Source organism: Emys orbicularis, chromosome 8, assembly GCF_028017835.1.
Source record: "Emys orbicularis isolate rEmyOrb1 chromosome 8, rEmyOrb1.hap1, whole genome shotgun sequence".
NCBI lineage: Eukaryota > Metazoa > Chordata > Testudines > Emydidae > Emys > Emys orbicularis.
Window position 1 is genome coordinate 43,768,414 of NC_088690.1, and position 137,999 is coordinate 43,906,412.

A 137,999-nucleotide genomic window follows, 5' to 3' on the forward strand; every position below is an offset into this window, starting at 1 on the left:
AGAGAGGTGGATTAATTTAGGGTGACCAGATGTCCCGATATTTAGGTGTTTGTCCTGTGTCCCGACCAATGTTTGGTCAGGACGCAATTTGTCCCAATATTTCGCACTCTGGTGGGTTTTTTTTGTGCTTCGCTGGTGGCCCAATATTTTCTTCCTCTCATCTGGTCACCCTAATTAACTGCAGCAACAGAACACCTCCTATTAGCATAGGTAGCTGCTACACTGAAGGCTACAGCAGTGCAGCATATCTCCCTCCCCAGAGGGAGAGACATGGGGCCTAAATGACCCCCCCCCCCCCCCCCCCGGCAAGGTCCTAACCCCACCCATGGCTAGAGCGTGGAGCGGGACCATTCCTCCCAAATCCACTCAGGAACGGGGTCTTCCACTCAGCCCTTCCTCCCACACTGAGGGAGGCTCCCGACTCCAACCCCTCCCACTTGCCTCCTAGCTCCCCCACCCATCCCTGGCTGCCCCACCCGAGACGTCGTCCCCTCCCCACCGCACACTGACCCTGATCCCCACGTGACCTCCCGTCCTAGAACAGGATCACACTGCCCCACTCGAACCCCAGCCTCCCATTGGCCAGCGAGAATGATGCAGGGCTCCGCTGGGCGTGAGAGAGAACTGTGAGGGAACCCTCGACGCACGCGCAGAATGTGCCAGTGGCGGAGGTGGGAAGAGCCGTTGGGTTTCCCTGTCACAGGGGGAGGGAGACGATATTGGTGCAATAGCTGCAACGAGCAGGGCGCCGGCTATTGGCGGGTTCGAAGTGTGGGGTGCGCGAGGGGCGGGGCAGCGTTTGTTGGCAGCGTCGGGCTCTCCCCTCCCTTCTCGCGCTGCGGCGGCGGGCGCTCTAGAGTTGGTCCATCACCGAGGTGGGCGGGGGGTGCGGAGTCCGCGGTGGGTGGGTGGGTGGGGAGGGAGGGGGGTGCTGCGGGGCTGCGAGGCGAGCGATCGGACCAGAAGGAGGCCGGCGGCTGCAGGCGCCCCCGGTGCTGAGGTGAGGTCCGGCCCGAGGCAGGCGGGAGAGTGGGGCCGCACTCGGCAGAGCGGCCGTATGGGTGAGGGAGGGGGCAGGCCGGGGACGTTGCTGGGGCAATGTGGTGGTGTCGCGTAGAGGGTAGGACTATATCGACTGAGGAGGCAGCAATATTGGGGGCGCCGGAGGCGCGGTGGGTGACTGAGGGTAACTCGCTGAAGGCGAGGGCAGCTGTGGGGGTTGACCCGTGGGGGGATCAATTATTGAGGGTGGAGGCTGGCTGGAGGGGGGATGTTGACCTGAGGGGGTCGATCAGGGAAAGGTGATGAATTGTTTCTTGTGATGTATGCCCCCCCCAATATACTGATGTTCGTACCGGGGGTTGTGCTCATGGGGGCTACTGTTCCCTTGTGGGTTTTCTCTAAGCCCAGCGAGCTGATGATGCTTCTTGCCTCGCTGAGAGAAGCATGCTGGGTTGTTGCTCCCAAAGAAATAATTGCAGTTAACCTCGCTGCACCAACCTTGCAGTTTTGCATCAGTCCTTTCCCAATCGCAACATGGAATCAAACACTGCTCTAGTGGCTGATGAAGAGTTCTCTGTAGTGCAAAGAGATAAAGTGTCAAGGCAAAGCAATTTGGGGCTTTAAAATGATGCAGTGTCACTTGTTTGAATAATTTAACCCATGAAATGTCTTGTTTGTTGGCTGTGTCTGACTTAGAATAAATGTGAAAAAATGATAGTGTTTAATTCCCAAATCCAAAGCATAGTGCAGTTGTTTTTAAAGTGCTTTCAGTGTTTAGTGCAGTTGTTTAATATTATATTCTGTTTTACAGAACTATAGCAGCAATCAATTTATTATAGACCCCAAAACAAACACAGCAAGGGCTTATTGTAGTTTCATTGCTTGGGAGGGAAAATAGTCATTTGCTGTCACCAAACCAACCCTTTTTAAAAAATAATCTTTGAGGGATTAATTTCTTGATTTCTCCAGTGTGAGACAATAACATGATGACATCACATTAAGCATCTTCAGTCTTTACTCTTGCTGGTTGTTTGAATGACAAATAGTCATTAGATCAGGGGAGAAATGAAACAACCAAGAGTGTTATTAAATACATCATAAAACTAAAGAGAAGGGAACTATATGAAACAAATTTAAAAACTACATAAGGAGCAAAGTCCATAAACATTTTAATAAATAGAAATGGCAGCTTATACTAGTTCAGGTTGTAGCAGATGTCTCTGACCTAGTCCCTCGCCTCTTAAAAAGGAGATACAGGTACTTGGGAATCCTTGTTTTTTCTTTACTCTTCTTTACCACGTTGGCAATGTAGAGCCAAACTTGGACTCCCACCTTCAAGTTGCAGCCCTTGTATTCTTAGAGGTTTCTAGCTCCTGACTGTTTGTTTGTTAGCTTCTAGCCCCCAAAGATGCATAGATCATGTATCTTGGGGTTGCCATGGAGAGCCAGGCAACCATTTCAGAATTCTGATGGACCTGCCAACTCTTACATCACAAAAGGGACAGTATAAAATTTCCCTAATTAAAAAAATTGGTAAGGAAACATGTTGTGCACATTTTGGCCTTCTCATGTCTCCTTGGATCCTTAGGCTTCTCCTCTTATGTATCTCCATGGTAGTCCTTTGCCGAACACCTCACTGGGAGAGGACATCACTACCTATAGGTTCCGGAAACACCTTTTGTATTTCTCCTTAAAGAGAAGGCTTTCACTCTCTCCAGAGGTACTGCATGATACACACACCCATAAAACAAGATCTATTAAATATAGAGAATCAGATACAAATAAATAGTTCATAGAATCATAGAACTGAAAGGGACCTTGAGAGGTCATCTAGTCCAGTTCCCTGCACTCAAGGCAGGACTAAGTATTATCTAGACCATCCCTGACAGGTGTTTGTCCAACCTGCTCTTAAAAATCCCCAATGATGGAGATTCCACAACCTCCCTAGGCAATTTATTCCAGTGCTTAACCACTCTGACAGTTAGGAAGTTTTTCCTAATGTCCAACCTAAACCTCCCTTGCTGCAATTTAAGCCCATTGCTTCTTGTCCTAGCCTCAGAGGTTAAGAACAATAACAGAGGTTAAGAAGAATGAAATATGTTAGGTAAAAACTTTGCAAATACCCAAACAGGCTTCTCTTAGCTTCGTTACAGAGAAGAAAAGAATCTACATGCCTAAAAAGCAGGTCTCATCTCATGCACTCCTCCCCACACTCCAGTCAGAGTTACAGCTTCTTGCTGCTGTGTCCAGAATGATCTCTAGTGTTAGTCTTGAACCTACTTATTATTTCCTGTTGATCCAGCACACCCCATTTTCTTAACTAGTTTTTTTTCCAGATCTGTATCACACAGTAGACGTTTGGGAATGCAGCTGCTCCCCCACCCTTCAGGAAATGGCCTACTGGGGAGAAGATAGCCCTCTTCAGTTGATTACTACTTGCCTTTAAAATGCTTCGCTACTGAACTCTAGTACAGCTTTCCACAGATCCTTGTGTCTGGCTGCATCCAGTTTATCCAGTTCTTTTTCTTAAACATTTTGTTTCAGTTTTCCTTTGCCATGAAATATAAATTATGGATAGACTCTAGACCCTCTATCACAATATTTTTCCCTTTTAGTCAATTTTACTTTGTGCACTTGACAGCAGTTGTGGTTCAGCCAGTTTCACTCTTTCCTCCATATAATCCTGTAGGCCCTGATCCTAAAATCACACATATATTTGTCTTTAAGTACCTGAATAGCATCAGTCTTCTTAATCGGACTACTTGTGTTCTTAAAGTTAAGCATGTGTAAATATTTGCCAGACTGGTACCTTTGTCATTTTTTTCTTTGCTGGAAAGATGATTGTAAACATAAAAATTCCTGACAAAACTTCTAAAGAAAAATAAAATTCAGGCTATATTACTTAAAATTTGCTTTAATTTCTTTTTAAAAGTTCAAGTTCAGTGTCACTGCTAAGGGACACTATCTTTCAGAAAGAAATGTCAATTTAAAAATCATTTACCTATTATTCTTATGAGTAACACACAGGAATCCTATAAATGAAAGATTAGAGACAGTGTTTCTGAAGTGTTTTTCCTGTTTTTTCTCTGTGCATTTGACACTACTTCTACATTTGTGTATACTATTGTCTCTGTATAGGCATTCTATTTATGAAAGACCTATATAAACAGGAAGAAAATATTTTAAAAAGATAAAGTCCCACAAAAACTTGGGAACAGGCATAATATCTGAAAATATTTCTTTTTTTTTAACTGATTGGCTTGATGGTGCCCCTCTCTTACAAACTAGTGTTTGTTTTTTGTTTTGTTTTTGTTTTCCAGTTTTTCCTTTTAGTTGATAAACGTGTAAGTAATACTAGTGGAAGAATATAGTTTTATTTCCTTCCTAAGTTAGTACGCTTTAAGTTTCTGGGTTCTAAGGCTCCAGATTTCCAACATATAAAATCTGAATACTGACAATATTTTGCTTAATAAAGGCTGTGTTTCTGCTCAACTGAAATATCCTACTCTTGCTTAAGCTGATCAAGCTTTGAAAAGTTATTTTGGCATATCTGGGTGAGAACTGGCTAAAATTCCCCTTCTGTTGCTTCTATTTGGGCCAAAATCTAGTCTTGCTTTATCACTAGTGCCAGAGGAAAGAAAATACCAGCGCCTACTTACAGTATTAAGTAACCTTTTACAGCTATTCAGTATGATGTGAGGATCCTGAGGTATACTTCACTTGATCACCTTCAGCTCTAATGTTCCAGTGTTATGTTAGTATATTGATATTCTTAGAACAACTTTGGAGTACTTCTGAGGAGTTTGGTAGCTGATCAAGTGACTTGATGTGTGTGTCTGAATTTGAACTAACAGATCTGTCCCTCTGCCACCTTGGAAAGATTGAGACAGACTTGGTCTCCCAACTTGATCTCCTACAACACTTATCTACATTTCTCTTCATACAGCTGCAAAAGCATTGCTCTATCAACTTTGTGTTATAGCTGGATGAGCAGTGGCATATTACCTTAACTATTGGTTTATGTTTTTTGTTGGGAAGCTGTTTAACACTTCTGGCAGCTCAGCCTAGGCTACTGTTAACAACACTTAACTCTGATCATGTTTGGAGAATATGGTTCTTTCTCACAGTTTGGGTGCTACCCTTAAAAGTAGATGCATACGTACAATGAAGTTTATGTGCATGGCTTATGAACCTTCAACTGGTATTATGTTCTGAAAAAAGAACCTACTTAAAGCCATGTACATTTTCAAAAAGTTTCTCAAAATCCTTTTTGGCTGTCTTCTATTTACTGCATTCTGCTCCTCTCAATACCTACAGTGTGTTATGCTGCTTTTTTGTTTTGTTCTAATGCTCCAGGGTTTCTCCATGTGATCTTGCAAGCAAGGGTTTATTATCGGAGAGGACAGATGATCCTATTGTGACCAAGCAGTATTTATACAGTAATAAATACTAGAATTAATCTGATATATCAGATGGAAGGGGGAATGGAGGCAGAATGCAGGCCAACCTATCACTTTGCTCTACAAGGAGGCCATGAGGGAAAGTAATTAGGCACTTTGTGACAGATCTGCATCTGCTTCCCCAACATCATTGGAGTACACAGTTATTGAATGCAAAGGTATAATTCAACTGCATAATAAACTGTTTAATACATATCTCCAATAAGTATTATTTATTATTTGCATAATCATAGTGGCTAGGAGCCCCAGTCATGGACCAAGAACCTGTTGTATGTACAAACACAGAACAAAAAGACAATCCCTGCACAGAAGAGCTTAGAATCTAAGTATAAGAAAAGAAACAGATGGATACTGGCGGGGCGGGGGGGGGGGGGGGGCGGTACACAAGGAAACAGTCAGACTTTTTTCCCCCCACTCTCTATTTACGGTAAGGCAGTTTAAATAAATGTTGTTTTTTCCCTTTAAGTAAATTAGCATTAACTATCTTGTGGAAAGCAAATAGTTCCCGAATGCTTTCACTTACTTTAGTACATGTTCATCCTGTCCTCGCTAGTTCACCCTGTTCAACTGACAGTCCGCAGTTTTGAAAAGACTAACCTCCTTTCCAGTGTAGCTTTTTTTTTTTTTCCACTCCACCATAATATGCTGCTGTTAACTTGGGAATGATGGATATAGGTGATAGGCCAGTCAGTGTTGGTGGCAATAAACTGCTGTGGGTCATTCTAACTGTACATGATATCCAGCATCTGTCAAAGTTGTGTCTAAACTCTCATTCCTGAAGGTTAAGAATGGCATTTGCTGGTACAGTAATGAGTTTTCTTTGCCTTGAATTGAATGTTTCTGTAGCTCAACTATGTAACTCTTCACGAAGATGTAATGTGCAATCTTGCCTTAGTTTGTATATACGTATCACTACTAAAGAGGAATACAACACTAATCACCTGTTTATCAACTTATGGAAATCAAAATATATGCTCTTTTGCCCCTCTTTTCTAGAGGACCCAAATAGTGTAGCGTTCTCTCACTTTTTAAAGGGAAAAATGAAAGAGTAAAGTTGGGGCCTAAGCAGATTTATTAGATCCCCTTTGAAGAAGAAATGCCATGCTTTAAGAAGGAGCTGAACTAAGTACAGAGTATTGATCTGCCTATTTTTTGTGTAATATGCAGTGTTACTTCTGATCCACCCTGGACCATCTTGGCACAGAAATAATCAACGTTTAATGCTGGTCTCTCCCCATCTGCTGTTCTTTGACATCATTTAACATGCTCCATTTCCCAAATTGAGGGTACTAAATAGTTTCCCTGTTGGATAAGAGAGGCTTGAAATCTGTCCAGAGACACTTGGAGGACAGGATTACTTTTCTTGTTTGTTGGGATAACATTCAAACTTTGATGTTAGATCTTGGTAACAAAACTTACCAAATGGTTGGTTGGAGTAGTGATATAATTTGAGTTGTTGTTAAAATATTGAATGCAGTCTTTAAAATAGGAGTAGTAAAAGCAGATGTCAAAGCATAGTAAAAGCCCTGTCTTACTTTGGGGGTTGTTCAGTTTGCATGGTGCTAAAGCAAACTTTAAAATTGCAAATGCAGTCCCTACTTGTGTGAGGTTTATGAAAAATACTGTCTACAGAGTGTTGGCTTTCAACCCAGGAGTATATTTATAGATCGGATTGGTCTGGCCAAACCAAAAATGAGAAAATCCCAGTGGTTTGATGTAAAAAAAATTTAATAAGAGGAATAAATCCTCAGTTATGCATGCTTTGTTACTTAATCAAAAACAATCAATCAAACACCTCTCCCTCCCCCACCGCACTAAAATACCAATGGGTGATCGAGAAGTAATTCTTGTTGTGTTTTTTAATCTGTTTCAGTTTGCTGACTAGACTTATTGTAAGAATTTAAAATGGTATTATACTGCTGGCATTTCTCATTGTATTCGTTTCTTATTTTGCAGTAGTGTGGTATTGCCATACTTAAGCACTTAAACAGATGCTTTGCATATAAGAACATAAGAACGGCCATACTGGGTCAGACCAAAAGTCCATCTAGCCCAATATACTGTCTTCCGACAGTGGCCAGTGCTAGGTGCTTCAGAGGGAATGAACAGAACAAGTAATCAAGTGATCCATCCGCTGTCATCCATTCCCATTCTGGCAAACAGAGGCTAGGGACACCATTCCTGCACATCCTAACTAACAGCCATTGATGGACCTATCATCCATGAACTTAACTGGTTCTTTTTTGAACCCTGTTACAGTCTTAATCTTCACAACATCCCCTGGCAAGGAGTTCCACAGGTTGACTGTGTGTTGTGTGAAGAAATACTTCCTTTTGTTTGTTTTAAACTTGCTGCCTATTAATTTCATTTGGCGACCCCTAGTTCTTGTGTTATGAGAAGGAGTAAATAACTCTTCTTTATTTACTTTCTCCACACCTGTCATGATTTTATAGACCTCTATCATGTCCCCCCTTAGTCATCTCTTTTCCAAGCTGAAAAGTCCCAGTCTTATTAATCTCTCCTCATACAAAAGCTGTTCCATACCTTTAATAATTTTTGTTGCCCTTTTCTGAACCTTTTCCAATTCCAATATATCTTTTTTGAAATGGGGCAACCACATCTACACGCAGTATTCAAGATGTGGGCGTACCATGGATTTTTATATTTTCTCTCCCTTAATGATTCCCAACATTCTGTTAGCTTTTTTGACTGCCACTGCACATTGAGTGGATGTTTTCAGAGAACTATCCACAATGACTCCAAGATCTTTCTTGAGCAGTAACAGCTAATTTAGACCCCATCATTTTATATGTATAGTTGGGATTATGTTTTCCCATGTGCATTACTTTGCATTTATCAATGTATTTGTGGTTACTACTTGTCCTCTTGGCTACGCCCAGTTCTCTGCACTAACTTGTTCATAGGATAATAAAGAGCTACAAAAGTAGTTAGCTGACTCTGACCTAAACATTGATTGTCGTAATACTGTATGTAAAGAGCAGTTCTGCTCTGAAAAGTTACTCTGTAATAAAGACATTGTGAGGTTCATCTTTGATCCTCACAATGACTTCTATATTAAATATGCTTAATTAACAAGTAATAAGATGGCTCTTAGAACTACCAGTTGTGTATATTCAGTCTTGGATCTGAGAGTTTGACTGGGTTCTTTCCATGTAGATTATTGTTATTAATAAAGGTTATACAGGCTAAACTGTGTCTTCAGAGAATGTAGTTCTGTGTTTTCAAGTCATTATGTGGCCTGTAAATCTTGCCACATGCCTTAACTAAGCATTTTCAGTTAACTATCTAACATTAGAGAATACTGCAGATAAGACCCAATCCATCTCATTGCAGTAAATGTCAATGGGAATTGGATCAAGCTTATAATAAGGTTACCATACTTAAAATCGTATGTAAACTTGGCAAAATTTAAGGCTCCATTCCGAGTGTACGTTAAGTGCACGATTCTCTTCAAGGTCCCTGAACTCTTCCGTTCCCACAGCTTATTTTGCAGTGCCAGCTGAATACCACTTTACTCCAGAAGCGATCCCATTGTTCCTAATCTTTTCCCATTGCAATGGGACTACCTTGTGAAATAGGGTATTACTCAATGTGAGTAAAGTCAGATTCTGGCTCTAAATTTGGAGTATTAAATGAACTGAAAGGTTTCTCCCCGCCCCCCCCCCCCCCTCCCCAATTCCCTCCCTCCACAATTTTTTGGTATATATGCACACTTTATCCTTCCTATTTGTGTGTTGGTTTTAGACATCTTACAGAAGTGAAAAGGAAGTAGTCCTTTAAGAACACTGGTGAGTTTCTTTCTGACTAGAGGCGGTTTCTGAATCGGGAATTGCTTGTTTGTGAGGTGGATAAAATAATTTGATCTTGTTTTGTAGATAGGAGTATATTAATTAATGTTGAGGGTAGGTCATGTATGACTAATACTAAGAATAATACTTGGCACTTGCATAGCATTCTCTGTCATCAAAGTGCTGTACAAACATGAATCCTTAACAGGTAAGGGAGGGAGAAAAGGAAGCTTTATCCAAATTTGGTAAAACGGGTATACAGAGGTTAAATGATTTGGTGTACAGCCAGGATTACAGTTTGCTAGTTCTTGGTTTCCAGTGCTTGTCCTCAGTCTCCTAGACCACTCTTCCTCTTGTGGAATAGGGGAAGCTATAAAAGGAATGGTTTTGGCTCCCATATCTTGAATGAAATGGCACCTATACTTTGTATCTTTGGTGGTGTGTTTTAAGCTACACCGCTACCTCGATATAACGCAACCTGATACAACACGAATTCGGATGTAACACGGTAACGCAGTGCTCTGGGAGGGCGGTGCTGCGCACTCTGGTGGATCAAAGCAAGTTCAATATAACGCGGTTTCACCTATAACACGGTAAGCTTTTTTGGCTCCCGAGGACAGCGTTCTATCGAGGTAGAGGTGTATTTGTAATAACCTTTGAACACCTATTCAAGAATAAAATCTTTCTTAATGGGGTGTGATGTCATATCCATGAATTATGATAGTCCACTAATTAGTGGAAGGAGCTGACTTCCTTCGCTCCCCACTGCTCAGCCATTGGGGAAGGAGCAAGGGATGAAAGGTAAGATGAAAAGGGAAGGCAGCTATGGGAGTGAGTCGATTGAGAATCAAATTAATGTATTAAAAATTTGTTTGTATTCATTATTTTTCTGTTAAAAATGATATTTTTAAATGTATTTTTTTAAAGGGGAGCTTATCTGCGGTGCAGCTACTACCTTTTCCCTTCTATTGGGAATCTCCACTGTTCTGTGGGCTGTCAGAGAAGACACTACTAACTAAATATAAGCACTTCAAGGGTCTGAAGAGTCCTGGAAGCTGATAGGCTGTGAGGAGGTAAGAACTCAGAACTGTAATGCATCTTCATAGTGAGCTTTGTAAACTGGTTTTGGCTATTAATTTTGATATTTGCAGGTTCAGAAAAAACTAACTAGAATGAGGTATAGCAGGGGTTGGCAACCTTCAGAAGTGGTGTGCCAAGTCTTCATTTATTCACTCTAATTTAAGGTTTCGCGTGCCAGTAAGACATTTTAACGTTTTTAGAAGGTCTCTTTCTAGAAGTCTATAATATATAACTAAACTATTGTTGTATGTAAAGTAAATAAGGTTTTTAAAATGTTTAAGAAGCTTCATTTAAAATTAAATTAAAATGCAGAGTCCCCGGACTGGTGACCAAGCCCCGGGCAGTGTGAGTGCCACTGAAAATCAGCTCGCGTGCCGCCTTTGGCACATGTGCCATAGGTTGCCTACCCCTGAGGTATAGGAATAGCTAATAACAATGTGCTTGCCTAGCCTTATTCTGTCAAGATGCTTTGTTTCTATTCCCAGAGGGAAAAGGAGTTCAGGGATTCTTATACATCAGTGGACCTTTCCAAATTTTTTTTTTCCAGGCCTATAATCATACACTGATGGAAATTTCTTGTGAAGTGGCTGGTTGATGAAACCTCTGTTTTGTTCAAGGAATAGGTAGTCAAAGTTAACATATTCAAAGTGTTTGGGAATCTTAGGATGTCAGTCTTAGCTGATGCGTATGTCTTTTCTTTCTGTTTTTGATTGTCTGCAGTGTTCCATAAAGTACATATTACTTATTTTAAAAATGTGTCCATCTAAAGCTGTGGGTGATTGTAAAAAAAAAAAAAAAATGCTGGGGAAAAAACATGCAAATTAAGATCAGTGTACAAAGTATTTACACTAGCAATAGTCTACATGTAGGTTGGGCTGATGGTCCAGTGATAGCACAGTGCACCATTGGGCTGGGGCTTCTCTTCCATGTTCACAGTGGCTAGGAGCTCTGTGGAACCTGCTTTCGCACATCTGGCGGGTGGGAGGGGGGAGCGGGAGGGGAAGGGCTTGTGTAGTTGTCTAGTAAACCTCTGTCCCCTGCCCTTTCCTTCAAGCAAATCTGAAAATAATAATTCATTAGTCTCTGGAGAGTTCTGCTTCCTACCTGTTTGCTGGAAGAATAGTTACCACAAAATGAGTCTCTTCACAGTTAGCCTGTTTGTTCTCAAGATAGCTTTCATCCTGGAGACATTTGCTGCATGTGGAATTAAGCCAAGAGGTAGGGAAGATGATTATTATAAACAACAAAACAAAAATAATCATTAGACTTCAAATCAACACTGTCTCAATTTAAATCCCAAAAGGATCAGACCATTAGTAAAAGAACCTCTCTTATTCTCTCTCAACCTACCAGCTGAGGAGAGGAAACTTGAAACTCTTAAACTGGTGCAGAGAAATTTATAGAAATTAGTGTGGTGTTTTCTTTTACCCAGAATCCATAAAGCTGTGCAGAACTGTACATAACTTTGACAGAGACAAGGTGGGTGAGGTAATATCTTTTATTAGACTAGCTTCTGTTGCTGAAAGAGATGAGTTTTTGAGCTCCACAGAGAATCTCAAAAGCTTGTCCCTTTCACCAACACAAGTTGATCCAATAAAAGATATTATCTCACCCACTTTCTTTCTCTCTCTCTCACTCTCATATATCCTGGGACCGACACAGCTACAACACCATTATAAATACCTTGTCATGTCTAACCACTATGTGGCATTCTATATTAATGGTTCAGAAAATCTGTGTTTTCCCAACACATTATGAACAGCTGTTTGAGTCCCAGTCATGGAATATTAGAAATCAAGAATGAATAGTGGATATTATTTTTCCGCTAGTTACTGTACAAAATATTTATATTACTCAATGTGATAATTTTGCTTCAAATGTACTACCCTATGTCTTTGGTTTAGTGAGCCCATTATCTGCTTCATGTATTGGGATGTGACTTATTAATTCAGGTGAACTTATTAAAAGTATTTTGAAATTGAATCAAAAGCCAAAATCAAGCTTCTTCTAGTTCTGCTCTGTGTTCTTTGCACCATGGCCCATATTTTGTGGAATTTTGTGTGTGCACAGGTCTGAATCTGGGCCCATACTAACATCTAGATTTAAGAAAGAAACTTGTCAGTATATTTTACAGTAACTCCTCATTTAATGTTGTCCCACTTAACGTTGTTTCAATGTTACGTCCCTGCTCAATTAGGGAACATGCTAGTTTAAAGTTGTGCAATGCTCCCTTATAATGTTGTTCAGGAAGAAATTCCTACTAATCCTAATTTTTCAGGTGCTTTAAAACTTTATGAAAAAATATCCATTGAGCTAAACCCTCATTCATTTATTCCATCCCAGATATGATTTTATGTGCAAGGTTGGTGTGGTGGAAATATGGTAAACCTTTGTTTGACTTGTATGTATGGCTTTTTTTTGTTTTGTATTTTAATTTCCAATAAGGCTTTCATCAGTAAAGGCACTCTTTCACACATTTGTGAGTTTAGTTTTGTTCAAAGTCATGGAAGAGTTAAACTCAAGTGACTTCTTTTTAAACTTCATCCTTACTATGGACCTATTCCTTGGTGAAGACAGGTGTCATTGTCCTGCTTGAAGACGTTTTAGTTGAAAATACAGATTATATATATAAAAGGTATACTGTATACTCACAATATCCACTTTTCTGTTACATTTTTAATATTGAATAGCAAGATACAGTTCTCTAAGGGTTCACCTACACAAAAGAAAAAATATCTCTCCTCTCCCCACCCCCCCAAGAATCACATACCACGAGCGAGTCTCAGAGTCTGGGTCAACTGACTTGGGCTCGCAGTGTGAGACTAAAAATAGCAGTGTAGATGTTCAGGCTCAGGCTGGAGCCTGGACTCTGAGGCCTGGTCTACACTGGGGAGGGAGGGATCGATCTAAGATACTCAACTTCAGCTGCGAGAATAGTGTAGCTGAAGTCGACGTATCTTAGATTGACAGAATCACTTTGCGTCCTCGCGGCGCGGGATCGATGACCGCCGCTCCCCCGTCGACTCTGCTTCCGCCTCTCGCCGTGGTGGAGTTCCGGAGTCAAGGGCAGAGCGATCGGGGATCGATTTATCATGTCTACACTAGACACAATAAATCGATCCCCGATAGATGGATCACTACCTGCCAATCTGGCGGGTAGTGTAGACGCACCCTGAGACTGAATGTCTACACTGCTATTTTTAGCTTGCACCATGAATCTGAGTCAGTTGACCTAGGCTCTGAGACTCGCTGCCACATTATTTTTTATTTTGTTCTGTGTAGACGCACCCAAAAATGAAATTTCTCCCATTGCAACAAATGCCAAATTCTCTAAATCATCTTAGAAAATCTAAATCCATATGAGTATATAAGGGTACATTTACATTGCACACTAAGCCTGGGCTCTGACTCAAGGTTTGAACCCAAGCCCCCCTTCCATCCACACACAAATCAGTCTAACTTGGGTCAGCAAGCATTCAGGGCCCAGGTCCTAGCACCCTGCCGGGGGCGGGGGAGGTCAGAGCCCAAGTCCTGCTGAGACTCTGGTCCAAACCCTGTTATTTTGCAGTATGGATGCAGGTCAAGCCACAAACCCGAGTCAGAAGGTTTGAGACCTGGGTCCAGTAATTGTAAACCAGGATTTATAATGCAGTGTAGATGCTCAAGCATGGGCTTGGAAACACAGAGTCCACAAGCCCTGGTCCTGCAGACCTGTGCTTCGTGTGCAGTGCAGACATATCCTTTGAGTGTCTAGGGGTTCTCATGTTTTTCCTTTATACATTTGGACTGCATTATGAACAAAAAATAGTTTATTTGAATATGTGATCATTGATGTATGTTCAAAAATGCACTGATTTCTAGTTTACTTCTGTCTCTTTTTCAGAGCTTCAGAACACACAATGCTATGATTCAGACATAAATGTAAAAATTGTATAATTTAAAGTTGTGGGAAATCACAGGAACTATAAACTGACCCCTTGTGCATTGTTTGTAACGTTGTTTATCATATTAATTTTTATGCCATTATACAAAAGCATAGTGTGTATACAATGTGTAGGTTGAGAAGGTTCAGTTACCACTTCCATGGAAGCTATAACTCCCTCATTCCTGTGCATTCAAAATCTTTAATCATATTGTTGCATTAGTGGGGCAGGGCTTGTTTGGCACTTCTATTATGTAGATTGTAACATAAATCCTTCCCAATCCATGAAGACTCAATTGAATTTTGAAATGTATGTGTTCCTCCCTTGAATTATTATTATTAAAAAAAAATTCACACCCACTTATTGCGACTGAGGCAGTTGTAACACTTGCATGGAAGGGGTGAAAGAACTGTCTTACTGGAAGAGGGTTGATAATTTGGTTATGGAGTGCTGGCCAGAGAGGAAGTCTTGGCAGGACTGGGTAGGGGAAAAAGCACTATTGGAGGCAAATGGGAGCATTATGTTGGAATTATAAGTTATGGAAGTGGTTGATGCTGGAAGCAGAAATAAGAAAAAATTTGGAGGGGAGAGGTGTATGTGGAGAGATGGAAGGATGCTGTGTGGAAAATGTGGGTCCAAGACTAAATCTATGAATTAAATAAAGGTGGATTGAATTAGAGCTTCAGAATTTCCTCTTGGTGTTCTGGTGACTGTATAGAGTGCTTGAGTTTTGCTGTCATGTATTGATATCTCTAAAATCTCTTGCTGGAATGCATAGCCGTATAATTCACAAGTGCATGTTAACATGATTTACATATAAACATGAAAGATGCTATATTAAAACCAAACTCATGCATATTTATCCTTTAAGCTTGTCACTTGGAATTGTACCCAGGACAAAAGACTAGCAACATAATGATAGCTGATTCAAAATCTAGCTGAATACAGAGTACTGCTTTCTGTTGAACCTTTTTTTTTCAGCTGCCTGCATGCAAAAATTCCCATGGTCACAGTGAAACACTTTGCTTCTCTCACTTTAAATGATTGATAAGATTTAGCACTCAGCAGGGATAGCTTTGCGTTTTGCATCAGCCCAAGGTGGTTATGAGTTCTTTGAAAATGAGACTTCAAGGCAAGCAGCTTTTGTTCCCTTTGCAGAAATGCAGCTGAATGGAACTGAAAGGGCCACAGACGCAAGAACTTGGGACACGTTTATGGAAAATTAAGCTGTGTTTGGCACTGATTTCTTTTCCTTATTAATAAAGAAGAGTATTTCAGCAGGAGCTTAGGATGTATTAACTCTAACTTGTTAATATACTAACTGGGATAATGTGCTGACAACAATTCTCCATATTAAGGTACTTGTCCTGCCTGCAGAACACTTTTCTCTACTGATAATGCAATTCAATGGAGGAAAGTAATGTTTTGATAAGCATGCGTGAAGATCATTCCTTTCATGTTCGCTACAGGTAAGACTATATACTGTTTTGTATAAAACTTTAAGTACTATGTTAACAATAGAAACCTTATGTGAATGTTCAATACTGTTATTTTTAGAGAGAAATAGCAAAGTTAAACATAATTTCAACAGGAACCTATTTCTTTACCTATGTTACTAGTGGCACTGTAGCTTAAAACTGAAAGAAATTTAAAAATATCACTTCTTACTGTTTAAAAGTTTTGCTCTTTTTCTTTTCTTGGCTTGAACAATGAAAATAGACTAGTCAGTTGCCTGGCTGATTTCATTCATACATTAGTATAGTGCAAACTCTGGTGGAAAATATTTGCACTGGATGGGGGAACTTTCCATTAGAAACTTTTCTAATGGTATTAGGTTTCGTCAAAGCTTATTTTGCAAAACCTAAAATTTGGTTCAGATTTGACCTGACAGTGTCTCATTTGTTCCTGAACGCAAGAATTGTGTGAGATGAGAATTTTTTTTTAAAAAACTGTCATTCCACACTTCTGTAAGTTTGGTACTGTTCTTCCAAGAAGTTCCACTTTTTATACCTTCCATAGCTCTGCTCTGAAACTGTCAGTGTCCTGGAACTGTGTGCTGTTGCAAAATGAACTGGTGTATGTGATTTACTATAAAAATATTGCAGTGTTTATGAGGGCTTAGTATGCCAATTTGATGTGACTTTTTGTTCTGTTCTAAGAAGGAAGTGGAGCATAATCCCAGTAGTGTAATTCATGTGTACCTCCCTTCATTGACTTTATCAGTTAATTGCTTGAAATGGTCCACTTTATTTGATAGTCTTCTGCTGTATTGTGTTATCTTGCTGTACCCCCTTGACCGTACCCCCAGCACCTCCACAAACTATGTGTAGTTTCATAATGTGCTGACTATATGAGCTAGGGAGAGTGTCCTAAGAGGTGGTACTTGCATACATATGGATGACAATGCTTAAAGGTGTAAAGAGGAGGAATGTTGGCTTGGGGTACGTCTTCACTTACATCCGGGTCCGGATGTAAGCAATCGATTTTCTGAGTTTGATTTATCGCGTCTGGTTAAGACGCGATAAATCGATCCCGGATCGATCCCGGAAGTGCCCCGGATCGATCCCGGAAGTGCTCGCCTTCGACGCTGGTACTCCAGCTCGGCGAGCGGAGTACGCAGCATCGACGGGGGAGCCTTCCTGCCGCGTCTGGACCGCGGTAACTTCGGACTAAGGTACTTCGTAACGTAGCTGAATTTGCGTACCTTAGTCCGAAGTGGGGGGGTTAGTGTAGACCAGCCCTTGGAGGTGAAGTTGCTATATCTTGATATAACTTGACATTCTAAACACTTAAAAGCTGTCAAAGTTAAACTTGCTTGATATACTCTTATTGAGACAAATGCTGTCTTCATTAAATGGGGATATTCACCTTCCTCGTGTAGATGTTGAAATTTGGTTATAATGCACGTTAAAGGTGAAGGACTATAGAAATACTTAGTGCTCTTGCTGTTGGGTGGTGGCAGGTCAGCATGATGCACACCTTTTCTTCCCAGAACCTGTATTATCTGTCCTGTGGTGGCCCCTTCAACAAGGCTAATAACAATGTTGTCTGCCACTGTATCACTCTACACAGTAGTGCTAGTGTAGATGCCAAGCAGTGGCCTAACAACTGCACTGATGCAGTTGGTTCTCCCAGTGCAATTCTGGAATGCCCCGGCCCACCCTTTTGTGACAGCATGAACACGTCAGAGTCCTTGTTCATGTCTCTCATGAAACTAGCTGCATGCAGGATGAGGGTGGCCTCAATTCAGTCTGGTCTCCCAATACACCTGTTCAGGGCAGTCTCAAGAGCAACAGGGGCTCTGACTCTCTAAACGCCAGTTTGACTAAGGCCTGGTCTACACTAACCCCCCAATTCGAACTAAGATACGCAACTTCAGCTACGTGAATAACGTAGCTGAAGTCGACGTACCTTAGTTCGAACTTACCGCGGTCCAGACGCGGCAGGCAGGCTCCCTCGTCGACTCCGCGTACTCCTCTTGCCGAGCAGGAGTACCGGAGTCGACGGCGAGCACTTCTGGGTTCGATTTATCGCGTCCAGACAAGACGCGATAAATCGAACCCAGAAGTTCGATTGCTTGCCGCCGAACCAGCGGGTAAGTATAGACGTACCCTTAGAGAAACACTGGGATATAATGGGAAATACAGTTTTTAAATAGAATCCTAACTTTTTTAACATGAAATCGGCACCAGATCAGGGAAACCCTGAAAAGACACAATCAATGGCTGGTTAGTACAACATGTGGACATACACTGGGGAATGCAAGCGTACCTGCATGCTCTTTCTTCACCAAAAGCAGCAGAGAGTCCTGTGGCACCTTATAGACTAACAGACGTATTGGAGCATGAGCTTTCATGGGTGAATACCCACTTCTTCGGATGCATGTAGTGTTCACAGTTTAGTGAACACTACATGCATCCGAAGAAGTGGGTATTCACCCATGAAAGCTCATGCTCCAATACGTCTGTTAGTCTATAAGGTGCCACAGGACTCTTTGCTGCTTTTACAGATCCAGACTAACACGGCTACCCCTTTGATACTTTCTTCACTAAGGGTTGCCACGTGTCCATTCACTGCATCACTAGCATCTCCCACTCTCCTGAGCTCTGAAAAAGAGAAAGTAGAGCAGGGTTGATTTTAAACATGTAAGCATCAAGGCCATCCTCTTCTTACTCCATCCTCTCAAGTAAAGCCATGTCTTTCTGCATAGTACTGTCACCCACAGTGTGGTCTGTTTCACTATCCCCTGTAGTCCCTACTGCAATAGGTAGAGGAAAGGAAGTGGGGAAATTAGCTAGGCCACAAAGAGGGATGCCTTTCTTCTGGACCACTCTTCACTGCATGCACGTGAAACAAAATGTGTGGATGCTGTGCAATGTTGCAGCTTTCCCATAGTAATTGTATGGTTGCAACAGTACAAACATCTAGTATAGCTGCATCCTGAGACTGAAAAAACAAGTAATAAAAAAGCAAGGCATAATTTTAAAATGACTAAAACAATCAATAGCTTGCAATAACTCTAAACATTTAGACAGCCAGAGTTATAGTGACGTTACTAAGTACCTTTCCATATCACAAAACAAGACTGAGTGCAACTTCTTTAAAACTAAAAATGGAGACTTAAAAAAAAAAAAAGTTAATGGGGGTGGGGAGGGCAGAGGGCAGAAATTCTATTTAATCGTGATGGTTCTTAAATAATGGTCAGATTACTCTGTGCCTAAGGATGGTTGTGGCAATTATTCTAAAAGGTGGTGGTGGTGGTGAGGTAATAGCTACACCTTTTTAATTTCCAAGGAACCTAGTATAAAGAAAAAATGGATAAGTAAGATATTGATTCAGATATTGAACTGATCTGAGGCTTTTATTTAAATGGATGTAGTTTAAAGAGTTTAGTTCTCGAGTCAGTTGATTGTAGAGTGTAGAATTTCAAGGTAACCCCCCCCATAACTTTATGTTCAGCTCATGACCTATTATTTTCTGTCAGTATTTGTATATGCAGAAGGTAATTTCTTGTCCTTTTGTCTCTTGAGCAGAATTCCCTTTCCAAAGAGATTCCTATAGCAAGGGTTCTCAAACAATTTGAATGGCAGGGTCCACGTTTTATTACAGAGATATGATTGTGGATCTGTTTTTAATTGTGTAGGTCATCCCCCTTCTCACTCTATAGTCAGACAATATCCCTGTGGCAGCTACATCAATTGCCTACATGGAAAAACATTAAATGTGTTTTGGGTTGTCTTCTATTGCTATTCACTGGCTGGAAATAAGGATGATGCCAACACCAGTGACTGGCCAGCTCTCCAGAGACCACCAGCAAATGCTCCATGGAGCAACTACTGGCAAACTACCTCCAGAACACTACCCAGAACACTAAATTAGTGCACCAAACATCCCACAACTAAGGGATTATCTTGAGTAGTTTTTTTTTTTTAACTTCATGTAAGCATGTTGTAAAGTTCTAGTATAAACAAGGCAAGCTGTACTAGGTCGGGGTGGCCAAACTGTGGCTCATGAGCCACATGTGGCTCTTTTACAGTTAAAGTGTGGCACACAGAGCTCCCCATACCTACCGACTCTCCACCTATCAGACTGGGAGGGTGTTTGGGACTTCTGCCTGGCAGTGGGGTGGTGGGATAGGGCCTTCAACCACGCAGGGTGCGCCTGCCAGGACTTGGGGTTTCAGCAGGAGCGAGGCTGAAGCTCCGAGCCTTGGCAGGCACCTCCTGTTGGGGCTGAAGCTCCAAGCCCCAGCAGGTGCGCCCTGGCTCTCGAACTTCTGAAGATTGTCGTATGCACCTCAGAGCGTCAGTAAGCTTGGCCACCCCTGTACTAGGTGGTCAAGTTGAAACTGAGACTCCAATCAGGCTTCAACTCAGCCAGCTAGCATGTGCAAAGGTTTGCGTTGTTAAACAGTTTGCGTTGTTAAAACTACAGTTTTACAACATGCTAGCTAACACATGAATTGCTGGGAGGGGCTAGTCTAGTAAAGGGATGTGTGTGGAAAGGAAGGTTGAGGGACAGAGTTAAGGTGGTGTGTGGTCTGTGGTGTATGACACATTCCTTACATATTTAATTTTTTTGCATCTGTGGTTTTGTGTCAGATGTTCTGTGTAGCAGTCTTAACAGTTTCACAACAAACTTGTGTGTGTATTTAGTAGTAGTAAAAATCTGATCAGGAGTCTTCAGAAATCCCATTCACAGGAATGAACAAGTTGAGTTTAGATTGATAATATTTCTGGACGATAGTATTTCTGGTCTTGTTTTGTTCTTCTAATTTCTGTTTCCTCATAACAGTTTTCTGCAGCTTCACTGTTTGCAGACTGCAGCTAAAGTAAAGGAGATTCCAAACAGTGGGGAAAAAAAGGTTTTTATTTTATTAGAGAAAATTCAAAAGAGAAGGTAAAAAAGGTCAAAGAAGATTTTAAAAAGGAGTCAGATGAAATGAATTCCTTTGAGTGACAAATGAGTGTGAGGTAGTTTTACAAATGAGAATTTATACAGAACAAAAATCTTTGGCAGAAAAGCAGGACCAGGGGGAATAAGTAGAATAACAAAATGAAGCACTTGTGTGAATATTTCCGCAAAAACATCTTAAAGAGCATTATCCTGTTTAGCTGGAACAGAATTTCCCTAGAATTACACAAATGAATGAAGCTTGTTCTCTCTTGGTCTCTACTGTTTCAATGCATCCTTTGTTATGCACTTGGTTAGTGAATAATGAAGTAATTCAAGTCAGACAATATAACAGACAGGAAGAATATGAAATTACTTTCTTGTAACTATTTAATTACTTCCTAAAAAATTGATAACCCAACCTCATTTTGTCTGCCTGCTTGCAATTTATCCATGTTAGCAGCAGCAATTTAAACCTGCTTTGAGAGCATTCCAAAAAAGGGGGATTTTTTGAAACTGAGAATAGTGTGTGTTCAGTAGCTCAGGCTGTTCCTGTAACTAACTTTGAAGGTTATGTGTAATTCCTTTTTTAATTAGCAGCTTTTAGACCCAGAGCAGAAGTCTGTAAACAGCCTGTTTGTCCAAAACTACATTGGCAAAATCTGAGAGCTGGGTAACAGTCTATAATATGGTATGACTAAAAATATTGAAAAATTGGTCAGTGCAGGCATCTGCAGTTAGTCTGTGACAGATATTTCCTTCTCTTCCTTCCTTTCGCACAATTAAGCTAGACTCCAAACTTGAAAGAAGTCAATAAGAGAGTGATCCAAATGGAAAGTAGTTCTTAGATTTTTGGCATCCACTGGTTCCTAAAAACAATGTTTTATAAATCAATAGACTCTTTATATAAGACTAATTCAGACTGGAAATAAGGTGCACATTTTTAACAGGGAGGGTAATTAACTATTGGAACAATTTACCAAGAGTTGTGGTGGATTCTCTGTCACTGGCAATTTTTAAACCAAGATTGGAAGTTTTTCTAAGAAGATATGCTCTACTTCTACCAGGAATTAATTCAGGGAAATCCTATCGCCTGCATTGTACAGGAGGTCAGACTCTATCACAGTGACCCCTTCTGGCCTTATAATATATGAATCAATATAGCTGTGCTTGTGGTAGTATTTTTTTTTTTTAATCTTTACTTTCCTGTGGTTTTTCCCCTTTAATTGAAACTATTATTGTTCCCTATTCTCACTTACCATAACTAGGGCCCTACCAAATTCACCGCCATGAAAAACGTGTCACTGACCATGAAATCTGGTCTCCCTCTATGAAATCTGGTCTTTTGTGTGCTTTTACCCTATACTATACCTATTTCACGGGGGAGACCAGAGTTTCTCAAATTGGGGGGTCTTGATCCAAAAGGGAGTTGCAGGGGTCACAAGGTTATTTTAGGGGGGATTGTGGTATTGCCACCCTTATTTCTATGCTGCCTTCAGAGCTGGGCGGCCGGAGAGCAGCGGCTGTTGGCCAGGCTCTGAAGGCAATGCCCCGCTATTAGCAGCTCAGAAGTAAGGGTGGCAATGCCATACCATGCCACCCTTACTTGTGCGCTGCTGCCTTCAAAACTGGGCGGCCGGAGAGTGGCGGCTGCTGACTGAGGGCCCAGCTCTCCAGACAGCAGTGCAGAAATAAGGGTGGCAATACCATACCATACCATGCCATTCTTCTGCGCTGCTGCTGGTAGCGGCTTGGCCTTCAGAGCTGAGCTCCTGGCCAGCAGCCGCCACTCTCCAGCTGCCCAGCTCTGAAGGTAGCGCGGCCGCCTGCAGCTGCGCAGAAGTAAGGGTAGCAGTACCACAACCCCCCGTACAATAATCTTGCAACTTCCCCACAACTCCTTTTTGGGTCAGGACCCCTAAAATTACAACACTGTGAAATTTTACATTTAAATAGCTGAAATAATGAAATTTACCATTTTAAAAATCCTGTGACCATGAAATTGACCAAAATGGACTGTTAATTTGGTAAGATCCTAACCATAACGGACAGAGCTGAACTGAAATCTTACACTAAAAATAATCTAGAATTTTTGTATTTCAATAAGCTATTCAGTGCTCTTGAGTTTTGATGACCTTTATCCAAAGAGAGAACTTAAATATACACCTCTACCTCGATATAACGTGACCTGATATAACACGAGTTCGGATATAACGCGGTAAAGCAGTGCTCGGGGGGGCGGGGCTGTGCACTCCGGCGGATCAAAGCAAGTTCGATATAACGCGGTTTCACCTATAACACGGTAAGATTTTTTTGGCTCCCGAGGACAGCGTTATATCGGGGTAGAGGTGTACTTCAGCATTTCTTATCTTTTGCATGGTAAGAATAATTCTTCGAGTGATTGCACATGTCCATTCCACTGTAGATGTGTGCATGCCCCGAGCAGTCGCCAGAAAATTTTCCCTTAGTGGTACTCTTTGGCTCAGCTCTGGCGCCCCATGGTGCTGTGTGCTCATAGTGCCGGTATAAAGGGCCTGACCAACCCTGTGCCCCTCAGTTTCTTTCTTACCGCCCATGACAGTTGCTGGAACTGCTCTCCTTGCTTCATCAAGCTGTTCTCAGTGGTCTTAGTGTTTTCTTCTTTTCTTCATATTGTGTATATATAGTTAACGTGTAAATAGTTCTTTGAGTGCTTGCACATGTCCATTCCATTGTAGGTGTGTGCACGCCCTGTGCACAGCTGCTGGAAATTTTTCCCCAGTGGTATCCATTGGGTTGGCTCTGGCACCCCCTGGTGCTGCACACGCGTAGTGCTGGTATAAGGGGCGGGACCATGCTGAGCCTACACTCCTCAGTTTCTTCTTACCGCCCACGATGGCTGTTGGAACTTCCCTCCTTGCTTCAGCAAGACTCTCTAGTGGTTCCTCTCTCTACCTAGTTGTATATAGTTAGTATTTATAAGTATAGAAATAGTTGTTTGTAGTTTTAATAGTTGTTAGATTGGTTTTGGGGGATACCTCTCCATTGCTGTAGAGGCTACCCGGTACTGGGGCATGCCTTGGTCGCCAGGGTTTAAACTCTGCTCCTCCTGTGGTAAGCCAGTGCCAACAAGCCACACTTAAGCTGTCCCAAGTGTTTGGGGGAAACCCACAAGAAGGACTGCTGTCAGATCTGCAGGGAGTTCAAACCTCACACTCAAAAAGACGGCGCAGTGAGATTGAAAGTCCTGATGGAGGCAGCATTCAGACCAGCCTTGGAGCCAAGATCTGAATCAACACCAAGTACATCTGCATTGGTGCGCAGCACACCTCCGGCAGGTGGGGGGCTCAGTACCTCTCCACCGGTGCCCAAGGGGAGATGGGCAGAGACAAAAGGATGGAGCGAGAACCGTGTTGGATTGCTCTCCCTCCCCAGCACCGCCTCAGTCAGCGGCCTCATCGGACCCGTATACCCCACCTAGGGATGCGCCACAGCCCTCCGCTAGACAGCGCATGGAGAGCTTTGCAGTGCCACCCACACCAGAAGCTTATGCGGCGGCAAGAGATTAAATGATGCTTCTGGTACGAAGGTCTCTAGGGGATCAGAAGGTAGCACAGCCAGCAGACAAGGAGGTCCCTCTACAGTCAGACCGGCACTGAGGCCGGTTTCTAGGGGAAAACCCCTATTGGGCGCACCTTGCCTAGAGCTTCTCCATGACACCGCTCTCCAGCACCAGGTGGCTTGGCACCGCTGTGGTTGCCCCGTTCCTCTTCCACCTCCTCTTTGGAGTCAGAGGCGGAGTCCTGCTACTCTTGTCGTCGGAGCTGCTGAGAATGCCGGCACCGCTCTCCGCACCCACCCAGCCCAACTGGAGCAGCTACTGCCATGGCACCAGGGAGCCTGGCTGGTGGCACCATGGGGACCTGCACCCATGCAGTGGCCATTCTGCAGCCTGCGGGAGTTCCCACCGGGACAAGGCTTTGGCTTGAGGTATTAATATTCTGTGGCCTTGGAGAGCTGAGCCCCTCAAGTACACAGGGCCGTCCTTGGGCATATGCAGAATACGCAGCTGCATAGGGCACTATGAAATTTGGGGCACCAAATTGCCCCAAATTTCATGGTGCCCTATGCAGCTGTGTGCTTCGTATGCGGCAGCGCTGGCGGCCAGCCCCATTCCCCAACTGGCCCCCCTGTGGGGTGCGCCCACTGCAAGGAGCAGGGACGTTCCTAGGACGGTGCGGGACCCGGGACAACTCCCTCCACCCTCATTTTCCACTCCTTCTCCCAAGCCCCCTCCCCCAGCAACGGACGCAACCCAGGGGATTAGCGGGCGGGCCTGGCGCTGGCAGCAGGGGTCAAGCCTATCCCCGCACTCACCAGTAGTGGCAGGAAATAGAGCAACACAGCCCAACCCGCTCCTCTTCACTGGCTCCCCGCTGTGTTGGTGAATGCGGGGGGAGGGGGGCAGACCCCTTCCACCAAGCCCCCTGCCCCGAGCGACATGGCTGGGGCGAGGGGAGCGAAGTGGGCTGGGGCCGGGTCGTTTCACTTCCTGCTGCTGGTGCCAGGCCCCCCGCTAATCCCCAAAGCGCCCCCCCACAGCTCCTGCCACCACGGCCCCACAGGCCTTGAGTGCAGCCCAGACCCTCTGCGGGGCCGGGTGGGGCGGGGCGGGGAGCAGGTGCTTGGGCTGCATAGGGCACCATAATTGGTAGGGACGGGGCTGCAAGTACAGCATCGAGATACACTGGAACCCGGTACTGACTACATGGAGAAGCCCGCCGGACAGCAGGAGTAGAGCCCTCTGGCAGAGGGAGGGGCGGACATCACACCGGCACCGCGTGTTTCCTCCTCACCTGATGAAGCGCTGTTGGCGAAGGAGTTGTTCCCAGTATGGGATGATTATACGGCCCACCAGGACTTATTAAAGCGGGTGGCGTCCAACCTAAACATCCATGTGGAAGAAGTAAGGGAATCTACTGAAGGCTTCCTGGACATCTTAGGGACGGCAGGTCCCTCTAGGATGGCCCTTCCCGTACGTGATGTGATTATGAAGCCCATAAAAGCTTTGTGGCTCCCTCCCTCTCATTGCCAAGTGGACTGAGCTAAAATATTTTGTACCAGCCAAGGGCTTTCTGTGAGTTCTTATTATCCACCCTACCACAGGGTGCCTCGTAGTGGTGGCTGCCAGAGAGAGAGAGAGACCGTCAAGGCCAGGCAGGACCGACGCCTAAGGCAAAAGACCCTAAAAAATTAGACCTCCTGGGGAGAAAGGCCTGTTCTGTAGGAAGATTGCAGTTCCGAATAGTGAACCAGCAAGCCCTGTTGTCTTGCTACGATTTTAATATGTGGGGGGTTAATGGAGAAATTTCTGGACAAATTCCCCCAGGACAATAGGGGTTCTTGGCCCTCGTGGAGGAGGGAAAGACAGTGGCGAGGACTTCGTTGCAGGCCACCCTGGATTCTGCGGTCAGGTAAATGGCCACGGCTGTCACTATATGTTAGCTTCGTGGTTGCAACGGTCAGGTTTTCCTCAAGACGTGCAACAGACAATCCAAGACCTGCCCTCTGAGGGATTGTCTCTCTTTTCTGAACTAAAGGATGTGAGGCTACATGGCCTTAAAGATTTTAGGGCGCCACTGAAATTGCTGGGTCTGCATATGCCCGCCCAGTCAAGAAGGTACTATAGACCTCAGCAGTATGGATGTTATTACTCCCAGCCACACAGGCAGGATCAGAGGAGGAGGAGAAATGGGGGGTTTAGGCACAGACCCCCTCTGCCCTCATCCTCCATGGGACCTTCTCAGGTTGCTCCGAGCCAATCCTGCACCTTGAGATACTTGTTTTGACGAGGCACTTGAGGACGGACTACTAACCCCCCTCCTACAGGATCCAGTCAACCCTATCTTTTCTAACGGCCTTTCCCGTTTCCTCCAAGCCTGGGAACACATCACTTTGGACCGCTGGGTCCTAAGCACTGTGGAATCTAGATACAGTAACTCCTCATTTAATGTTGTCCCACTTAACATTGTTTCAGTGTTGCGTCCCTGCTCAATTAGGGAACATGCTTGTTTAAAGTTGTGCAATGCTCCCTTATAACGTCGTTTGGCTGTCTGCTTGTAAGATTCTGTGGAAGAGCAGCGACTTTACAAGGGAGTATTGCACAAGTTCCGCATCTCTGCCTCCTCCCCCTCCCTCCCAGCGCTTCCCCCACCACCAAACAGCTGTTTGGCAGCACTTAGGACTTTCTGGGAGGGAGGGGGAGGAGTGGAAACGCAGGGCTTCCCCGCTCCTGCCCCTCCCTCCCAGAAAGTTCTAAGCGCGAAGTGCTGGGAGGGAGGGGCAGGAGCGGGGAAGCGCCGTGTCTCTGATCCTCCCCCTCCCTCCCAGAAAGTCCTAAGCGCCGCCAAACAGCTGTGGAGTGAAGCGGGGACAGGAAGAGGCGGGCCTGGAGCATTCCTGGCAAAATCCGAGCCTGTTCTCCGGGGAAGCTGCCACTGCTGCTGCAAAGGTGCTTCCTAGCATCCTTGCCTGGAGCGGGCTGTGCCTGTGTAAGGTAAGCCAGGGGCACTTCCCAACCACAGTACAGTACTGTACAGTATAATGCTTTTTGTCTGCCCCAAAAAAATTTCCTTGGAACGTAACCCCCCGCATTTACATTAAATCTTATGGGACAACTGGAATCGTTTAACATTGTTTCACTTAAAGTTGCATTTTTCAGGAACAGAACTACAACATTAAGTGAGGAGTTACTGTACCCTCCAGTTTGTTTCTACCCCATTTTCCCACCCCCCCTTCCCTATCCCTCTTCAGGGACCCTTCTCACGAGCTTTTTCTGTAACAAGAGGTTCAATCCCTCCTTCGGATGGGAGCTCTGGAAGAACTAAGGGGAAGAGGGTACTATCCCGGTATTTTCTTATACCCAAGGCCAAGGCAGGTCTCAGGACCTTCCTAGACCTGCACGGTCTCAACCATTATCACAAGAAGTAGAACTTTCACATGGTCTCCTTGGCCTCAATCATCCCGTCGCTGGATCCAGGGATTGGTATGCTGCCCTCAACTTGAAAGATGCCTATTTCCATAAATTGATATTCCAGGGCCAAAGGAGGTACCTAAGGTTTGTGGTGAACCAGGCCTATTACCAGTTTGTGTCCCTGCCTTTTGTACTGTCCGTGGCCCCAAGAGTATTCATCAAATGAATGGCAGTGGTAGTGGTTTTCTGAGAAAGAAAGGGGTCCAAGTCTTCCTGTAACTTGATGACTGGCTGATCAAAGGTCAGTCCCAAGTGCAGGTGGAGCTGGACATTGCTCCGATACAAATGACCTTTCAGTCCTTGAGTCTACTAATAAACATCCAGAAGTTGACCCTCATACTGGTGCAATTTATAGGGGCAGTTCTCGACTCCCTACAAGCAAAAGCTCTTCTATCCAAGGACCACTCGTCCAAAATAAGCTCCCTGCAGTCACAGCTGATTACGACAGTTCAAGTTTGTTTAAGCCTCCTCGGACACGTGGCATCGTGCACCTATGTGGTTTGACATGCGAGTCTGAGACTCAGATCACCTCTCCAAGCTTGGTTAGCCACTGTCTATTCCCCCTCCAGGCGCCACTTGGACAGGGTTCTCACGATACCTCCGCAAGTTTTGGACTCGGTGACGTGGTGGTTAGACCGCAGTGTGGTCAGCATGGGGGTACCTTTCGCGAGGCCCTGACCATCCGCACATCTGATCACTGACATCTCAGTGCTAGGATGTGGTCTGTGGTCTCGAGAGGAGTTCTTGCTCCATATCAATATCAGGAAACCGGGGCTGTCTGCCTGGCTTGCCAGGCATTCTTGCCTCACATCACAAACACAATTATCTCTGTTTTTACGGGCAATACCTTGGCCATGTTCTATATCAACGGAGGGAGGAACTCTGTCAAGAGGTAGTCTGTCTCTGGGAATTCTGCATAGCAAATTCGATAGGCCTCGAAGCGTCTTACATTCCAGGGGTGAAAAGAATCTTCTTGCAGATCGCCTGAGCAGGTCCTTCTCTGCTCACCACGAGTGCTCTCTCCACCTGGATGTCACCAGTGACATTTTCCGTAGGTGGGGAGTTCCCCACATAGACCTGTTTGCCATCCATACCAACAGGAAGTGTCAGCAATTCTGCTCCCTGAGGGTCTCTCATCAGCACTTTTCTCCTGTTATGGTCGAATCACCTACTGTACGCTTTTCCGCCCATCCCGTTGATTCACAAGGTTCTGATGAAGATCAAGCAGTACTGAGCTTGGGTCATCCTAATAGCTCCACCGGGGCCCAGGGAACATTGGTACTCCCCACTACTATGGCTGTCCGTGGAGCCTCTGAACAGTCTCTCGTTATTCCAATCCTGATCATGCAGGACTACGGACCACTATAGGCAGCGAGTTATATGGATCTGTGGTGCCCATGCTCCACCAATTTTCAGGAACGTGGGCCCGGCTCCACCAATGTTTGGGCTTGTATTTTCAGAGCTGTCCCATCCATAGGATGGACCAGGGCAACCACCCTGGCCCCGCGCTTTGGGGGGCACCGTGCTTCAGCGGGACGCGGGGTCCAGGGCAGCCTGGAGGGTTAGCGGGGGGCTCGGCCTTCCCGCCCCTGCTCCGCCCCACCCCCACTCTATCCCTTCCCCCAAGCCCTCACCCCCGCTTCCTCCTCTTTCCAGCTTCCGCCTCCTCCCCCGAGCGATGCCAGTGGGGTGGGGTGGGCTGGGGCCAGGTCGCTCGCTGCTGCCGGCACCAGGCCTCCCCCACTAGCTCCCCAGGCTGCCCTGGACCCCACGTCCCCCTGAAGAGCGGGGCCCTCCAAAGCATGGGGCCTGAGGCGGTTACCCTGGTCCGTCCTATCGACGGGATGGCTCTGCTTGGACCCGTTCTGGGCACCACCAAAAATTATACAAACCTGGCACCCATGTGGGCCACAGCTTCATCCAAACCTCAGCGCATTGCATCTGAAGGCCTGAAATCTTTATGGCTAAACCCTGAGGAACTAGCTTGCTCCGAGCAGGTGCATAAAGTTCTGCTGGGCAGCAGGAAGCCCTCCACGAGGGCAACTTACTGGGAAAAATGGAAGCGATTTTCTGTGCAGTCATCACAGCAAGGAGTTCCACTGGAGTGCACATCCCTGCAAATTGTTTTGAATTACCTTTTATCCTTGAAACACCAAGGCCTTGCCCTCTCTTCAATTGAGATTCATCTGACGGCCATCTCCGTGTTCCATCCCAAAGTTGACAGTAAGTCCCTCTCTTCTGATGAGAAGGTAAGCTGTTTTCTGAAAGGCCTGGAGTAGGCATTTCCCCAAGTAAGGGCCCCAGTTTCTCCCTTGGATTTGAACGTTGTCATCTCAAAGCTGACAGACTCGCCCTTTGAGCCACTAGCAACATGCTCATTATTACACCTCTTTTGGGAGGCTGCCTTTCTGGTGGTCATTGTATTGGCCAGGAGAGTATCAGAGATTCGGGCCCTCACCGCAGAGCTTTCATACAGAATTTTCTTTAAAAGGTAAGGTCAAGCTACAGCCACATCCAAAATTTCTTCCAAAAGTAGTGTCCCAGTTCCACTGTAACCAGCCAATCTTTCTCCCAGTCTTTTACCCCACGACTCATGTGAACAGAGAAGAGCAGTGCCTGCATTCTTTGGACATGAGGTAGGCTTTGGCATTCTACATTGAAAGGACTAAGCTATTCTGTAGATTGCCTCAACTCTTCATAACAGTAGCCGAAAGGATGAAAGGCCTCCCTGAATCTGCACAGAGGATTTTGTCTTGGATCACATCATGATCCGAGAGTGTCATGACCTGGAGGGAACTTCCCCTCCACCAAACCTGACTGCTCATTACACAAGGTCTCAGGCCTGTTCCACAGCTTTTCTGGCTCAAGTTCCGATTCAAGACATCTGTAGAGCCGCCCACCTGGTCTATGGTACACATGTTCTCGACGCATTATGCCATCACTCAGCAGGTCAGAGATAATTCACACTTTGGCCGCGCAGTACTACAGTTGGCTTGTCCTTGATCGCCAAGCCCACCTCCAACGCAACTGCTTGTGAATCACCTACAATGAAATGGACATGTGCAAACACTCCAACAAGAAAAAAACGGTTAACTAACATTTCCATAACTGTTCTTTGAGATGTGTTGCACATGTCCATTCCAAGACCCACCCGCTAGCCCTACTCTTGGAGTGGTCGGTAAGAAGAAAATGAGGAGTGCAGGGTCAGCATAGCCCCTTATACTGGCGCTATGAGCGTGTGGCACCAGCGGGCTCCAGAGCCAACCCGACGGATACAACTCGGGGAAAAATTTCCGGCAGCTGTGCATGGGGTGCACACACACCTACAACAGAATGAACATGTGCAACACATCTCGAAGAACAACAGTTATGGAAAGGTTAGTAACAGTTTTTTAGGTTAGATACTGTAGTTGGCATTTCTCCATCAGTTAACGGAGTTTCGTCCGTTCCTGGTGCCGAGGCATGCCTCGGTAACCAGGCTTCAAGCCCTGTGCCTCCTGCAACAAGGCTATGCCTTTGAGTGACCTGCGCTCTAGCTGTCTAAAGTGCTTTGGTGAGGCTCACATCAGGGATTGCTGTCAGATCTGCAGCAAGTTTAAATCTCATATGAAGAGAGACTGGGAGGCCAGGTTAAAGTTTCTATTGATGAAAACGGTGCTCAGACCTTCTTCTGAGCCAAGCTGGTTGGACTCAGCACCGAGCACATTAGCTTTGATGTAGAGCCCTCCTCCTGCTGTACAGGAGTCCCAGCACCATTTGCCATCCTCAATGCTGAGAAAGAGATATAAGGAGCAGCTGACCGAGATGGGTCATTCTCCAACACTGAAGAAGTCCAAGCACGGGGAGCAGAGTGCAGTGCAACCTAAGTCAGGCCACTCCTCTGCCTCGGCATTGCAGGTGGCACCATTGACTCCAACCCCTATGCAGCCAGTGCTGAATCTGGTCCCGGATGAACCGTCTGCACTGCAGGGACAGTGTGGCATCAGTAATGTCGTGGTTCCATCCACTCCAGAGGCATTCACTGTGGCCAGAGACCTGGTGGCCCTCTTGGTACTGCCGTCGCTGGTGCCGGGGCCTGCGGGCAGGAGGGATCACGTAGCGCCCAGCTGCCATCTGGTACTGGGTCGCATGGTACCGTCGAGAGCTGGCCCTGATGCACGCCTCCCCGCCCCGGGAGTAATCTCCAGCACCAGTGGGAGCCTCACTTCCATGGTCCCTGGAAGAAGGCTCGTTTTCGGAGTCGGAAATTGGGTTGTATTCTTCTCATCCGAGGAATAGATTCTGCCACTCCTCCACGCATCCCTACCCCGCCGTGGTCCCTGGCACAGGAGTACCATTGAGCACTTGGCCTAGTGGTCACTTTCCTATGCCAATGTAGTGGCCCTTTTGGAACCTGTGGAGATTCCCCCTGATGCCAAGACCCCATTCAAGATGCTCTTACTGGGTGATCTCCAAGAGTAGGGTGCCAGAGCTGACTTAATGGTACCACTGAGGGAAAAATTTCCAGCAACTGTACTCAGGGCACACATACATCTACAGTGGAATGGATATGTGCAAAACATCTCAAAGAACAATTGTTATGGAAAGGTTAATAACCGTTTTATCTTTCACTTGGTACATACTAAAAAAAAGTCAAAAGTTTGTATTTTGTTCCGTGATGAACTGATGTTTCATCAAACAATATTTTATTTGCTAAGGAACCTGTGTAGTGTAAAATTATTTGGATGCATGACAGCAGAGAAAAAATATTTTAAATGGTTTATTTCTGATTTATATCACTCTTTCTTAAATTATCTCCCTTGTATGCCTCAGGCCTCCTTGTGCCTTTTTCTGTGGTTTTAATGCATAGTTGCCAAGTACATCATAATATCCAAGCGAAATGTTCATTTACTATGAAGGTAGTGATAGCTAGATTTCAGTTTATAGAATTGAAGTCAAGCAGTACACATAGCTTATTTCTCAAGAATATGAAACTCCAGTACAAAGACCATTGCAAACATTGTAAGCTAAAAATCTAAAGAAACTTAGGTGATTGTGTGACATTCTAAGTCTTAGCATTGAGGAGCACCATATTTTCTACACGTCGAGTTAATTGGATGTGTCAGTTAACATGAGGTGCCCGGAGAGAACCTCTTGGGATAGGATTAGTTAAGATTACCCAATGAAGTGTGTTAAATCTTAAATCTTTTGTTGCTGATGGTATGACATACTGTACATAATCATTTCTGGCTTTTCCCAAACAACGTTGAACACATACACTGTGCAATAAAATGAAAGAAGATGGCTCTGTGTCGGAACAAATAGCAGTTCTTCAACTTCTCAAAACATAAAAGTACTGCATGTGTTATGGATATCCAGTCTGGAAAGTTGGGCCTGGGGAGAACTCCATGGTTGACACATCTTTTTTCTTCAGCATCTTTACCGGCTACCAGGCATACATTGTATTTAATTACAAAAGCTAAGTATGTCTATTGTGTCATTCTGCTTAAGTTGTGGAATGTCAAAGACTACCAGGTACAGTACAATTTTGTTAACTCATTTTACTTATGGCCTACACTACTCTGGTTCTCCTGAAAAGCAATCCAGTGGAGCTTTCAAAAATACTTTGTTCCTGTTCAGGTTTTATAAAATGTTTTGTTACCTACTAACTCCTTAATCAATGTTTCATAATATAAAAGTTACATTAAGTGTTCTTCAGCTCAGTGTTTTGCCTAGATATCTATCTGCACTTTAGTATTGCCAATGAAATAGCTGTTGGTGTTGGGGGATATTATTTTTAATTGCCAATGTTAGTGATTTTGCTTTTCAAGGAAAATATTGTTTTGACATTGTATTAATTCTCATTGTACTAGAAATTTGCTTGGCTGTTAAATGTTTTCTAAGTCACTAGGGTATGAGCATATAATAAACTGTACTAGCTGCTCTATGCAATTTCCATGCTTAAATTCTTCCACCCAGTTTAGGCAAAATGTTATCTAATGTTTTTGAGCTTTTATGGTACTGTGTACTAATTTCCTCAGATCTAGTTTTGACGTTTAATTAGGTCAGTGTCCTACACAATAAAAACTTTAAATAATTCAAGAGGCCAAAGAGTTTTCTGTTTAGCCTAGAAATGCATGATCTTGCTGTTGTACAGAATAATTAATAAAAAATAGATATCAGATGAAGAGTTACGACTAGTTGTCTTAGTGGTGGAAAGGAACACTAATCATGGAAAATGTTTTAATTGCATTTAAAATGTTATGCTGAGAATAAGCAATTATTAGATTCTGAAAGATAGTTTTGGGGATGAAAGGCAGTTTGGTATTGAGTAGCTGTTGTATCTACTTTGTAAACCAAGTAAAAGAACAATTTTTAGAAGTTATGGGTATATTTTAGTGTGTGGTTTTCCAGAATAAGACTTCAGTTTGTCAGATTTTTTTCCCAAAGTATGGAATTCTATTTTATTTTTGGAATTTATTAGTATGCTACCTTTTTTAATGCTTATATAAATGTCTATACTTTTGAAAATAACGTGGTTATACTACTTCAGCTTGAGAATCCTGAAGTTCTTGTTTAGTTATGGGTCTGTTGAGGAACACTAGAAAATGTTCGTGTAATTACTAACAGTTCAACCGTATTACCTGTTTATAAGATTGAATGCACCTTTAACATAATATTAATGGTAACTTAAATGCACAAGGAGGGCATTCTTGATTATTGCAGCTCTCCTAACAAAGCTGCTTTGTGCGTGGCCTAGGTTCAAATGTACTTTTGTTGCAACTTTGCTTTGTAATTCTTTATAAATTGATAGCAATGTTATATTGTAAACAGTGCAGAAAATAGCTGTAACTATTCACATTCTTGGCTCACATTAGTGAAACATCGTCCAAGTATCTGATTGCTTCTTCTGAGTAAAACAACCTGAATTGAAATACATACTGTGGTTGTTGTCGTCTCAGTTTGTCGGGTAGTTGGTTCACTTCGTTCTTTACAGTGCCATTTAGTTTCCATAGAGTTGCATTCACATTACGAGGCCATCTAATGGCAAATACCACTGAAGTGAGTACGAAAATATTGTACCTAAAACTTTAGTAAAAGTAGCTAATGTACTTGTTCAATAGTTAATTTAAACGTTTCTCTGTTAGCTGTTTTAAAAAAAAATCATGACATTTTGCAGGCAATTATGGTATCTAACTTTAAAATTAAAAAATCATCTTTTTGGGAGAGAACCTCAGCTGGGGAAGTCAGTGTAGTTCCACTGACTAACTACTAGCATACATCAGATGAGCACATATTAAACTGGATCCTTTTTCATTTCTTAGCTACTGTAAACCATAAGTCTATTAAAATTGAAACCATCAGTTTATATTTTGTCCAAACCAAATGTCAGCTGATAATTTTGACAGTAGAATTTTTTAGCTCAACTAAATATTGAACCTTTATAACCTTTGTAAAGCATTTTAGAGTCCTTAAGGTTTTATATAAGGCCAAAATACCATAAATCTCTGGAAAATCAGTCTGTATAAAAAAAGCCAACACTTCTTTAGCTCTTAACAGCACATTCTGCATGGTAGCAATATTGACGTGGATTTAAGTTTCAATATAATCAGGATATTTCAAAAATCCTAATTCCATGTTGAACAAATCCACTTCTTCTCTTAACTTCAAATTGTTACATTTTCTAAGCAAACTTAGACTTCCGAGCTCTAAAGAGGGGCTTGTTTGTTTGTTTTTGTTTATTTGTGCTACAGTAGTGGCAGGAGGCATAAATGAGAAGAGTGACTTTAAAGAAAAACACCCTGCCTCATCTATCGTATTCTTCTGAGAGAAATAGGACGTTTCATAGGAAAGATTTCAGTTTTGTTCTTGAATGCTGCATGGTTTCCTTGCTGGAATGACAATGAGACATGAAGAACAAGAATAGTGTTGAGAGAGAGTGCTCTTGAATGGGCTGAATTCTGATCTCCTTTGTTTTTTTCTCAGTTGTTACTAAGGCAAAATCCCATTTGACCTTAATGAAAACTTGCCTGGGTAAGACCTCAAGGTTTGATCCTGCAAATTTCAAAATTGTAGTAGTTGCTCAGACTACACTGTAGTGTTTTGGGGGTTTTGGTTTGGTTTATCTGCCAAAATCTGACACAGTTTTTCCCAGTAACTGGCTGCAGGGCCGTCCTTAGGCATACACGGCTGCGTAGGGCACCTGAAAATTTGGGGCACCACTGAGTCTTAGCCTATGGCTACACTGGCGCTTTACAGCGCTGCAACTTTCTCATTCGGGTGTGAAAAAACACCCCTCTGAGCGCAGCAAGTTACAGCGCTGTAAAGCGCCAGTGTAAACAGTGCCCCAGCGCTGGGAGGCGCACTCCCAGTGCTGTAAGCTAATCCCCTCGTGGAGGTGGAGTACCTGCAGTGCTGGGAGACCAAACTCGCACTTCAAAGCACTGCCGCGGGAGCGCTCCCGTGGCAGCGCTTTGAAGTTTTGAGTGTAGCCACAGCCGTAGTGTCCATCCTCCCAGCTCTTCCTTTCCCTGTTCTGACCCTTCCTGCAGGCTCCCACAGCAGCCGGGTGACTCTTACTCCGGAGGGGATCTAGTAACTTAAAAGTGAAAAAGCCTTCCAGACCTATTAGCACAACACTGAAACTGTTAAAGAGCCACTCAAATGGTAATGAAGCCATTTAACAGGCATTTGCCAACCCCCAGATATATACGGTCAGTTTCTGAATTTACTGACAAAAACAGTTGTGCATTACTATAATATTTATTCAGAACATGTTAGTCTACAGGACCTTAGTTAAAAATTTGCTTTAAAAATATTTCATTAGTGAATTGGTGAAGATTATAAAATCACATCTCTAAAAAATCCTTGCATAGATTTTTTTGATGCACAATCATCTTTAGCCTTAAATGCTTGGCTCTTCAGACATGCAGTTTTTAAAATATATCCTTCAAAAGACCACCCTTATCTAAAATACACATTTTAATTTTAATTACTATAGTAAAAAAAAACTTGCTTCCAAAGTCTTCCTGTCCTTTCTGTCCATCCTTCTCTCCCATTGAAGAGAGCCCTTAAAGGGACAACACCCCTTTCCTTCCAAATAGCTGGACAAAGAGTTTCCCTTTCTTTATTTCTGACTATGTGATGAACTAGTTTTAAGATAATCCTCCAGAAAAATCAGTACCTAGTAAGCTATAAAATCCTCTGTTATGCCTAAAATCTTTGAAAACATATTTTTTAAAGTTGGTGAAATTTCATAAACATGTCTCTTGTTATGGCGATCACACAAAGTAAATTAGTGTTCTCTTTTTCTAAAAGCAATGAACGTTGTTATGAACACATTACACTGGTCTACAATCTTTGAGAAGTCGTTTGCTTTAGAGATAAAATGTGCTATTTATTATGTATTTTGATGTGCTGAATTCAAATATGACAATTAAAACAACTGATTGGCTACTGTTTCTAAGATATTTAAGTTTTTACATTTTATGTCTATGTATATTGTGTAGATAGTAGAGTTTTAATCATAAATTGTAAACCTAGGTCTTTTCATGTGTTTATGGTTGCTTTACATGATAATATTTCACCTGTCCTGTTTATGTAACACTTCAAAAATCAGCAAAAGGGTTATATAAATAAAATTTATTATGAAACAAAAGGCAAAAAACTATTCTGTACATAGTTTAGTCCTATTCAGTGTCTACTCGGCGCTTCTTGGCTTGTCTCTTGTATTCATTAAATGGAGCATCTCTTGTCACTGTCCAGCAATAGTCTGCAAGCATTGATGGGCTCCATTTGACCTGATAGCGTTTCTCCATTGTTGCAATGTCCTGGTGAAATCGCTCGCCGTGCTCGTCGCTCACTGCTCCGCAGTTCGGTGGAAAAAAATCTAGATGAGAGTGCAAAAAATGTATCTTTAGTGACATGTTGCAACCAAGGCTTTTGTATGCCTTGAGGAGGTTTTCCACCAACAACCTGTAGTTGTCTGCCTTGTTGTTTCCGAGAAAATTTATTGCCACTAACTGGAAGGCTTTCCATGCCGTCTTTTCCTTGCCACGCAGTGCATGGTCAAATGCATCATCTCGAAGAAGTTCACGAATCTGAGGACCAACAAAGACACCTTCCTTTATCTTAGCTTCACTTAAGCTTGGAAATTTTCCACGGAGGTACTTGAAAGCTGCTTGTGTTTTGTCAATGGCCTTCACAAAGTTCTTCATCAGACCCAGCTTGATGTGTAAGGGTGGTAACAAAATCTTCCTTGATTCAACAAGTGGTGGATGCTGAACACTTTTCCTCCCAGGCTCCAATGACTGTCGGAGTGGCCAATCTTTCTTGATGTAGTGGGAATCTCTTGCACGACTATCCCATTCGCAGAGAAAACAGCAGTACTTTGTGTATCCAGTCTGCAGACCAAGCAAGAGAGCAACAACCTTCAAATCGCCACAAAGCTGCCACTGATGTTGGTCATAGTTTATGCACCTCAAAAGTTGTTTCATGTTGTCCTAGGTTTCCTTCATATGGACTGCATGACCAACTGGAATTGATGGCAAAACATTGCCATTATGCAGTAAAACAGCTTTAAGACTCGTCTTCGATGAATCAATGAACAGTCTCCACTCATCTGGATCGTGAACGATGTTGAGGACTGCCATCACACCATCGATGTTGTTGCAGGCTACAAGATCACCTTCCATGAAGAAGAATGGGACAAGATCCTTTTGACGGTCACGGAACATGGAAACCCTAACATCACCTGCCAGGAGATTCCACTGCTGTAGTCTGGAGCCCAACAGCTCTGCCGTACTCTTGGGTAGTTCCAAATCCCTGACAAGGTCATTCAGTTCACCTTGTGTTATGAGGTGTGGTTCAGAGGAGGAGGATGGGAGAAAATGTGGGTCCTGTGACATTGATGGTTCAGAACCAGAAGTTTCATCCTCTTCCTTTTCCTCGTCTGACTCAAGTGAGAATGATTCTGTGCATCAGGAACCGGCAGTCCTTCTCCATGGGGTACTGGGCGTATAGCTGATGGAATGTTTGGATAATGCACAGTCCACTTTTTCTTCTTTGACACACCTTTCCCAACTGGAGGCACCATGCAGAAGTAAGAATTGCTGGTATGATCTGTTGGCTCTCTCCAAATCATTGGCACTGCAAAAGGCATAGATTTCCTTTTCCTGTTCAACCACTGGCGAAGATTTGTTGCACAAGTGTTGCAGCATATGTGTGGGGCCCACCTCTTGTCCTGATCTCCAATTTTGCAGCCAAAATAAAGGTGATAGGCTTTCTTAACCATAGTGGTTATACTGCGCTTTTGTGATGCAAAAGTCACTTCACCACAAACATAGCAGAAGTTATCTGCACTGTTCACACAAGTACGAGGCATCTCTGCTCACTTTGGCTAAACAGAAATGTGTCCCTTTGCAAAATCAAACACTGACCAATAAGAGAGCACGACACTGTATGATTTCTAGAGCTGATATAGGGCAATTTGTTCAGCAGAGTGATGTAAGCTTCGTTATGATTGCCTCATCCATGACTTCTAGGAATAACATGATGCAATTCATATCATGTATGACGCAATACCAGCTTCAGATTGCATCATTCATTGTTTTGCCTAAAAAGCAAGTACTGTCCAAACCCAGTCATAGATTTATTCATAGATCCAGTCAAAGATGTATTTTAGTCATTTCTGGTTTAAATTGAGATCCCTTCCCTTTATAACTCACTTATCCTCCGCCATTCCCAAGTCAAGGGTCGTATATACTGACCCAATAGCATATCTTGAAAACTAGAGCCAATCAACAATTTTAAGCATCATTTTCGTTCTCAGTGACCCAGAATTAGTAAAGTTTGACTACATTTATTTCAGAAGCATTTTGGCTGTAGAGCAGTGTTACACCTCTGTGACTGATTAATTTAAAATAATATCTTTGTTTCAGTGAGTTAAATATGTAGTAATCTGGAATGATTTATGAAGGCTTAAGAGTACATTTAAAATATAAAATCAGCTTAGAAATACTGATTAAGAAAATGTAAAACAGAGAAGAGCTGCATCATGTATTCCATAATATTTAATGTTGTATTCAGCAAGACAGCTGACTCGCCCTTACTACAAAGTGGGAGCTTCACCCACTGCCCAGGACAGCAGGTAAGAGCAGGTGGGCTCCTGCACACCTAGTGTGCACTGCAGTCTCCTTAGGCAGGGGCCGTATTCACAGAGCCGAATGCACCAGCGCCGCACATTCTGCGGGAGGGAGAGGGTACGGGGGTCTCGGCGGAGAACTGTGACTCTCCGCTGCCATGAGGCAGGCCGGGCATCTTGGTATCCTTTGCTGCCTTGTCCCCCCCTCCCCCCCCCACCCTGGGTTGCAAGCTAAGTATGTCTATTATGTCACTCTGCAAGCCCAGGCTACCATCGGGCATAGGGGCACCAGTTTAATAATACTGCATAGGCATCCATAAATCCTAAGGACGGCCCTGATTGGCTGAGACATAGCCCAATATCCAAATTTTTGGTTTTAGATATTGAGAGAGGATTTTTTTCTCCTGACTTTGTGTAGAACATTCTATGTTCATTACCAGCACCAGTTTATATAATGTAATAGTAGTAAACTTAATGCTTGCTTTGTGATAAGGTAACCTTGTTACAAACAAACGTAAAGAGTTTTTAATGTGTATTTGTAGGTTTCTGGTATTCAGAGAAACTTCCTATGCATAAATGTGTTCAGAATTCAGGCTCTTATGGAAAGTACTATATTTAGACTGAATGTTACCTTTTCCCCCCCTCAAATTGTGCAGAATGGAAGCTTCCTGTCTGGAGCTGGCCTTGGAAGGCGAGCGATTGTGTAAAGCAGGAGATTGTCGAGCTGGCGTGTCTTTCTTTGAAGCTGCAGTTCAGGTTGGAACAGAAGATCTAAAAACACTTAGTGCTATTTACAGTCAGCTAGGCAATGCTTATTTCTACCTGCATGAATATGCAAAAGCCCTGGAATACCACCACCATGATTTAACGCTTGCAAGGTAATTTTGTATTCTTTTAGGTACATCTTCAATCTCAGTTCTGTTCTTGTGAAGATGAGCAATGGTTTGTTCAGTGAAACATTCATCGTTAATGCTTGTTAGAGACATTGATGTGCTAGTGGTGGGAGATTGGGTGGTTTTTAGTATTCTGGCAAATAATTTGGCTATCACTTTACTGGGGAGATCTAGGGTTGCCAGATTTGTGGATACGTAGATGGCTTCCTCTTTAAATCCATCAGTTCTTCACCCTTTCCTGTTTCTAAAGCTAATGCTCCCTGGCTCCCCAAAAATTAAGCTGCCATTAATGTTTACTAGACATAACTCACTAGTATATTTCTCTGTAAAACTAATAATGTGATGTTGTGATTAAAATATACAAAGTATGTGCATTTCATGTGGTGTTTCTACAGCTATCTTTTAAAGATTTAAGGTTTTCATTACATACATTTGATTCTTTTTTCCAAGCCCTTCTAGTTTTCAGACTTTCATGTTTAAATTTTAAGTTTTCAGCAGTGTAATCTAAAGAAGCTATTCCTATACAACAGTGAGAAAAAAATTATACCTCAAGTGCAGGAGGTCTGGATAATTATGTTTGACTGTTTAATTGGAAATTTTTCCTCTCTCATGAAGACAAATGTTCAAGTAGAGCTTAATTTAGGTTCTGGGGAAGGTGTGAACATAGTGCTGTTGCACCAAGATGTGACACCTAACTATTCATTGCCAACTTTGCATAGTAAAGGTATCTAGAATTGACACATTAATTTGTATTGATTTCATCCTTGTCCCCCCAAAGACAAATTACAGCAGTCAACAGTTGTAGATTCAAGCCAGAGATTTCAGATTTCCAGAAGAAAAATAGCTTCTTGTATTGACTTTTTTTTCTCTTCCTTTGGAGTACTATCACAATTAGCTTCCAGGGGCTGGGTTTTTTGGTGTAACATACCATTAAGTAAGCTGCCATATGCGACTGGTTCCCCCCAGGGTGCCAACAGGAACCAGGGTACCACTGTGCCCCCCTGGCCCACAATCCTGGGCTCCCTTTTACACTGTACTGCTGTGACAAGCTGCAAAGCCCTCTCTAGCCTGCACTTTCACCAGCATACATACACGAAGGAGCACATCCAGCTGCAGTTACATGCAGGCAGGCTCTCTGACCAGCCCCTGCATGGGGAGGCTCCAGCTAGGGTACTAACCAGCTCCTCAGGCAGACACCTCCTCTGGAGTGTAAACCCAATATTATTCTGTTTTGTGCTGCACAGGGAGCTGTACAGCGTAAGCTCATAAAATTCACCCCCTCCCACAGTGTGGAGAGGAATATGCAACAGCCTTTCTCCCCGAGTTATGATTCTCACACCCTGGATTAGATAAAGTAAAAACAAATTTATTAACTACAGAAGAGAGATTTTAAGTGATTATAAGGGATAGCAAATAGATGAAAGCAGAATACCTAGCAAATAAACAAAATACGCAAAATAAGCTTAATATACTAAATAGATGGGATATGAATAGCAGATTCTTACCCTATGTGATGATACAAGCAGGCTGCAGATTCTTAAGATGCAAGCTGCACTTGCTTACACCTTGGAATCCCTAGGTGTTCCATTCACAGGCTAAAAATCTCTTTAGCCTAGGTCCAGCATTGCTGCAAGTTCAGTCTTTGTTTCTCAGGTGTTTCCCGGAGTCGTCTTGGGTGGGGAGTCAGTGAAGAACCTCCATGATGTCACTCCCCTGCCTTATATAGGTTTTAGATATGGTGGGAGCCCTTTATTTCAACGCTTTGTTCCCACGCCAAGATGGAGTCCAGCACCAGGTGATCTGGTCACATGTCCCTGTAGAGTCCCAGCAGCCATCCCCCACTGTCTGTTTAGAGGGTTCACAGGAAGGCTTACCAGGTGGGAGATAAGCTTCTCCTAAATCCTATTGTTTCTTCCTAATGGCTCATTGACCTGAATGGGCCTTTCCCAGCCAGCCATCTAGACTGAGAGCATTTTGCCTAGTGGGCGTTGCCCAGGAATTGCTACATGTGAAATAGATACATAGTCAATATTAATAACTTTGGACACAAAAATGATACATGCATACAAATAGGATAATGATATTCAGCAAACCATAACCTTTCTTTCCAATGATACCACACATGCCTTATCTTGCATAAAATACATCATAATTATGCTATAATTATATCCTATTAATATCACTATGAAGAATATGGGGTGCAGTGTCACACCATATACAAAGGTAGTCAATAGCAGTTCTAATAAAATTAAAATAAATGTCCCCCAGTTTCTGCTAAGCTGAATTCTACAATTGAACTCTGTGTATGTGCATATAATTTATTTATAAAAGTAAAATAAACATATAACCTCATAAATTGTGAACGAAATGTGCACTTTATACTAGTGTAGATCTTATGAAGAGAAATATCTTCCATATAATTCTGTTTACAGTTCATTTAACATATACCTATTGCAAATGTACAGGATTTACTGGATTGTTGTATTCTTTTAATTTCAGGACCATTGGAGACCAACTAGGTGAAGCTAAAGCTAGTGGTAATTTGGGAAACACCTTAAAGGTGCTTGGGAATTTTGAAGATGCTATTGTTTGTTGTCAAAGGCACCTAGATATTTCCAGAGAGCTTAATGACAAGGTAAGAATGGTGAACATTCAGTTACTGTCAATCTGGCTGTAATTTTATAGAACAATAATTATAGAAGTACTAACACATACTGATGAGCCTTTGTATAGTGGTCTTGAGTGGCTTGTCACATAACCACTTACATTATGAAGATACCTGCAAGTTTGAGTGTTCCTACTTACGAAATATTACAGGTGGAAGCACCAGAGGCACAGGCACAATTGCTTTGTTGGGATGCTCTGGGGGTGTAACTCTCCAAAATGATCACAGCTCCCCATTAATAGTCGAGAAACTTGCTTTCTATGGCTGATGGTTCTAATAATTGGTGCTGCACAGGATTTCGAAATCTTTCCAACAGATTGATATTGTGTTCTAGGTTGGAGAAGCAAGAGCACTTTATAATCTTGGAAATGTATATCACTCCAAAGGGAAAAATGTAGCCTGTGCTGGGACTCATGATCCAGGGGAACTTCCAGATGAAGTAAAGGCTGCATTACAAAAAGCTGCAGATTATTATGAGTAAGTAACGATTTCAAAAGGCTGTGACTGAAAAGAGAAAAATCACTAGTTCAAGCAGCATATAAATAGTTTAAAATATTAAGATTAGTGTTGTGAACTAAAGTATAGAGTAGCACCAGTTAATGGTACCAGCAGCAATATGTTGGCATTTGGGATAAGTTAATAAAGCATGAAAGGAGTAAAGAGTCATACCTGGGGATTTTTTTTAGGGTGGCTTTGATTTCATTCCTGCTATATGCTTCTCTGTAATACCACACAACTCTTATTTATCTCTACTTGTTATACATTTCAGAGGGGTAGCCGTGTTAGTCTGTATCAGTAAAAACAACGAGGAGTCCTTGTGGCACCTTAGAGACTAACAAATTTATTTGGGCATAAGCTTTTGTGGGATATAACCCACTTCATTAGATGCATGGAGTGGAAAATACAGTAAGCAGGTATAAATATACAGCCCATGAAAAGATGGGAGTTGCCTTACCAAGTGGGGGGGTCAGTGCTAACCAGGCCAATTCAGTTAGGGTGGATGTAGCCCATTCCCAACAGTTGACAAGAAGGGGTGAATATCAGCAGAGGGAAAATTACTTTTTGTAGTGCTAACGAGCCCTCTATTGATACTCACACCTTCTTGTCAACTGCTGGGAATGGGCCACATCCACTTTGATTGAATTGGCCTTGGTAGCACTGACCCCTCACTTGGTAGGGCAACTCCCATCTTTTCATGTGCTGTATATTTATACCTGCTTACTGTATTTTCCACTCCATGCATCTGATGAAGTGGGTTATATCCCACGAAAGCTTATGCCCAAATAAATTTGTTAGTCTCTAAGGTGCCACGACTCCTTGTTGTTTTTACCTGTTATAAGTCATTCCAACATCTTGGGACCCTGCCATCTGCTCAGGAACCAGGATAAGAGATGAAAAGTTAAGACCTGTGCACCAGCAGATCTGAGTCGTCATTTGGTCTTTTTCCTTAAGTAACCTCTACCCACTTCGTGCTGGAAACGCCACAACTGTCACAGGAGAATGGATGTATTTTGAGATGTACTTTGAGACTGGCTAGCAGGTTCTGAGCAGATGATCTTCCCCTGTTCCAAGGGCTGAGCACACCAGCCTGCGGAGGATAAAACGGAGTCTAGTATCTGCTGGTATCAGACTGGGTAATGCTTAGTGCTATGTCAAGGCCACTAAGTCAGGCAGTAAAGGGAAAATAATCTCTTCCTTTGTAGTAATGGGAAGACCAATTATTTTATGGCTTGTAGTTTCCTATGAACAACCTATTAGGTCTCTTTTTTTTTTTTTTTTCTTTCCCCCTCATCAGGGAAAACTTGACAATAGTGACAGAGTTGGGTGATAGAGCAGCCCAGGGACGTGCGTATGGAAATCTGGGGAATACACATTACCTTCTAGGCAACTTCAGGAATGCTGTTATAGCCCATGAACAGGTACAAGACTGTACTTCTATGGAATTTTGTTTATTTTAGCAGAACACTTTTCAGCTGCTGATTGATCCCCTGTATGCATGTATTTTCTTTGTAGGCTTTTTAAATGCTAACTTACCATACTTCACTGATACTTAATAGTACAGATTCAAGCGCTTATACAATCTTTTCAAGAGTTGTTTGCTTGAAGAGCAATCAAATGTTATGAAGTGGTAAAGCCCTATAAATGTTTTCTTGGAGATAAATTTGTGAAGTGCAATGACTGAGTACATCAGTAAGATTCTGTGTTTTTAAGCGTCTCCTAATTGCAAAAGAATTTGGTGATAGAGCTGCTGAAAGAAGAGCATACAGCAATCTTGGAAATGCCTACATATTCCTGGGCGAATTTGAAACAGCTTCTGAATACTACAAGTTAGTTAATTTATTTCTTATATATAAACATAGTACCAATTCTTTTTTACATAATTAAAGTAGGCAAGTCTTTACCTCTGTTAGTAATAATCATGCGTAGCATTTGATATATTGCTTTATAATCATCCTTACAACACAGATTGGGAGAGAATTAATTATGCAGTGCTTAACGGAATTTTTAAATTAATTTTCTAGTCATTTGACTGTTCAGCCTTTCCTAAAGTCTGGATTTTTGTATTATGTCTTCTCTACCTTTTCTAGTAAGAAGGAATATTTAAAGAGGCACTTCTTCATAGTACAGGTTATTGCTTTCTGTTAACATGCTTTTACTAGCTTTCTCCTGTGTCCTAAGCATGTTGCCTTGATACCCACCAAATTCTAGGATGATGATCCACAGACCTTAAGTACTTGTATTGAGATTGGTAGTGCATTAGGAAATAACTGAAACATGCCAAAGGCAGTCTTGCATAGTGGGCTATATACTCATACTTTATTCACGAACATCCCTTCTTTATCTCCTAATCTTCTGCACAGCAAGGCAAATATAGTTGCTGCGCAGAGTTCAGTAAAATTAAACGTTAGGTACATGGGCTACATACGAGTTCAGATTTCAGCTGTAAAGCCCAGGACTCCTCATGTTTTCAAAAGGGAGAAGAACTGACCTGAACATTTGTCAAACATCAGAGGGGTAGCTGTGTTAGTCTGGATCTGTAAAAAGCGACAGAGTGTCCTGTGGCACCTTATAGACTAACAGACGTATTGGAGCATAAGCTTTCGTGGGTGAATACCCACTTCATCACATGCATCGGACGAAGTGGGTATTCACCCATGAAAGCTTATGCTCCAATACGTCTGTTAGTCTATAAAGTGCCACAGGACTCTGTCGCTTTTTATTGGTCAAACAGTTAACTGCGTCAGCAATCAAGTCTGCCTTGATAGCTACAGAAGTATCTTAACACTACCTACTCCTATTGATTAAACATTTGCTGTGTCTGTTATTTTCTAAAGTTGTCATCATACTTTGTGTAAACTGCACTCTGGATTTTTTTATACAGTGAAGAAAATCAGCATAAATAATGAAGTAATGAAGCAGCTGGCTAAAGTTAGAATATGCAGTTTAAGGGCCCAGTCCTCCTCCCATTGAAAACAATTGGACTTTTTTTTTCCATTTTAAGGTTAGAGATAAATAGGAAGGGGAAAAACTAATTATTCTCTTGTGGGATGATTATTTGCAAAACGAGGTTGAATTTTACTATTTTACCCAGGCAACTGTATTGATTTCAGTGGGGTTGCACAGGTATAGATTGAGAACAGAATTTTTCCTGTAGTGATTTTGTGAGGCTAATAATCCATTCTCTTAGGAAGACACTACAACTGGCTCGACAGCTTAAAGACAGAGCTGTGGAAGCACAGGCTTGTTACAGTCTTGGAAATACATATACTTTGCTCCAAGACTATGAAAAAGCAATTGACTATCATCTGAAGCACCTTACAATTGCTCAGGAACTGAATGATAGGTAAGTCCTTTGGAGCCAATATTGTATATTTAACTTAGAGGGATAATAGGATTGACCCTTCGTCTCCTGTAATTTTTCTGTATATGGAACTTGCTTTGAAATCAATATGAGTTCCCAGCATGGATTGGCTATAGGATTATACCCTTCATAGGAAAAAGTGGTAGTCTTAAAGATATCACATTAATGAATCCTGAGATGAAAGGTAGACTTTGTGCAGTTGTATTGAGATGAAGAGTATCCCGTGACTTATGGAATCACTGATACTGTTAGACTGACTTCCACCTCTGTCAGTTTTTTGGTTAATTGTTAAGGGAAGAGACAGCAGCTCTCAATCTTTACTTCGAAATAAATGATTGCTGTAATTTTGCAGCCTTCTCATACCAATAGATGCGCTTTTGTGCCTTCACTGGGGAGGAATGAAGTGGAGAGAAAAGGACAAGTCCACTAAAATGATATAGTTTTTAAATGCAGATAATTTTTAAGCCCTGTATTTTAATATTCAGGGCAACTAAAATTGCTTTGTAATTTTTAAATGTTATGCTTATTGATTTGTAGAGAAAGACAAATGTTAAGAATGGGCCAGAGAATGCAATTCAAGCAAAAAATGCTTATGAACTGGGTTACAAAATGTGGTCCCTATGCATTTTTAAACTCTTGGGTTCTTTGTATCATTATCAGCATCTTGTCATTTGAATCATAATGTTCACAAGACTGAAGGAGTGATTTGTCCGTTCTGTAAAGTAAAAGTCCAAAGATCTTACCTTCACAAAATTCCTAATTTAAGTAGCAAGTGTTTTAAATGAATGCTGAATAGATTGTTTAAATACTTGGTTAAATGTCTTTCATTACTGCCTATAATGTACTTAATATTTTGGTGCTTGAAATGGGAGTTTTCCTACGCTTACTGGGCCCAGCAACAGATTCTGTCCCAGAAGCTACAGCATGAAATTCTGACCACCTGGGATTACAACTGAATATTTGCTTCAATTGTGTTACAGAATTGGTGAAGGAAGAGCATGCTGGAGTTTAGGAAATGCGTACACAGCATTAGGAAATCATGACCAAGCTATGCACTTTGCAGAAAAGCATTTAGAAATTTCAAGAGAGGTATGACTTGCGCATTCTTCTGTTTTGGCTGTTGGCTTTTCCTCTTGAAGATCCTTCTAATGTCACACATCCAGACTGCATGACACATTGTGTTTGGAGGAAGAAAATAAAAAATCTGTCTCAAAGTAGTGTCAGCTGAGCCGGGTTAGTTTACAGTGGCCCCAGTAAATGTGTGTGAAGAGGAAAAATAGTTGGAATGAAAAGTTGTGGCTTTGCACCTAATGCATTAGTAAAAGGATTCAAGAAGAGTCTTTCTGTATGGAAATGTCACCACTGTAGTGGTGTCAAGGCCATAGACACAAAGTAATCGTGTAATATTCTTGGAAAGTAAAAGGTACAGCATTCGTAGATTTTTCTTAAATATCAGCAAAAATTGGCAAAAATAGCAACGTAAGTTGTCAGCAGACTAATTCTTCACTTTCTATTTTCTGTCACCTTGTGAAATGCTGTTCACTTTCTCTGGTGCATCAGTCAACTTTGCCTAAATGCACACCAGATTTTAAGATGTTGAAGAGAAACTTTAAATCCATAAGCAGCATGCTCTCATTCTGCAATTGTGGGCTGAGATGTATATATCTACCTCAGCCCACAATTGCAAAATGAGAGCACACACATGCGCAGATATATACACATGCTTGCTGTGTGTTTGATTTTGATTCATGGGATAGGTGTTCAGAGCATGCGACTGATACCAATAGTTACATTTTTAGAAATTTGAGGAAATAAATAATAACCGAATAAACATATTCAAATGTACTTGGTTGCAGGTAGGGGATAGAAGTGGAGAATTAACAGCTAGACTTAACCTCTCAGATCTTCAAATGGTGCTTGGTCTAAGCTACAGCACAAACAACTCCATGATGTCAGAAATCCATGCTGTAGATAATAGTTTGAATGGTAAGTGCTTCTTTCCAGCATATTTTTTTAGCTGAAGTTGAGAGGAAAAAATGATTGCTCCTTTATTGTGTTCAGAGGCTTTTGCATTTGTGTTTCTCACTCTCCTATCTCCCTTCCCCCCCCCCCCCCCAATATCTGCTTGTTCCATTTGGAATATTGGGCCTTCTTTTTGATAAAGGGACCTTTTTATGTTTGGAAGACTTGCATCATGGAATCAGACAGGCCTGCAACACAGGCTGTCCCTCTCCACAAGTTGAATGGTCTAAATCTGAATGTTCCCCAACCACTTCATTTAAGGGGAGAAGAGAGGCTGATGTTGCTATGCAGATCCTCCAAAAAAATGTCAGTCCTCTAATAAAGAGGGAAGTTTGAGGACCTGACTTTTTTCCAAATTAGAGGAAAGAATGCTTAAAACAATCCCATTTTTTAAAAAATAAAAAATTAAAGCCACATTTATATGCATCTTAATAGAGCTGGAAAGAATGCAAACAAAGTTCGATTTTTGCTTTATAGTCCATTGTTTGCATTTTGTCTGTGGGTAATTTTTTTTAAATGAGAGCAAATATGTAACAGCTTTTTTTTTTAAGAAAAAATCTGAGATAAGACTGATTTTATGCACCAGATTACAGGTTTTGCCTTGCCTCCTTTCTCCATAGCATTCTTACTGGCATTGGGGAGCTTACAACAAAAATCGTGGGCTCATCTGATGTCCCTCTTCCTCTGTCTAAACTCCCTAATCAAACCTTTCTCTCCCTGCTCCCCATCCACAGTTGTGTAGCCTCTTCAAAACTCAGTTGATCTTCTGGGACTTTGTAGTGTAATGCCAATTATTTTTAGAAAGTGCGTGGTATTTTGATGCAAGAGCATAGCATTCCTGGATCAAAGAATCTTATTGCAAGGAGACAGTCTATATTTGTGTTTTAAGGTAATTAGCCTTATACTCTGAAGTGCAGAACCAAGTGTTTTCAGCCTTTGTACTCTACAGATGTTTACTCCATGCTAATATTTTTTTACTACATCATTTTGGAACTTAAAATTACCACGTCTTAAACCTTAGATGGTATATACCACAACATAGCTTTGAAATGTAGAAAATGCATCTTTCCCCTTCATAGGCAACCAACTTATTTAGTCTTATTTCATCTCTTCCCAAAGGTGCAAGATCCAGAGTAGGACGCCGTCACAGTATGGAAAACATGGAACTTATGAAATTAACACCTGAAAAGGTTGGCACTTCCTTTCTTTTCTTTCTGTTCTTAGTAGTAGAATTGCAGTAATGTTTCATAGCTTTCAGTGCACCAGTGCTATGAAATGCCTAACGTGAATCATTCCATATAAATTCTTCATTCAAATGATAGGAGCATGGGTTTTAGGGCAAGATAATCAGAAACTGTATATACTAACAACTTTAGAAGTGGCTAGTAAAATCTTGATCAATGAAATGAAGTGTCAAGCAGATACAAATCTAGAGAAGTCAGAGACATGTTCAATAACTAGTTGTGGAAAAGAGTATTCATGATCAAAAGCACAATGGTAGCAAAGTCAGTCCTATGTAATGGTTTACTGGAGGATGTTCTCTCAGGAATGTAGAATTTATTTTCTGCAGTACACATCAGAAGTGTGTAGGGAGTGTGTATTTCCCCTAAGAGCTTCAGTTTATCTGGGTAGTCAAGAAGTGATTCAGAATAAAATGAAAGGGAAGCTGTCCATAGAACTTAGAGCAATCATTCCTCAGCTATGAAACAATTTCATATTTTTATTTATATATCAAATTTTTATAGTGTTTTGTTTGAGGCTCTCAGAACATTTTGCAAACAATTAAGCCTTTCAATATCCATGTTAAGTAGATATATTTTAGAAATGTAAAAGCTGAGGCACTGTAAGGTCACACAGGAAGTCTGTCAGAGCTGGGAATAGAACAGAGGTCTCCTGACTAGTAGTGATGTACCTTAACCTCAAGGCAAGAGTTATCTAAAATGAACCTGTTTGCCTCATGAGCCAAGTTGACAATTTTGTATAAATCCATGTTTCCCAAAGGATTTTAATGGGAGTTGGAACTTCTACTTCAACCTCCATCCTGGGACACTATTCATCCCCATCTCCTCCAATAGTACAAACCTGTTCACTAGTTTTGCAGATAAGAGAGTTAAATCTCTTCCAGGACTGACATGTTGGGCAGCTGATGGTGCTGAAGTTTGTCACTTCTTGCACTCTGACCCCCTGCTGGGACTGATATACAAGATCCTAAGTTTGGCCTCCAACCTGCATCTCCCACAATGTACTGCTGAACATTCAGCTAGTTCCAGCTGAAGTTTTTTATCCTATACCGCTCTGATCACTTAAACTTTTGCTTAGGTGATACCTTTTAAAAATATGAGTCCTGTATGTGACAGTATAGTCTGGGGTACTGTGTAATGAGAGTTTTCCAAGATGCCTCTATAAGAAACCAAAACTAAATATCATAGCATCGCTGTAACAAAGGACTTCCTTTGAAATACTACTCTTCTAAACTCAAGAGAAGGAGTTTAATTGAGGGATGAGGTTCCAAAGGCATAATGGGGGGAAAAGCCCAGCTTAGGAGCCTGATTTTAGGAGCTTAGATAAGGCCGAAAGCAGAGGCTCTGAAAGACCTTAAGATATGGCTAGAATATCCAACACGAAGAGACTGTACAAATAAGAAGGCGTTGGTGCGAGCCAATGAATGGCTTTGTCAGAACCAGAATATTTGTTTAGTCTTTATAAGCTTCTAATGCAGCTGTACGTACCTAATTATGTCAAGAGGGCAAAAAATACTGGTACACTAATCTCTGAGTAGGAATCTGCCTTATAGCATTAACCAAACTTAGGTCCCTGATATCCTTCTGTTTTCGCAGCCACCTCTGCTTTCAGAGCCATGCTGCTACTGTTGTCTGGCATCTGTGTAACAAGGGAGAAGTCTGATTTTAAAATTCAACTGCACAGTTTCCCTGTGAAAAAGCTCTAAAAGGCTCCTATGTCATCACAACGTACAGTCAACCTGTGGAACTCTGCCAGGGGATGTTGTGAAGGCCAAGACTATAATAGGGTTAAACAAAGAACTAAATAATTTCATGGAGGATAGATCCATCAATGGCTATTAGCCAGGATGGGCAGGGATGCAAAACCATGTGCTGAAGTGTCCCCTAGCCTCTGTTTGCCAGAAGCAGGGAATGGGCAACACAGGGTGGATCACTTAATGATTACCTTTTCTATTCATTCCATCTGAAGCACCTGGCATTGGCCATGTCGGAAGGCAGGATACAGGGCTAGATGGATCATTGGTCTGACCCAGTATGTCCGTTATGTTTGTTATGTTAAGGGGTTTGACTTTCTGAGGAAAAGACAAGTTTACTTAAAAAAATGCTCTAGCATTTTAATTTACAGCTTAAGTTACAGTTCTAAATTTCACTGACAATATTGAAATATTTTAATTCTATTACTCTCTCTGAATGGAATGTTCTTTCTTTGATTCACTGACATTGAGCTCATTTCCTATTGTATGTTAGAGATAATAGAGAACTCCATAGTCACAGGTCAGGTGATGTAACCTAACAGTTAAATTTTGTTCATCCATCTACTGAAAAGGAAACACACATAATCTAGAGATTCTTCACTGATGGGGAGTGAAGCTAGTTAGATGATAGGCAGCAGCATATGTAAAGAAGGCTTGTTTCATCTGACTCTTGTTTTCTTAGATTCAGAACTGGAACAGTGACATTCTTGCTAAACAGAAACCCCTGGTTGCCAAACCTTCAGCAAAGCTGCACTTCGTAAATCGACTAAAAGGCAAAAAGTACAAAAATGGCAAATCCTCCAAAGTTCTGCAGGATGCCAGTAATTCTATTGATCATCGACTTCCAAGCTCTCAGAGGGTATGTTTGGAGAACTAAAGCCTAAATAGTTTTAATTGTTTGCTTGGTGAAAATTTCTGAGTTACAAATGAGTGCTCATTTCTGGAGTTGTGTTAATTTCAGTTCTTATTGTTCACTTGATCAGAAAAAAGTGATTAAAGTATAGTAACTCTGCGCTTAATGTTGTAGTTATGTTCCTGAAAAATGTTACTTTAAGCAAAACGATGTTAAGCGAATCCAATTTCCCCATAAAAATTAATGTAAATAGGGGAGATTAGATTCCAGGGAATTTTTTTCGCCAGACAAGGGAAGAGGGTGGGATATTTCCCAGGGGATGCCTTACTGCTAAATGATGAACTAGCACTTGGCTGAGCCCTCAACGGTTAACACGTTGTTAATGTAGCCTCATACTCTACAAGGCAGCATGAATGGAGGGAGGAGACACAGCGACTCTCACTGTGTGTGTGTGTGTGTGTGATGCGCATTGCCCCTTTAAGTACACTGAGCCCACTGTAAGTACACTGCCTTTTTAAGTAGATCAGCAAGTTGAGACAGCAGCTGCCAGCAAGCTCTCTCCGTGTCCGTCTGTCCCCCCGCTCTGAGGAGATGAGGTGCAGGAGAGGAGGGAGACACCCTGACATAGCACCCCTCTTCTCCCTCCCCCGCCCTGCACAGCAAGCAGGCGGCTCTTGGGAGCAGCTCCAAGGCAGAGGGCAGGAGCAGCAACGAAACAACTTTAGCCGGGATGATGTTGAGTGAGGAGTTACTGTACAGAACTAGCTTTGTCACAAGATTAATATATATATGTTCAATTTCGTTTTAAATTTGAAAGAAGTGAAGTAATAAAAATTAAGTTAACTTGATCAAGGTCAGAGGAGAGAATCTATTTGTGATAATGAGAACTAAAGCAGCAACTGGAAACATGTCTCTGGCTTATACCTGGCAGCTTTATTTTCCTTTTGACTACTAACTCTGCCATATAATGCTCACATTTCAATTGTTTTAAAAGATCTTCCACAAGTGGGCTTGTTTTGTTGACTTGATCACCTTCCATTGTAACACTGTGTTTAAACAATATCCAAATATCAAACATGACCGGATTAAACTGCCATAACTTCTGCATTACAGTTCAATAGGGGACAATCGTAACCCAAAGTTTCCCTGACACTCTTGCCTATCTTTTCAGAAAAACAGTCCTGATATGACTGGAGATGAAGGGTTCTTTGACTTGCTGAGCCGGTTTCAAAGCAACAGGATGGATGATCAGAGATGCTGTTTCCAGGAGAAGAGCAGAATGACAGCTGCAGCATCATCCTCCACCCCACCTAAAACAATGAGAAAATGTACATTTTTTTGATTGTTTGTTTGAAAAAAAATCTACTCAAATCATGTGCCTCTGTCTTGGCTTGATGTCAGTCTTTTAAACTGTTCTAACACTCAAGATTTACTGTTCCAAGGCACATTTCCAGACTAACTTGTTCGCTTTCTCCTTCCATCTTCAGCCTTTTCTACTTCCATGGTCTCACCGCACACTGATGAATTTTTAGATCTACTTGCAAGCTCACAGAGCCGCCGCCTAGATGATCAACGAGCCAGCTTTAGCAATTTACCTGGGCTTCGTCTCAATCAGCACAACAGTCAGTCAGTCCTTGGCCACCTAATGGCTAGCAACAACAGAGAATCAGATGATGACTTCTTTGATATCTTAATAAAATGTCAAGTAAGTCAATAAGAACGGTATGTGGAAAAAACTGCTGCTCAGTTACATGGGATGGGGCTATTACATTACACTGAGGGTCAAAAGAACTGGGTGTTCATGTAATTTGCCCCCACGAGGCCTCATTTATCTCATCTCAAAAATGGGGATAATGCCTATATCTGTAAGCACTTTGAAATTGATATATGAAAAGCATTCTAAAAGTGCTAGGTGCTGTAATATGTGCAGAGTTGGAGAGAAAATTCAGTGAGGTTTTTTCCATGTTTTTAACTTATGTCACTGCAATCTTTACACTCAACATCAGTAAGACTCTTGATACTAGAAATATTAGGCTCTAAATTCAATCTGTGAATGAAACTTCCTATTGAATCTTTCAGAATATATCGAAATGAGTACATTGAGGTTCTTCGACTGCTTGCTCATGTCAATTCCATGGTAGGTGTGTGTGCGCAACATGCACAGTTGCTGGATGTTTTTTCCTTAGTGGTAGCTGTAGGGGCTGGCCCCGTTGCCCCTGGGAGCCTGAGCTTATGCGCCAGTATAAGGGGCGCTGCTAGCCCCCCCCCGCTCTCTGTTCCTTCTTACTGCACAGGACGGTTGCTGGAGTGTTTCTTGCCTTGCAAGCTTTCCAGTGGGTTTTGGACTTTGTTGTTCTGTATATAGTTAAAAGTTTAGTTGATAGCTGTAGTTAGTTAAGGTAGATAGCAGTCCCATATCGGGACGTTGCCATAAGAATGGGGCATGCCCTGGTCCCCGGGTTTCAAATCGTCTATTGCCTGCGTTAAGTCCATGCCAGTGAAAGACCCCAATTCAAGCTGCTTAAAGTGCCTCGGGGAAGCCCACATTAAGGACGGGTGCAAAATCTGCAGGGCTTCAGGACATGTGCACAAAAGGACAGGGACATTTGTTTGAAGACCCTGTTAATGGAAGCAGCACTTAAACTGACCTTGGAGTTGTGCCGCTCTGATTTTGCACTGAGCAATCAGCCTGGGTACGGAGCACTCCCCTGGCACCATTCACTGTTTTCGGTGCCAAGGAAGAGGCACAAGAAACTGGGCGCCAAAAGAGGGCACTCCCCAGTGCCAAAGAGGGATAGGTGGGGAGTGATTGACAAGGTGATACCCATGCTGGGCCTCTTGTCCTCCCCAGAGGTGCAGTCTGTGGCGGTGACTCCACCGAGGGCAACAAGCCCAGTCCAGGACTCAACGCTGACTCCTGGGAGCAGTCACGGCACCCTACACCTGTGAGCCCCATCGACACCTGAAGCATTGCAGGCAGCAAGGGACCTAATGTCCCTCCTGGTGCTGCCCATGCCCTGAGATCCCCAGCTGGCTTCCTCAGTCGTTGAAGGTGATCCCCACCAGAGAAAGACCCTCCATGGGCCCACCACTGGTCTCCAGCTTCACAGCACTGATCCCCACTTCATGATACATATCCACGATCCCATGTCAATGGTCACTGGCTCCACAGCACCAGTCTCCAGCTCCCCTGTCATAGCCGACAGGCGGACGTGGCAATGGCTCCACCATGGTCTCCATGGGAGGAATTCTCGTCGGAGGCCGGGGATGAATCCATTCTGAGGAGACACCAGCATCAGCCTTTCGCATCAGACTTTGGCGCCAGACCTTCTGCAGATGCTTGGCCCCTGGGGCAGTGGTTGGTGCAATGGCAACATTGGAACCTGTGGGGGTTCCCTCTGACGCCAGGTACCTACTCCCAGCTGTGCCGCCCCAGCTAGTGCTGGACTCAGACTGCAACCCAGTATCGGGACCCCGGCAGTGGTCCCCGTGGAGGCAACCCCAGTAGTGGAGAAGGAACCAGCCCCTCCTATGGTGGTAGCCTCTTCCTCATCGTCCCTAGATGTGGAGGTCGCAGGTCCTGCCAACCCACTGCCACCATACGACTTCAGGGTTTATCAAGAGCTCCTTAAACAAGTCGCCACAAGCTGGAGGTGGAGGAGCGCAAGGAGCCCATGGACAGCCTGTTTGACGTTTTAGCTGCAGCGGCCCCCTCCAAAGTGGCCCTACCAGTCCATGAAGGGGTGTTGAAGCTGGTTAGGGCGCTGTGGCAGATCCCATCTTCCCTGCCTCTGACCTTGAAAAGGGCAGAGAAAAAATATGTCCTGGCTAAGGGGTTTGAATATATGTACTTGCACCCTCCCGTTTCCAGTTTTTATAGCAGTCTTTAACTTGATAAAGTAGGAACCTGCTTCTACATTACTGCATCCAATTTAGTACAAAATTAGCGATTTTTAAAAGGAATGACTGAAGCATTTCACCCTGGGCATCTCCAGACAGATTTAAACTTCTAGTTTCATTACATGTGCAAGTGAGAGAGAAAATTAAAGCAATAACTAAAACAATCAAGAGTGCCAGTAATGCAAGATGGCTGATTGAAGCTGAAACAACATAATAGTAGCTGCAAGCCTCCATACAAGAAAAATATTCCCACTTAATGCACAATACATAGCTGAAAAGAAACGAGTTGGTTTCTAAGCAGCAGAAGATGCTGTTCAAGAACAAAGTATTACAAGATTTCTGCCACTTGCTTAGATAGCAAATAATAAATGTAAACTTCTCTCCTGTAATCCTCCTTAACTTGGGATGTATGGTTGGGTGCATTATGCTATCTAAACCTAGCTAAGAGGTAAAGTCCAGTACAGTCTCAAGGCACTCTGTGAAAGATGAAAAATTCTTCCACTACTACCATCAGCCTTAAGCTTAATTGGTTAGGTGGCTGGCTGAAAAAAGAAGATTGATATCCCAGCTTCCCTGTAATATTCATTGGAACTCCTGAGGAAGACTGCTTCTGTATACTTGCATCTAGCTATCATAAGTTTGTGCTAAGTACAACTTTGATTAAAATATGGTATGTATTACTTGAAAATCTACAAAGAACAACTAAATTTACAAAAACAACAAGGAGTCTGGTGGCACCTTAAAAACTAATGGATTTATTTGGGCATAAGCTTTCGTGGGTAAAAACCTCACTTCTTCAGATGCATAGAGTGAAAGTTACAGATGCAGGCATTATATACTGACACATGGAGAGCAGGGAGTTACTTCGCAAGTGGAGAACCAGTGTTGACAGGGCCAATTCAATCAGGGTGGATGTAGTCCACTCCCAATAATAGATGAGGAGGTGTCAATTCCAGGAGAGGAAAAGCTGCTTCTGTAATGAGCCAGCCACTCCCAGTCCCTATTCAAGCCCAGATTAATGGTGTTAAATTTGCAAATGAATTTTAGTTCTGCTGTTTCTCTTTGAAGTCTGTTTCTGAAGTTTTTTTGTTCAATGATAGTGACTTGTGTCCATTTATTCCACTTCCTGGACACTACAGTGCAAATAAGTGATGGTCACATAAACACCACCCTATACTGGAAACCTACTGACCGTTATACGTACCTACATGCCTCCAGCTTCCATCCAAGACACATCACACGATCCATTGTCTACAGCCAAGCCCTAAGATACAACCGAATTTGCTCCAACCCCTCAGACAGAGACAAACACCTACAAGATCTTTATCAAGCATTCGTAAAACTACAATACCCACCCGGGGAAGTGAGGAAACAGATTGACAGAGCAAGACGGGTACCCAGAAATCACCTACTACAGGATAGGCCCAACAAGGACAATAACAGAACACCACTGGCCATCACATACAGCCCCCAGCTAAAACCTCTCCAGCGCATTATTCACGATCTACAACCTATCCTGGAAAATGATCCCTCACTCTCACAGACCTTGGGAGGGAGGCCAGTCCTCGCTTACAGACAACCCCCCAACCTGAAGCAAATACTCACCAGCAACCACACACCACACCACAGAAACACCAACCCAGGAACCAATCCCTGTAGCAAACCTCGTTGCCTACTCTGTCCCCATATCTACTCTGGCGACACCATCAGAGGACCCAACCACATCAGCCACACCATCAAGGGCTCATTCACCTGCACATCCACTGTTATATATGCCATCATGTGCCAGCAATGCCCCTCTGCCATGTACATTGGCCAAACCGGACAGTCCCTCCGCAAAAGAATAAATGGACACAAATCGGACATCAGGAATGGTAACATACATAAGCCAGTAAGTGAACACTTCAATCTCCCTGGTCATTCTATTACAGATTTAAAAGTCACTATCATTGAACAAAAAAACTTCAGAAACAGACTTCAAAGAGAAACAGCAGAAATAAAATTCATTTGCAAATTTAACACCATTAATCTGGGTTTGAATAGGGACTGGGAGTGGCTGGCTCATTACAGAAGCAGCTTTTCCTCTCCTGGAATTGACACCTCCTCATCTATTATTGGGAGTGGACTACATCCACCCTGATTGAATTGGCCCTGTCAACACTGGTTCTCCACTTGCGAAGTAACTCCCTGCTCTCCATGTGTCAGTATATAATGCCTGCATCTGTAACTTTCACTCTATGCATCTGAAGAAGTGAGGTTTTTACCCACAAAAGCTTATGCCCAAATAAATCTGTTAGTCTTTAAGGTGCCACCAGACTCCTTGTTGTTTTTGTAGATACAGACTAACATGGCTACCCCCTGATACTTAAATTTACAAAACCATTGAAGGAGGTGTTGAAGGATTTTAATGGATTACAGCTGTCAGTCTCAGTGGAAATCGGTCTTGATCTAGTAAACAAAACTGGAACCTCATAAGGACAAAACTTTTTAATACAGAGAAGCTATGAAATATTTCTACTACTTAGTTAACATGAGTGATCCGAAATAAAGGTCAGGCTGGGTCCAGAACAGAAAGAGGATTAAATGGAATGTAATCATTAGTTCCTTTTCTTAACACTGAAGAGCTTAAATTCTACCCTAAATCTATTGCAGTAGCCAGAGAAGTGCCACACTTTGCATCAGACTGATGGCAATTTGTGGAAATAAAGTTAGAGGATATTGTGTAGACTTCTATTCAGTTTTAAAAATAACTGCACACTCCTGTGCAGTCAGTACAGCATTAATAGTAGTAGTAGTGTATTTCAGCACATTGCTGTAGTTAAACCATTGCAAGAGGCTAGATGCTTTAAAATAAGTTGGTAAAAATGTGCCTGTATCCAAAGGAAGGAAGAAGTATAATAGGTAGAAAGTGTCCTGGTGACTCGTACTGATGTTGTGTGTGTTTTGTAGAATCGCCTGCTTTCCATTCTGTATAATGTGTACTTTCATGTTGGAACGGCAGATATATTTAAGGTGGTGCAGGTGTTTTTCTTATCAAGCCTTTGTGGGGTCTTACACTTAAGGAAAATGATTTGGGTTTTTCCAGTGTGAGGAAAATATTTACACCCCCTATTGGAGATAATAGGGGTTGCAGAGGATGAAGTCCACAGCAGAATTTAGCGCTAGGAAAATTACTATTTAGTCCAGCAATACTTGGACACATTTTAAATGTGTTGTTACTGCCAGAGAAGGAGGGATGTAAAAGAGTCTCCTCAGAAGCATAGAACCATAAGGTTAGAAGGGACGGCAAGGGTCATATAGATGCAGGATTTGTTGCGTTTAATCCATCCAAGACAGATGGCTATCTAGCCTCCTTTTGAAAACCTACAGTAAAGGAGCTTCTACACCCTCCCTAGGCAGTCTGTGGTAGAATGTGAAATCTGTTATGATGAGAAGATTGCTGTAAGAAATTACTGAAGTGCATGGCAGCAGACAATACAGATATACTTACAGAAACTACTGTGAAGCCAGATAAGCTTTACCTCTTCAGTTTGCTCAATATGTTTTACTGTGCTTTTAAGTGAAAATAGCAAAACAAGAGAATCTGTAGCTAAAAAAAATTTAAACTAGAGGATCCCACCCACCTGTCCATTGCTAGCAGTGGAGTTGGATCAGAGCCAGAATTAACTGCTTCTTCATCTTTTATGTAAGATGCAACTGTACATAAATTAATCCTAGTTAAGGATTCTGCTACAGGTTTGTCCGTGGCATTTAATTTAATGTTTTTAAAATAAATGTCTTCTTCCATTCCCCTCCTGTTTGATTTTCCATTTTATTCCTGAGTTAAACACATAGCTGAAGCCTTTTGCAATTGTATTGTTCTTTATTAACTATAGGAGTGATGTCAGATACAGAAAATCAAATTGGGAATGGAAATTAACACTTACATGCCCTCATGTAAGGAATGAATGGCACTAATAAGGTTGAGGGAGTCTAGTTTCCATATAGATAGAAAATAGGAATACAAAACCAAAATATTCCCCTGCAAAAAAGGTTATTCTTTTAATACTTACTACTCACACCTCAATGGGCTCACCAGAAACTAAACTAAATCACATTGTTAACTTAGTACACAAATCTAATACAGGATGTTTTTGATGAGACATCTTCAATGGGTATGTTACAGTATTTCCCATCCAACTGCTAGAGGGGAGGGAGGAGGTTGAGCTGCCCGCACACTGGGTAAGGCTATATACTCTCAGTATTAACTATGCCAGTATTCTAGATGCAATATTACTATAATTTAATTAAAATCCTGTAGTTTTACTAATAAGAAATCCTGATGGCTTTTAATGAATCTGTTCCTGTGCATAAAAATAAATGTTCTGCAGTGAGAGAAAATACAGAATATTAACAATGAAATAGTAAGCGTATCATTGTATGAGCTTCTGACAGGCATTGGTTAAATTTCTCTTGTTAAATCTTTAGGGTTCCAGATTAGATGATCAAAGATGTGCTCCACCATCAACTGCCACAAAAGGACCAACTGTACCTGATGAAGATTTCTTCAGCCTTATTTTGAGATCACAGGCCAAGAGAATGGATGAACAGAGAGTCCCTTTACCCTCCAGTATAAAGAGACTAAATCCTACCGAAGACTTTTAGAAAGAGAAGCCTTGTTGGAATTTCAACTACAGCACAAAGATTAGGGGGTCGGCTTGTACTGTATTTTTTAACAAAGAATCTGTCACTTTCCTTTGTTTGCAGGGAAAACGATAATATGCCTTTAAAGGAAAAAAGGGTTTTGTAGCACTAATAATGTTTGGATATTCAGTTAAAAGTGTATTGTGTAAATAGTTTTACTTTTCAAAAATAGTGCTAGTAAACTGACAGTTGTACATTCCTGTGATGAGTATTCTGCAAAAGGTACAGTCTACAGTTGCTACTACTGCTAGAGATTAACTGTATGTCAAAGCTTAAATGAGTCACCGAGTACTTTCTTTTAACTATCTAAAGTGGATAGCATTGTGATCAGTAAGATGTAGTGTTTAAGGTACTCTGCTTCATTGATTAAAACGCTACAAGTTTATGGCAGTTTAAATTAACAGTAATACAAATTTCATAGTTCTATATGTCCTTTTAAAAAACTTTTTTTCCCGATTTGTATGTTTACCTTTCCTGGAACGATCAGTTAGTCCCTGGACTTTTTTTATACCAGTTTTTTTATTATTTTAAACCCCCAAACTGAGGAATAAATTACCTCTCAGACTACTTATTCCTCTCGTGTGTGCCTGGAAGCTACTGAAAACCTAACTGGGATTGGAAAAGTTGTTCTCTGCAGAACTCAGCTCATTATAACAAGACTTTTACTGACTCATCTTGATATCTGAAGTCAGAAAAAAACTATTTCCAATTTGGCTTAGGACACAGTTTCTACTCTAAGTTATCTCCTAAACACCAAGATTGCTGGCTTCTCATAGCTTAAATTGAACATATCACATGCTGGCCACTTTTCTTAAAAAGACACTTTATTTAAATGCAAAAATAAGCTCTTGCTTTACAACCAGGCTTGGTTTACTTTGAAATACATACATTTACCTAGTTCTCCATCACAAGACTTTTATAAACAGCTTCAGAGGGATAGTGTTGATCCATAAGGAGCAAAAATCTGAAGGATGAGAATTCGCTAGGAATCCAGTCTTCTTGATTAAGGGGCAAGCCATAGCTAGTGTCTCACTTGCCAACTGGCATTGATAAATTTCTTTAATTGCTGCACTTTCATCTACACTGGGGTTCCATTGCATCAGGAAGATAAAACCAGGGAACTAAGGGGTTCCTGGAAGATCTTCAATAGTAGGCTGCTGACTTTGTTCCTGCAATGAGAAGGTTTAAATGTTTAATAAACAGCAAGTGGATTCTGCAGTTCAAAACATTCAACTCTCCTCCCCAAAATGATGTAATTTCTCCAGTGAAGTGACCACCATCTCCGGACAGGGCTCAAAAATGCATTATCCATGGGTCCCATGTTAGAAGGCGCATTTTATTTAAGTTTTGCAAAATAGAAATTGATGTACTGGGTTAGATCAGAGGCTCATCTGTCTAACAGCAGCCACTGTCAGATGCTTCACAAGGTGCAAAACAACCAACAACCCCCACTCAGATAGCTCGAGAATAACCTGCTCATTGCACAGTAGCTGGAATTATGCTCTGAAACAGTTTTTAAACATGTTGAATAACTGCTGGTGTCAATCTATAAAATCCTCTTGCTTCCTAATATCTGCAACTCACTGGCACTAGATTAGGTAGCACAAAACCCATTCCCTGTTTATCACTGAAGCTAGTTTCATTGTGTCCCTTTAATATTACAGTAAGGGCCACAGTTATAGCTCCTGGCCCCAAAGAGCTAATTTTTGTATTGTAAGAGAGCAAACCACACATTTTTAGAAAGGGGGCATGGCAACACTTAGTCTCCCTTTCTAGTTGATTGTCTAAAGATTAAAACTGTTATAGACAATCTGGCCCCCATCTAATTCTGCTCTCTATTTCTAGATGAAGTGACCACACATGTATACAGTATTCTAAAGGATGTACCACTGGTTTTTAATATGGCATTGTATTGTTTCTTGAACATTCTTATTTTTTTTAACTGAGCTGCAAAACAGGCTAATTACACGCAACTCTTCTTGATAGCCGTGTATGAGGAGTTCAAATTATGCCTTTTAATGTGATAAAACTGACAAATGTAAGCTATTGTGCTACTACCCCTTTCCCTGAGTTTGTTAGGCAAACCCAAATGCCTCTGGAACCTAAATATTTTGTGGTATCTGCAGCTTTTCTCTACTTAGTTACCCCCTTTTTCCATATGTTAAATACAAAGAGTAGTCGAGAACCTTGCTGCACCCCACATAGGCTAATTTTCAGCATTGTTATCTTCCCATGACAAAGTTGCCTTAGTAATCTCCTGTAAAGGACTTTATCAAATGTTCTCTGAAAGTCAAAAAAAAAAAAAATACCAAGGTGGGTGAGTTTAAATCTAACCAATTTTGATCTTGTTTTGCATGTGTAGTTTTAGTTATTTCCTATACATGGGGGTAGGCAAACTTTTTTTTTTTTTTTTTGCATGAGGGCCACATCTGGGTATGGAAATTGTATGGCAGACCATAAATGCTGATGAAAATGGGGGTTGGGCTGTGGGAGGGGGGTGCAGACTCTGGGGTGGAGCCAGAAATTAAGAGGTCAGGGTGCAGAAGGGAGCTCCAGGGGACTAAGGGGGTTCGCAGGCTGGGGTGCGGAAGGAGGTCAGGGTGCAGGTTCCGGGCGGCGCTCACCTCAAGCAGCATGTAAAGCTGCGATCAGGCAGTTCTGCGCACAGCCCGTCCGCAAGCACGGCCCCTGCAGCTCCCAATGACGAGGAACTGCAGAGCTGGGGCCGCATGTGGAGCCCACTGGCTGTCCCTATGTGTAGGAGACAGAGGGGAGACATGCCTGCCGTGCCACTGCTGCTGGGAGCAGCGTGGAGCCACAGCATGCGCGGAGTGGGGCAAGCCCCCAACTCCGCTCCCCGCTAGGTGCTTAAGGGCCAGATTAAAAGGTTTACACCCCTGCTGTAGATCCGCTTTAATCTACGTACTGCCTTTTCATATAGGAATTTGTCTCTGAACATCGGGAGGGAGACAAAACAACACTGGTTTTTCAGATAACCGCTCTAGAGAGAGCACTTAGTTAAAGTGCACCACCTTTTTAAACATGAAATTTATAAAAACAAATCTGTACTGTTAAGTTAAATAAATAGTGAAAATTGTTCTAGGCTTAGCTCGAATAGCTATTAAAATGCACAATCATTAACATACACTGGATGCTACCTTGTGATGCTCTTCTCTTTGTGCATCTGGTATATCACCGGCCGGCAGAACTTCAGGACTTCTGTAGCCATTTTGAAGTCGCATGTGATCATCGCTGTCTCTGAGAGCATCTCCTCTGTCATAAGGTCCTCCACTGAGGGGACCAACATTCCCTCTGTAATTGGCATCTGAATCACCTGCACTATAATTTATTTGTTGCCAGTGCTGTCTGTCACTTGGAAGAAGTGAAGGAGATGGTTCCTGCTCAGGACTTTTAAAATCTCTTAATGTAGCAACCGATTTTCCTGCATCATAGCACAAACCCTAAAGAAAAGACACTGTCTCCTTAAGTATTAAGCGTTCACTTTTGCAACTTGTAGTTTTCCTCTCTCTCTCTCTCTCTCTCTCTCTCCAGAGATACATTTACATCTCTGCATTTCCACACAATAGTGTGTAAAGGGGAAATTTCAGTATATGATTTACCATTTTCTCAAGAGCATTCCTACTTCAGAAAATTACTCAAGTTGACAAAGTGGTTTTTAAAAAGTACACAATTTCATTACTTTGGAACAGAGTTTAGGAACAAACTTAAATTAATGTGTCTGAACAAATTTATCTATTTTTGTTACAACCCCTAAGATTACTGTAACTGAAAGATTATTGAAATTTTTTTTTCCAGGTTTTTACTGTCCCATTTTTTTCAGTCAATGGGACATCACAGTGTCCTGCTCTCCACTAGTCGGTCAGTATGGGTATGAGCTGGTCAGAGGATAGGTATGTTTTTTGGTGCAAGCCTCTCCAACATTCCCTGCTAATTCTAGCTCAGTCCTCTCAAGTACAAAGTGCCACTTTCTGCAGAGGTTCTGTTATGTGGTCCAACCAGAGCTGGTGTGAAACTAAACCCATTTTCATTGTATTTTTAGTTATTTTCCTGAAGATTGATTTGCAATTACATTGACTCTCTAGTAAAACATGTTGATTTACAACTAAATATAGCCTTTTGTAAGACAAGGCGTTAGTGTATCTATACACACAGTTAAGAACTATATAGTTGAAAGAAGAAATTACCTTGTGCAGTAACAATGGCTCTTCGAGATGTGTCCCCCTGTGGGTGCTCCATTCTAGGTGTCGGTGGGTCCCTGCGCCGGAGATTTCTCGCAGCAGTACTCGGTCGGGGGAAGGGCGAGCACAGGAGTCGTCTCATGCAGCCGTTGACACCTCCTGTAGCGCGCTCCCCCAACCATCCCCTCCGTTCCTTCTCTACCGCAGAGCACGGCTGTGTGAACTTCGAAGTAGAGTGGAAGAGGGTGGGTAGTGGAGCACCCACAGAGGGACACATCTCGAAGAACCATCGTTACTGCACAAGGTGAGTAACAAACAAACAAACAAACAAACAAACAAACAACTTCTTCTTCGAGTGGTGTCCCTGTGGGTGCTCCACTCTAGGTGCTTGTAGAGCAGTACCCCACCAAGGGTGGTAGGGGTTCGGAGTCTGAGACAAGGCCTTGGGTGATAGCGTAATGCTTTGCAAAAGTGTGCTCCGATGTCCAGGTTGCAGCTCTACAAATATCTATTAAGGGGACATTGTTCAAGAATGCAATCGATGTCGCCATGGCTTGTGTTGAGTGGGATCTGATGCCCACAGAGGGTTCTTTGTGATTCAGGTGGTAGCAACTTTGAATACAGGTAGAGACCCATTTGGAGAGTCTCTGGGTCGATATTGTAGAGCCCTTGGAACACTGCTGTAGAGACGAATAGTCTTGGTGACTTGCGAAATGGTTTAGTTCTGTCCAAGTAGAAGGCTAAAGCCCGTCTGACATCTAGCATGTGTAACGTTGCTTCTCGAGAGTCGTTATGTGGCTTGGGATAGAAGGCAGGTAAGCGTATGGTTTGGTTAATATGAAAATTTGTAGCCACTTTTGGGCAAGAATTTTGGGTGAGGACAAAACATGATTTTGTCTTTGGTAAATACAGTGTACGGGTGGTTCAGCCATCAATGCTCCTATTTCGCTGACACGTCTGGCAGACATGATTGCCACTAGGAATGCAACCTTTATTAACATACGAAGGAGCGAGCGGGTTGCTAGAGGTTCGAAGGGTGGTCTTGTGAGACATTTGAGCACAAGATTGAAATCCCATGGTGGTGCAGGTTGGCATACTGCTGGGTACATGTTCTGTATACCTGCAAGAAAGTGCCATGTAATTGGGCGAGGGAACATTGAAGCCCCTTCTGTTCGTGGAGGGCCGTAATGGCAGCAAGGTGTTATTTAATAGAGCTTATGGCTAACCCCGTTTCCTTCAGTTCTAGTAGGTAGTCTAGGATCATAGATAGAGGCGCCTTGGTTGCATCCAGCTGTTTTTGCTGACACCAAAGGGAGAATCTTCTCCACTTGTGGCGGTAAGTATTTCTAGTGGTGAGGTGACGGCTATTTAGTAATACCTGTTTTACTTTCTCCGAACAGTTCAGTTCCCCCATGTTGGAACCAGAGAGGAGCCACGCTTTGAGATGGAGTTTCACTGGGTCTGGATGGAGCATCAGGCCCTTGTTCTGGGACAGGAGGTCCATCCGTAAAGGCAGCGGTTGTGGGGCACAGACTGCTAGACGTGAGAGGTACGGAAACCAAGTCTGTCTGGGCCATGTGGGGACAATGATACTGATGTAAGCTCTGTCGAGTCGTATCTTGCGGATGACCCATGGGATCAGTGGTATCGGCAGGAAGGTGTACATGAGTGACGCGTTCCATGGGATGAGGAAGGTATCCCCTATCAATCCCGGTGCCAGGCCTGCCCTGGAGCAAAATAGTGGACATTTGTGATTTGTCGCTGAGGCGAAAAGGTTGATTACTGAGTGACCCCATTTTTGGAATATTGTGTCGAGAACACAGTTGTGGATTTCCCACTTGTGTTCCTGTGAGAAGCATATGCTGAGGTTGTCGGCTGTAGTGTTTTGGCACCCTGGTAGGTATGATGCTGTGATGTTTATATTGTTGCGGATGCAGAAGTTCCATAAATTCATGGCTTCTACGCATAGTGAGTGAGACCTGGCTCCTCCTTGGTGATAGATGTAAAACATGCATGCCACATTGTTGGTGAGAACAGAGATTGAGGTTTCTCGTACGAATGGTAAGAAGTATCGGCATGCATTGTGTACCGCGCGGAGTTCCAAGAGATTGATATGTAGTTGGATTTCCATCGCCGACCACTTGCCTTGTACATTCGGTGACCCAAGTGGGCACCTCAACCTATCAGGGAGGCAACTGTTGTAATAGTCACTGATGGGGGGGTCTTGTTGAAAGGGAATCCCGAAGCATACATTCCCTGGCTGTGTCCACCACTGTAGGGAGAGGATAACCCTTGGTGGTAGCGTCATACATCTGTTGAGAGAGTTTGCGCTGGGTGCATAGACCGTGCTCAACCAGTGTTGCAGACAGCGCATATGGAGTCTGGCATACTTTACTACGAAAGTCGTAGCTGCCATAAGTCCCAGAATCTGAAGGCATGTCCTCACTGAAGTTTGTGGGCTGATGGTCACCGTGGAAATAAGATTGGTCAATGTAGTGAATCTGTGGTTTGGCAATATTGCCTTGGCTTGTATGGAGTCTAGGTTGGCTCCGATAAACTCCAATTGCTGGATTCGTTCCAGGGTGGATTGCTTTTAGTTTATCTGTAGACCTAGCTGGTGAAACAGGTCCATTGTGGTCTTCAGCATGCCTGCCATTTCTTGTCAGTTGGCACCCTTAAGAAGGCAATTGTCCAAATAGGGGAAGATTATGCCTCCTTTGCATCGTAAATATGCTGCTACTACCGCGAGTGTTTTTGAAAATACGTGGGGAGCAGTTGACAGTCCAAAGGGAAGGACCCTGTATGGGTGGTGGTTGGATCCTACTGTAAACCTCAGGAACTGTCTGTGGGCAGGATGTATTGTAATATGGAAGTAAGCATCTTGGAGGTTGAGGGCTGAAAACCAGTCCCCCCCGTCTAGCGCTGGGATTACTGTGGCCAGAGTGACCATTTTGAACCTGTGGTTGAGTTTTCGGAGATCTAAGATTGGTCTCCATCCCCTCCTTTCTTCTCTGTCAGGAAATATTTGGAATAAAAACCCCTCCCTCGGTATAGGTGTGGTACTAGTTCTACAACACCCAACAGTAGGAGGTGGTCTACTTCCTGTTGCAGAAGGTGCTAATGAGAGGGGTCCCTGAAGAGGGACGGGGAAGGGGAGGAGGGTAGAGGGGATGGCTGTGAAAGGAATGGTGTAGCCAGATTGTATGATCTCCAAAACCCATTGATCTGTAGTTATCACAGCCCAGGCATGGTAAAATAATTTGGGCATAGGCGGTGACCAAAATTGTGGGATGGGTTATCTGTTGGCGCTAGAGGTGTGAGGAGGTCGTGCATACCCTCGACCATGACTTCAAAATTGTGGCTTAGATGTAGATGGACGAGGCCTGGTTCTGTGGAGCTCGTCGTCTCTGAGCCCGTTGTTTGGGTCTGTTCTGAGTGAAGTATTGTGGTTGTTGACGGTTAAATGAGGTATCTTGTGACCTCTGGTATGGTGTAAAGTGAGTGTGTTTGTCAGGCGGTGGGTGTATGCCTAATGTACGCAGCGTCGCTTGGGAGGCCTTCATGGTATGGAGGACATCGTTTGTTTGAGACTAGAATAGTTTATCCCTATCGAAGGGGAGGTCCTCCATTTTTAGCTGTAGTTCTTTTGGAATTCCCAAAGCCTGCAACCATGATATTCTTCTCATAACCACAGCTGTTGCGGTTGTTCGGGCAGCTGAGTCTACTACATCCATTGAGGCTTGCAGTGCTGTGCGGGCTATTAACTGACCCTCGTTGATAATGGCGTTGAGTTGAGGATGTTTATGCTCAGGGAGGTCCTCCACGAGCTCTTGTATTTTACTATAGTTAGAATAGTCGTAATTTGCTAGTAGAACAGAATAGTTGGCACCTCTAAGCAGAAGGGTGGCTGATGAGTAAACTTTCTGCTCAAAGAGGTCCAGTCTCTTGTGTTCTTTATCTTGCAGTGAGGAGCGGAAATGAGGCTGTTTACTGTGCTGATTAGCAGCCTCTACCACCAGAGAACAGGCTTGAGGGTGTGAAAACAAAAATTCCATGCCTTTGGCTGGAACGAAGTATTTTCTGTCAGCCCGTTTGTTGGTGGGTGGTGCCGATGCCGATGTTTGCTATATTACCTCCGCAGGCTCTATTATAGCCTCATCCATGGGGAGGGCAATCTTGGTCGATGATGCCGGTTGTAAGATTTTTAACAACTTACGTTGTTTCTCCTGCACCTCATGTAAAGCAATTTTTTGGGGCTGTTTGCTACTCTTTTGAAGAGTTCTTGGAACTGTTTCAGGTCATCTGATGTCGTAGGGGTAGATGGTGTCACCACTTTGTCTGGTGCAGAAGATAAGTGTGGGGCAGGTGGTGAATCATCCAGGTCTGCCTGAGATAGGTTTCAGAGTAGCAGCCGTGTTAGTCTGTATCCGCAAAAAGAACAGGAGTACTTGTGGCACCTTAGAGACTAACAAATTTATTAGAGCATAAGCTTTCGTGGGCTACAACCCACTTCTTGTGTGTATATATATCTCCTCAATATATGTTTCACTCTATATGCATCCGAAGAAGTGGGTTGTAGCCCACGAAAGCTTATGCTCTAATAAATTTGTTAGTCTCTAAGGTGCCACAAGTACTCCTGTTCTTTTTGCCTGAGATAGTATCTCTTCCTCTTCTATCTCTGTGTCAGGGGGGTCAGAGGTTTCTCTGTGTGGTAATGATGGGTGTACTCTGGAATCGCTTGTTGCTGCAGAAGGGGGACCATAATAGGGGTTCTGGTATGTGGGCCAAGGACTCCATTGTGGCCATTGCACGGGGTAAGGTGGTAATGGGTAAGGCCAGTGCTGTGCATACCAGGGCTGTGAATGCTCGGAGGGATGAGGCTTAGGCTTCACAGCATTCCATGTGGGTCTCATCTGTGATGGGGATGAATGTTGAGAGGAGAAGTGGATGTTCTGCACGTCTCCTTCCTCGTGACTATGCATGGAGAGCGGTGCAGGAGATGAAGAATGGTACCGTGCTATGTAGCTCGGGAAGTGTTCGGTGCCGAGCAGTGGTGACTGCGGTGCCAAAGAAACTGCTATGTCAGCAGGACGCAGGAGTTGTGCTGGTCCCGCCTTGGTGTTGCGGTTGACCATTGGAGCGCTGACCGGTGCTGCATTTGGCTTGTTAGGCGGCAGCAAGTCTTGGGTCGGTGCCGGCAGCATTGATCGTGGTGCCGCTGCCTGTGCCGCGCTCTGCACCAGGGTAGTCGGTGCCGTGGAGGAGACTTGACCTCTCAACTCCAATGCCGCGTGTTGGGGCTCACTGAGGGACGGTGCCGGAGGAGCCGGGTGCCTTATAAGTGGCTCACTCTGGATGAGTGGAGCACTGAGGGTAAAGACCTCACTGGGAAAACTCTTGTTTTCTGAGAGACCCTTGCTGGAGAGGTTTAGGCTCGCTTCCTGACAATTTTGGAAGTTGGAGCCTTATCAGAGCTCAGGGATCTCGGTTTATGAGACTCCCCGGAGGACGTCTCTTGTGGAGGTTGGAGGGATTTCTCCAGCAGAAGCATTTTCAAGCGGAGATCCCTGTCACATCTTGCCCTTGTTAAGTTGGTGCAATGTATGCATTTCTGGGAGATGTGAGTTTCTCCCAGACAGTGAATGCAGGCCATCAGAGACCTGCATCGGTTCATGGCAGGAGTCACACTTTTTAAATCCTGTTGAGCCCGGCATGACTGCAGGTAAGCCTCTCCCGCCACTCGAGAGATAAGGGTGGGAGTTAATTGTAATGGTAAACTGTAGAAACTGTTCCCAAACAGGGAGTTAAGGAGAGAAAAAGTCTTCTCTCTCTCCTTTTTTTTTTTTTTTTTTGGAAGAAAAACCTCTAAGAGGAACGAACGAAACTATGTATACACTAAGACTAACTAAACATAGACTAAAAAGAAGTTCCTATGTAACTTGTAACTTTTTTTTTTTCTTTTTCTTCTTCCAGAAAATATCAAAGAGAGCACTGCCACAGAGCTCCGTCTGCAGCCGAGGACGGTTGAGAAGGAACTGAGGGGACAGTCGGGGGAGCACGCACTACAGGAGGTGCCAACGGCTGCACGAGACGACTCCTGTGCGCATCCTTCCCCCGACCAAGTACTGCTGCAAGAAATCTCCGGTGCAGGAATGCACCGACACCTAGAGTGTAGCACCCACAGGGACACCACTCGAAGAAGAATTACATTTATTCAGAATCTTAATGTTTATATTTTATTATGTTAAATGATTTTTTTTTTTACTTTATAGTAAGCTCTATTTGGATGGGGATTCAAATGCAATTAAATGCAGAAAAGCAGCATTTAAAAATTGTTTTAAATAGAACTACCTTAAATGTGCTAGCCTCCAATCTAGGTTACTGAAGCTCACTGTGGCAAACACATCCCTCAAATTATGCTACAGAATAAGTTACATTTGAGCCTAAATCAAATCTGTGATACCAGCACAAAGTGGGCCATTATCTCCTCCAGGTGGCCCTGAAGGGCTGGGTCACACATGCAGCATTTCAGTGCTACCCTGGACAGGTTATGAGAGAACCATGTTTCATTTTGAAATTCTAGTTGAAACATTCTGGAACTTTAATTTTCAGGTTACGTATTTAATCTCTAGCTTCAGAACAAAAGTTAGCTTAAATTTGAGAGGGAGGGGGGCCAAAAGAGCATGAACTGCAAGCTAAATTTCACCTGTGTAAAAAATGTGCATAGTTTGTATTAATTCAGATCAAGTTCTTGGCTGTTTAAAAGACAGCATTAGGATTATTATCCTTATTTAACAGATGCGGAAACTTGGAGCACCTCCGAATCTGTAATGGTAACAGGTTCCACTATAAAAACAGCTCTGAGAAGTACAGCTTGTCAGTACGCCCAGATATTATCAAATGGATTCTAAAAGCACAGGTGCCTACGTAAGGGGGCCTATGTCCAACAAAGTAGTATTTGGCTCAAAATGAGCTCACATCAACCATCTAGTTTGGCTTAGGAGGATTAGATTTATTGTCAGTACATGTCAAACATCTATTTCACTACAAACTGATGAAAAAGTATTTCCATCAATAATTGAAATTTACACAGAGGCAAAAGAAGAAAAATGCTGCTTGAGAACCTACACAAGGCTATTTATCTTGCATATTTTGACATATTGACTGTTTTAATGGTTATAAAACTTTAACTTTTTAAATCTCAAGGTCTGTCAATCAATAATTGTCTGACACGCCCATAACTTCTCACAACTGTGAAAATTTTAACTGATAATGAAAAAAGTTTTAAAATAATCAAATTCTGCCAAGCCTACATCTAGTTCAGTGATTGTTTGTAACTAAAAATGTAAACACAAAGGAAAAGCAAAAGCAAACACACATGAATCAAAGTTTAGACAAAACTTACAGTAGAGTTCAAAGATTCTTTAGTTTCCTCTGTGCCTTCCATTAATCGAGGTAGGCTGCCCTTCTCCGTCTTCTCACGATCTCCTGTTTTATCAGTTGAGTTTTGCTTATTTGTTTTCTCCTTTTTTAAGCTACAACTTGCTTGAGGTTCACAATTCTTTTCAGACTCTTGTTCAACTCCAAGTGTGCACAGTTTCTGCTCTTCAGGTGCAATCTCTCTATCACGGTTTTGATCTACATTGGTTTTCACTCTAAAAATTGTTTGATCTTGAGACACAGGGTGCAATCCACACTGTAAAATAGATAATCTGTGTTATTCGGACAATTAATTGGGCATATTAAGTGATTTAACCTGAGCAGGCAGCCTAAGACCTGCTGGTATTTTATCCAGTGGTCTAAGTTATCAGACTGAGAAGCATGGCTCCCCAAACCTAAGAAGAATATCATAATTTGCATTTTTTGAAGAGTGTAAATAAATCTCTAATTTCAGGAAACATTCATGAACTGAACTAGTTTCATGTACAATACACATTAAATATGACCTACAACTTAGACCAATCTGTAAGTTCTTTTTTTCCAGTTCCTTTCATTGGCAATCCTCATTCATAGGCTGACTTGGGAGTGAACTCAGAAACCACACATGAAGAGTTATTTAGATCTAGAGATACTCAAATCTTGCTAAGGTTTCAACATTTAAAAACTTTTAAGCCACTTCAGCTCACTATCATTAAATGAAGCTAATACTCCATGAATGCTATATATTACCAGAAATATTAATCCACATACCATCCTTTCATATAGGAATTTATTCTCTCTGAACATCTGTAGGGGAATGGAATTAAACTGGTTTTTCAGATCACCAGGTAACTGCTCTAGAGAGAGCACTTAGTTAAACTACACCACCTTTTTAAACATGAAAATTATAAAAAAAAAAATCTGTACAGTTAAATAGTGAAAACTAAATTATTCTAGGCTTAGCTTGAATAGCTATTAAAATGCTCAATTGTTAATGTACGCTAGATGGTACCTTGTGATGCTCTTCTCTTCGTGCATTTGGTGTACCACCTGGCAGCAGAACTTCAGAGCTTCTGGTGCCATTTTGAAGTCTCATGTGATCATCTCCTCTGTCATGAGGTCCTCCACTGAGGGCACCAACATTCCTTCTGTAATTGGTATCTGAATCACCTGCACTATAATTTATTTGTTCCCAGTGTGGCCTGTCACTTGGAGGAAGTGAAGGAGGTGGTTTCCGCTCAGGACCTGTTAAATGTATTAGTGTAGCAACTGATCTTCCTGCACCATAGCAGAAACCCTAAAGAAAAGACACTGTCTCCTTAAGTATAACAGACATTCACTTTCGCAACTTGTACAGTTTTCTTCTTTTTTTCTACAGAGATACTTTTACATCTCTACATTTCCACACAATAGTGTTTAAAGGGAAAATTTCAGTATATGATTTACCATTTTCTCAAGAGCTTTCCTACTTCAGAAAATTACTCTTAAGTTGACAAAGTGATTTTTAAAAAGTACACAATTTCATGACTTTGGAACAGAGTTTAGGAACAAACTTAAATTAATGTGTCTGAACAAATTTACCTACTTTTGTTACAACCCCTAAGATTACTGTAACTGAAAGATTATTGAAAAAAATATTCTCAGGTTTTTACTGTCATTTTTTAAAGTCAATGGGATTTCACAGTGTCCTGCTCTCCACTAGTCAGTTAGTATGGGTATGAGCTGGTTGCAGTATAGTATGTTTTTTTGGTGCAAGCCTTCACAACACTCCCTGCTAATTCTAGCTCAGTCCTCTCAAGTACAAAGTGCCACTTTCTGCAGAGGTTCTGTTATGTGGTCCAACCAGAGCTGGTGTGAAACTAAACCCATTTTCATTTATCATGCAGCCTGGGATTTTGAACTATTTTAATTCAAATAATTTTTGTGCTTATACCAATTGAGAAATAATCTTTAAAAATATAACAACTCCCCCCCCACTTTTATAGTTCACATATCTTGAACATGGAGAAAAATTCACATTGCTATGTTTTAAGTCAGGAGATCAACAAGTAAATCACAGTAAAAATAAAATATATCCAAGAAATAACTTTAAAATGTTAGCTTCAATGTTACCAAACTGTTATTCAGATCTATATACACTAATGTTTCTAAAATTTTAGATCAGTGGGTTTTTTTGTTTTTGTTTTTAGTAGTTTTGTCTGTCATGGATACTTGAACTATTCATTTTGTTTTAGGTCTCACTAGTGTGATCAAGAACATATACTTACCAGAACAGCCACAGCTAGGATGATTAACACTGGAATCTGTAGCATCATTGGTATCTCCTTCATAAGGGCTTTAATAAATTCACCAATTCCTTGCCCTATATGTTTCAATGGTTCTGTTACAAAATTGGTAAATGTAACAGCCAATACCTAAAATAAGAAATAGTAACAAGTTGTGAGGATTCTTCTTCTTCAGTTTCCAAATACAAAACGGAAGGGTGAATGGTTTCTTTAGGAACAGCATATACCTTTGTTGGGGGGACTAGCCAAATGGGATTTACTAGTATTGTTTCATAGTACTTCTGACAAGGATCATCCTGGAATGTCCATGAACTTCTAAACCATTCTACAGTTAAAAGAAAGCAAAAGTAAGACAAATATATACAAAACTGGCAAATGTATTTTATAATGATGTAATTAAGCATTTACATTTTATATCCAATAGTCAGTTAATTTTAAGCCTTCCCCTTAGAAAAACTAACTGAAATTTTACATGCCTCATTTCAGCTCAGAAGTTAATTATATTTTTTAAAAAGTCATCAATCTGGTTGGAAATTAAAGTTATCCAAGCACAGAAGAGGGCTGGGGGAAGGAAAACTTTTCTTAAAATTAAATCCTTCCTAGCACTCTCTTAGACTTCAACACTTGGCACTAAATAGTGCTGAACGAGGAAATGAGGTCTGCAATTTTTGCATTGTCTAAAGAGATGATGAAATATCTGGCACATGTTGCACACTGTCACTGGAGTTTGGGGCATTTTCAACGTTATTTCTTGCATATCTGTGATGAACTGGGATTTGTGAAGGGTGCTTTAAAATGTGGTTTGTACTTTTGTAATTATTAGAAGATCTGCTGTGTCTTCAGACAGCTACTGGCTAAGGGTAATAGTGGAGGATCATAAGTGTACAGAAGGCAGTATTTGCCTAGTTTAGTACCTTAAAGCAGTGGATCCCAAAGTTGGGTCCCTGTAGTCCTGTGAGTCCACCCTGGGTTCTGCAGAGGTCTGTCCCCCGAGTCAAAGCTGAAACATGCTGGAACAGCGTTCCAGAACTTTTGCCACACAGAGGATGCCATTTTGTCCTCTGCTCACTGTGACCTCACACACACCGTGCATAAGAGGTCATGCTGGACGGGGGAGTTCCCATGCTGGTGCAGGTGTTTCTGTAGTACCTAGTTCGCCTTTGTAGTCCTCTTTCAAACAGGACTGCACTTTAACACAAACTAGGCATCTTTTAGTTTGTGCCAGCAGTATCCATGCAGGGCAGTTAGCGCATAACACTTTGATACGCTCTAAATTCTGACCCTTATAGTCTGTACTGTAGCACAGTGTAGACATAGCCCTAGTCTCCGTATTAGTTTCCTACATGTTTTCAGGTGCAATTCCAGGGGTTGATCATTATCTTTTAAACTTTAAATTATCAGCAACCCAACTTTCACCCTCACTCCACAATAACAATTCAGATCTCTTAGAGGCTCTTGATGTTAGTTACTGAACTCCCCAGGACCAGTGGCAAGGCTCTGGAGTGCATTTCCCTCCCCATCACTGCCATGCCTAGCAAGCTTCAGAGCTGGATGGACACAGTTTTATTTCTAACAAAAAGACATGGTTGCTAACATTTCTGTAGGCAGCAAAAGTAATTCTTTCATGCTATCCATCATGGATGGTTTTATAAAAGTGTATGCAGTATTTTAAACTTGGAAGGTTTCTAGCCGCTATGGCAAGACGTGTGCTATATAAATAAGCTCAGCCATTTACTATGTAAAGTAACTGGATGTGTGCTGCAAAAATATCTAGTTATAGTTTGAAATAAAGAGAATATTTTTGTATGAGTTTATTTGTGTTGGTGAATTACTGCAGCCCATGTATTCACATAGAGTGAAATAACTGGAGGATAGAAAAGTGGAATTCAAGCCAAGAGGATTTTCCTTTCCTTAGTTTAAGATACTGTGTACTGAACGGTACAGGACAGCTGGGGAATATTCATGGGATAGAGAGAGATATTTCAGATACAGATTCTACTAGTCAGTGCAAGGAGAAGTTTAAGCCCAGGAGGAGGTGACATACCATAATATAGCTTATGATAAGCCTGTATCTAATAATTTTAGAGACCAAATACAATAGCATGCTAATTATGTGTTAGATAAATTAGTAGTTGGCTTACCCAGTTATATGATTAGAGAATTTTTAATGCAAGATTAGAAAAAAAAATAAATAAAATAAAAAAAGCTACTTCTTGGGTGATGCCAGCACTGGCTTGTGTCTCATTTTATCATGGTTTGCCAGTTTTTCTTTAATCAAAAAGTATTAGAAAGAAAATAACTACAAACACCTCACCAAAAAGACTCTCACTCCAGTCTATCTTCTTATCACATACTGTGTCATAATTTCCCATTTTGGCCACTTCAGCTTGATGCTGTGCAAAGGCTATCTGCAACAGAACCAGAATTAACCTTGGTAAAAGTGGTTTACACCGAATAAAAAAAACATTATTTTCACTTTCTGCCATCAACCAAAAAGTGGTCTAAAATGTATTAAAAATAAAAGAATCTGCAAAAGCAAAACACCACAGCAAATCAAATTCAGCCAAAGCCTATGATCCCTGAATAGGGAGAATAATAATTATTTTTAGCTAGTCAAAAGGCACTGACTGCTTCCTTCACAATAAGGAAGTGTTAGTTAAATATAACACAATTTCTGGAATTGGGCCAAACCCTCACCACCCACACAAGTATTACTGAATTAAGAGGCAGGTACATAAAGAACTGAAAAACCAAGAACTTCTTACCATTTTCAGAAACAAAAGGCACATTTCTATTGTTTCCTGATCAGTTTTTTAAATTATTTTCAAATTTTAGATGTTAACACTGTTCAGATAATTATAGTTAGTTACAGTAAATGAACTGTAACTCTGAAAGAAATCCCTCACAAGCTACTGCATAAGCAATGGGTTACCATACTGAGATTGCAACACCAAGGTTGGTGAAACTGCATTTTGGGGTTTCTGGAGTGTTCTGCAGAATGTACGCTTCCATTAAAAAAGTTTCTAGCTACTCTGGCTGCAAGAGATCCTTCTGAGTGGAAATAACTTTATTCTGGATGAAAGATACAGACACTGAATGCAAATTCCTATTTGTGATAATATGAATGAATTTTACAAAAACATTATTTTGTAGTACAACATTGGGGGGTTGGTTAAGATAGCACAAAGGATTCTGAGATAATAGTATCACAGAAAGAAAGTTGCAGAAGAAAAAAAGGTTGAGAACCCATGTTCTACTACATCTGGCTACACATGAGAAAACAAGTTATAAAATAGCTTAAGCTCCCAATTGTATCCAACATGAAACACTGTTCTAGCGGAAAGATTTGTCAATGCATGTAGCATTCAGTTGGCTCAGTTCAAAATAAGCGGCATCCTAACTGAGGCAGCTATTTGACATATCTTCAAAAAGACATCACCCCAACAATATTTCTGGACGAAAGTGTACTAATCACACTCATGCTTATTTTCATCTCAGTTTTAATCTGCAACAATCCATACAATTTTTCAATAAACAGTCAATTTTGACATCTACCCTTTGCTGCTACATGTGATCAAATACAAGATTTTCAAAGTATTATGGTTATTAGCTACTTGAAATAATGGATACAGTGCATAATTTCTTTTAAGAGAGATCAACAAAAGATTATTGAACATTGGTAGGAAGTGGACTGTGTTTTTCACTATAGAATTAAACTAGTAATAAATAATAATTGTAGTGCCCACTAAGTATTGGGCACTATTAGGGAATAAAAAAATATATTTTCTCTTTACTTCCACTCTCTTTTGGATCTGTGGAAGGCCCCTCTACTGGTCAATTATCTGCAGCATAGATTATACAGAAAATATGGAGACCTGTAACACACATGAAAGAGCACTGAAACATTTCTATGGAGAGGAGTCTGTAGCAAGCAGTTACCCTATTCATTTAATGTGCTTTTCAAAGTATCCTTATAGCAAATTTGTTCCTTTAATAGGTCAACTTAAATGGACAAGTAGTTTATTTTCTTAACTGTCTTCAGTTCAAAGAGCTTCATTACATTATTTTTTAACTCTAGATTGGCGTAAAGAATTTTATTAGACATATTCATTTAAAGGGATAGTTTAAAAGAAAGTGAAAAAACAGTCTCAACTGCCCTGACTACCCCTGCCAATTTTTGTGGTCTTACAACCATATTTTCCAATTTAAAAAATATTTTTCTTCCCCTGTTGATGTGTAAAAGAAGACCTCATAAAATCCCAGAGAAATTGACTATATAGGGAAACAGCAAAACTGACTCTGCATAAAATGAACAAACTGGACAATGGGAGAATTTCCCTCTCCCTCAAATCTCTATTATAATAAATGTAGATGTAATTTGTAACAACAGTAGGTAAAAATCTTTTGAATAAAGTGTAATTTTTAAATTGATGGGGTCCCTGTAAAATGCACATCTGCATGAGACTCTACTTGACCAAAGATGCCAAAGCACATCAGAGATCTGACTATTTTGTTTTAAATTGACCTAGCGATAAACTAAACTCTCAATTTCAAATTAAGGACCAAAGCCTCATACCTGGGCAAAGCAAATGTGCTTTGTGCAGGGATTTTTAGGTAGGAGCTGAAGAGATAGAATCCTTACCCTAACACAACCCAAGGTACAATCAGCTGCTCTATGATCATACTGAAGCTCTGGGTTTTAGTAGCAGCTGCTGTATAGTATACACCCACTATATAGGGTTTTAGCCAGTGAATCAATGTAGTACACAGATCAATTAGCCACTTCCTAAATCCCTCCCACCATGGTGCTTTGGAGAGTCACATACAGTCTTCAAACCCTCTGTAGTGGAATTATGATGGCTCCACTGCCTTTTGAGCTCTGTGCTCCACTGCAGCGAGGAGAAGCAGGGATTTTAATCTAAATCTAATAATTTGTGCAATCTGAAGTCTCCATTACAGTATTCACTTTGGCAATCAATAACTGTATTTTATAATGTAACAAAAATAATCCCCAAACTCTCTGGATTATCATGGTTTAAAAATTTACTATTAAAAAACAGAGCCAGGATTTCGGATTAATTTACCTTATATAAGTAGATCCAGTTCCATCCACAACTGATGAGAAAACTGATGAATAAAATGCGTTTTACTTGAGTACACCAACCAATGTGTGTCCATAGCTCAGTAGCTACAGTTACTGTAATGCACACCAAACACAAGAGTACCTGAAAAGGAAATGAGGGAGGAAAGTCATGAACCAGATTTGGAGTTTTTCAAGCCTATTGCTAGTAAAATGAGAGAATTACAAACATCTCTTTTTCAGCTTTATTTACCTGACTAGCTTCAAGACTGAGCTCGATATGTTTATGGAGGGGATGGTATGATGAGATTGCCTACAATGGCATGTAGCTAATTTGCAACTGCTAGCGGCAAATATCTCCAATGGCCAGTGATGGGACACTAGATGGGGAGGGCTCTGAGTTACTATAGAGAATTCTTTCCCAGGTATCTGGCTGGTGGGTCTTGCCCACATGCTCAGTGTATAACTGATCACCATATTTGGGGTCAGGAAGGAATTTTCCCCCAGGTCAGATTGGCAGAGACCATGGGGATTTTTTGCACAGGTCACTTGCAGGTTTAAAATAGTGTGAATAGCAGATTCTCTGTAACCCGAAGTCTTTAAATTATGATTTGAGGACATCAGTAATTTAGCCAGATGTTAAGGGTCTATTACAGGAGTGGGTGGGTTAGATTCTGTGGCCTGCAATGTGCAGGAGGTCAGACTAGATGATGAGATGGTCTCTTTTGACTTTAAAGTCTACGTGTCTATGAGTTTAAAAACCAAAAAAAAAGTTGAGCAGAACAGCATTTTGAAAAGCCAGACCTCACAGGAGAAGATACGAGCTTTCAGAGACCGATATGGAATTTGCTAAAATGAAACTGCTGGATCTGGATGCTGCAGTCGATTTATATTGTAAAGGGAAAAGTAATGAGATGACGACGACAGGAATGAATGAGGAAAAGAAAGTAATGTACAGATGCCTTATGGGACTGAACAAAAAGGAAGGACCATCAGAAGGAACAGAAACCGTGAGAAATAAGGAAACAGATTCAATTAATCCAAATACATTCAGGTTACAAGATTGTGGGAAAAGGAAATTTTTTCCTGACTTTAATGGTTATTCCATCATATCTTCACAAGATCTTCTATATTGGCATAAAATCTCTCACTATTTTCAATTACATTTAACATTTTCAGTGTGATGGAATTGTTACAATGGCAAAGTACAAGAGTTAAAAACAAAATGCCTGGTGGTTATTAACAGAGAATCACCACTCCAGCATCTGCAGCAGGTCAGTGAGGCAAACCTATTCTTGTCAGTGGTTTAAGCAGAATAAGAAAGCAGCAGCAAGACTCCTCTGTGTGGGGGGGGGGGGGGGGGGGAGGGGGGGGAGGAGGAGGAGGGGGGGGAAGAGAGGCAGCACAGGAAAAGACCATCGAAGAGGGAGCTTAAAGCACCACCGGGACATAATGAGTGGGATAAAGAATAATTAACGATCCAATACATGGATTTTTATTTTGAATCAAATACACAGGCACATTTTGAATTATAAAGAGCTTTAAACTTATGATTTATGAATTCACCACAGACCTTCAGTGGAATTATACCTCTCTATTCATGAGAAACTCAAAATCTACATTTTAACATTTCATATATTATTAAATCTAAAGACACAGAACTATTAAAAGCTGCAACATTTAAACTAATCTTTCTCCTCTCTCACCAGAAGCAAGCACATTATACAGATCAATCCCAAGTGCTGCATCAACAGAGTCCAAACTACTGCCCCTAAGGGTGTCTCTGAAACCCTATACCTTAAGATCCAATATCTGGACCTGAATATCTAGGACTAAGAAAGATGCACAACTCAATGTGCCACTCCACACTGAGATCCAAAAGGTGGAGAAGAAAGAGAAATAACTGTGAGGCCAAGTGATAATTTCAAGCAGAAAAAAGTTATAAGAAAAAGGTATGAGGAAAAACAAAGTTTAAAATGCCTAATTTGGGCAAATAGGTCGTCTTCACCTGCTGGGATGGAAGAAGTGAGGAATTCTCAGCCAGCAATTTATGAGGGGAAGAGCATCATAAGTTTTATTTATTTTGATCCCCATCTACTGGTAGAAGGATATACTCAGTGACTGGGCTGGCCTATTAAAGAACACTGGAGAATACAAAAGTACAGAGAATCCCTTCTTTCTTACCATAAGCAAATTATATGGATCAACTCCAAAAGTGTCCTCAAACCTCCATTTCCAAGCTTCATAATCATGATGTTTAAAATTAATCAGAATATCACTAACTGCATCATCCAAAGCGCCTGATTTCCAGTCCTCCTCATTGAGAAATCTGTTGATCTCCAAAAGTGCCTGACTTGTAAGGATGATCTCAGCATCATAATGCACATCACCAATGTTTTCATCAGGCTAATTGAAAGTAATACAAAACAATGGTTAAACAGTTTACCTGCAATAGGAAATCTATCAGAAAGACAAATAAAAGTATGAAGAATTACCTGAACTTTCCTCAAACCTGCAGTATATCTCATTTATGCAAAGAGACCCATATTACCATATGGAGTCCTAAGGATGAGCCCTAATTATGCATGGTCATAAGTATCTTTCTGTATGGGTCAGTCTGCAAGATCAGAGTCACATTTGGTATCTGGGGTTTCTATAGCCTTTTTGTTCACTCTTCTGTACCAATGAAACTGCTAATTCACATACCTCTGAAGTTCATGTGTCATAACTTTATTAAAATATTTATGGAAAAAGAAGTGGAACCTCATGTTAAATGTTTTATTAGGATTTCAAAACACCTCTTCACTTGCAGATATTAACAGCTAATCTATTCTCAAACAGACTGGAATATCCAATTTGTAGCTGGAAGGATTGAGAGAGAAAAATGGCATTGTTCATTGGTGAATACTTTACTACAAAAAGGAAGAAGGGCTCACTGCTCCTTAAAAGAAATGTTATCATGTGCTTCTTTCTTGTAATGCTGTTAACTGATTGTTTTGCTTATATTTAAGAAAAAATTCTCTCTCTGCCTCAGGATAGGGAAAAAGTTACATCCAAAGACATCAAAATGAAATCAGTAATTGAGTGATCTTGCTTTATGCAAGCTCCTGTAAACAAGTGAATTAATGACCTGGAATTGTCAAACGACAAAAAGACTGAACAGAACTTGTCTCTTAAAGTGCAGGTAGCATGCGCATTGTCTCAGCAGTGGCTGCATCATAAGAGTGGACTGATACATAAGTATTCTGAACGTCAATTATCTCCTTTTGAATACTTTATAAATTATGTCAGCTATATTCTCTTCTCTATATGGCAAAACTTGCTCACATCTCCATAGGCGTAGAGGGCTCTCTGAAAGCAGAACTGGAGCCTTCCAATGAACAAACAGGAGGGCAGGACTTAGGAAGGCTGCATGGGGAGTGCACACCTTCAGTTAGAGTGCAGCCCAGCTTCATGTGGGCTCCCTCTGCAGCTGTGGACACACTAGGCACAAGAGGGCTAGGGTTGCAGTTGCATTATTTTACTGTATGTATTTGAATTTAATGCAGCATAATTTACTCTGTAAAATGTCTTTTCACTATGATTCCCTTTATCTTGTGTGTCTTAGTTTGGAGTAACTGAATACTTAAATCACTATGTTGTTTTGATTTGTAATAACGAAAAATATATAAAGTAGCAGTTAAAATTGTACCATATTTTCATTAACATTTGAATACTCACAAGGCCAAGTCTTCCAGCTTCAATTAAAATCTTATTCAAGTATCTCCTAAAAACATGAATGCTATGGCTTTCACTTAACTTGGTCTTCTCTTTCTTCTCATACTCTTCAATCTGGAGCAATAAAGCAAATTCTAAGTTACAATCTTACACTAATGACACATTAATTAAGCAAAGGATGAATAAAGTTTCCAGTGAATGAAACAAGTTCCTATAGCCTAATATAAACTTGTTGCAGCTAATGTATCACATAAAATCATAGTAATGTACTTAAGAACAACAGTTGGCACACTACTTTCCATGGTACTTGTTTCAAAGTCATAAATGTTGTGGACTTTTAACCCTCTGATGATGTGGCTGAATCTTAACCTCAGTATATCCCTTGGACTAGAAAAACTAAAGATTTGTTCATCCCTCAATAGTTTGAAGTTTAGATCAGAAGAAAATCTTCAGTTTAGTTATAAAAATCAGTTATGTATTAAGTGAGATCTAAAAGGGCACAGCACAGAACTCTCAACCTGATGGGTCAGGGAAGCATCCACATGGTCAAGGTGGCTTTAAACCATATTTGCAATCCCTGATCCTGGGCTACTCTGGGGGATGGAAAGGCTCCCCGCATAATTTAGACAGCCCTGCGAGCTAGCCTAAGTTACAGCAGTATTTTGGGGCTGCCCTAAGGGCTGCAACGTTGCCTAGAATCTCCGCAAGCCTACGTGTTGTGGCCCTGCTCCTGACAAACCACTCACACCACTAGCCCTCCCCCCATTCTTCATATCACACACACACACACACACACACACACACACACACACAGAGTGAAAGAGAGGTAGGTCAATTTTCCTTGTTTCTAGTCAGTTTAACTTTTTAGTGCCCATGACTAACACAATGCTCCAACAGTTTAGTTGCCAGCACTGAAGGGAAGAAGATTTAATTCCAACCAAAAATCTATTCTTCCATTGAAGTGTAAAATTGTCAAAGTGTGTGCGTATTCTGGGTTTTGTTTTGTTTTTTTAAAACAGACCATCACACACAAAGCATACATTTTGAGTGTTGCCTTCCTGTCAATACCTTTCTAAAATAAACCAAAAATATGACAGTACATAGATATCCGCAGACTTGGCATATTAATCACATTAAAAGGCTGAAATATCAAGTACTACAAAAAATAAATTGAATGGCTTTAATCAGCAGCACCCCCCCCGCCACAAAACTGACCAATCCTCTAGTAATTCACCTGTTCCAAGCAACATTTCTGATGATTATAGAAAAATATGTAAATGATGTAAAAAGATGGAAAATACTTTAGATTTCCTGATAGTGTTCTGAATGAATATAAAGCTATAAGCAAACCTTCTGAATTAAGGATTCTAATTTCCTATGGCACTCTGATACTGCTGCAGTGCTTGGCAAGTTCACAACGGCATCTGGTGCCTCCCTATTCTCAGAGTCATCATAATTTACCTGCAGATAGAGTAAAGAAAAAACTAGTCATATTATAGTTTTAGGCAAGATTTTGGTTAATGCAGGCTAATGTTATCTTTTAATCAATCAGGTCATCTTATCCAATACAACAAAATGTAAAAAGAAAAGAAGCCTAACTGAAGAGCTGAAACCAACTGAATTTTAGTCCACACAGCCTCCCTACAAATCCCCTCAAACAAGAGCAGCAGAGACATGCTGAAAAAAGAGCAGATGGATGGAGTCCCAGGATAATCCCCTTTGATGTGTTCTGGCTCCCACTGAAGTCAATAGCAAAACTCCCACTGACTTTAATACAAGTAGGAGCTCAGATTCTCCAATGCTTGACACACTTGCCAATATTACTTTCATGAAAAGGAATTTCACTCTAAACATTTAAAGGCAAAATGGCAAATATCCCCAAGATGTATATTCAGAAATAATAGCATCTTTGATTAAATACCAATATTAGCTTACTAACAGCAGTTCGTGTAAATATTTTCCAAAGTATTCTGATTACATTATACACTTTATAACATGAAGCTTCCCCAAACAATTTTTCATGCCCAAAGAAATCTCTCATTTCTCAGCGTAAAGTAGCAGCAAAACATATTGCTGTTTAGTGTAAATCCAATTTCCTTGTTTGGAAACAGACTTGCCCCCTCCAGTGGAAAAACATGGAGATCAGGAGGAGGAAAACTTTGCGGAGACTAGCTGAGATTATTCTATCATAAGTAACAGAGATGAAACAGACAAGGCTGTTTGGCCCCACCAAAACCCAGAGATCCCACTCCTCACTGGCCCCCTCCAACTCTTCTGTTCCTTCCTATAAACTTGGTTCCAATGAAGTGTCTGCCTCAGACTGAGTTTTTTGGGAAATTTCAACTAAAACAGTTGCCCCATTTCTGAGAATGAGGCTAGGGAAAAATATGTTGTTTTACCCATGTTAAATCCTGACATCCTGTTCTTTGAGATCCTCTAGTGGCCCCATGCTCTGGAGCAGGGATTTGAAATTTGGCAGGGAGTGGTCCTTTGTGTCTTGGAAGTGCCTTTTGCTGTCCCCATGAAAATCCACCCCAATTTAGTCAAGTTATAAGATGTTGAAAAATCACAGTTAGCACATACTCAGCAGACTTGCTAGAGCTGGCAGCTAAATCCCCCAAAGATTCCTTTCTCAGTGGGCATGCTCCAGCCAAGGCATTTGCAACAGTCAGCTGTTGCAGGCTGGGCTGGGCAACAGAACTGAGAATAACAGTCCTGTGGAAAAAACAGTACGTAATCATGAGCATAATGCATACTCATAAGGGTGCTGAATTAATCATGTTCTTTTGACATAAGAATCTATGTGTAATATACAGAGACACAGACACTTTTTTTAACCTTGGCAGGTCTTCTCATTGTTCCTGAAGCTGCATCATAATTGAGCATATCTGTGGGGTCAATCCATTCATCACCTTGAATTTCACCACTTCCTATCATGAGAGTTGCACACAGTACCAAGGGAACCAGCATCCTGAGTACAACAGAATCCACAAATATAATTAAAACTGCAAACTGTGGTTAGAAGTCTCATAACATTATTCAACATCAACCTTTTCCCAACTTGTTTCCTATAAAACAGATTTGTCTAAATAACTGTTTTGGCCAAAAGAAAATTACGAATACTGAGGACTCAACAGTGTTAGCTCACCACACTGTTCTAACAGGTAAGAATTACTGGCTAAGAACACAGAGATTAGCATATGTAAAAGTCCAAATTTGACAGATACAAGCAAGTAGTGTTTTAAAAAAAAATCAACACAGTTTACTTAATTTACGGAATACAAAACTCCCTTTGACTTCAATGGGAGCAGGATTAGGACCATTATCAGTAAGCAAATATATGGATGAAGCCACAATAACTGACAAAGGACTAAGATTCTACTAGAGTCAAGCTCAAAATACCTGAGTTTAAATCCAGGTGTCTCCTTATTTGTTAAAACATGGATTCAGCTCTATCACTAAGTTTTGTCTGATCCTGCAAACTCCAACTCTCACAAGTGAGCTTCACTCACTTAAGAAGCCTTGTTTTCAACAAGACTATTGCTATTGAATCCCAATTTTGCCTAGTTTTTCCCTTAATTATATGGCTTTCAATGATTATGACCTGAAGATAGGAAAAAAATCAATATTTTCACCTCACCAACTACATGGATTTCACAAGATTTTTGGTTTTAAAGTAAAAGTGTTTCATTCAAGTGAATGAAAAAGATCCAAATTTCATCATTTCCTTTTGTAAATATTAGTATTTCTAATAATTTAAAATCTTAATAAATTGCACCTTATACCGTATGTATAACATTGTAAATTTTGCATTAAACATGCATAAAAAGGTAACAGGATATCTTACATAACCTCCTACATAAGAAAGCACTCTGAAGATTAAATAGATGTAAGTCAATAAATGCTGATTTATGGTCAGAACTTTATTTACTGAACAATGGCACAATATAGATCCCGGAGACCTGCAAGTGGATCCATAGGGCTCCATATGCTTGGATAAAATTGCAGGATTGGAACAACTTTTTTTTAAAGTAAATTATAAAAAGGATTAAAATATTACAAATCATATTGAACAGAAAAATACTAGAAAGTTTCATAACTACACATTTTGAACAGTATCCATATTATATTTTCCTTTTCCAAATTCCAACCATGATAAGCATATCAAAGTGAGAAGTCAAGTAGTGAGGGTGGGACTTTTATTTTATAAATATACATGTGTAAAATAACTGGTTATGGATAAATATTGGTTGTACTATTATCCATATAGTGTCTTTGTGTGCCAATTTCTATCTACATTTGCTACCAGTAATTAAGAAAACCTATTACTGAACAACAGACAAAGAACAAAACAGGAATGACACTTATAACTGTTAAAATATGGAAGGAAATAAAGCCTCCCCCATTAGTCTTTTGATGAATCCAGCCACATTCTGCAATCAAGCTAAAGCCTGGGACTTGAGTTGTGCTACGTCCAGCTACCCTCTCATGCACGCTACAAACTATAACTATGTTGTAACACAACCACCACCACCTCACTAACCTAGTGGGTTAGTTTCCTGCACTGCCACGGCCTTCAGGGAATCCCTCAACCCCGAACCAGGGAGCCCCCCACAACCCCTCCACCCAGAGAGCGGCCTCCAGAACCGTCCCCCTGACTCCGAGTCTCACTAGCCAGAGACCCGCCCCCAGCAAACCCGCCCCAACATAGGAGCCGCCCCCCGAATCCCAGAACCCCCGCGAGGGAGCCGCAACCGCCCTCCACAACCCCACGAGCCAGGCCCCTGCCAGGGAGCCAGGGCCCCCGACTCCCGCCCCCCCCAACGTGGGAACCGCTCCCCGAATCCCACAACCCCCCCGCGAGGGAGCCCCCACATACACCCCAACCCCCTAAAATCCTCCCCAAATCCCGGCGGCGCAGAAGCCGCCAGCCCGCCCAGCGAGCGCCCCAGCACACCTGCCCTCTCCCCCGCTCGGCCCCCGGCTCCACTCCGGCAGCCTCGAGCCAGGCCCAGCTCCCGCTCCGAGCCCTCCCTCCCCAGCCCCTCTGCCAGCGCAGAGTGAAGCGGGCGGGTCAGCGTATCCGCACAGAGAAGACGGGATCCCAATCTATGCGCTCGGCGCTCCTCTCCATTCGGGACAGAAGCGAGGCCGGCGGCGACGGAAACCAAGCTATACAGACCGCGTGTTGATAAGGAGCCGTCGGTTCAAAACGGCGCACCGCGGGCGGGCAATGTAGGACACGTCTCAACCCTGACCTAAGAATGCCATTTGCCTCCCTGCTGAAGCTAACAGCAAGGGTGCCATTACAGTGGTTTGCAGCATAACTACTGTCAGCTGGACTGAAAGCAGACTAATTTTACAAAGACCCCTGGACAAGCAGCTGAATGTTTCTACCAATCTCAGGTGGATTTTAAAATCAGTAAAGTTGAAAGGTTGTGTAGCTAGTCCTGGAGTGATGTAATTCTCTTCCCCCAGACCTTCCCGCCTACTGTAACATTATGTTGCAGGTTTTTGTATGGTTTATCTTGTATCCAAATAACTGATTAGAATGTTTTACCCTTTCTAATAATTTGGCAAGTACTATATGGTAAATTGTGATAAAACTTGCCTATTTTCTCTCATATTACATTGTGCTTTATGCATGCTCTGACCATTAAACAGGTACTGGTAAAATAAACGAATCTCTTTTTGTCATATAACATTTTTCTTTCTAATAATAAAGTACCATATAAAGTCATACATTGGTATGATACAACAGTGCAAGAGACAAAGTTGAGCTGAGTCTAGAATGAAGTACGCAGGTGAAAAATCTTCATCTCAAATAAAAGCTACTACATTTGGATGTTGGACTCTTGCTGACTGGTGAGAAACAGCACTAAACTCTTAAAGTGGTAAGAATAAAGCTGATCAGAAGAGTCAATAAAGCAAAACAAATAATATCAAGTTACATTTTCCAAATGATAATGGAGCTGTGAATAAGGCCTCACCAAAAAGCAACACACAGTCCTCATATCAAAGGGAGGGGTAGCACACCTACAGGATAGATGGAGCTATGGCAATTTACCAGCTGAGGATCTCCTCACATTTTCTACCTCTTTGATGGGTGTATTCCAAATGATTTTCCTCACACTCAGTGGTTTAAAAGTGCTGTGTGCAGCTGCGGACAAGACACCATTTTGGGGGGAAATTTCCCCAATATGTTGTTTGGGTATTCTCAGATGCATGGTTAGGTGGTCTGAAGAGCACACAGAGGATAACCTTGGAATCTCTCAAGTGTTAAAAATCAGAATTTGTATAGCTGCATGTTAACACAAATCACAACAGGGAAGCAGTGATTAGGACACAGAAATGAAAAATGGAAGAGAAACCGAATTTTTGTGCTAGTCAGGAATTCAGTTGAAATAAGATGCTCAAATTTTGAATAAGATCTAGCAATTTCCCTGCAATAGAATTAACATGCAATCAGTGTGTAACAATATTGTGTGACTGAGACCATAGATCATCAACCAGCTATATGTATGGAAACAAGACAGGACAGAAGAACTAAAACTCAGACTTAACTTCAAAATTGCATTGGGGGTCTATATGTAGAACAAGAACAGGCTTCTATAATACAGTAGCTCTGCTAAATCAGCTACTAAAGAGGATATGGACGGTATAAAGACTTCATCATCTTTTAATAACATGTAAACCTAGAGTTGAAACGTGGAGATTTATAAAAGTAGTATAAAAGAGACCAGACTAAGAGATAGTGAAATAAGTAGTAGTTGTGCTTTCAGGTGTCAGAGGTCTTTATTGAGATTATAGCAGAGATACATTTCCATAATAATCTTTTCACTTTTATACAATTAGTTAAAAAATGCTTGCTACAGTGAACCGATAATTTAATTATTAAAACCAAATAACTGCATTTCAAATAAATAAATAACCTAAAATTTAAGGTTTTAATTTAAAAGGAACTGTACAATATGAAAATATAACAATACTTAAACATTAGAATCTAAAGTTTCATAGAAATAAAACTGCAATTCTGCATTACATAAACAGTGCAAGAAAGAAAAATCCAAAAATGCTTCTAGACTGGGAAGTTAAATGATTTAATTTTTAAAATTATCATGCAGACAGCATTTTAAGCCATGCTGTTGTCTATAAGTGTTAATGGTACCATTTTTCTTTGAGAGAACAGCTAGCCATTTAGCTCACTGTGATAACTGCTGCCAATCCACACTCTTTTCTACAGTACATTATACACAGAGGTATTCTGTTGCATTCAGAATGAAACATTACATGGTTTCTGGAGCAAACCCAACATTTTACTTTTTGTTTTCAACATCAGCCTGTTGAAAACAATATCATGTAGTAAAAACAGCAACATTTCCCCCAGTTTAGGTGAAAAGCAAAACACACTATATAGTGGACTATCATCAAGAAGCAGTTACTGCCTAGTCACCTTTAAAATTTTACAATTATACGTACTAAAAAAAAAAAAATGTTGAAAGTGTGGAAAAGGAAAAAAAAAGTCTGACCTCTGGTTGACAAGTGATGCATACAATAGAAGTGTGAAACAGCAGAAGTAAATTTTTATCTTCTACATTTATGTGGAACTAGTTACTGAGTTGTTTAAAAGTGTAATTCGGTTTAAGTTTCTATATAAAATTGTCATTGAGGCAAAGACCAAGGAATGCAATTAATACTAAACTGTAAACACATCATTAATCTTACTTTGAGTGCACACTGACAACATAAGAGCTCTTCCAACAGACTTTGGCAACAAGACTACAATAGGTCACAGCAGCAAGAGTTCACATGGAAGACTGAAAGCACTGCAAAATAATACTAACACACCAAGACCTCCTAGCAATCAGAAAAATCTGTGACAAGTGCCTCTTCTTGCTAAGACACTCTCCTGGTCAGATGCTGCTCTTTGAATCCCTAAATTATTATTTTTACAGTCCAGTAGTCTTATTTCTCTGTGCTTTATCTGCATACGTTGCCTTAGTTGCACTCTAACCATTGTAGGTCCAAAGTGTTACAGTTCTGTCTGCAGAAGATGACAAGAAGGATAGATCTTGCGTATGCCACCTACACTGAATCACTTTGTCCTTATGTTCCCCTACCACCATAATAGGAAGTTGCTTAGTAAGGTCCCCTAGGAGAGAGGAATAGAAATAATTACTTGTTTTGTGAACACTTAAAATAATGTTCTTGAATAAACTCTACATATCTATTTCACTTGCTAAATAACAAGTTACTTCATTAGATGATAACTTAAAAGTACCTAAAGAATATTGTTACAGGAAGAATGCACACAAACCCTTTCATTCACATTAAAGGGGAAAAAGTCTATTTTGGAAGGCCCATGACAGTCTTCCTTTCAAATTCTATAATCAATATAACTGACTGCTATAAAGAATTATTTAACATTTATACTGTAACAGTGCCTAGAGGCCAACCAGGTTGGGACTCCATTGTGTTAGGTACCATACAACTGTTTGCAACACTGGTATTCATAAACTAAAGTTTAAATACAAATTAATGGTCCATAAAAATCAGGTTGATTGGAGGACTTGTTCAATTTCTTCCTTTTGACTAATCCCTCCCTCCCCCAGAAAAGGTAAGCCAAGCATACATTTTTCTTTGTGGGTTTGAGTTTTCTGCACACCACCTCAAAGCAGAAGTCCAGTCATTAAACAGCTGCAAGTTGTTTCCCATACTGCAATTATATTCCTTAATCATATTTATATGTCAGACTATAATCTTGACTGTAATAAGAGCAATCTGTTGTGAGCTGACAAGAACCATAGTCATGTGTATTCTAAACCTTTTAAATTTCACTTTATAGCCTTAATAGATTTCAGATTTCTACATTTTCAGAAATGAATCTCTTTTGATCCAAACTTTCTTACAACCTCTGATATTAACAAAACACACTTCACTGCTCAGTTTTGCTTAATACACTTCACATCAGATGAATTACCTTGCAAGTCTGTCACCTTTATTTTCATATCATAAGATCCTGTGAGCAAGTAGTGAGCCCCAGGAGAGAAGCGAACAGAACGAACATCACTGGAATGAGGATGATAGCTCTGTACCATTCGTCCGCCTCGAATATCATACAACATGCAACTGGAGTCTTCTTGCCCTGTAGCTAGTAGGCGACCACTAGGATCAACTGCAACAGATGCCACAGCACTACCTATAAGAAGAAAATGCCATCCATAAACTAATATAGACTTATGGATATGTTCTGCATTCTTTTGAATATAGAAAGGTTTGAGAGATGTTTGCAGAACCGTTAATATTAAAAAGGTAAAGAACATATCTAGCCAAGTTAAATGTACTTTCAACTCATTTGGTCTATATTAAAAGACAAGTCTTATGTCGTATTGCCCCCATTTTATAGTTTGCCTTGTAGCATATGCTGATTTCTAATCATGGAGTGGTAGCAAAGTCACAGTTAAAGCTGCATCAGAGAATTGTGTTTAACAGTGGAAAGAGATTAGGAGTATCTGTTCAATGTTTCATCACAGAAAAAGGGAATATCCAAGAATGTTGGCGGGCTTTTAATTTTCTGCATAGTTAGAATCCATAGCAGAATAATGGATTTATAAATATATTGGCAATAAAGAGATTGTTTTGAAAACAAGTTCTGTACCTGACTCACTTTTTTCAAAATACTTCTTGTGTAGAATACTGTACATCTGTAGTTTAGACAAACACCATCCTTTGTGCATTTGCATTTTGGAGTTTGAGAAAACATGTTTTTATTTTCTGACTTGAGCTGCATCAGTTTGGAAGTGTTTCATTAACTATATGAGGACATCACTTGCTAGGTAGTGTCCTATGTCGTTTACACAACAGCAGATTTGCCAAATTCCAACAGCCATATTTAACTCCAAGGTTGATGTTTTTAACAGCCTAATATTCCTTATAGCCACCATGTTTACATTTGTTATCAATAAAAAAAAAATCACTGTTACAAAGAGTGTCATTCTTTGTAAGGCAGTTTGTCAGTCTAAAGTGTTGATTTTTTTGGGTAAGGTTGTACATTTTCTCTGTTTTAGAGCATCATGTAAGCTTATGGTGCTATATAAATAGCTATTAACATCAAAAGGTCACAAAGCAAAGAACTAACCAGCTTTTGAATGGATATACCAAGTTTTTGTTGTTTTTTTAAAATGAGTAACTGGGGATTGTTTTGAACAAGCCAGAAGTCTTCATTTTACAATGCAAGATCCCTGTTCTCAACAAACCAATGACAAGAACAATCTTTAAAATATGTAATTGTGCAAGAAGTTTTTTATTCGGTGCGAAAAGAGCAATAGTGTTACCAGTTCCATGAAATGTTGTTCCGACTACACGAACACAACTCGGTACTCTAAGATCCCAGAATCTTACAGTCTTGTCTTGGGAACCAGATGCAATCATCCACCCACTCCATGTATAAAGTGCTAAAATATGACCTGTAGATAAGAACATGTTTTACTTTACTAGTATTACTCATTCTTTAAAGATCACTACTGAATTCTCTGCATATTATTGTTCTGAATATGCACTTACACATTAAGTAGGATCATCATCAGCATACAATTAGTAGATTAAATGTTATATTTTGGTTTGAAGAAAGTAGTAGTCTTGGATAGATCAGAGGGTTGGAGGTAATCAACTTGCTCTCTTCAGAGAGCCTTTGTTAGCAGATTTCTGTAGGTCTCAATTTATTATCTGTTACTCCACATATATGCATCTCTTGGGAAAGGTTGCAATGTGGCATGGACTGAAGAAGTACCACCAGTACAATGGCAACACCCTGCTCTACATCTTCCCTAGCATTTGCAGGGAGACAAAGGGCTTAACATATGTAACGGTCTAGATTAATGAAATAAAATCTCTCCTGAGCTCACTGTTGATAGGACAGAGGTACAGTCCATAAGAAGAGCATGATTTGGTCACTGTTGTTACCAGTGCATAGAACAGATTGTTACTGTTGCATTTTTATAAACATACCAGTATGGCCACTCAGAGCATGCAGGCCTTGACCTCGCTGGCAGTCTGTTGTGTAAATATTACAGTCTCCTGCTCCAGCGCTAATTAAAATAGCGCCACCACTTTCTGGGCCTTCCATAAAAGCAAGATCTCTAATTGTCCCATCATGCATACTGAACTCCAAGTCTGGTCCTGAAAAAATTTAAAATAAACCAAGAACAGAGTGAGATATACTTTGTTTAGTATAAATTAATTATGTAATCATTTAAGCAGTTATTGTAACAGTGCATTAGTATTAATTAAAAAGCTTGAGTTTGATACATGTAACAATTTCAAGGTGGAGAATATAACTTCATAAACATAGGATAAAATTTCACACTTAACGGGCAAACTGACATACTCTGATACACAGAAATCTATTAACTTTCTGTTTCTTCAGTATTAGTTAATCCCTCTGTGAGAGGTTCACATCTTAACTGAAATAAAATACCATGAACAAACATATTGAAGTCTAGCTCTAGAATTAAGAATCAACTATTGGTTGAACATCAAGGGTATGTCTACACAGCAAAGAAAAACCTGTGCCTGGCCTGTGCCAGCTGACTTGGGCTCGCAGGTCGGCTGCAGGGCTATATCCATTGCTGTGTAGACTTCTGGGCTTGGGCTGTGTCCGAGCTCTGGGACCCTCCCACCTCGCAGGGTCCTAGGGCTCGAGCCTGGAAGTCTACAGAGCAATGCAATAGCCCTGCAGCCCGAGCCTCTTGAATCAGAGTCAGCTGGCACAGGCCATCGGTTTTTCTTTGCTGTGTAGACATACCCTTGATGTTCAACCAATAGTTGATTCTCAATTCTAGAGCTAGACTTCAATATGTTTGTTCATGGTATTTTATTTCAGTTAACAAAAAAATCCCACAGTTATCTAACTGAAATAATATTGTTAATATTAAACCAGTGACATCAAAATAAGAAGCATATTTATGCATGTGCTGAAAGACCAAGTTCCATAAGATTATCTGTACTTCTGTGACTGGATTATCCTGGAATATATTTATCAAAGTTAAAAATAGGCTAATTATCTTGAAATTCCTGACCAAAACCGTCTGTCAGATTCTGCTTATTTATTAATATTTTTCTTAAAGAAACCAAAAAAGTATGCCAGGCACCTCAGAATAAACTCTCTTTGATCTCATCTGCATATTAGTCATTAATCTGTCGCTGCTGAGTATCTTCTAGCATTTCAAACTTCTAAGCAGGATTTTCCTTCCCCCCAAAACATGAGTAAGTACAAATCAGGTACTCAAAGTTTCTGATCTGGAGCCCAGGTTTGGCAGCATTCTAACCCAGTGGTCTCCAAACTTTTTTGATCGTGCACCACTATCAGTAAAAATTTTTTGAGTACGCACCCCCTGCCGCGCCGAAGCCAAAAAAAAAAAAAAAAAAAAGGGCCGCTCGGACTCCCGCCCGAACTGCCGAAGCAAAAAAAAAAAAAAAAAAAAAAGCGCTCCTCCTGCCGCGCACCCCCAAGGATCCTCTTATGCACCCCCCGGGGAGCACGCACCCCATTTTGGAGACCACTGTTCTAACCTACCATTGGTTCAGGAGTAAGTATGATAAGCTAAGGGTATGTCTATACTGCCCATGTTACAGCGTGGCAGCGCTGTGACATGGGCTGTGTAGACATGCTTTATCGCTGGGGTGAGAGCTCTCCCGGCGATGATAAAACAAACAAACAAACAAACAAAACCCCAAAAAACCACCCTGAACGAGGGATGGTAGCTTTATCGCCGGGAGCACTGTCTATACTGGCGCTTTTCAGCGCTAAAACTTTTGTCACTTAGGGGTGTGTTTTTTTCACACCCCTGAACGACTAAAGTTTTAGTGCTGAAAGAGGCAGTGTAGACACAGCCTAATACACTTCGTTGCCATAATGACAGATATAACTCACGTTGCTTTGCCATTTGTCACTAACATGACCATCCCAAATAAATGATAACATGTTATAGCAGTATATAGATACACCCTACCTGTTGCATTACAAGTTTCTGCATTAAAAGGTAGTACTTTAACATATTTATCATTAGAACCAGTAGCCAACAACTGTCCACAAGGACTCCATGCCACACAGTAGATTGACCCTTTGTGATGTTTGTTCCTTTTGAAACGAATATCTGGTTGTTTAGGAGTGTTATAAGCACTGGGGGGAAAAAAAAAAGAGGTAAGTATTTCTTTTATATGTAAATACAGAATATGTAATCTAAAATGTAAATCAATTGTATTATTTAATGTAATAAAAAATCCAAAGTAGGCAAGCAAGTTAATTTCTACTTATTTTTCAGTTTTCTAATGGTAGGCAATAAAAGTTAAACTAAATGTGAAAGTATAGTGTTTTGCTGCCACACAGGAACTATGTTCCCCAAACAAATTTTAGCTTCCATGCATTATGCAAACATCTTCCATACCACACTTATCGTGGTCTGATTCCTTGCAAGCATAAGCAAGTGCTCGAAAGGGCAATGAAAATGGACAAGTGTGGGTGGCAATTTAAATTTTTGCTTTAAAAAAGTGTTAGTTTTAATGCTGGAAGGCAACTAGGGTAGAATATTAGGATAACAGAAACCACAAAGAAAGCTCCTCCTTGTTCTCCAATATTTCACTACAGAAACATTCCAAGTGTGACCTGAAACAGATTTCTACAACACACACTAATTAAGTTATGCGTGTTCTTGATGGGGGGAAAAAACCCAGCAATCTTGAAACAAAATTCAGAAATGTCTGCCAGAGGTACTTGGTTTGACACAGATAACACTTAGCTATTATTAAAAAGGCATTGTCTTAAAAAAAAAAAAAAACCTCAAAACCCAACAACAAAAAAACCCCAAATACCTTATTTTCAGAGTCCAAAACAAGTGAAAACCAGAGAGAAATATTTCTTTTTGTATCCAACACTTTATGCATGTGCTTGACTTCAATGGACTACTTTCGTACTTAAAGTTAAGCATTTATGTAAGTGTTTGCAGAGGCCTAGGAAGGAAGCAAGCCTTGGTTTTCTTAGGTCACCTCAAAGACCTACTCAGACTAACATACCACTCTACCTCCATGTATTGGACATTAAAAAGTAAGGAAGAGGAGCAATATGACACTAAGAACATTTCACCAATTAACAAGAAAGGAGACTGAATGAGGCAGTCTGTGGAAAAAGCACAGCTAGTTTTGCTCCTCTCTAATGCACTCTCTCAAAACTCATTCAATTATACATTATAGTCATAACCTTCCTGGCATTATTTCTTAACGTCCTAAATCAGCCTTTACTTACATCTGGCTATTGGGAAATTCCTAATTCCCTTTCTCCGATTATTTCTATGGGTTATTTAGACATGAGTAAATAAAATGCTTGTAGGAAATTAGTGGGAAGCTACAAAGTATTTAAAATGCAATTCAGCATCGAGAATAAAAGCTCATTCTAATAAAGGCAAGAAGCTAACAGGGCAACAGAAACTAAGTATCTTTGACTGCTAATAGGCCATTTAAAAAATTTGCCACAGAAACTGGAAAATGAGGATGACTGAAGAATGATAAAAGGGAAAAAAGCACAAAAAATGACAAGTTCTCAAAGGATTTTAAATAGATATGCAACAGGGAAAGCAAATAATCTGGCCACTTTAAAGTTATAGAAGACAGCTCATAAAAGGAAATAAAGTTACTAGTTACTCTGTTGCCATCTTTACAGAGGAAGAAAGTGAAGATCTGCCTAGGTCAGGTATCAGTTTTCGAGGGACGACAGACGAGGAACTGCATAACATAAACAAACAATTATCAAAAGGCTAAATGCACTTAAACTAGACAGAGTACCAGGTGTACTAGGGCTTTTTAAAAGTGAGAAAGCAAATCTTAACTTTTAATGGGCCATTTTAGAATTTCATTAGAGGCAATAGATATTTCTCAAGATTAAGAATATGAACAATCTTTCACCATGTTTACAGCCTGACAAGACAGTGGGTAAGGAGATGTACAGACAGACCTCAGGAAGAGGTGTGGAAAGCTCAGAACATTCCCTTTAGTTTCTTGCTGTGCTGTAATTTTCTATCTTATCAAGTCAATAGTCACATCAAGTTCACCAAATCAAACTACACACACTAACTAGGGTGTTAAAAGCTAGAGGGATAATCTGTTTATAAATAAACAACAACAGATTTTTCTAATTTCCAGCATAACAAGCCAAACCAATAAGTGAGCCAGGGGTGGGGGGAGTGGGAGAGGAGGACCCAGAACACACTCCACATCTCCCCAAACCATGTTCTTTCTGCTTCATACATCAACATCAAACATTTTGGAATAAGAATGTCACTGGCTCCTTTGTTTATTACCTTTGAGGGAAAACAGAATGCATACCACTCTTATTAGGCAAGGACATTAGAGGTTAAAGCAAGCTTTTTAGCCAAACCAGGACGATGTCCCAGACTCATCAGGAGCAGATACACACAATAAGAATGCCATTTTAGAGTAATTTTTCTGAAAACTCTCCAACTTTTGAAAAAGTAATGGAATTGAAGCAATGACTAGAAAGTGAGTTTGAGACCAAGAGTTTATTTCTGAAGAAAGAAGGAAATAATGGACATGAAAATTCAGGAAGGTGGAATTAAGACAAAAGTGGAATAGGTCAGAAGTATTCTGCCATAACATCTTTTTCTGTTCCTGAAATGTATATTCTAAGACACAAAAGTTTCTTTTACAATGCCAGTGTGTCCAAGACTCTAGGGGAAGATTACTACCAAAAAGAAAAGTTGTAGTACTGATGTCAAAACAGCTTGGCAGTAGGGGAAAGAACTAGTCAAACTAGTCACAAACACAAAAATACTGCAGCTGGTCTTTTTATTCTGTCTTGGTAGTTACTATGTTCTCAAAGCAACATTGTAACAGTTCATTGTTGACAGGTTAATCAACTAACAAAATGAAAGGGGTCAAAGACAAGAACAGACTTGAAATATCTACAGACAGCTCTGGATATCCAGTGATAGGTAGTGGAACAGAAATGATTATGGTAGGACTGTATGTTCATTTATTTTCCTTCTTACCTTGGGTTAATTACTTCTGGATAGGCACACACCCTCAAAGTTTTAGAATTTGAGCCAACAGCATACAAACTCCCACTCGGATGAAAAGCCACAGCTCTGACAGCTTGTGTATCTTCTAGAGTATTAATACAAATGAATTGCTTTTTTGATTTATCATCCTGTTGTGTAAAAGTGTGACAGTCACAATAGGTTCACAAACATAACTACATTTTTAATCGCTTACACACATGTTCAAGGCTGAGAGAAGTTAAAATCCATCCCCATTAAAAAAAAATAATGTATTCAAATGTAAACCTTATAGGGGAAAGACTGGGAGGACCAGCCCTTGACTGTTTGTGATACGGAGAGTAAAGATATCATAGCATCTTGAGCTTAATAAAATCATGTAAGGAAGAGTTTTTCAAAGGTTCTTCTAAAAGACCTACAAGAATGCTTACATAAAACCAAATTAAAACAAAGATAGCATGACCTCACATTTTTCTGAGCAAAGAACTTGAAAAACTTTTAATATTTTAGTTGTTAAAATATTAAGTGTTCTTCTTTGCAAGAGCTTGTTCCTATTTCTTCTACTTCCAAATTAGGAACCAATAAAATGCTTCTCTTTCCTTCCTCAAAGCCATCCAATTATTGTAGTTTTTTAAAATTCAGCTTAATATTTTACATACAGCTGTTAAATAGCCAATTAAGATGGAAGACTCGGGGGTTAAGGGAAAGCCACATAATTCTGAACAGGTGAAGTGACATTTCACAACCTCTGGTGCTATTTGTACTAGACTAAGAAGAAACTAAAATACACAGTAAAAGTTATTACAGTATAATGTTACATGTTACAAGCATACAATATTCTCTCCAGAATACTTTTACCAATTTATTTTCTGATTTAAATATATAGGAAAATGAGAACTAAACAGAAAGACTTCAAGACTCTTGAGTAGCAGATGGACAAAACTTTTAAAAGTTATAAATTATGCAGTATTTGGTAGCATATACAAGCCGCAAATAGTTTACTTTTTGTATTTTTATTTCTTTATGAAAATTAAAAATTAATCACAAAAAATTACAAGTTACATTTTGAAGAGTCCTGTAACTCAACCTGCTTTCACAACTTACTTTAAATTAAAAATAAAATCAAAAACCAAATCCCCAAACGCCTCCTCCAAAATAACCTTCCAACCAAAACCCCTCTTTGAAATGACATTAAGTACAAAAATTTTCAGAAAGTTAGAAGGGATTCAAAGTTGTGCTTATAATGGAACCAGGTCAAGCGACTCCTGTAATTCATAATATGGGGCTGTACCTCTTAAGTCACTGGTAAATGTGAGCACCTTTAAGATTAATTTTTCCATCAAAGACCAAGTTTGGCCATTAAAATTAGTGGACACTGGAAAATTTGGACCTTAATGTTTATAATGGTAATGACTTCCATTATATATCCTCCTATATGCTATCAGGAATCTCCAACACCATTTCTCTACTGTTTTGAATGTGTGTGGTAAAGCAGATGTTTTTGAAAAAACGGTTACTCACCTTCTCGTAACTGTTGTTCTCCAAGATGCGTTGTTCATGTCCATTCCAATCAGGTGTAGGCGTATGCGTGTGCACGGCAGCTGGAAGATTTTTTCCCCTAGCAGCATCCGTCAGGTTGGTCTGGGCACCCCCTGGAGTGGTGTCTTTATGGCGCTCACTATAGAGCCCTAACGACCCGCCACCCCCTCAGTTCCTTCTTGCCGGCTGTTCCGACAGAGGGGTAGTTGGGTGGGTATTGGAATGGGCATAAACAACACATCTTGAAGAACAACAGTTACGAGAAGGTGAGTAACCATTTTTTCTTCTTCGAGTGCTTGTTCATGTCAATTCCAATCAGGTGATTCCCATGCCTAAATTCCAGAGGCGGGGTTGGAGTTCAGATGTCCGCTGACTGGAGCACTGCTCCACCAAAGGCCGCGTCGTCTCTGGCCTGCTGGGTGCTAGCATAATGTGATGTGAAAGTATGTATTGAGGACCACGTCGCCGCTCTGCATATTTCCTGGGTGGGAACATGTGCCTGGAAGGCCTTTGAAGAAGCCTGCGCCCTGGTGGAGTGCACTGTGAGCAAGGGTGGGGTGTGGACCAGACACCTCTGCCAGGTTATAGCAATCACGGATGCAGGACGTGATCCATGACAAAATTTGTTGAGAGGAGACTGGAAGACCTTTCATCCTGTCTGCCACAGCCACAAACAGTTGAATGGACTTCCAGAATGAGGTTTCGTTCTTTCAATGTAAAAGGCTAGCGCTCTGCAGATGTCCATCGAGTGAAGCCTCTGCTCTCTGCCGCTTGCGTGGAGCTTAGGATAGAACACTAGGAGGAAGATGTCCTGGTTGATGTGAAATTGGGAGACAACCTTCGGGAGGAAAGCTGGATGTGGCCTGAGCTGAACCCTGTCCTTATAGAACACGGTGTAAGGGGGCTCTGTTGTTAGGGCCTTGAGTTCAGACACCCTCTTGGCTGAGGTTATCGCTACCAGAAATGCCACCTTGTACTAGAGGTAGAGCAGGGAACAAGTCACCAGCGGTTCGAAGGGTGGACCCATCAATTTGGAAAGGATCAGATTGAGGTCGGGACCGGTTGTTGGACGTGCAGATATAGCCTGTCAAGACCTTTCAGGAAATGGCTGACCATAGGGTTGGCAAAGACTGACCGGCCCTCTGCGCCTGGATGGAAGGCAGAGATGGCAGCCAACCCTTATTGATGACATGGACAGTCCCTGCTGCTTAAGCTGGAGAAGATACCCCTTATACTGGACTATAGACACAAGCGTCAGAGATGGACAGCGTTGCACCGACCAAATCGAAAACCTCTTCCATTTGGCTAGGTAGGTAGCCCTGGTGGAGGGTTTCCTACTGCCAAGGAGGACTTTTTTGACCGGGTCCGAACAGGAGAGCTTCCATGCTGTGAGGTGCAACGACTCGAGGTTCGGGTGCTGGAGATGGATGTAATCCTGAGTTAAGTCTGGGAAGAGCGGCAAGGTGACTGGGGCTTCCATGGACATTTCCAGGAGCAATGTGTATCAATATTGGTGGGGCCAGGCTGGAGCTATCAATATCACTGAAGCTTGTTCCCTCCGAATCTTGAGGAGCACCTTGTGAATAAGAGGGATAGGTGGAAGCGCGTATAGGAGATGGCCTCCCCATGGGAGGAGGAACGCATCTGCGATGGAGCCCAGGCTGTGATTCAGGAAGAAGCAAAACCGCTGGCACTTCCTGTTGCATTGCATAGCAAAGAGGTCTATTTGGGGAAAATCCCACCATTGGAAGATGTAGTTTGTGACATCCGGGCATAGGGACCACTCATGGCCGTGGAAGGACCTGCTGAGATAGTCCGCCAACTCGTTCTGCACTCCAGGGAGGTACGATGCTTGTAGGTGTATTGAATGTTCTACACAAAAAGGTCCCACAGCCTGAGGGCTTCCTGAAACAGGGGAGAGGAGCATGCACCCCCATTTGTTGATATAAAACATCACCGTGGTGTTGTCTGTAATAACTGATACACTTCTCCCGGTCAAGTGGGCTCAGAAGTCTTGCATGCAAGGAAGGGATGATGGATGCGAAGGAGATCATGCAGAAGTTGAGTTTCTTCATGAACTTGTTGAGCTCTTGCAGGTCTAGGATGGGCCTGAGCCTGTCTTTGGCTTTCGGTATTAGGAAATACCGGGAATAGAAGCCCTTGCTCTTCAGCTCCTGAGGAGCCTCTTCCACTGCTCCCATCGATAGGAGTTGCTCATGAGAAGGGTCCCTGAAGAGGGACGGGGAAGGGGGTTAGAAAGGTGGGAGGGCCGAGAATTGGAGGGAGTATTCCCTTTCTACCATGTGGCGCACCCAACAGCCCAATGTGAAACAGGACCAACCAGGGTAGAAAGGGGATAGTCGGGACGAGAATGTAAGGCGGGTTGGATCCAGTTCGTTCACTGGTGCACCGTCCTCATGCACACCTTCAAAAGGCCTGTTTCTGGCCCGAAGGTGGCTTGGATTGGCCAGAGCCCTGGCTTGAGGATGGATGCGGTCTCTTTCTGCCGCTCCTATTCCTCCTCGGGGAATCATCTTGACGGTTCTGTTGAAAAAAAAAAACCACAGAGGAGGTTGCGGCCTGAAGTGCTTCCGCTGCGTGGTGTGAGTGTGGAGGCCCAGCGACTTGAGGGTGGCTCTCAAGTCCTTTAGGCTATGTAGCCTTTTATCCGTCTTTTCGGAGAAGAGAGCCAAACCCTCAAAGGGGAGGTCCTGAATAGTCTGCTGGACTTCGTATGGCAGGCCCAAGACCTGTAGCCAGGAACCCCTTCTCATGGCTATCCCGTAGCCATAACCCGAATAGCCACATCAGCTCTGTCCAGTGTGGCCCACAGTGGAGCTCGGGAAATGAGCTTGCCCTCCTCCACCAGGGCCGAAAACTCGGTGTGGGAGTCCTGCGGCAGCAGCTCTGCAAATTTCGCCATTTCCCTGCATGTATTATAGCAGTACCTGCTGACAATGGCCTGCTGATTAGAAATGCCGAGCTGCAAGCCGCTAGTGCAGTAGACTTTTCTCCTGAAAAGGTCGAGTCATTTTGCCTCCCGATTCTTTGGGAGGGGCCTTGGTAGCTGAGGTACCGAGGAGGAGGTATTCGGTGCAGGGTCCACCGACCCGGGGTTGGACTGGGGACAGAGTGTCACTTCCATTAGTAGGATCTTCAGGCACTCATCCCTATCTTTTAATGACCTGGGGCAAAACCCCCTGCAGAGCCTACAGCGATCCTTTTGAAGGCTCTCCCACAAATACTTCACACACAAAGTCTAAGGATCGCTTCTGGGCATACACTTGCCACAGACTTCACAGGCTTTGAAGCCTGGAGACCGTGGCATGCCCCAGCGCCTGGATAGCACTGGAGGGAAAACCCCCCCAAAGGAAACTTAAGAACTAACCTTAAGTACCAACTAACTACTTAACACTAACTACAAAAACTAATGAATAACTATATACAGACTGCCAAATGCACTTGTCATGACAAAAGCAAGGGGAAGAGCAAGGGGAAGTTCCAGCTAACCGTCACTGACGGTAAGAAGGAACTGAGGGGGTGGTGGGTCAGTAGGGCCCTATATTGAGCGCCATGAAGATGCCACTCCAGGGGGGTGCCCAGACCAACCTGACAGATACTGCTAAGGGAAAAATCTTTTGGCTGCCGTGTGCGCGCACATCCCCCCCCGATTGGAACTGACATGAACAACCACCTGCAAAAATGTCTCACTCAGTGTGGCAACAGCAGCTCCTTTCATGGGTGTATTTGCCTCAGTACTGTATGATGTGGTCAGTGCTCTACTCCCTCTGATTGTTCTTGGGCCAACAAGCATTTTGGAGCCACCTAGCATTGTCCCTTCCCTTTCTCCTACAAGCCAGAAAAGAGGCAGAAGCCTTGAAGATCCCTACTACTATGCAAGAGGTTTTTTGGACGGTAAGTGGGTGGATGGGAGTGGGGTGAGAAATGGGCTACTCCACAAAGCCCTCTTATAACAGAGAAAGAAAATGGTCTAGTTCCCTTCTTAGAATCAGAGTATGCAAAGAATTAATATCTGGTCATTTGATACATTTATCATCATGGTATGTGTCCCCCACAGTATACCAAACCCTCCATTTTGTAAGGAAGATAGTTATGTGCTGCCTGACTCCATTCAGAATACTCCAAATATTACTTTAGGAAGGTAATAGACAAAGTCCCATAAGCAGTATTTTGGGGGCCAGCATAGGAGAGCACTGATGGTAAGGACTTAAAAGAGCAAGTTGCAGTCTGAGTAGATTTTCATGGAGTAGGAATTGTTTTAGGGTGGATATGAGGGGAGCCTGAAATTTTGCTGCATCCAGCCCCCTCGCACCCCCATTTAGTCTTAACCCTCATCTGCATTTTCTTCATTTTGAAACTTGGCATGTATTAGAAACTCATTACAAATACTATTGCTCTTAACATCTAATATTATTAAGATATTATATAGTCAGATTCAAAGGCTGTGTCCTGTAAGGATAATATAAATACCCTTTAAAAAAGTCTCACCTCATCACCTCTTGTCCTAGTTAGATTCCCTGAAGAATCTTCAAGTTGTGGCTGAATGATAGTGTGTTCTGGCATACTGTTTGTTTTTAAAAAAAAAAAAAAAAAAAAAAAAAAATTCAACGCAATACACAAGATAAGCAGATCTTTCTCATTTCTAATTTGTCTGTTCGATGAATATATTCTGACTAGAACAACAATATCCAACCAGGCACTCAGAATTAACTCATTAATTTATAGGAGCAACAGTAGCACTTATGTCTGACACATTAACAATAAGCCATCATTTTACAGAATTTTTAAAAATATTTTTTCAAAGTAAAATAAAATGTTAAATATATAACTAAAAAGTGACATTGTCATCTTGAAAATTAACTTGTCTGGGAGTGTTGTATTTACTATTACTACAAGCAACATCTAAAAAAAGGAAAGAGTAAGTCTCCCTCTTCCTGTCCCATTACTTTCTGCATTATACAGAAGGTGTATAGTCAGTTTTACGGTTTCCCTGTGTAGGCAGTCACTCAGTAAAATGGAAAATAACTGGTAAGACTTATACAAATAGGGAGCAAAAAAAATCAGGCTATATTGTTTACAGGATGATCTATCAAAAGCAGAAATCTAAGTGAACTGAAAAAAACCCGAGTTTACATTGACCATTTAGCAAGAACTGTGTATCACTGAAGGTCTGCTAGAGCCTGATTTTTCAACCCAAGCCCACCAGACCTGACCTTGAGAGAGTTCAGTCATTTTATGGCCCAGCCCGGCCCCTTCTCCTCAAACCTGATACTGCCTGCTGCTGCTGGAGTGGGCTCCCCTCCTCCCGCTCATGGTGTCATGGTGGCAGCTCCATGTGGTGGTGGCTGTGTGCGCTACTCCTGTCATTCTCCACCCCCAGCTGCACTGTATGTGCTATAGAGTGAGGCCTTGTCTAAACTACCAGGGTAAGTCGATCTAAGTTATGCTACTCCAGATACGTGAATAACATAGCTAGAGTTGACGTAGCTTAGGTCAATTTACCGCGGTGTCTACACCACGCTGCATTGACGGGACACGCCCTCCCGTCGACTTACCTTACTCCTTTTGTTCTGGTGGAGTACCGGAGTCGACCAGAGAGCACTCTGCTGTCGATTTAGTGGACCCGCTAAATCGACCCCAGCTGCTGCATCGATCGCAGCAGCATTGATCCCCGGGAAGTGTAGACATGGCCTGAGAGGGCTACAACTCCTCGGCACATTCACTTTGCAGCATGCACAGTGCAGCAAGGGTGGCAGAAGACAACAGGAGCGGGGCACACTGCCTCCACTTCAATGACTCCACAGCAGGAGGCGAGTCAACCTAACCCACCTGTTTTCCCACCTGATCTGGACCTAACACTTTTAGTCAGGTCCCATCAGATTCAGGTCGGGTCATAAGGTTCCATACATCACCACAAATAAATGAATTTTCTAGTTTTCAAAATACAGTACCCATACTCATAGTATTAACTGAAGATTAGCAACATTTCCAGCTCTGAACAATCTCTAGTGCTTACGTTTTACTCCCATGGACAGGCGATTCTTCAAGAAAGGGTATCTGATTTGTTGATCCACGCTTTTGAGGAGTGCTCGTATTAACATTTTGGTTATCGGTACCTATTCTCTGACTAACATCTGGAGGTGGTGATACGAAGCTAGTTGCTGGCGTGTTAGATGCATGCCCTTTGCTCCCATTACATTGCTGGCTGAGAGTCTGCACATCATTTTCAAGAGTGTCTATACCTATGTTTAACTCTCCCAACTTTTGAATAGACCTGCACAGGGTTGATGAAAACAGACAATAAAAGTTAAAGAAACAGTTTATAATATGGGAAATTGAAAAGTGAAGTTGTACCCACGTTGCCCAGTAGCATGATAGGTATAATAATTAATCTATGAAAAGTTTGAAGATTATATTTAATTACAATGGTGATTAACCCAAAGATTTTTAGCAGCCCATTTACTTAAAGAGTGATAATATTTTTGACATGCTTTAACCCCACCCTGCCAAAATGAAAGGAAGAGTATTTTCATACGAACAAACTGACAAGATGTCAAAGTAAAAAATAAGTTTTCCTTTACATTTAATATCTATTTCTTCCATCATAAAAAATACTTCTTTACACTTCGTCACCAAAGTGACAACCTAATATCACACTCATAAGAGAGCCATAGAAAGTAACGAAGATAACTAGAATCAAACATTGAGCACCTTATTTTAGGTTATGTATTTACTACATAACTGAAATAATTACATTTTGGGGATTTCAAGCTCATGAGGTTTCTAGAGTGAATCTATTATGTGACAAAGTCAGACCAGACAACTGTAAGAGAGTGGTCTTGTTGAGGTCCAGGAAGTGTGCTGGCAGAAGCCCACCCATGGCGAAAGGCCCCTCCCCCAGCCTAAGGGGAGGAGCCACTGATCACAGGACTCAAATACGGGGGACAACAGAAGAAAAAACAAGGACAGGTGTGAGGGCAAAGGGTCAAAAGCAGGGAACCTGAAGGGAACACCGAGCAGAGAACCCCAGACAGTGCTCCTCAAAGCTGTCAAGGGAGCCAGCGGACGCAGCCCAAAGGGACTCTGCTCGTATACGTGACCAGAGAGAGGAACGGAAATAGGCCCCACAGTCGCAGAGCTGCCTCTCGGCCAACATCCTCTCCCTGGTGTTATAGATGGCCACTTTGGCCATTGCTAGGAGGCAGCTGATGAGGAGCTCTCGCTCAGCCCTGCAATGTTAAAGGTCCTCCCCCATGAACTGAAAAGAGGTTACCTCAGGCCAATGAGGGACACTTGAGTTCAATTAAGGGCTGCCTGTGACTTTTAAAAAACCCTCCCTCTCTCTCACCAGAAAAGGAGATAAGCTGCAGCAGGGCTAGTGACCACAGGGAAAAAGGCTTCTCCTGAGTGGAGGGCTGCACTCCTCCCTGTACGGAAAGTAACTATGCAAATGGACTGTTTGGGGAAGTACTGGCACCCAGAGGTGAGCATAATGAGGCAACACCCCAGAGATGGGGAAGAGAAAAAAGTATTCCCTCTTTTATGTTATTACCTTGTTTCTTTTTCGTTTGGCTAAAAGGTACTCCCTTAGGCCTACCCTGAGGTCCACATTGGGACTGATTAACTCCAGGTCCCCACTGCCAGAGGGGGAAACGCTGTGCCCAGCAAGATAAAGGAGGTGCCTTGCCACAATTGTTTTAAGACAGAATTGTGTGTTTGATAACAGTTCATACATGGGGCAGGTTATTTAGCATAGACCTAACGAACATTAAGAGTTTTTGTTTTTTTTTAAGGGCTAAACTCTGTCCATTTGGATTTTCATGGGTTTCTGAATATTGGGCTATACACTAGACACGTACAAAGGATTTCCATTAATATCAACAGGAATCCTCCATAAAAAGACAAAAACACTTGGCCCTAAAGGACACAAAATACTAGAACTAGGTAATAATACTTAATAGACTTAGTTGATGAATTTTGCCTCTGAACTGAATTTCCTCTCTTTGCTACCAGAGTTCAAATAGTATTCACACATTCCTTCAAATAAGTTTTGGTCTTATGAACTAACGAAAATAAAAATATTCCAATTACACAAGTGTGATATTCCCTATTATGCCATGCGTTTAAAAAAGAAAAGTTTATTTTACATGGCCAGAAAACAAATCTATAAAAATTTCATTCTTCTCCAGGAGGGCTAAAATTTAGACATGAGACAGTTTAACATGAAGAGCCTGATTTAGTAATACTTCCCATATGAAAAGCACAGCCAATTAATATAAATATTTCAAGGATATATGTAGAATATTTTATTTGCCTGATGGCCATATTCAAGTCTAGTTTAAAATTCCCAAATGCTAAATTATCAGTAGTTTAAATTACTAGGGTCTATAATTTTATTCCTTAAATTGAATAATCCTTGAGCTTGGTCAAATCATTTAGAGCAAAGCAAGGTGGGTTTATGCAACAGAACTGGGTACACAGCAGACTTGGTCAAAATATACCACAAGGAGTTAAACATTTCCCCCCCCTAAATAATTCATTATAAAAATGGCTGTACAGTAAGTTTCCTTAAAATTTTCCTCAAATATATCCAGTTTTTCAGGTTCTAGAAAAAACAGAGGCCCTGGTCCAAAGTACAGCACCAAGACCCATGCTTAAACTTTACATTCTTGAATTTAGGTGTGCTCAAGTGCCTTGCTAGAAAAAATCAGATTATAATCTGTAGTCAGCAGACATCAAAAAGTTAGTAAAACCTTTTTTGAGTGGAGGTGCGGGGGGAGGGGAGGGAAAGGGAGGGGGGAGTGCCAAGCTTTTCTTTGCAAAACTTATGTCTATTTATTCAAATTTTGACCAATTAGAGGATACTGTATTTGAAGAGGGATTTGTAGCTTTAGAATACCAACACAATGACAACTGTCATTATTTTTAGACCAAAATACCCAAAGCCAGCTTTTTAGTTGCTGCTTGGTTTGAATGAAGTTCATTATATTATAAAACCGAGGAAAAGTGAGTCAGTTGCCTATTTGAGCTTCCAAAGAATATGACTATTAAAGCAGATTTGTTCTTGTTAGAAGTTAGTTGGCTTTCCTCATGATTTTCATATCAATACCACAAATCTTAGTAATGAATTGTCTAAATATAAGCCAATATGGAGAAAAGCTCTCCCAATTACAGGGTTATCTTAGTATAAAACATTTAAAGAGAGACCACAAACAACTTCAAATATCTGTATACAAGTTCATTGTTATTTCACTAAATTGTTTAGTGAGTTATTTTTCATTCCTGTTCATGACAGAGGAGTTTATACTTCAGATAAATTTATTGGCAAACATAATTTTAGCCCAGAAAGTTATTTTTGGGTACATCTGCAAAAAGAGTAATTCCATATTTGGCATTCTGAATATCTAAGCAGCTTAGGGGGCAATTTAGTACTGAAGAGCATAAAATGACATATCAGTGGAACAGTCAACTAAAGCCAACCTGTTAAGAAACTGTTCAGTAAGATTCTGTTGCTGGTCTGTCCCATCTTCCTGGTTTACTCCTCCTTCAAGCAACATTTGCTGATACAGTTGTCGTTGTTGCTCTTTCTGTTCTAAATGCTGTTGGTAACGTAATCTTTGTCTATAATATTCTTGAAACTGCTCTGTTGAATCACGAAGCTTAATGAAATAAGGATTATTTGGGTTAGACACAATTAGGCTTAAAAAGATTAGAATTTTAATAGTAAATGTTGGTAAAGGTCCATTTCATTGTACACACACAAATCAACAATTTTTTTTATCAATAATAATCAAAATGTACAAATAGTCAAAGTAAGAAAATGCTCCTTGAGAACAGTTTGATTTAAGGATGTTTGTCAACATCGCATGTCAAAATATACAAAGCAGTTTGTGCTTTAATGGTTATAAAGCTTTAATTTTTTGAATCTGGCTTTGCAGGACGGAAGAATGAAAGTGGTTTTGTCACTATAGTAAGCAAGTAAAACTGAATACACATAAGAAATTTATCTACTGCTTAAAGATGCCATTTCTGCTATTAGTTTTTAGAGCAGATTTTTACTTTAGTAATACAAGCAAAAAGCTATAGCAATCCTACGGGACAAAATTTAAACACTGGAATACCACAATTTAAGGTAAAAAAATTACTCAGCAGCAGAAAAAAGATTATTTCATTCTCTTTTTTTCAGAAGCATTACAAGTAGGACTTCTTTTGTCAACTAATATGTACACTTACATGAAACCCAAGGCAAAACACCCTCATAACCATTGAAATTGTAGATTAGAAGGAGCTGTTTCAGGACAACTAGACAAGCTGGTGGATCTTCTATTGATACAGTAGGAACAAGAATCTGTACCTTGTAAAATTAGTGTCATGGAACACAGAATCATACTGCAAAGTCTAAACCTTGTTTTCTTTTTAAAAAAAGTTTCTAATAGTTGTGAGTAAAACACTGTTGTATGCAACAATGCAAGGGTGTCATCACAAACCTACAGACAGCTTAAAATAAAAGCTTTGAAAGATGTGAACTATCCCCACTCACCTCATCAAGAGGTTAACTGTGATGTATGAGTTAAGTACAAATGGAAATAATGTTGTCTATCACCACCTGACCCAGTCACCCTTTCTGGATAGATCCCAGTCAACTGTGATTTTGATTCAACTGCTGAATCCCATGTGCTTCTAAGCCCCCTGGGTGTGGGCAGTAACTGATCACTGTTCCTAGTTTTGGGTCTCTCAGGCACATTTACAGATGCAGATCCCATCTCTAGCATCCTTCTTGAGCACTAGTACCCTGCAATCTGTCTGCCTAGACCCAGAACCAGTGCTATAGCCCTCCTGAGCCCCCATTTGGTAAGGGATTTCTCCAGAGTCCACCGAGTTGTGGGAACTGTGATTTCTAGATTAACCACTTCAGGGAAACCCAGCAGTAAAGTTAGGAACACAGGCTTAGCAAAGGAATTCCTTGTGGTTTTTTGTGTTAAAAAAAAAAAAAAAAAAACCGCAACCATTTTACTTTTAAAAAAAAGCTGAATACGTTTTCCATAGATCTGTAACAGTCCTCAACGCAACCTTCCCTTCTGATCTCACCTTGCCTGCGAGTCCTGGTTTTGGTTAGCATCTTTACGGGAGGCAGAGTTTCTTCTGCCTGTTTTGCTTACACAATGAGGAAGAAGTGGCCCCTTCCTGAGAAAAGAGCCTCCTTTTAAAGTCTCTGTCCATATGCCCAGCTCCAGCCCCTCCGCTACATCATTCTAGTAGGGAAGAGTCATTCAACGCTGATGGCTCCTGATAGCTTAGTCTTCTTTAAGGTGTCCCACACCCTAGCATGTGCAGATAATGTCTCAAGTAGATTAACCTTGTCAAGATTAGACTGGTTTTCAACACTACCTGATTATGTCTTCATCCAACGTGAAGATTACAATACAGAGTTACAGTCAGAGTGAAAGTTACAATCACCAAGTGGTGTTCTCAGAACAAAATGGGGTTCACAATTTGACCCAGATATGTCCCCAATCTGTCACTATTTCAGTACCAATAATTGTAACACAAATATCCAGCAAACACTGCAATCCATTGTTGTTGAATAAAGAGGTCGATATTTGGGTGGTGGAAAGTGAAGGCAACTCTGTTCAGTGGGAAGCACTAAAGCCAACAACTCTCATTTCACTTCACTCTGCTGCTGCTGCTTGGAGAAGCCTTGGTGAAAAGCCCATGAACCTCCCTTGTGATCCTGCTTAACACTTTCAGGTTCTGACTGCTAGGTTTAGTTCCCTGGCCATCTGACAAGTTTTTCAAGCCCTACAGTACCTTCCTGAAAGCTTACTGAAACAAAAAAGTTGGGCAACTTAAATCTGATTTACTTTCTAACAAATACAGTTAACAAGGCTTCTGTTATTCATCATGAGTATATCTTTATATTCTGAATTGAATAGTCCACTCAATAGGGTGTACATAATTTTAATTTCTTAGTTGTCACAGGCAGGACATATACAAAATGTTAACACTACATCCCACAAAACAACTAGCGGCAGGTAAGTTCTATATTGGATTCCTTATTTACCAACAGAAAAGTAAGTTACAAAAATGGTTCATTCTTAGATCAGAATATTCTAACCATTATGCTAACTTCATATACTGCACAATATTTTAAAATATACAGTAGTTTTTGTTACATTTGAGTTAAGAGCACAATCACCTGCTGCATCATCCAGTTGTATGACAGCAAAAGTTTGTCTAATGGAAAGGCAATTAGATATATTATATCTTATGTTGCAAGTATATTACTTAGAGCAAAACAAGATTCAAAAGCATCTGTATTATATACATGGATGAAGTTCCCATCATAGCAGGCAAATTGTTATGCAATTTATCAGAGCAGGAAGCTCAAAAGGCCTTTTTATATGGAAATAATCAAATGTTACCTCATTTTTTTCTGGTTTGGCTGGTCCTTGATTCTGTGCTCCATTTACTGGCTCATTTTCTGGAACTGAACTCTGGCACATGGTCTCACTGCCAATGGAATGCTGCGGCTCCACAGGAGTATCACTTCTTTCAGTGATATGAAAAACAGAAGAGGTTTATTTGTGAAATCTGACTAATAGAAAATCCTCTAATAAGTAAAGAAATATATATTTATAGAATAAATCTGAAATAATTATGTACAAAGCACCCCATTATATGAAGCCCAAAGATATTACTGGCAGAGCAGACAAAAATATCCCATTTTAACCTATTACACTAACAGTTGCTAGCCCTAAAAATAGAGGTAATGTACTTTGTTCTCAGATTTTTCCAAAAAGCCTTATATTTTGGAAGTCCCATTATGCTTTTATTTTCTATTTTGATGCCTTCCATGAAAGGCTGTCCATTCCTTCAACAATCTAAAACACCATCAACAAATTACTCAAGCTCTTTGTTAAATTTTCAGATCTCTCCCACTTTTGAGGAACACTAATTACATCTGTTGGCTTCTCCCACTGTTACCTAAAATTCTGGGAGGGGAGGAAGCCTACATTCATCACAAGGCACCTCCGCAACTGCCTCCCATTCTGTACAGGATAATATTTCTTTAAACTACATTTAAATGACATTCAACATTGGGAAGCTAGAAAATTCCGGTTTTAGCTATATAGGAAAAAGAGTGCAACTAAAATCTGTTCTCACTTAAGGTGCTTTATAGGGACTTACAAAATTAGGGTAAGAAGTATTTCCACATGGAATTATTTTAGAAAACATTTCAGTAGCTAGTAAATATGCAGAATACATTAGAAAATGTTGGACTCTTTAAAGAGTACTCTAACCTGACAAAATTGCAAATACTTAATGGTTTGGAGCAGCGATTTGTTGAAATTATTTTTGAGTTACTGGTGTATGTGTGCATTAGCAAAAACAATTTAATCTGATTAATAGACATTTAAGGATCTCCCTTTTGTCTACTGAACACAAGAAGAAATATCTCCTTTACAGGTTAGGAGAGAGAAGTAAAATAAGGGGTGCTGAGCTCTTGTGAAAAATGCCAAGAGCTCCCACTCTTGAAAATCTGGTCAGTTAATTTAGGTAGCTGAACTCTTTTGAAAAATCTAACCTCAACTGGGGGTTGTGAGCATTTTTGAAAGTCTGGCCCTCAGCCTACTTCCAGCTTTCATGAGGTATGAGAACTATATTTAATAAAAAAATACAAGATTTTCATATTAGTTATCGGTTACATTTTACATCAAATCAAAAGCCTGATCCTGTAAATCCCTGTACAAAGCGTTTGCAAAATAGCGTAAAGATAGCTCATGCCAATTACTGTGATCTATAGCCTTGAAGTACATAATTCACGTAATACATTCATTATGTATAGAATCAATGACAGCAGCATATTAAAATAGAAAAATAAAAGTTATTCAAGTATGAAATCCTTAGTAAAATATTTCACATTCTAGAACCAGTTTTAAAACATAGGGATATGGCAGATACCCAAATGCAAAGCTTTAGATATACAGGTGACCATATTTGGAAAAGTATTCAAATTTTGCTAAGGTTACTTCTTACACTACACACTGCTGGTGGTGGCAGGTAGGCTATATGTACATGTCAGTGGCAGGGGAGAGGCAGTGGGGAGACGTTTCAGCAGCTCCCTGATGGCAAGCATTTCACTGAGTCCAGGAAAAGCTCTGGCAGGGATTGGCAGCGGCGAAAGGCTCAGCCTTTCCCCACTGCCGGAGCCTTTCCCTACGGCAGGGGAAGGCTCCAGCAGTGGGGAGGGAGCAGAGCCTTCCCCTGATCTACTCGCCTAAGCCATACCTCACCATCTACACTGCTATTTATCCCCATGCTAGAGGAGCGATCAGAGTATGTACTCTGCATGCTGATGAAAGAAGTGTGCAGTATAGACATACTCTAAACATCTTAAACAGGTTTACTGTGCAAGTTTTAAGAACACTATGTATATAAATTTAGAGTTCATAAGCCATAAACCCTGATTTTAATAAGGATTAGAAAGGAAAAAGTTTCATATCATGAAGGTATGGGGGAGCAAGTTTCCGTAAGAATTTTAGTTCTTAAAATGAGAAAAATCAGTTTTGCATACTACTGTGTACTAACACAAAGTATTAACTAATTCCTATAGCCATCATAACCTGATTAGCTGGAATTTAAATAGAAATATAGGGAAGCAAATCTGAAAGTCTTGCTGAGATTATGTTTGAAGATCAATTAGGTACAATATATCTAAGTGCAACTGTGGTTATAGCTGCACAAGTCTCTAATATTGGTGAATTTTTTTAAGGCTCTGCTCCTGCAGATTTACATATGGGCACAGTTCCGCTGACTTCAATGAGATTACTTATGAATATGAAGTTTAACATTTACTTAATTCTTTGCAGGATCAGGACCTAAATTTGCAATGATAGTTGGTGTGGCATAGTGCCATCCTGTGGGCATTCCATTTATCTACAAGGAAGTGTGGAGACAGGATTATTATTACATAGGTGAGAGAAAAGAAAGAAACAGAGTTTAGGAATTCTCTAAAACAGACACTGAATCTAGTTTCATTTGCTACATTGCTGATGTAATCATTTAAAAAAAATTCACAGAAACCTCAGAATTTCTGCTTTTTCAAGAATACAAAGAATTGGAATGCTGTTATTTACAGTTCGATAAATGGCATTCAGAATATTTTAAATCAACCATTGAAATATTTTACACTTCCAATGCATGCTACTATATACCTACATACATAGTAAGTTCCAATAAGAACTTCAGTAACTAGAATCTAGTGTCAAGTATCAGAGGGGTAGCCGTGTTAGTCTGAATCTGTAAAAAGCAACAGAGGGTCCTGTGGCACCTTTAAGACTAACAGAAGTATTGGAACATAAGCTTTTGTGGGTGAATGCCATCTGATGAAGTGGGCATTCACCCACGAAAGCTTATGCTCCAATACTTCTGTTAGTCTTAAAGGTGCCACAGGACCCTCTGTTGCTTTTTATAGAATCTAGTGTATATCCGGTTTTAGATTTAAGCCAGAACTTCATCTTTCTGCTATATTTTGGGTAAACTATAGATGGGCTTGAATAAAAGCTTCAGATTTGAACATCCCTGAACTTTGGGGAAGACTGAATTAAAATCTTGTCAGGCTCATACCCATTTTTAGTTTAAAAGTCAAATTTCTTAGGGGCTTAAGGAGAGAAAAAAGAAACAGTTTGAACTGCAATAGGATTTACGCATCCAACTTTAATTACCATTAATGTAAGTCACAAGTGCACCTGGATGAACATAACCTTATATGTTTAACATGGTCAGTTACACTTCAGTATTAACAACTCTCTTTTTAAAAAAAATGTGGAGTTAAATGAAACTTACCGCTCAGGTGACTCTTCATAAATGCTATGGCAATCTGTATTTTCAAGCATGAGACTTCTGCTAAGATTCTGCACTCCTGGGTAATGGAAATTGGCAAAGGAGTGTGACATTGGAGAGGTTTTATTTCCAAGGTCTGTGACTCGCTTATCATGATTCGTTAATCCACATGACAGCCCATCTAAGGCAGGGTTTAAGGAACGAGTCATGTAAGCATCAGCTGACTGAGGCCGTCTCATTGGGGATGATGGGTAAGGAGAAAGTTTGCTGATAAGAGGTGTCAAAAGATCAGCATATGCAGCTTTTGTGGGCTTCAAGAGTTTATCAACATGAATATTAAGCATCTTTTGTTCAAAAGCACAAGAGAAAACAGAAGCTGGCAGATTCTGAAGCCATGACAATAAACTCAGGTCCAAGTCATCACACCCATTACCACACAAAAGATCAATGCCAAGCAATACTTCACTCTCTGTAATTTCTTCTCCTGTTGCTTTACTCTGACAGAATTCCACACAACATTCATAAAGCAATCCCTTCATTACGAGCTGAAATAAACGATTATTACTTGCTTTGAAACCAGCCTCACTCAGTTTCCTGTCGGCAGGAATAAACTCTGCAACCATGATGCAAGCTTCTTCGAAGCAGTGAACTCGTGCAGTACTAGGGTTCCAGTCTTTGAATTCTGCATGGTTGGTCAGACGGGGCAATGTAAGTAACAAACACAGTTTACTATAGTCTTCTTTAGAAGGACAATATTCTTCCAGGGCATGTAGGCACTGTACAGCTTCTTGCATTGTAAACTCCAGCTATAGAAGAAATATTAAATACCAACAGGACACGGTTGACTTTAAAGTTACCAATTTATTCTTCTACTACAAGGACAGTTAGCTGCAGAAGGATAACATGCATTAGGATTTCCCTCATTTTTCCTTTGCTGTTACTATAGTTTTCATTTTAATTACGTTAGTGTACATGGAGTCTGCAACAGATTTCATGTCAGCAGTTTTAAGACCAAATTCTTCTTAAGGGACTCCAATTTTCAAATCACTTGATCAATAAAATGAAGGTCATGCTGATGTGGTTGTTTTCCTAGAAGCCACTACATGTTTTAAGCTCTCAGAATTTTAATATCTGTAGTTAAACAAATTTGCTACAACTGTAGGTTGAGAAGGCATTTCCAGTTTAGGAGTCTTTTCAGAGCCATAAAGAGGAGAAACTCCATTTAAGTTAGAATATCAAACTGGTGTAAGAGCATCAAGTCCTAAGTTTCTGTAATTTTCAGTCACTGGAAACTCTGAGAAAGTTACTTTTTGTGTTGAAGTTTTTCATGCTTATTCTCAGACTATACGTAATCTGTGTGTGTAAAAACAAGCGATGAAAAGCTCCACAGCTCTTTGCAGATCACATATTCAAATACACACCGATGTGTTTGATTAATTTTCAACAAATTCTAAAACAGAAGGCAAGCTTAAATGCAACACTAAAATTGAGATGTTAGCTGCAGAAAATGGAACTTTTAGCTAAACAAATGACTACCATAAGCCTTCAGGAACAACAATACGGTACTATGGACTTGCATAGTGTCTAATCAATAAGAGGATCTTAAAGCATTTCATTAATGTAAACAAGTATAAAAACTTACGTGCTGAGGCTCATCTTCTGCTGACATTGCATTGTTCACACATAAGGCTTCTAAAAATTTCTGTTTCAGTATAATATAGCGAAACCTGCACATAAGAAGTGAAGTATAAGACACTAAAGATCTTAAAGCAGTAGCTAAGTAGTACATTCCACAGATAACTGCAGCTGCAAAGCTTTTGCTCTCAAAATGTAACAAGCCAAGCAATAAAAGAATTGGTTCTTTGCAGAAAAGATGTCTTTTTCCAATGATTTACTTCCAGAAATATTACATGTTAAAATAATTGCTGGTTCATAAGAGAAAGATCCACAGCCAGTCTCCTCCTTTCTTGAATACCTGAGTTACTTTGATGTGATCTCAAAGAAAATACATTTTAATTTTTTTAAATTGAGCACAATTCTTAAAGTATAAAGCATTTTAACCAGGCCAAGACATGTTATAGAATACTTTAAAGTCTGTAGTAAGTTCTAACATACTTTCAAATAATTTTATACTAGATGTATAGATTGAAAACATCTATAAAGCCATACAACTGAAATTGTAAACTATTGTTCTCAGATTCAGTAGTTAGTTTATTTTTCTAAAGACTTGAAAATGTCTTATTCCAGAGATTTTCCACCTCACCATATGACTTACAATGCTACTACCTCAGAGTTCATAATTTTACCTTTTCTTGTCAAATTTTTCCATACACTCAAGAGGCTGAATGAACTGAAGAACCTCATCCCACTGTCCATCAAGGATCAACTGTCTATACAAAAAGAAAGGCACTCATTTAATTTAGCTGGACATTTTTTACTTAACATTTTTACAAATGTAATTTACATACAGCTTGATGTACAGCTGACCAGCGAGCTTTGTAAAGTTAATGCTTTGCAAAGCATATAAGATCAGATTTAAACAGAGATAAACGTATAACCTAAATCTTTTCTCAATACTGTCTTTGTAGCTACATACTCTAACACCAAGAGGACAAATGGTAGATATGTATGTATTTGTAAAGAGGTACAAGAATATCTCTTCAGGTATCTGCTGATTTTTATGTTTTTAGGGATTTCTTCCAAGATGCTTCATTCTTTCTCCACAAGTGAGATTTTAAAAAGTCACAATACAAAACATGACTGAAGACATCCTGAAAAATACTGGAAATAAGCCTAAGAGTATTAACTGCCTACAGGGGTTGTGTGTAAACAGAGCAGTTGTGCAGCAGGGCTCCGCATCTGTTTACATTATTTATAGTATAGCACAACCAACTGTTCTATTGGCCCTGTACAAACACAAAGTGGACACAATCCCTATGTTAGGGAGCAATGTGTAAGGAGAGCATTTGTGGGAGAGCTTAGGTGGATCCAGGGGCTCAAAACTCCCAGGCAAGCAGAAGAGCCACTTCCAATGAACTGGAATAGCAGGCAGGGCTGCATTTCAGCCTCATCCCCCGTTGGGTGGGTAAATACCATTTCTTCATGCCCTCACAGTGTTTTCCTCAGAAAGCCTATTAACTTTGGTAGGGAGAGGAAAACTTCACCTTAGATGATTACTCCTGCTATCACTAAGAATACAGCCAAATTAAGGATGAAGAACCTCAACCCAGAATTTATCAATTTACGTACCTATTTTTCATTATGCTTACTCAGTTTTAGCAGTATGTGCCAAAAACCCACAGGAGCATCGTAATTGGGGGTGGGCAAGAAATGTTGTTAAGGAGATTTTAAAGATCACGTTTAATGTTATTTAAACATAGATGTATAAATACTTTCCTATGCTTCCGGTAAGCTGTAAAATGCCTTAGCATGTATATTATAAACCTCATTTGTGCTTAATGGTTTCATCATGCAAATACCTATTTAATAAATGTGAGATATTAAAAGTCTATTTATTGTGCCTCTACAGTAGTCACTTTTCCAACTGGAGGGTAATACTATGGGAATGGTGACAGCCTTAAAAGTAGTGCTAGAAGTATAACTACAATACTGGTGAGGGCTGGTCTACACTAGGAAGTTTTACCAGAAAAACTTGCCTTTTTGTCAGCACAGCAAAAATCCCAACTTAATCATCACAAATGTTAGGTCCATATTAAAACTGGTAGTCAGCCCTATGTTAAGTTTTAGCCTGAGGGAAACTGCTCAAGAACAAGGCTGGAATATCTGTTCAGCTACAAATGAACAAAAGAGCCTTGTTGGTCCAAGTCCAAGCTACCAACATCCCCAACCTCACCCTCTCCCTTCCCCCTCACCAACCAAAACAAACAAAAACTCCTCCCTGTATGAACTTATTCCTACATTTGTTGTAAGGTTTAGTAACCTATCTTCATACTTGTAGTCACCCAGGTCCTTTCAGTAAACATTTTGCTGTACAACATATGCCATGAACCCTGTTTTGATAAGTAAAGTCCACTTCCACAGTTTGATGTTAGAGAAAATCTGAGCATCTTTTTGAAAGGCAGATTACATCTTCTGGAAAACATTTGATTTAGAGAGCATGTCAATCACACAGTTAGAAGGGACCTCAAAGGTCATCTGGTCTAACTCCCTGCTACGATGCAGGATTTGTTGTGTCTAACCATCCAAGATAGATGGCTCATCAGACATAGTTACCAGAATATTTTATCAAAATATTTTGTTGACATTTTTCATGAGTGACTCAGGATGTTTTAAAAGCCCCTGGACATCCTAAGTGCTTAAATGCTACACATAGGACAATTTACAATGGAGAAGCAATACTTGAGGAGAGAAAATGGTTATGGCAAAAATGACTCAATGCTTTTCATGGCAGTCAGCAGTAAATTAGTTTGGCTAGTGAACACATGGCCAGCAGATATTAAGTTAGTTTCTATTGTACTAATTTATATAATAATTTCTACCTCAGAAAAAGCATGTCATCTGAGAACAGGCCATTAATGACTCCACTTTCTTTCTCAAGAGCCAGCATACTGATATGAAGTTTCTTCGAGTTCAGGAAATCTAAGATTAGTTTAATTATTTCAACTTCTTTTACATTCACTGTTTCTTCAGCAGTCATGATGGTAGCCTAGAGAGGAAAAAAACAAAGTAATATGGTCCATATTTTGTCTTATGCATTGTCATCAAATGCTGTTGACTAGAAATTGCAAATAAATGTTTGTTTTGACAGTACTGAATATTGTAGTATTCCAAAATTGGTTAGTGGGATTTAGGAAATCAATCTCATGCATTTGACCATGCAGCCATAACTCTGACTTGATCCTGAAACTGTGACTACCCAGTTGTACCCTGAGTTCATGAAATGGCCCACTGAAATGAACTGATCAAGAAGTTTTCAACTATATTTTTACCCTGGAATAACATTTCCATTTGCAAGACTGCAGTCCCTTTCTCTCAGAAAAGGAAATGCAAGATAAGAGAATAGTATTTGAGTATTTAAGGTACGCAGAGATACTTGTAAGATTTTATAATTATATAAAAGATACATGAAGAACAGTTTTATGATATATAAAAAGCATTATCTTGATTTTTTTTGCCATTCTGAAACAGTACATGGTAAGTAAGCCAGGACTTCCCATCCTTACTTTGTAAGGAGGCCTATTTCCATTGCAATGTTTTATGGGGAATCTAAATGTCAACATATTTTATTGGGTTTTCCTCCAACGTCAAGACCCCTCCACAGAAGCATGGGCAAGCAATGGCATACATCTCTATTTGGAAATCTGTGATAACTTTCTAGTTCACTGGCTAATTCCTGCAAGACGTTAAATGCCTCAGCTCTCTTTGATATCAGTTAGGGGTGAGGGTGCTCAACATCTTGGAAACTACTCTAGAACGCTGGCTCCCACACGATGTCCCACTGGGCACTTGCTGGTGGTCTGTAGAAAGCTTGCAGATCACACAGTACCATCTTTTCAGGAGCTCTTCATTGCAAAGAGGAGCCTGGAGCGAGCTGTAAGGGTATATCTACATTGCAGTGGCAACGAGCCTTCCAGCCTGTGGGGCTCGAGCTAGAGCACTAAAAATAGCAATGTCCACATTGCACCTCAGGAATACAAGCCCACATGACCCCCTGGATCTCTGTCAAGTCTCTGCAAAAGCCTCAAAATCCAGACTACTATTTTCAGTGTGCCAGCTTAAGTCCCACTAGCACAAGTCTATCTAATCAGGCTTGGAGGCTCACTCCCAAGTGCAGTATAGACCAGGGGTTCTCAAACTGTGGGTTGTGACCCCATTTTAATGGGGTTGCCAAGGCTGGTGTTAGGCTTGCTGGGGCCCAGGGCAGAAGCCCAAGCCCCACTGCCCGGGGCTGAAGCTGAAACCTGAGCCCCACCACCCAGAGCTAAGATTACATGCCACCTGCTCAGGGCAGAAGCCCTTGGGCTTCAGCTTTGGCCCCTCTGGGCGGGGCGGTGAAGCTCAGGCGGCGGGGCTTGGTCTTTGGTCCCCCCTCCTGGGGTTGTGTAGTAATTTTTGTTGTCAGAAGGGGGTCACAATGCAATGAAGTTTCAGAACCACTGGTATAGACATACCCTAAAAGCAGCTGGCAACAAGAGAGGAAAGTGAAGCTACTCTCAAGGACTGGAGCCATCAGTAGGAAAGAATGTCCAGGAAAACGGGACAAGAGAGCCAGGTGGCTAGTCTGCAGAGGACAAGGGGGTGATGAAGAGGAAGAGAAATATGAGTAAGGGAAGAGAAACAATCAGAGCAAGATGAAAAGTGTTGTCTGAAGTAGGGTCTGAAAAGTCTGTACTTTTTTCTCATCATTTCAAGAATGACAAAAAAATTCATTAGACATATCTAAAATACACACTTTTCTAATATTACTTTTCTACATAAGTAAGTAATTGCAACAGGATGTTAAATGACTGCTAACGGGAAAGGATGTGGTTCCCAAGTCAAATTCAAGATGTGGTGCATACTCTAGAGCAGTGGTCTCCAAAGTGGGGTGCGCACAAGAGGATCCTTGGGGGTGCACGGCAGGAGGAGCGCTTTTTTTTTTTTGCTTTGTCAGTTTGGGCGGGAGTCCGAGCGGCTTTTTTTTTTTTTTTTTTTTTTTGCTTCAGCAAAAATGGTAGAGCCGGTGCAGCAGTGGGTGTGTGCTCAAAATTTTTTTACTGATAGGGGTGCACGATCAAAAAAGTTTGGAGACCACTGCTCTAGAGGTCCTCCATTTAGGAGCAGGTAATTACTAATCTACTTCCAATTTGGAAAGTACTGAAAATAGTAATCAAAAAGCAAAAGATAGAAATAAAAAGAAGTTTGCCATATCAAAGTTTAAATAATCAGTTTAGCTTGATTTTCCAAGTAAAATGTGTTATGATGGATTAGTGAACAGATGTACTATTTACCAGGCACAGTCAAGAGGAAAAATGAAAGAATAAATACTTGAATCTGAAAGTTCTCATTGCTCACAGTAAACTTATGCTGCTGAATTCTAACAGATATGAGAGCTCAGACTTTTTTTTAAATATACCAGTTAAATCATAGCATTTTCCATATTCCTCCTTTAGCTGTTTGCCAATTTTCTTTGTTTTTTCCCCCCCAGAACACTTGACTGGAAAATTATTTAGTTAGAGCAGCCTCGTTTATTTTGGAGCAGTGTACATTTGGCTGTGCCAGCTAGAATAGCCTGCCTTCTGTTAATATGACTAGTTTTAATTTATGTTTTAGTCACAGAAGGCTCTAGTCATCATTAAATATTCTAGTGGCTCCAATGGCAGGCACAACCATTATTTGGGCCTATGCTCTCAGCTAGCAATTTTTTCTTCTATTTAAGAGTCAGCTGGCTCATAGAACATTTTATGTAAATAACTACTCCTGGGAGAATTCTGCATCACTGTACGTGCACAGAATTCATGTCCCCCACAGATTTCTTTGCTTCCCCGCAGAAAAATGACTTCTGATGTGGGAGCAAAGGAAAGCCACACAGGCACACTCCCCTCCCTGGCAGCACAGGCAGGTCGGTTTGGGAACCCGGAGAAGCCAATAGAGACATAAATAACCACCGCGGGTGTGTGAAGGGGTGGGCAGTCATGCGTGAGAGAGACAGACTCCGTCCCTCTCGCTCACTAATCCCGGCATGCTCGGCATGGAGGGGAAGGGCTTCAGGGTGTGTCTGAGGAGGTAGGCGTGGCATAGGCTGTCCCCTCAGGCAGAGCAAAACATAGCAGCCTGCCCGCTTAGTGAATTGTTCCCATTGTCTTTGTGAATTCCCCCAGAATTATAAAACAGATGTAAAATTTTTAAGGTTCCTTTACATGGCAAAAGTGGTGTAAAGGACAGTATGGCCTTATAAATGCCTATGGTGCTTTAGTGATTAGAACTGGTATAAATTTTTGGACTGAAAAAATTTCTTGTCAAAATTTGCTCCATGAACTGTTTGTTATTGAGCTTTCTGGCAATGGTCAGTACCCAATATAAATTGTGAGTTTGGTTCCCCAGCCCTCACTTGCTCTTCAGTTGCCTATGATATAACACTGAGCATATGGCTGCGTATATCTGTTGACTAATAACTACATTACTACCAGGCAAGGCGGTTTGGGGATTTCCCCCAATGCTCCCCACTCCCATTCTCTATCCATTGTATTGTAGTTTAAATAAATTACCTAAATAATTGAAACCACCATGATTATATTGTGTTATTTTGACAAATAAAATATGCAGAATCTTAAAATATTGTGTGCCTAATTTTTATTTTTTTGGCACAGAATTTCCCCAGGAGTAGAATAATGAAAAGAAACAGAGTTACATAGTTTTGTGTTTGCTTCAAAAAGCTGTTCGATGGTGAGATGTCATTCCCTCCCTAATGCCAACAGATGCTCTTCTTTCATCATTTTTCTAATTCTCTTTCTACAACTGGGGAAGGGTTTTTTTGATCCTAGAAGATAATCCAGTCATATCTTTTAGAGGGAAGGAGGAAACTAACAACCGTATCAGAACATATACTGTAATATTGAAGTGTCAACACCTTAATCCCCAACCTCATCTTCTGAAGTAGGTCTCTAGACTTCAGATTTGCCTTTTAATATGTTTTATGATATTATGGTTTTTACTGAACTTCAAATAATTTCCTAGCAGACAGGTAAAACTAGTACTCCACCTTAAAACGAGTCTCTTCAGTAGGATATTACTAGTACAGTTCATGCAGAATAAGACCTCCAATTGAGCAATGGAACATTTAGTTTGGACTTTTGTTTGGATTGGATGGCACCACAGATCAAAGCTAAATAGGAGTACAGGCTCTACATGCCTTCCACGATTGCATTAAAGTTAAATATTTACACACCTTACTGATGCAGAAACCAATGTGATATACAATACCATTCTTGGAAGTACAATTACATTAAGTGAAAGATCTAACAGCTGTGACAGTAAAAGAAATTATCAGCACAAAAGACAACCACCACGTCTGTAAACCAGGAACAGTCCTGCTTCCGCAAAGTTATTCTAGGAGAATTCTATGGCACTGCAACATGTAAAAGCACCACTCATCTTCCGCACAGGTAACTTGGATCTTTGAATGCAGGTGTAAAGTTCTACAGCTATACAATTTTTTTAGATCAGGACTACAGAAGAGTATTCATCCTGTATACCAGTGGTTCAAACTTTTTTTACTGGTGACCCCTTTCACATAGCAAGCCTCTGAGTGCAATCCCCCTTATAAATAAAAAAAAAAAAATTTTTTTTTTATATCTTTAACACCATTATAAATGCTGAAGGCAAAGCGGGGTGGGGATGGAGGCTGACAGCTCACGACCCCCTCATGTAGTAACTTTTCAACCCCCTGAGGGGTCCCAACCCCCAGTTTGAGAACCCCTGCTGTATACCTTTAGAGATAAGAGAACTAACAATTTCAGTGGACCAACAACAGGTGAGCCCCATTTTGCAAACAAAATTGTCACTGACAACAAAAACAAAAAAGCCACCACATCATAATAAACTAAGCTACTGCATGAGAAATTTACATCTTATTACAATATGCAAAGAGAAAATCTGAGGTTTCATATAATCCTAGTCAGTACTTTAAAGTGTCAATGGTTTGGTAAGCATTTGACACCAAAATGCTTTTATAACTAAAATAAATCAGTCGTATCTGGAACTAAAATGAGAAGCTCAGAGGGTCTTCCTTTTGATCCAGATTCCATTGAAACCAAAAGGAATTTTGTCAGTGACTTCAGCAGAAGCAGGATTAGGCCCAAAACTGTCCAGTCCTGCAAGATGACAAGTATCATCTGTTTCCAGATTTCATGGTACTTTCTGCAAGAGTCGGTCTGTGCTCATTTAGTGTTCTTGCCAAATTCCAACATGGATAATTACATTTTGACTACTTACATTCTGCTTGCAATTGAAATAAAAGGATCAGTACAATCCAGGAGATCCTGTACATCTTGCAGGAGAGACCTAAAGATTGTTTATTGATTCATTATCAGTTATGGCAACATTTTTTGGGCCCCATTTTAAAAAAAACTGTTGTGGGACATTGAATTTCTGAGGAAAAGATGCAACATACTGGGAATTCATTAACATGACTCTGAAGGGACTGACTGAAAATGCAGATGAGAGGGATACTTCACAATTGCTAGTCTAATGGCAATGAGCCAGAAATAAATGGGCGGTCTACTACAGAAATTTTTTCATTTAATTGAAGGTTTTTAAGGGTAACAAGAAAAAAAACTCAGATTTAATACACTCATATGCATTACACAGTCAAGTTAACCTAAGATGCACTGGAACAATGAGCTGTAAAGTATGCAATGTGAAAAATCTAGAAGTTTGCACACAGGATCTTGTGAAATGTGTGTTTATATATCCATTTTTTGAAAACATTATAGGTATTAAACACAGAGCAGCAGGAAAACTGACGGTTAGAGCTCAAGCTGCATCTTCAAACCATCCCACTGTGACTCTGTATTGCCAGCACATATGGCACATAACGTCACCAATGATCTGATCAAGCACTAATACTCAAGAATGACTGAGCGGCAGTGTTAAAGGTTTAAAATTCCTTTCTTTGCATTTATATCCTAAGCTTTCAGATTTCTGTGCTAGTTTTCCTTTAAAAAAATGTAAAACAAAAAACTAAAACCAGAGTATTATAAGTATTGAAAGGGCAACAGAATCAGGAAACATCTATTCTTGGGGGCATAATTTAAGCTTAACATCCTACACAGGGTGTTTGCCGATAAATGGAATGGTAACTCCAATTGTGCAAACTTGTATCTATGGCCTTTTAGAAGAAGTTACATAAAGAACTTTGTAAGGGAGTTTAAAAAAACCCCCAGATTTGTTCACATTTTAGATAGCAATGCATTTCTAAAATAAAATGTTAGTGCCCTTAGATAATGATCAATGACTGAGGGGCAGTCATACTGGGAATTCATTTAGACTTTTGAAAGTCTAAAATAATGGATGTTTGTACTAGTTCTAAAAAAACAGTTATTAGGGGATGAAATAGACAATTAAAGAGAACATATTCTTAATTTTTTTTTAAAGACACAATATTCACCCCTTAATTTGCGCAAGAAGTTTTAATTTCTGGCATCAAAAGATCTCCAATATACTCCTTTTATATTTTTTCAGCATATTACAAATATTCCCAGAGTCATAAGAACATAAGAATGGCCATACTGGGTCAGACCAAAGGTCCATTCAGCCCAGTATCCTGTCTGCCGATAATGACCAATGCCAGGTGTCCCAGAGGGAGTGAACCTAACAGGTAATGATCAAGTGATCTCTCTCCTGTCATCCATCTCCACCCTCTGACAAACAGAGGCTAGGGAAAATGGCTAATAGCCATTAATGGACTTAACTTCCATGAATTTATCTAGTTCTCTTTTAAACCTTGTTATAGTCCTAGCCTTCACAACCTCCTCAGGCAAGGAGTTCCAAAGATTGACTGTGCACTGTGTGAGGAAGAACTTCATTTTATTTGTTTTAAACCTGCTGTCCATTAATTTCATTTGGTGGCCCCTAGTTCTTATATTATGTGAACAAGTAAATAACTTTTCCTTATTCATTTCTCCACACCACTCATGCTTTTATATACCTCTATCATATCCCCCCTTAGTCTCCTCTTTTCCAAGCTGAAAAGTCCTAGCCTCTTTAATCTCTCCTCATATGGGACCCGTTCCAAACCCCTAATCATTTTAGTTGCCCTTCTCTGAACCTTTTCTAATGCCAGTATATATTTTTTTGAGATGAGGAGACCACATCTGTATGCAGTATTCAAGATGTGGGCGTACCATTGATTTATATAAGGGCAATAAGATATTCTCCATCTTATTCTCTATCCCTTTTTGAATGATTCCTAACATCCTGTTTGCTTTTTTGACTGCCGCTGCACACTGCGTGGACGTCTGCAGAGAACTATCCATGATGACTCCAAGATCTCTTTCCTGATCAGTTGTAGCTAAATTAGCCCCCATCATATTGTATGTATAGTTGGGGTTATTTTTTCCAATGTGCATTACTTTACATTTATCCACATTAAATGTCATTTGCCATTTTGTTGCCCAATCACTTAGTTTTGTGAGATCTTTTTGAAGTTCTTCACAGTCTGCTTTGGTCTTAACTATCTTGAGCAGTTTAGTATCATCTGCAAACTTTGCCACCTCACTGTTTACCCCTTTCTCAAGATCATTTATGAACAAGTTGAATAGGATTGGTCCTAGGACTGACCCTTGGGGAACACCACTAGTTACCCCTTTCCATTCTGAAAATTTACCATTTATTCCTACCCTTTGTTCCCTATCTTTTAACCAGTTCTCAATCCATGAAAGGACCTTCCCTCTTATCCCATGACAACTTAATTTATGTAAGAGCCTTTGGTGAGGGACCTTGTCAAAGGCTTTCTGGAAATCTAAGTACACTATGTCCACTGGATCCCCCTTGTCCACATGTTTGTTGACCCCTTCAAAGAACTCTAATAGATTAGTAAGACATGATTTCCCTTTACAGAAACCATGTTGACTTTTGCCCAACAATTTATGTTCTTCTATGTGTCTGACAATTTTATTCTTTACTATTGTTTCAACTAATTTTCCCGGTACTGACGTTAGACTTACCGGTCTGTAATTGCCGGGATCACCTCAAGAGCCCTTTTTAAATATTGGTGTTTCATTAGTTATCTTCCAGTCATTGGGTACAGAAGCTGATTTAAAGGACAGGTTACAAACCAGTTAATAGTTCCGCAATTTCACATTTGAGTTCTTTCAGAACTCTTGGGTGAATGCCACCTGGTCCCGGTGACTTGTTACTGTTAAGTTTATCAATTAATTCCAAAACCTCCTCTAACGACACTTCAATCTGTGACAATTCCTCAGATTTGTCACCTACAAAGGACGGCTCAGGTTTGGGAATCTCCCTAACATCCTCAGCCGTGAAGACTGAAGCAAAGAATTCATTTAGTTTCTCCGCAATGACTTTATCGTCTTTAAGTGCTCCTTTTGTATCTCGATCGTCCAGGGGCCCCACTGGTTGTTTAGCAAGCTTCCTGCTTCTGATGTACTTAAAAAACATCTCTACATCTATCTTTTTACACAGAAGAGCAAAATGCATTCAAAAGTCTAGTTTTCCTAACAGGTGTAAATAACAAGCTGTAAACCATAAGCCTTTTAAAATGCAGACACTTCTGAATAGACTCTCTCACAATAACTGTTGCAGCATAAACAACTTCACAGAAAAGAGCTCCGTAAGTAGTATTAAGGGAAAAAAGAAAAAACATTTAAAATAAAAAATAATTAAAGTGTTCACTTCTTGGTGTGAAATATTAGACACATTTTTATTCATTCATTCTAGAGTAACCTAGCCCCTGATTCTGCAATGATATCTCCATGTGAGCACAGGAGTCTGTCCATGCAGAGAGTTCATTGCAGGATCTGGGCCCAAGTCATTAACTTGTGGCTCCATTTTCACTCTGTCCTCAATAATTCTCAGATGCCCTAAATAAAAGAGGAAATATTTAAAAGTTACATTCTATGGGCCAAGTTTTTATCTGAATTAATTCCCATGAAATAGGGATATATAGGGTGGAAATCACTGGAGATCACTTAGCCCTTAGGAACAAGGTAATATAAAAATTCATATAAACTACGTTACAATACAGGTACTCTGATTTTAATTAAAAAGACAAACCTGTGTATAAGGACGAATTATACAACGCATTTTCCCATACCTGGCCCCCAAATTAACAGCGTTAACTCAATGGCTCAACTTTTTTCCATTCCACTGATCAGTTGTCAAAATAAAGATTCTATCATGCACCACCCTCTCTCTCCACTCCTCCACTACTTAGCATCCAAGTGTTTCATATTGGAGCACCTCCATGTGGTCTGCAAGGCCCAGTTTAGAGAGACACAATATTACATACTTCATTAAGGTTTGACCTACTATAGTTGATAACTGACTGGCAGATTTCCTTGCTTTTATCAGTTTCTTTTACAACCTGAATGCTCTTTGTCTAGATTATAAATGCACATCATGCAGAGAAGTGTATGATGGATGCCAAAAAAAAAAAAAAAAAAAAATAGAAAAGAAAGGTGAAATTAAACCACACAATACTTGTATGTTGTGATAAAGAGGAAAAAGGAAACAACTTTTACTAAATTTTTTTTTTTTGACAATCTAGCAACTAGCTAATGTGTTTTGACTAAGTAGTCGCTGGTACACCACTTTTGTATTGGCATACTTCATTCGTTTTATCTCATGTGTATTTAAGAGTATTTTCTCCTTTTTGCTACTCAAAACCCGGAAACAATAACATACTTAATGATACAGTATCAAGATACAGAAAATATTTCCAGAATGTTTACTCAGAAGAACTAAGAACATGTAGGACTTCAGTGAGATTACTGTACTTAAATATTAAGGTTTAATGCATCATATTTATACATCCCATTTGTCAGCAATAAAGGCAAAAAGGAAACCGCATCTTGTTCACGTAAACACAAGTATGCTAAGAGTCGACACATTTTTATGTCCAAGGCACCTAATTATAGAGGACTTGCCCTGTAAACGCTACAACAAAGGGAAATCAGTACTTAGATGCCAGGATCACAACAGAGGAATCAGGCTAGAACCACACTGTCCCCTTGCTCTTCACGGGGGGAATGAACCGGGGCTGCAGGCCACACAACAGGAACACGCACCACATTTAGACTGGAGGATACCGGGGTCTGGGGCGGGGTAGGAGAGAATGCCAAGATGAATGGGTTTTCGCCAAACCAGCATCAAAGCAGCCAGGCTGTTGTCTCGCCTGGTCCCTTCAGCACCACCCTCCGCTCCACTGTCTGGCAGGAGACCTCCTCCCCATGACAGAGGACCCTGCCATCCCCTGGGGCTTCCCCCCTTCAGAGCTCCCGCTGTCACCCCACCCGCCCCAGACTCTCTTCTACCCCCCCTTCCCTGACAGGCCCGCCGCCTCCCCACCCCCAGCTCCTGCTCCCACTCCCCTCCTCCCGCCCCTCCGGTTTGCTCCCTCCCAAACACTCTCCTCCCCCATTGCCTTCTATCACCCTCTCTCGGGAGGTGCCAGCCTGGCCCCCGCAGGAAGGGGTCCCCAGCAGGCCGGGACTCTCCCCAGGCAGCCCGAGCCCGGGGCTGCTCCCCACGACGACGACGCGGACCCACCTGAGGGGAGTCCGGGGGGGCCCGGACGCACAGATACGCACGGAGCGGATGGGAGGGACGCAAAATGGCGGCGGGTCCCTGGCCCAGGAATAAGGGGGTCCAGTTCGGCGTCTGCCCCGACCCTACGGCTCCGCTTCTGGCTGCTCCGGCTCCCTGACTGCGGTTGTCAAGCGGCTCCGCCAATCGGGGCCCGGCAGCGCCGCTCCTCAGGCCCCTCCCCGCGCCGGGGCGGGGTGACCGCGCAGCCGCCGGAATGGAAACGGGAGACAGGGAGGGGCAGGGGCGGCTGCTCCGTGGGCAGCTGGGTGCGTTGGTTGCCCCCTGCCCTAGGGAGCTCTGAGGCGGGGTTGAGGCGGCTGGGCGCCCGCCTGGGGCCGTGACAGGAGCGTTGGGCGGGCCCCGGGACCTCCTGACACCCGCTGCTGGTCCGGGTGGGAAAGGCGAAAAGAAGCGAGAAGGGGGCGAAGCGGGCCCCGTTGCAGGCGGCTGCGGTGGGGAAGAGGCGTTATCTGCACCCGCGAGCCCCCAGGAGTACGGACGTTGCGGGTGGAAACATAAGCTGGCCTTGAAGGCAGCTGCGAAAACGGTTTACGTTGTAGGACAACGCAGAAGGGAAAGTTCTTCTCAAGTGGTCACTCGGCTTGGAGCGGGGAGAGATCTGAGCTGTGCAGCCACAGAAACTAACCCTGGCTAGCAGGGACTTGTACATGTTAATGAAGGAAACTCTGCCGGGTAAATTACTTAATGTGTCTGCCTACGCTTCACCATCTAGTCAAAGATGGTTCATGTTCCGAAATGGTTTGTGCCACCTTGGCTCTGCCTGTATTCTGCGCTGCTGCACAGTTCACCTGCCCCTGGCACAAGTCAGAGCATCTCCATAGCACTGATTATCACCTTGAACATTTCTCATCCCTTGCATTAGTCTGGGTGTGCACCTACCGAGCAGGTTAGTTGAGCCCAAACTTGTAGGTAAGATTCCGAGACTTTAGTGTATCAGAAGGAGAGGCAGGTCTGCAGAGAAGGTTTTGTGGCAAAGGTACTGGACAAGGACTTAAGAAGTCTGGATTTTGGTTTCAACTCTGCTATAGCTAGTAAGGTGTAGCTTTGGGCAAGTCAATCTGTCTGTGCCTCACTTTCCCATCTGTAAAATGGTGATTTAAAAGAAGAACAGGAGTACTTGTGGCACCTTCGAGACTAACAAATTTATTAGAGCATAAGCTTTCGTGGGCTACAGCCCACTTCTTCGGATGCATGCTGTAGCTCTAATCAATTTGTTAGTCTCTAAGGTGCCACAAGTACTCCTGTTCTTTTTGCAGATACAGACTAACACGGCTGCTACTCTGAAACCTGATTTAAAAGAGTTTCCTGCCTCAGAGGGGTGTTGTATGGATAACTTCATTCATGTTTATGAGGTGCTCAGTTATGTGGTGAGTCGCATGGAAAAGTATATAAATAACCTAGCAGCCAAGAACAAAAGATTCCTTCCATGTCATACCCACTGCAATCAGCAAAGGGCAGGTAGACCACAAATAATGAGATATCTTGCTCATAATTACAAGTTGCTGGTACATGCATTTGTTATGATCGTCTTTGTAAAGTTTCTTGTTATAAGACAAAGACCCGGAAAGTGTCAAAAAGAGGGTATGATCGAAGTACAAGGCCTCTTAGCTAACTGTCCTTACATATTCAATGAGTTGACCATCAGTCAGTCTGTGGGTGTAAATTGTTAGCAAAGCAGAGCAATTTCTATGTAGAATACTTTGGTTTTTTTAATGTGTTGGCCTGGAGGCAGTGAACATCGGTAAGAATGAGGGCAGGGCCCATGGCATAAGCAAACTGCAATAAGGGATTGACAAGGAAGCTAGAACAGGAAACCTCAACATTAGACTATTTTATTTATTTCTGTGCTGCATATCACCAAAGTATTCTTTTTCACTGTCCATATATATAGAGTAAATCTATATACATCGATAGCACGTGTATGCCTCCAAATACACATTATGAAAATCTAGTCTTTACTAGTTTTGAATGTATTTGCGTCGGGGATGAGTAAAGTATTGCCAGCTGCATGGTGAGTTCCTGGACCTCCCTGCCATCACAGTAAGAGGTGGGGAATCACTTGGCTTTTCCAGAAAAGAACAGTGCTGCCAACTAAAATATGCATATGTAGGGTTGGGAACCCTAGCTGGCAGACCACATGCCTTTAAAGCTGTGGGGCACTGGTGGACAGGTTATCCATTTCACCGCCTTTGCACTTGCTGTTGTATAAGAAGAAGAAGAATGGCTGCATGCGTGTGCAGGGGATGTGGGAATTAAGATGCACCCTGTGTGCCCTCTTTTTTTTCACACACACCCAGATAATAGCTCCATAAAAATGTGCCTTGAGACCTTTGTTTTATTACAATATAGCTCCTTAATCTTGTTGTGGTTTGGCTATATTACTATAACATTGTTTGTAGAATACTTGCTTAAATAGCTCTCAAACTACTGAAAAATCACCTACAATTAATATAGAACAGATGCACTTGTTTCCTTTGGGATAACGCATTATAAACACTGTGATGGGTGTTCTTAAATCATATTTCCCTTGCTAACGCAATGGAGACTTATGGGTTGTTGGCAATATATTTAATTACTAGATGAGAGCCTCCCGGTTTCCAGGTTAGTCTTGGAATTTTGTTCTACTGTCTTCTCACATTTTCCTGTGTGCTACAGCAAATCTGTTTTGCCTTATTTAATTATGGTAACTATGCTTTAAAATGTTGAACTGAGGCAGACCACTTCATTCTTGAGACCTTTTTAATTGGATGAAATAAATATGTCCATTTATTAGATATTTTCATTTTTCAGTGCCTGTTTTTATTTATATATATTTAAATTTCTTAGTATTGAATGAATCAGTCACATGAGATGGGGTGCAGAAGGGAGTGCTTTAGAGTATTCAGTGCAGCATTTGAAAAACAAAACACACAAAATGTACCAACACCACATGGACAGTAATAGATATTTCTCACTTCTAACCTTTACACAACAGACATGTATGTAAACTCTGTGGTGAAGAGAGTAGAAGAATGGGAAAATATGACCGTCTAAGAGTTCCATTGGAGTACTGGAAGGATTACCATGGGTTTCAGTATAGTAGGATTGGGAACTTCCTAGGGCCCTGATTCTATGAGGTGTTCAATTCCGCACAGAGTTGCACCCCGAAGAAACAAGTTATTTCTGTTTTATCTAGAAACAGACAAAATGTGCAAGAAAAAATATTAAGTCTTTCAACCCTCTTATCCTGTTCTCTTTTTCTAGAAAGGAATATGTAAAAGGATGCCAAACTCTTTGTCCTGTGAAGAGTGATGCAGACAAAGTGCCAGCTATTCAGCAGTGACTCTGCAATTAAAGGGCTATGAATACACGACTTTCAGGTCCTGGAAGGAAGCCCTTCTGCATGATTACAGTTCTGATATCACATTGTATGTAACTTGACTCTCAGGTAAGACAATGAATGCCCCCATTTACATGTAAAAATATCACTCAGGTTCAGAGCTCTCTCATTGGAGTGAATGGGCAGTGTAGGTGTTTATTAATGTAATGATTTTTAGAAGAATTAAATGCACCATTTAAAAGAAATGTACATATTCTGCAATACATCAGCAACCTGATGGTGCATAAGGAAATGAAAGTGACTATAAACAAATGGGAACTGGACCTGTTTAGTTTCACTGGCCAAGCTGAGAAAAATGCAAAAAGTGACCTATCAGCATAAATTTTGAAAAGTACATTAGATTTTAAATGTTATTTCAGTTTTAATCAGTCAAAGCATTAGCAGAAACACATATGTGAATTAAAAGAAAAGTCTATCTTGATGTTTTATTGTGGCTAATCCATTAATATGTTGGTGGAGTATGTGGAGGCACAGGTCCTTAGTGCAGATGATTTGTCTCTAGTGGAACCCCTGAGACTCAGTGTTTTGTATTGGGAGTAAGTCCCCCCGCCCCCCAACACACACACAGGATGATGAAAAAGAAGAAGAAATTCTGAGTTCAAAGTGTTTACGCTTCCATGTGTGAGAATTACCTCTGTGTAGGGAACACAGGGTCCTTAGTGAGGATAGACCAAATCCCTGCAGACATCTGTCCTCAGAGAAGGTGCAGTTAGCTCCCATTGAGAGGTCAGCCTGGGAGAACAACAGAGCCCGTATTTGCAGTGTTGTTGTAGCTGCGTTGGTCCCAGGATATTAGAGAGACAAGGTGGGTGAGGTGATTGGACCCACAGAAGTTGGTCCAATAAAAGACATTCTCACTTACCTTGTCTAAGATTTCCGCAAAGGAGCTAGAATTGCTTACAGAGCCTTCACTGAAACTAGACAACCTTTAGTTCATCTTTGCATTAACAATTCCAGTTTCGAGGTAGATCAAACAACAAAAAATATTGAGCCAACAAAAGATAATCTGCATCCAGATCATTTTAATAAGTGTTGACTTGTGTGCTCTTGTCAGGTCTTGTTGTACCAGGAGTTAGGTCTGTGATGTTGTGGGAAGGATGAGGCAAACGCTGTTTAATGCAAAGCTCAGTACTTTATTAGCTCTTAATCTTTATGGAAGACTCCATTAGCAGATTAGCACTGACATAAAAACATAGGTAGCTATTACTTCTTATGTTTGCCAGACTGTGTATACATAAAGCTCATGTACCATAGACATAGTACTTTGTGATGCATCTTATGTGGGTCACAGAAATTCTTTTCAGGATATTTGCTGCCTTTTTGCAGATCCAAGTAATGACAATTTAAGGCTTGTCTACATGGGAAGTCATTCCAGAAGAGCTATTCCTGATCAACTCTATGGCCTGGTCTACACTACGAGTTTGTCGAATTTAGCAGCGTTAAATCGAATTAACCATGCACCCATCCACACAACGAAGCCATTTACTTTGAC

At 41.1% G+C, this 137,999-nt stretch overlaps 3 protein-coding genes across 3 annotated transcripts; 1 reads left to right on the forward strand and 2 right to left on the reverse strand.

Moving 5' to 3' along the window:
• The first annotated feature begins 961 nt into the window (after positions 1-961).
• On the forward strand, positions 962-62,206 carry GPSM2 (G protein signaling modulator 2). Its single transcript, XM_065408992.1, has 16 exons — positions 962-1,000; positions 10,199-10,344; positions 15,633-15,743; positions 40,457-40,678; positions 43,193-43,328; positions 43,693-43,835; positions 45,154-45,277; positions 45,570-45,685; positions 47,047-47,202; positions 48,201-48,309; positions 49,077-49,206; positions 50,362-50,432; positions 52,920-53,096; positions 54,262-54,418; positions 54,578-54,795; positions 61,458-62,206. The coding sequence occupies exons 3-16, from the start codon at positions 15,682-15,684 to the stop codon at positions 61,632-61,634; spliced, it is 1,998 nt and encodes a 665-aa protein (XP_065265064.1). The 5' UTR covers positions 962-1,000; positions 10,199-10,344; positions 15,633-15,681; the 3' UTR covers positions 61,635-62,206.
• A 330-nt stretch (positions 62,207-62,536) lies between these two features.
• Positions 62,537-89,369, reverse strand: CLCC1 (chloride channel CLIC like 1). Its single transcript, XM_065408991.1, has 14 exons — positions 89,331-89,369; positions 87,188-87,344; positions 85,724-85,834; positions 84,377-84,487; positions 82,841-83,062; positions 80,661-80,801; positions 77,891-77,984; positions 75,804-75,901; positions 75,559-75,705; positions 74,304-74,588; positions 73,278-73,568; positions 64,820-65,134; positions 63,819-63,956; positions 62,537-62,842 (listed from the first exon to the last, which is right to left on the reverse strand). The coding sequence occupies exons 2-14, from the start codon at positions 87,341-87,343 to the stop codon at positions 62,795-62,797; spliced, it is 2,157 nt and encodes a 718-aa protein (XP_065265063.1). The 5' UTR covers position 87,344; positions 89,331-89,369; the 3' UTR covers positions 62,537-62,794.
• A 3,013-nt stretch (positions 89,370-92,382) lies between these two features.
• WDR47 (WD repeat domain 47) lies at positions 92,383-133,160 on the reverse strand. Its single transcript, XM_065409631.1, has 15 exons — positions 133,069-133,160; positions 122,340-122,506; positions 120,147-120,230; positions 119,483-119,567; positions 117,844-118,646; positions 114,420-114,546; positions 111,478-111,656; positions 108,014-108,271; positions 106,486-106,561; positions 100,432-100,589; positions 97,384-97,553; positions 95,381-95,551; positions 94,708-94,839; positions 93,354-93,572; positions 92,383-92,525 (listed from the first exon to the last, which is right to left on the reverse strand). Exons 2-15 carry the CDS (start codon positions 122,495-122,497, stop codon positions 92,383-92,385), a joined length of 2,763 nt encoding a protein of 920 aa, XP_065265703.1. The 5' UTR covers positions 122,498-122,506; positions 133,069-133,160.
• Positions 133,161-137,999: the final 4,839 nt, after the last annotated feature.

What these genes read in the sequence shown, in the direction of transcription:
- GPSM2 (XM_065408992.1), top strand. Translation starts at nt 15,682, where the DNA reads ATGGAGGAAAGTAATGTTTTGATAAGCATGCGTGAAGATCATTCCTTT. An exon ending in GACTTCCAAGCTCTCAGAGG is followed by an intron (nt 53,097 to 54,261) that starts GTATGTTTGGAG and finishes CTATCTTTTCAG; the next exon opens with AAAAACAGTCCTGATATGAC. An exon ending in ACCTAAAACAATGAGAAAAT is followed by an intron (nt 54,419 to 54,577) that starts GTACATTTTTTT and finishes TTCCATCTTCAG; the next exon opens with CCTTTTCTACTTCCATGGTC.
- CLCC1 (XM_065408991.1), bottom strand. Translation starts at nt 87,343, where the DNA reads ATGCTGGTTCCCTTGGTACTGTGTGCAACTCTCATGATAGGAAGTGGT. An exon ending in CTGGAGTGAGAGTCTTTTTG is followed by an intron (nt 75,902 to 77,890) that starts GTGAGGTGTTTG and finishes TTTTAACTGTAG; the next exon opens with AATGGTTTAGAAGTTCATGG. An exon ending in TTAACATATGGAAAAAGGGG is followed by an intron (nt 62,843 to 63,818) that starts GTAACTAAGTAG and finishes TTCTCATTGCAG; the next exon opens with GAACAAAGTCAGCAGCCTAC.
- WDR47 (XM_065409631.1), bottom strand. Translation starts at nt 122,497, where the DNA reads ATGACTGCTGAAGAAACAGTGAATGTAAAAGAAGTTGAAATAATTAAA. An exon ending in CTAGGACAAGAGGTGATGAG is followed by an intron (nt 100,590 to 106,485) that starts GTGAGACTTTTT and finishes TTTACACAACAG; the next exon opens with GATGATAAATCAAAAAAGCA. An exon ending in AACAACATTTCATGGAACTG is followed by an intron (nt 93,573 to 94,707) that starts GTAACACTATTG and finishes TTCTTCTTATAG; the next exon opens with GTAGTGCTGTGGCATCTGTT.